This window comes from Phyllobates terribilis, unplaced genomic scaffold, assembly GCF_046119375.1.
Source record: "Phyllobates terribilis strain yellow unplaced genomic scaffold, ASM4611937v1 Scaffold_142__1_contigs__length_4687701, whole genome shotgun sequence".
NCBI lineage: Eukaryota > Metazoa > Chordata > Amphibia > Anura > Dendrobatidae > Phyllobates > Phyllobates terribilis.
Window position 1 is genome coordinate 3,319,750 of NW_027362902.1, and position 144,179 is coordinate 3,463,928.

The window sequence follows — 144,179 nt, forward strand, 5'->3', positions numbered from 1 at the left end:
CTGTCCCTATACCTCAGAGTGACCAGAGACACAATACAGAATCCTGCACTGGACTGATCAACCCTGAGTATGGATACTGGGCATCACATGTTATATACAGGTGCTTCTCACAAAATTAAAATATCATCAAAAATGTAATTTATTTCAGTTTTTCAATGCAAAAAGTGAAACTCATATATTAAATAGAGTCATTGCAAACAGAGTGATCTATTTCAAGTGTTTATTTCTGTTAATGTTGATGATTATGGATTACAGCCAATGAAAACACAAAAGTCATTATCTCAGTAAATTAGAATTATTAACGAAAAAACACCTGCAAAGGCTTCCTAAGCGTTTAAAAAGATCCCTTAGTCTGTTTCAGTAGGCTCCACAATCATGCGGAAGACTGCAGACTTGACAGATGTCCAGAAGGCAGTCATTGACACACTCCACAAGGAGGGTAAGCCATAAAAGGTCATTGCTAAAGAAGCTGGCTGTTCAGAGTGCTGTATCCAAGCATATTAATGGAAAGTTGAGTGGAAGGAAAAAGTGTGGTAGAAAAAGGTGCACAAACAACCGGGATAACCACAGCCTTGAAAGGATTGTTAAAAAAAGGCCATTCAAAAATTTGGGTGAGATTCACAAGGAGTGGACTGCTGCTGGAGTCATTGCTTCAAGAGCCACCACACACAGATGTATCCAGAACATGGGCTACAAGTGTCGCATTCCTTGTGTCAAGCCCCTCATGACCAATAGACAACGCCAGAAGCGTCTTACCTGGGCCAAGGAAAAAAAGACCTGGACTGTTGCTCAGTGGTCCAAGGTATAGTTTTCAGATTAAAGTAAATTTTGCATTTCTTTGGAAATCAAGGTCCCAGAGTCTGGAGGAAGAGTGGAGCGGCCACAATCCAAGCTGCTTGAGGTCTAGTGTGAAGTTTCCACAATCAGTGATGGTTTGGGGAGCCATGTCATCTTCTGGTGTAGGTCCACTGTGTTTTATCAAGACCAAAGTCAGCGCAGCCGTCTACCAGGAAATTCTAGAGCACTTCATGCTTCCCTCTGCTTTTTGGAGATAGAAATGTCATTCTCCAGCAGGAATTGGCCCCTGTCCACACTGCCAAAAGTACCAATACCTGGTTTAAAAACAACAGTAACACTGTGCTTGATTGACCAGCAAACTCGCCTGACCTTAACCCCATAGAGAATCTATTATAGAGAATCTATGGGGTATTGTCAAGAGGAAGATGAGACACCAGACCCAACAATGCAGACGAGCTGTAGGCTGCTATCAGCACAACCTGGGCTTCCATAACACCTCAGCAGTACCAGAGGCTGATCGCCTCCATGCCACATTGCCGCATTGATGCAGTAATTGATGCCAAAGGAGTCCCGACCAAGTATTGTGTGCATTTACTGAACATACATTTCAGTAGGCCAATATTTTGGATTTTAAAAACATTAAAACATTTTTCAAGCTGGTGTTATATAGTATTCTAATTAACTGAGATAATGACTTTTGTGTTTTCATCGGCTGTAAGCCATAATCATCAACATTAACAGAAATAAACACTTGCAATAGATCACTCTGTGTGTAATGACTCTATATAATATATGAGTTTCACTTTTTGTATTGAAGAACTGAAGTAAATTACATTTTTGATGATATTCTAATTTTGTGAGAAGCACTTGTACAGTATATCCTGTGCCAGGTGCAGGAATGATCAGTCCAGTGCATAGTTCATTGTATATCTTTGCACATAGTATACCACTATAGTATAAAGAATAATACAGACATCAGCTATTATACAGTATACACATTGTGATATATCTGTATATACATGCAGCAATGTATATACTGTATAAGTCATATATTATCCTGTGTGTTAGGACCTGTGCACACATTGCAAATTATGACAGATTTTTCTTAACATATTCGTCACAAAACTTGAAGGGCAAAATATCTGCAGCATGTAAATTTTTTAAGTATTTTTGCTGCAGATTTCACCCATACTAATGAGTGGTGAAAAATCTGCAATAAAAACGCAAGTAAAAAAAACACATCAAAAACGTGTCTACTATATGCAGCATTTTTTCTGCCAAGAGATGCAGAAAGGGTGCAGAAGTTTCTACACCAAATACTTAAAGCACCACTCCAGCATTTTTTTATTGCATTGCTGGAGTGGTGCTTTAAATGTAAGTCCCCTGCCCCCTGTCTGATACCCACCTGTAGCCTTCATCAGTTTTCGACACCGCACCCGTTTGTTTCCTGTGAAAAGTGACCTGCTTGCAGCTCCTGTATTTCAAGGAGTGCGCTGGAGGTCACAACTTAATACAAGTCTATGTGAGCCTCGTTCTGGCTCTCATAGACCTGTATTGAGAGCTTGTGACGTAACTTCTGACTTCCGGACACTCAGAAGCTGCACTCACAAGATGGCGCCGCTGGACCGGAGCGGTGTTGAAAACCGGGGAAGATGCTGGAGGAAGAGTATATGACCAGGGGCAGGGGGCTTACACTTAAAGCGCCACTCCAGTGCTGAGAACAAGCAAACGCTGGAGTGGTGCCTAAACGTGTGCACATACCCTTATACTTTGTGTACAGACATGAGATGTTATATAGTATACACACTGTCAGATATATGAATATACATACAACAATGTGTATCCTGTATAACATCTGATGTTTGTATAACAGTACTATATGCAAGTAATATATTATTCTGTATGTGCTAGCCCTCTTTCACACGTCCTGATATTTCCGGTACTGGAAAAACCAGTACCGGAGATGTCCGTGTCTCCCTGTGTGACATACGTGTGGCAACCATGTGCCGCCCATATGCCACAGCAGTATCACAAGTACCGGCGCCTGGGAATCAGCGGTATAGTTAGCGCTGTTCCCAAGCGCTGGTGTCACGCTGTCTCTGTATACTGGAGGTAGGGGGCCTAAGCTGACCCTAAGCTGGGGCCCTGACTAATCCCTCAACCTGGAGGTACTGTTAAAGGTACAGAGGTCCAGGCCGCCAGCGTAACCCCTACCTCCTGAAGATCCCTGCACCTCAGTAATCTAGTCCTGAGAAGGACCCCGATCACAACCAAAGGGAACAAGAAATAATATGCCCAAACACAGTATTTAGACGAACGAGACAGTACAAGGGAAAAACCAAAACCACCTTGCATACAAACAACTTCTCAACTACAACAGAGGGAAAACCAACGGGAAAGGAGATAAATGATAAAGCGAGGAAAGGGAAAAAACACTTCCAAATACACTTATCTCAGCAACTCCAAACACCACGATCCGCTCTGTCAGTCTGAATGAAATGCTTTCACCGACACCTCCCAAACAGACCAGCAGGTATATGAAGGAGTCTCACTACAGAAGTATTGATTGCAGCTGGGCGAGGCTGGACCTCATCTAGCCCAGAGAGAGAGAGAGAATTAACTCCCTCACTGCCGAGAAACACAAAGCACCAACAAGTCAGCTGCGAGAAGTCAGGCTGTGTACTCGTGACGATCTTCGTGGCAACACACCCGTGACAGTACCCCCCCTTCTACGAGGGGCCTCCGGACCCTCAGGGCCAGGTTTATCCGGGTGAGTCGTGTGGAAGGCCCGAACTAATCGGTCTGCGTTAATATCCGACGCAGGAACCCACATCCTCTCCTCAGGACCATACCCCTTCCAATGAACCAGGTACTGAAGGAACCGGCGATTAAAGCGTGAATCAATGACCCTCGATACCTGGAACTCCAAGTTACCATTGACAACCACTGGAGGGGGAGGTAAAAGTGACGGTACCACCGGCGCCACATACCTCTTAAGCAATGATCTGTGAAACACGTTGTGAATTTTAAACGTAGGGGGGAGGTCAAGACGGAATGCCACCGGATTAATAATAGAACTGATTCTGTACGGCCCGATGAACCTGGGACCCAGTTTCCAGGAGGGAACCTTAAGTTTTATATTCCTGGTAGACAACCATACCCGATCGTTCACACTTAGGTCCGGACCAGACACTCTCCTCCTATCAGCCATACGTTTGTATCGGTTCCCCATAGTATTCAGATTCTTCAGCACCCCTCTCCATACTGAAGCGAGTGATGAGGAAAATCGTTCCTCCTCAGGAACCCCCGAAGAGCCCCCCCCACTGAAAGTACAAAACTGGGGGTGAAAACCATATGCCCCAAAAAACGGGGACTTACCAGTGGACTCGCTCCGCCTATTATTAAGAGCAAACTCTGCCAGAGGTAAGAAAGAAGCCCAGTCCTCCTGGTTCTCTGACACAAAACACCGGAGATATGTCTCCAAGCTCTGGTTCATACGTTCCGTCTGACCATTGGTCTGAGGATGAAAAGCCGATGAGAATGACAACTGCATCCCCCGCCGTGCACAAAACGCCTTCCAGAACTTAGACACAAACTGAGACCCCCGATCAGACACCACCTCGGAGGGTACCCCGTGAAGCCTCACAATCTCCCCAATGAACACCTGCGCAAGAGTTTTAGCATTAGGGAGAGCCGGAAGAGCGATAAAATGTGCCATCTTGCTGAACCTGTCCACTACAACGAGTATGACCGTTTTACCCGAAGACGGAGGGAGGTCCGTAATAAAGTCCATAGACAGATGAGTCCAAGGACGCTCCGGGATCTTCAAAGGTAGGAGGGCCCCAGACGGACGGGTATGTGAGGTCTTAGAGCGCGCACAAACCCCACAGGACGCGACAAAAGTTGCCACCTCCTTATGTAAATTAGGCCACCAAAACCGACGCGAGAGGAGATCAACAGTTGCTTTACTCCCCGGGTGTCCTGCAAAAACAGAGTTATGGTGTGCCTCGATCACCTTTTGTCGCAACTGATCTGGAACAAACAATCTCCCTGGAGGTCCAACAGGGGCGTCCCCCTGAGCCTCCAATACCTCCTCCTCCAGCTCAGAGCATACTGCCGAAACCACCACCCCCTCCTGAAGGATAGGAATCGGGTCGTCCGTATTCCCGGCCCCCGGGAAACTACGAGATAAGGCATCCGCCTTTACATTTTTTGACCCAGGACGATATGTAACGACAAAATTAAACCTGGTAAAAAACAATGACCACCTAGCTTGTCTGGGATTCAGACGTTTCGCGGACTCCAGATATAGCAGGTTCTTGTGATCGGTGATGACGGTGACCGGATGAACTGCCCCCTCCAGAAAATGGCGCCACTCCTCAAAAGCTAACTTAATGGCCAAGAGTTTCCTATTGCCGACATCGTAATTCCTCTCAGCGGACGACAATTTTTTAGAGAAAAAGGCGCACGGATGCCACTTACCAGGGGACGAACCCTGTGACAATACTGCTCCCACCCCTACCTCGGAAGCGTCTACCTCTACAATGAATGGCTGAGACGCATCAGGTTGAATGAGTATGGGCGCCGAGGCAAAACATTTTTTCAAAGAGGAGAATGCTTGACAAGCCTTGTCAGACCACCTAGAAAAATCCGTCCCCTTTTTAGTCATGTCAGTGAGAGGCTTAACCATGGACGAGAAATTACGAATGAACTTTCGGTAATAATTAGCAAACCCCAGGAAACGTTGTAGTGCCTTAAGATTCTCTGGCCGATCCCACTCAAGAACTGCCCGCACTTTCCCAGGGTCCATACGAAAACCGGACGCTGAAACCAGGAAGCCTAAAAACTGGAGTTCCTGTACGGCGAACACACACTTTTCCCACTTGGCATACAGTTTATTATCCCGCAAGATCTGTAACACCTGCCTAACGTGCTCCTGATGAGACACCAGATCCGGCGAGTAAATTAGGATATCATCCAGATATATGACAACAAACTGTCCCACCAAGCGGCGAAAAATGTTATTAACAAAGTGTTGGAACACCGCCGGGGCATTAGTCAGACCGAATGGCATGACAAGGTTCTCATAATGCCCCTCCGGAGTGTTAAACGCCGTCTTCCACTCATCCCCCTCCTTCATCCTAATCAGATTGTACGCCCCCCTGAGATCCAACTTAGAAAACCATTTGGCGCCCACGATCTGATTAAAGAGATCGGGAATAAGTGGGAGCGGATACGGAACTCGGACCGTAATCCGATTAAGTTCACGGAAATCCAGGCAAGGGCGTAGGCCTCCATCTTTCTTCTTAACAAAGAAGAACCCCGCAGCCACCGGTGAAGATGAAGGTCTAATATGCCCCTTAGCCAGACTTTCTGAGATATAATCCTTCATGGCCTGCCTCTCAGGACCAGAAAGGTTATACAACCTAGCTTTAGGTAACTTGGCCTCAGGGAGCAGTTTTACAGAACAGTCATACACGCGATGAGGAGGTAGTTCCTGACACCCTTTCTCCGAGAATACATCCTCAAAGTCCGCCAGAAATGGAGGTAAGACCCAAGGAGTAACCGCACCAATGACCGTGTTCATGCAGTTTTTATTACAGAATTTACTCCATTGGCTTATCTCCCTGGTTTGCCAATTAATAACCGGGTTATGCTTAGCTAACCAAGGAAGGCCCAACACAATAGGAGTGGGAAGACCCTCCAACACGTAGCAAGACAACAGTTCTTTATGTATTGCCCCCACTTGAAGTTTTACGTCATGCACAACTTGCAAAAAACTTCCCTGCCCGAGAGGCCTGGCATCGATCGAGAATATGGGGATGGGTTTAGCCAACTCACTCAACCGCATACCTTGAACCCGGGCAAACCGAGCATCAACCAGATTAGCCCCGGCCCCACTATCCAGAAGAACAGATATCCTCTCAGTTCTCGTACCCACCACCACCTCCGCCGGTACGAGAAACTGAGACGAACCTAGGGACGAAATACCTACTCCCAGATTGCCGTCCACCACACAACCTGGGATCAACAGTTTTCCGACGACTCTTCACTCTGCAAGGGACGGGATGGACACCCCCCAATAAAATGTCCCTTTCTCCCGCAGAAGAAACACCTTCCTGCCTTATGGCGCACCACCGGTCCCCTCCCCCGAAATGATGTCCCTCCTAATTGCATAGGCTCCTCTGGACTGACCAGGGGAACCACCATATGAGGGGACCTTGTAGGAGGTGGAGTCATCACAGGGGGTAGAGTTATCCCGCACCTCTCCCGAAGCCGTCTGTCCACGCGAATAGCGAGGGCCATAGCGGCTTCCAGAGACACGGGAGAGTCATACTGTGCCAACACATCCTGTAATTTGTCGGATAAACCATGACAAAACTGGCTCCTAAGAGCCGGGTCATTCCACTGGGTGTCCGTGGCCCACCTACGGAACTCCGAACAGAATTCCTCCGCCGGACGATCTCCCTGCTGGATCCTACGTAACTTAGACTCAGCAAGGGAGATCCGATCTGGGTCATCATATACGAGTCCCAGGGCAGCGAAAAACCTATCCACTGACTGGAGAGCCGGGGAACCCGGGGGGAGAGAGAACGCCCAAGATTGTGGGTCCCCTTGTAGGAGCGAGATGACAATTCCCACCCTTTGTTCTTCACTCCCCGATGACCGAGGCCGCAGCCGAAAGTACAATTTACATGCCTCCCGGAAAACAAAAAACTTGTCCCGCCCCCCAGTGAACCTATCAGGGAGAGCTACTTTAGGTTCTGGTCCGGCTTGCTCCTGAGGATGCCAAACCTTGGACCTAACGTCCGCCAGCTCCATGGACAAACTCTGCAATTGCCGAGCTAGACCGGCTACTGGATCCATAGTAGCTGGAGAAAAACTAAGTGGGTCGGTGAAAATGTCACGCTGTCTCTGTATACTGGAGGTAGGGGGCCTAAGCTGACCCTAAGCTGGGGCCCAGACTAATCCCTCAACCTGGAGGTACTGTTAAAGGTACAGAGGTCCAGGCCGCCAGCGTAACCCCTACCTCCTGAAGATCCCTGCACCTCAGTAAGCTAGTCCTGAGAAGGACCCCGATCACAACCAAAGGGAACAAGAAATAATATGCCCAAACACAGTATTTAGACGAACGAGACAGTACAAGGGAAAAACCAAAACCACCTTGCATACAAACAACTTCTCAACTACAACAGAGGGAAAACCAACGGGAAAGGAGATAAATGATAAAGCGAGGAAAGGGAAAAAACACTTCCAAATACACTTATCTCAGCAACTCCAAACACCACGATCCGCTCTGTCAGTCTGAATGAAATGCTTTCACCGACACCTCCCAAACAGACCAGCAGGTATATGAAGGAGTCTCACTACAGAAGTATTGATTGCAGCTGGGCGAGGCTGGACCTCATCTAGCCCAGAGAGAGAGAGAGAATTAACTCCCTCACTGCCGAGAAACACAAAGCACCAACAAGTCAGCTGCGAGAAGTCAGGCTGTGTACTCGTGACGATCTTCGTGGCAACACACCCGTGACAGCTGGGTGATGGAGGCAGCTCTCATCATTGTCCCCTGCTGGCGCTGAGATGAGCGCGAACAAGGGACAATGTTGAGAGTTGTATTCTGCCCCCGCTGTCTACAACAAGTGTAAAAATAAGAATAAAATTAAAAACACATTATAAGAATCACAGTAAACGATCTATATACACAGCTGAAAAAAATAAAGGGAACACTCAAATAACACATCCTAGATCTGAATGATTGAAATTTTCTCATTGAATACTTTTTTCTGTACAAAGTTGAATGTGCTGACAACAAAATCACACAAAAATCATCAATAGAAATCAAATGTATTAACCAATAGAGGCCTGGATTTGGAGTCACCCCCAAAATTAAAGTGGAAAAACACACTACAGGCTGATCCAATTTTGATGTAATGTCCTTTAAACAAGTCAAAATGAGGCTCAGTATTGTGTGTGGCCTCCACGTACCTGAATGACCTCCCTACAATGCCTGGGCATGCTCCTGATGAGCTTGCGGATGGTCTTCTGCTGGATCTCCTCCCAGACCTGGACTAAAGCATCCGCCAACTCCTGGACAGTCTGTGGTGCAATGTGACGTTGGTGGATGGAGCGAGACATGATGTCCCAGATGTGCTCAATCGGATTCAGGTCTGGGGAACGGGCGGGCCAGTCCATAGCTTCAATGACTTCATCGTGAAGGAACTGCTGACACACTCCAGCCACATGAGGTCTGGCATTGTCTTGCATTTGGAGGAACCCAGGGCCAACTGCACCAGCATATGGTCTCACAAGGGGTCTGAGGATCTCATCTCAGTACCTAATGGCAGTCAGGCTACCTCTGGTGAGCACATGGAAGGCTGTGCGGCCCTCCAAAGAAATGCCACCTCACACCATTACTGACCCACTACCAAACCGGTCATGCTGAAGAATGTTGCAGGCAGCAGATCGCTCTCCACGGCGTCTCCAGACTCTATCACGTCTGTCACATGTGCTCAGTGTGAACCTGCTTTCATCTGTGAAGAGCACAGGACTCCAGTGGCGACTTTGCCAATCCAGGTGTTCTGTGGCATTTCTTTGGAGGGCCGCACAGCCCTCCATGTGCTCGTCAGAGGTAGCCTGACTGCCATTAGGTACCGAGATGAGATCCTCAGACCCTTGTGAGACCATATGCTAGTGCGGTTGGCCCTGGGTTCATCCAAATGCAGGACAATGCCAGACCTCATGTGGCTGGAGTGTGTCAGCAGTTCCTGCAAGATGAAGGCATTGAAGCTATGGACTGGCCCGCCCGTTCCCGAGACCTGAATACGATTGAGCACATCTGGGACATCATGTCTCGCTCCATCCAACAACATCACGTTGCACCACAGACTGTCCAGGAGTTGGCGGATGCTTTAGTCCAGGCCTGGGAGGAGATCCCACAGGAGACCATCCGCAGCCTCATCAGTAGCATGCCCAGGCATTGTAGGGAGGTCATACAGGCACGTGGAGGCCACACACAATACTGAGCCTCATTTTGACTTGTTTTAAGGACATTACATCAAAGTTGGATCAGCCTGTAGTGTGTTTTTCCACTTTAATTTTGGGGGTGACTCCATATCCAGGCCTCCATTGGTTAATAAATTTGATTTCCATTGATGATTTTTGTGTGATTTTGTTATCAGCACATTCAACTTTGTAGAGAACAAAGTATTCAATGAGAATATTTCATTCATTCAGATCTAGGATGTGTTATTTGAGTGTTCCCTTTATATTTTTGAGCTGTGTAGTTACGGTACCAACCAATCTAACAATTCACAGAGCTCGTACCTCTTCAAGACAAATTCTAAAATATAACTTTTAATATCTGTATTAAAATATTGACAGCCATAAAATAACAAACCACAACATCAGTGCACAATAAGAGGAGGGGATAGTCCTCACCCTATTTAGGCCCTATTTCACCCTACCTTGCCGCGGAGGTTGGCACCCTATTTTCCTGTGCAATGGCGCCCCCGCTCAACGATGACTCTCCCTGGGATCCCTATAACACCCTATATTGACGGCCAGTGGGGTACAGGGATTCTTAGTGGAGAACACACAGTTTCTTGTGACAAATGGAAACAATGCAAAAAATACTCAAAAAGTTTTTATATATCTGTAGCCCTGATCAGTACAATTTGACCACAGATACAGAAGGCTGCATGAATATAATCAAAGCGCATAACATGGATCAATTTTTAAAATCTTTTTTGCTTGCTCGAAATCATGCCACATAGAAGGATAAATCTTAAAGTGCACTACTTAATTTCCATGACATGGACAGAGGATTCATCTAATATATAATCGGCTTATCCCGTCTGTCTGTCTGTCCAGGAAATCCCGCGTCGCTAATTGGTCCGGCCACGGCCAATCAGCGACGCGGGATTTCAGAACAAGATGGCGGCTGTTAGTGGCTCATCTGCCGCATGGAGGTCAGCGGCGATGCAACCGGGAGATGACCGGCGCTAGCCGGTCATCTCCCGGCTGCTCGCAGCAGAAGCACCCCGACCGGCGGCCAAGGCGACGCCGCTCCCCGGTCCTCCCTTCACACTTGCCGTCGGGAGATCAGGGGCCCTAGCCGCTGATCTGCCTACGGTAGCCGCATGGAGGTCAGCGCGATGTAGCCGGAAGTACCGGATGTAGCCGGAGGTCAGCTGCTCGCTGCGGAAGTACCCGCACAGGCAGCGCCGCTCCCCGGTCCTCACTAGCACAAAATTCATTAGGGGCCCCGGGAGGATGCATTGGGGGGTTAATTTAAAGTAGTGCACAACCCATTTAAACACTGCTTCGCTGATTAGTCGCGCCCGGTCGGCCGCATACATATTCTAGAATACCCGATGCATTAGAATCGGGCCACCGTCTAGTTTCAAGATAATACTCAATGCCCGATCAGTTTATATATAGCTCATGATCTCAGTTAATAAATTGTCCTGGACCAGGGATCCATTTAATACAAATAAATATTGCTTAGTAGATGTAACCACAATTAAATGCCCAAATAGCTCAAGGCAATTCATATGTAGCTCATGGCCACTGTTTAACTGTCATGAATCAAAATATATTACCAAATCTATACATATATGACTTAATGCCTTCACAACTAAGATTATATGTCATGAATGAAAATATATCGTGCATATATGACTCAATGCCTGTACAACTCAACACGTTTCCCCTTTCTATGTGGCATGATTTAGAGCAAACAAGATTTTAAAAATTGATCCATGTTATGCGCTTTGATTATATTCATGCAGCCTTCTGTATCTGTGGTCAAATTGTACTGATCAGGGCTGCAGATATATAAAAACTTTTTGAGCATTTTTTGCATTGTTTCTATTTGTCACAAGAAACTGTGTGTTCTCCACTAAGAATCCCTGTACCCCACTGGCCGTCAATATAGGGTGTTATAGGGATCCCAGGGAGAGTCATCGTTGAGCGGGGGCGCCATTGCGCAGGTGTAGCACCCTGAGGATTCGGCTGCTACAGGGGTATTGCACCTCAAGCCAGAGGTGTGGTATTCCACTCCCGGGTAAGGATGGAGTGTGGAACTGAGCTCAGTAGGCTGCATGCACTACATACATCCCATTTCCGGGGGACAGATCAATGGTACTCCCACTAGGTATATGTGCAGGTACGACAGAGTCTGTCCCTGGCTGGAGTGGGAGGGGGGTGGAACATCCCAGTAGTGTAGGGGCAGATAGGGGGAGCAGTCTGGGTAATGCTAGGAGCTCATTGGGTGCTGGTCACCTGAGCTCACACATAGAGGGAGTATATAAGGTGGGAACCATCTTAGATCAGGGTCAGACAGGCAGACAGTTACCAGTCAGTCTTTTGTAGAGGGTCAAGCAGTCCTGAAAGAAGAGAGAGAGGAGAAAAGAAGGACCCAGAGGGGAAGAAGAGGGAACCCCAAGAGCCCAAATACAACCAGAAGGGTGAAGGGTTGGCACAAGGGTACCGGATCCCAAGCTGGTGGAGGGCACTAATCCTCAGCCAGAGACCGGTGTTATGTTCTGCTACCAAAGCTAAGGAAAGAGAGGAGATCTGTCCCTACTATAGGACTCAGCTGAATCCCTACGATGTAACAGGGAACCTGATCCTGCGATCAGACCTGCTAAAGTCCTAATCTAGTCTGTACGGAGACCTATAGATGTGGGGAGGGAATCCCTACAAGTACTAAGGACTGGGAGGAATATGGGACACCTCCTAACAGAAATAGTAGCAGACAGACGAACAAACAAAATAGATAGAACATAGAGGTCCGTAGACCAAGCAAACTAACAGAGTTAAATACAGAGCACAGGCTAGCTAGAAAGTAGATATACAATGAAGTCCAGCAAAGCCAGAAGGGCGGAGCAGGATTAAATAGGCCAACAAGGTCATGTGACCAGCAAAGGAAAAAAAACCTAACAGCAAGGTTCTAACAGTACCCCCCCTTCTAAGAGGATCCTCCGGATCCCCTAGGACCAGGCTTATCAGGAAATCTCCTGTGAAACGCTCTGATAAGTCTGGACGCGGAAACATCATCTGACCTCACCCAAGAGTTATCCTCGGGTCCGAAACCTTTCCAGGCCACAAGATACTGCAAACTACCTCTATACCGTCTAGAGTCAAGGATGCGAGAAATTTCATATTCCCCGTCCTCCACCACCGGAGGAACAGAGGCAGAGGCGTCACCATCCGACACAACAGCTTTTTTTAACAGAGAGACATGAAAGACCGGATTAATTCTCCAGGAGGTAGGAACCTCCAACCTAACAGCAGATTGGTTGACAACCTGAAGCACCTTAAAGGGCCCTACAAACTTGGGACCCAATTTCTTAGAAGGAATCCTCAACCGCAGATTCCTAGAGGACAACCAAACCATGTCACCAACAGCGAACAAAACCTCCTGTCGTTTCCTATCAAAGTAGTCTTTAGATTTTCTGTTGGCCTCCTGAAGATTACCACGCACATCCGTCCAAACTCTTTCCAAATCACCGGAAAAATTCTCCTCCTCAGGCACGGCAGATCCCAACTTAGAGAACGACCCAAACGACGGATGTCTCCCAGAACAACAAAAAAAAGGCGAACAACCAGCAGAAGATGTATGATTGTTCAGAGCAAATTCGGCAAGTGGCAGAAACTCAGACCACCCCTCTTGATTGTCTGCCACAAAACAACGCAAGAACTGCTCAACATCCTGGTTTTTCCTTTCTGTCTGGCCATTAGATTCAGGATGATATCCGGACGAAAACGACAAATGAATTCCCAACCTGTCACAAAAGGCACGCCAAAAACGAGCCACGAACTGAGGACCCCTATCAGAAACAATGTCAGTAGGAACGCCATGAAGTCTGACAATTTCCTTGACAAAGGCCTTAGCGAGAGTTTTAGCGCAGGGCAGTTTGACGAAGGGAACCAAGTGACACATCTTGCTAAAACGGTCCACGACCACCCAGATGACAGTAAAACCCTCAGAGGGGGGAAGGTCAGTTATAAAGTCCATAGCCAAATGTGTCCAAGGAGCACTGGGGACCTCCAAAGGACAAAGCAACCCCGCAGCAGGAGTATGTGAGGACTTAGATCTAGCACATATAGTACATTGGCGCACCCACTTAATGACTTCCTTCTGCCATCCAGGCCACCAAAAACTGCGACCCACCAGTCTTAGTCTCAGAGATTCCGGGATGACCTGCCAACCGAGATTCGTGACACTCAACAAACAAATCTCTCCTAAAGGTCCCAGGCACAAACAACCTCCCATGAGGAGTGTTAGATGGGGCATTCTCCTGAGCTTTAAGAATCTCATCTTCCAAAACGGAGTCTAAAGCAGCTATCACAACACCTTCTTGTAAAATGTTTTCCTCTTTCTCAGCACCGACTATGGGAGAAAAACTGCGAGACAAGGCATCCGCCTTAACATTCTTAGTACCAGGGATGTAAGTAACGGAGAAATTAAACCGCGAGAAAAACAGTGCCCACCTAGCCTGACGGGCATTCAGGCGCTTGGCAGCATCAAGATATATCAGATTTTTATGATCCGTAAGAACCTGAACGGGAAATTCCGCACCTTCCAAGAAGTGGCGCCAGTGTTCAAATGCGAGTTTAATAGCCAATAATTCCCGATTACCAATATCGTAATTCAGTTCAGTCTCCGAAAATTTTTTTGAAAAAAAGGCACAGGGATGTAATCCATCCCCGTTATCCTGAGACAATACTGTGCCAACCCCCACAGAGGAAGCATCAACCTCAACCAAAAACGGCCTAGTAACATCAGGCTGCATAAGGATGGGAGCAGAGGTGAACCTCTCCTTGAGATACACAAAAGCTTCAATGGCCTCAGAAGACCACTGAACTGCATCAGCACCTTTCCTGGTGAGATCAGTCAGAGGTTTGACAATACTAGAAAAATTTTTTATGAATTTTCTGTAGTAATTGGCGAAACCCAAAAACCTCTGTATCGATTTCAAACCAATAGGCCTAGGCCATTCCTGCACAGCCTGAACCTTAACCGGATCCATCTCAAAACCTTTGCTGGAGATAATGTAGCCCAAAAAACTAATTCTCTGTACAGCGAACTCACATTTCTCCAGCTTAGCAAAAAGCGAACTGTCCATTAATAACTGTAATACCTCACGCACGCTCCGCCAATGAGACTCCAGATCTGGCGAATAAATCAAAATGTCATCCAAATACACAACCACATTTTTACCGATCAAAGGTCTAAGGATGTCATTAATCAGATTCTGAAAAAATGCAGGAGCATTAGTAAGACCAAAAGGCATAACCAGATTCTCAAAATGATCCACAGGAGTGTTAAAAGCAGTCTTCCATTCATCACCCTCCTTCATGCGCAACAGATTGTATGCCCCCTTAAGGTCAATTTTAGAGAACCACTTGGCCCCCAATAACTGGTTAAACAGATCAGGAATCAATGGCAGTGGGTAAGGATTGCGTACCGTAATTTTGTTAATCTCACGAAAATCCAGACAAGGACGTAAACCGCCGTCCTTTTTTTTTTTTACAAAAAAAAATCCAACCGCCACAGGAGACTTAGAGGGCCTAATGTGACCGGCGGCCAAACTTGTCTGTATGTATTCCTCCAAAGCCTTCCTCTCAGGAATAGTAAGGTTAAATAAACGACTTTTAGGAAGAGTCGCTCCAGGGACAAATTCAATAGAACAATCATAGTCTCTATGGGGAGGCAAAACCTGCGATTCCTTCTCAGAAAAAACTCTCCAAAAATCCTGAATAGGAACAGGCAATTCTCCCCTATCCAAAGCTGCAATACGCCCGTTACAACACTTGTCATAACATTTATGGCTCCAGGATTTAATTTCACTGGTAGACCAATCCAGTACAGGATTGTGAAATTTTAACCAGGGCAAACCCAATATTACTGGAGAAGGCAAGTTATTCAACACTACCAAATCCAATTTCTCATGGTGAACACCATTAATAGTGAGAGGAAATTCACTGACCTTGAGAGTAATATTCTTCAAAGGGGAGCCATCCACAGAAACCACAGCAATGGGGGATGATAAAGGTTCAGGTTTTAAATTGAGTTTTTCCACGAATCCCCCATCAATTACATTCAGTGTAGACCCGCAATCAACAAACACCCGAAATTCCATTAATTTTTCCTGAGCAATCGTGGAAGCAGCTAAAAATATACCCTTGGAATTTAAACAGGCAATACGGGCGTGACTGACCATTTTTTTTTCTTTCTTCATACGAAGCTCACAGCCTTTAATCAAATGACCAGATTTTCCGCAATAGAAACACAAGCCTTCCGAAAAACGACGGTCTTTTTCTTGAGAGCGAGGTGCCACCGATCCAATCTCCATCGGTTCACCACTGTTAGTACACACATTATCATAACCAGAAACTGACATAGCAGAGGATTTGCTCTCATTAACCCTAGCATGCAGTCTTCTATCCACCCGTATAGCTAATTGCATAGCCTGTTGCAAATCCTCAGGTGTAGGATAAGCAATTAGCAGGTCTTTAACCCTTTCACTGAGCCCAGCAAGAAATAGACTTTTCAGAGCAGAATCGTTCCACCCTGTTTGAGTGGACCAACGACGAAAATGAGTACAATATTTTTCGACATTACCTGATCCTTGTTTTAAACGTCTCAACTCAGTCTCAGCTGATGCCACACGGTCAGGATCATCATATAATAGTCCTAAACCAGAAAAAAAACTATCCACTGATCTGAAGCATGTATCACTAGGTTGCAAAGAAAAGGCCCACTCCTGAGGCTCTTTGCGCAAAAGTGACATTATGAACCCTACGCGCTGGGATTCATCCCCAGAGGACTTGGGTCTCAAACGAAAATACAATAAGCAAGCATTTTTAAATGAAAAAAATTCTCGATGTTCACCAAAAAATAAATCCGGCAAACATACCTTAGGCTCCAAGAAATATGCTCCAGGACAGTTACTCACGTGCTGACGGAGCTCGGCCACTTCCAGAGAGAGTCCCTGCAGGTGTTTAGCCAAATCCTGAACCGACACCATGATGGAACAAAAAAAAAAAAAAAATCTTTCCTTAGAGAATTTGCAGGCTGGACTTACTGTTATGTTCTGCTACCAAAGCTAAGGAAAGAGAGGAGATCTGTCCCTACTATAGGACTCAGCTGAATCCCTATGATGTAACAGGGAACCTGATCCTGCGATCAGACCTGCTAAAGTCCTAATCTAGTCTGTACGGAGACCTATAGATGTGGGGAGGGAATCCCTACAAGTACTAAGGACTGGGAGGAATATGGGACACCTTCTAACAGAAATAGTAGCAGACAGACGAACAAACAAAATAGATAGAACATAGAGGTCCGTAGACCAAGCAAACTAACAGAGTTAAATACAGAGCACAGGCTAGCTAGAAAGTAGATATACAATGAAGTCCAGCAAAGCCAGAAGGGCGGAGCAGGATTAAATAGGCCAACAAGGTCATGTGACCAGCAAAGGAAAAAAAACCTAACAGCAAGGTTCTAACAACCGGAGGTTGTGGGCAGGATCTGCCACGACCCCCCACTAAATCCACTGCGAAGGCACACCGAGTATAGGGTCAGGGAACCCAGAGACAAGGGTTTTACCAACAAGAGGCCCGAGGGAGCCGGACATAAGTGGATCCCTGGTGGGGAAGGCCAGAGAAAAGGAACGTCAGAAAGGGAGCTCAGGATCACGCTCCAGAATTACCTGGGGGTTGGCCGAGTCCAGGACCTGGTGGACGCAGCACGGCTCGGGCGGTCACTCAAGGCCGGAGTGACCAGCACAACAGCAGTAAGTAAAAACCCTGAACTGCACAGCCCGACTCTGAGTCTGATTACCATCCTCACTGCACCACCACAACCACCATCCTCTACAACTGACCCCCTGAGGCTATACCCCTCCCGTTGGGGGTTATACTACCAGAAGCTGCACACACACCACCAGCCTCAGCGGACACTGCTGCAGCGGCGGCCGTATTGACCGCAAATCAACGGGTGGCGTAGTTGACACTAAAGAACATCCAGCAACATCTGTAGGACTGCCACACACTGAGTTTGACACCCTGGGCACGGACCGGGTCACCGCCACTCGGAGACTACAACCCCCATCTGATCCGGCTCCGGGTATCCCCCAAACAACACTGGCCCAGGGGGCGCGTCAACTTTGGCGTAGTCGGCAGGATAACGTGCCCGCAACAACCTGAAGAAAAGTTCACCGTTACCTCAAAAAGAAGTCTCCCGCCGGTTCCGGAGGGTCCCCGCCAACGGACCCCATCACAGGTCGTTTTCCGCCGGTTGTCCGCCATTTGCAGCTTTTTCCCGCCATCCATGGAGTTTCCCGCCACTGGGAGACGATTCCCGCCATTTCCAAAGATTTCCCGCCTTGGAAGAGCGGACGCCATTATGGGCGTGCCAGAGGGTGGCAAAAGGCCACCTCCCATCGTGGGCCAGGTCGAAGAATGGCGCCAAAAGCGGAAACCGCGCCCACCAACAGAGACTGTGATGCTGGAAGTGTCCATCAGCGTGAGAGAACTGCCCCTGGAACTGACAATCACTAAGTTGCCCCGGGACCACCCTCAATGTGGGCGGAGACAGAACAAAAGAACGAAGATGGGTGCAGCCTGGAGGAGTCTGGAGAGAGCGCACCCGGAGACAAGAAGTCTGGAGAGGAGTCCAGAGAGAGCGTACCCGGAGATGGAGGGAGAGACAGGCAGCACCGACCCAGTGGTCAGGAGCCTGCTGCAAGCAACAACCCCACTAGGCTTAGTGGAGATCCTAGCACAGCTCCCTCGAGACCGGGAGTGTGCACAGACCGCGCTGGAGGGCCTCGCACGGAGGATGGCCCAGGTGCAGCAAGACACGCTGACGAGTGGAGCCGAGAGATGGCCCTGCAGGCAAGAACCCGTCAGCGGAGCACGCCACCCGAGACGAGGAGACAGACCGCCTCTGAGGATGGCGCAGGAGGAATGAAGGCAGGAGACGGCGCCGAGAAGGGAGCTGAACGGACGGAGGCAGGTAAAGGGGACGTCTCTACCCCGAGCCGAGAAACCGTGTACCTGTCCCAGCTCCCCGTCGCAGAGCCCAAAATTCCCCCTGCCGTGCCCGTCGCTGCATCGTCACCGTGCCAGACTAGGCCTCAAGCAGAAGCCGCGGCCGCGACCCCTGTGACGTCACGCGCCTCAACCCTGAGCGCGGCGAAGCAGGAAATACCATCGGCCTGGTCGCAAGGTCTAGTACCTCCGGGCGCCGCAATTCCAACAGCGCCCCCTACCTCCGCGGAGCCACCGGCCTGGTCGCAGGGCCGAGTACCCCCGGGCGCCGCCGTCCTTACGGTGCCCTTTACCTTTAGGGTGCCCCAAGCCTGGTCGCAAGGCCTGGTCGACCCGGGCGCCGCTACCATCAACGCGCCCTCAACATCTCGAGTGCCGCACCTGGGCGAAGATCTATTTGCCCAGCACACGTGCCCGGATGGGCAGCCCTTTGTATGGCCCCAGGAGTACTACCAACTGGAACTCCAAAGAGCAAGGCCCCTGTGCGAGCCCCTGATTCCGGCTCCGAAGCCCGTCAGGAGAACCCCGCTCCCGCTAGAAGAATCACAATTCGAGTGGGACACCAACGGAGGAGACCTCATGGGGTTCACTCAAGAAACGCGGGCAGCCGCAGCAGAGCGAGTGGAGTGCTGCCGCCAGCAGTTGGCAGCCTTCGAGCAAGAGCGGAAAGAGAGGCGGATCCGTGAGCAGCGGCTGCAGGAACAGAGCGCAGGGCAGAAGAGCCGGACCAGGAGGAACCCCCGTGCAGCTCATGGTCCCCGTACCACCGGGACTGTGATTAAATTCAACCTGCAGCATGGGTGGGGCTTCATAAGAGACCATCATACCCCCGGCGACGTCTTTGTAACCCGCAGAGACGTAGAAAGCCATCTGCCGGAGGGACACAGAGGTCGTGACCTGTACGTAGGGGACGAGGTCACGTTCACCCGGCACAAGTGTGCCAAAGGACCCTACGCCCTCCATGTACATCGCCTGACGGAGGAGGAGCTGCGGTGTGAGGAGGAGCAAGAGGACCCGGACGGGTCTGAAGACAAAGAAGGAGCAGGAGGACGCCGTCGTTAAAGTACGGTAAAGAGACTGTAAATAGTTACCCGTCGGGGTACAGTGAACTGTTGCTGCTTTAAATATAGTCCCCGTTGGGACCAGTGAACTGTACCCGTGTGTCCCTATCCCCCAACAGGCTGAGGACTGTGAACAGCCATTCCTTTTCCCCACTGGCCGAGGACTGAGAGCGGCCATATTCCCCTTGTACATAGTTGCGCTTTTTAAGGCGCCCCCTACTGGTTTTATAGGAAACCGTGTTTCTAAAAGAGACTGTCGCACTTTACCCGGTCACAAGTCGCACCGTGGCCGGAGGAACAAGAAAAGTTTACAAGAATGTTTATTATGAAGAAGTTTTATGCTGATATATATATATGATGTTTTATTTGTTTATGTTTTATGAAAAAAAAAAAAAATTTTGTATGTTTGATGTTTTATTCTCTTACAGCCCGAGGACGTGCTGTGATTTACCAGGGGGGAATGTAGAACCCTGAGGATTCGGCTGCTACAGGGGTATTGCACCTCAAGCCAGAGGTGTGGTATTCCACTCCCGGGTAAGGATGGAGTGTGGAACTGAGCTCAGTAGGCTGCATGCACTACATACATCCCATTTCCGGGGGACAGATCAATGGTACTCCCACTAGGTATATGTGCAGGTACGACAGAGTCTGTCCCTGGCTGGAGTGGGAGGGGGGTGGAACATCCCAGTAGTGTAGGGGCAGATAGGGGGAGCAGTCTGGGTAATGCTAGGAGCTCATTGGGTGCTGGTCACCTGAGCTCACACATAGAGGGAGTATATAAGGTGGGAACCATCTTAGATCAGGGTCAGACAGGCAGACAGTTACCAGTCAGTCTTTTGTAGAGGGTCAAGCAGTCCTGAAAGAAGAGAGAGAGGAGAAAAGAAGGACCCAGAGGGGAAGAAGAGGGAACCCCAAGAGCCCAAATACAACCAGAAGGGTGAAGGGTTGGCACAAGGGTACCGGATCCCAAGCTGGTGGAGGGCACTAATCCTCAGCCAGAGACCGGAGGTTGTGGGCAGGATCTGCCACGACCCCCCACTAAATCCACTGCGAAGGCACACCGAGTATAGGTTCAGGGAACCCAGAGACAAGGGTTTTACCAACAAGAGGCCCGAGGGAGCCGGACATAAGTGGATCCCTGGTGGGGAAGGCCAGAGAAAAGGAACGTCAGAAAGGGAGCTCAGGATCACGCTCCAGAATTACCTGGGGGTTGGCCGAGTCCAGGACCTGGTGGACGCAGCACGGCTCGGGCGGTCACTCAAGGCCGGAGTGACCAGCACAACAGCAGTAAGTAAAAACCCTGAACTGCACAGCCCGACTCTGAGTCTGATTACCATCCTCACTGCACCACCACAACCACCATCCTCTACAACTGACCCCCTGAGGCTATACCCCTCCCGTTGGGGGTTATACTACCAGAAGCTGCACACACACCACCAGCCTCAGCGGACCCTGCTGCAGCGGCGGCCGTATTGACCGCAAATCAACGGGTGGCGTAGTCGACACTAAAGAACATCCAGCAACATCTGTAGGACTGCCACACACTGAGTTTGACACCCTGGGCACGGACCGGGTCACCGCCACTCGGAGACTACAACCCCCATCTGATCCGGCTCCGGGTATCCCCCAAACAACACTGGCCCAGGGGGCGCGTCACAGGAAAATAGGGTGCCAACCTCCGCGGCAAGGTAGGGTGAAATAGGGCCTAAATAGGGTGAAGACTATCCCCTCCTCTTATTGTGCACTGATGTTGTGGTTTGTTATTTTATGGCTGTCAATATTTTAATACAGATATTAAAAGTTATATTTTAGAATTTGTATGGAAGAGGTACTAGCTCTAAAAACACATTATACTCACTACTCACCTGTCCAAAGTTTAAATAATTCAGTGTCCCACGCTGTAATCCATCTGACCGACATTTCTTCATCAGTGTGATCGGTAGCTTGAGGCGACCGCACGCGCTGAGGAGCAGAGGAGAATGATTCGCTGCAGCGAGCGGACCCCTGAACTGCTCTGAGCTTAGTGAGTGACAGGACACTGGTCAGTGAACTCAGCGCAGTTCAGGGGCCCGCTCGCTGCTGCGAGTCATTCTCCTCTGCTCCTCAGCATGTGTGATCGCCTTAAGCCATCAATCACGCTGATGAACAAATGTCGGTTAGATGGATTACATCGTGGAACACTGGATTATTTCAACTTCGGACAGGTGAGTATAATGTGTTTTTTATTTTATTCTTATTTTTACACTTGTTGGAGACAGAAGGAGCAGAATACTACTCTTAACATTGTCCCCTGCTGGCTGATCTCAGCGCAAGCAGGGGACAATGATGAGAGATGCCTCCAGCATCCGGCACTTCGTAACAGCGCTAACTGTACGCTGATTCCCAGGCGCCGGTACGTGTCATACTTATGACACACAGATGTGTGCGCGTGTGTTGGACATCTTCGACCTGTACGGTGTGCAAAAAATGGACATTTCAGCATGTTTTGCCTACGGACACATGGTCCGTGGAAACACACTGACATGTGCACAGGCACATTCATTTAATGGGTCTACATGTGTAAGTGTCTCCAGTTCGTGTGAAAACTGTCACCACACATACCGGACACACGTGTGAATGAGGCCTTATACTTTGCGTACAGACATATGGTGTCTGTTCACATTGTATATCACACACCAGTCACATATTCCTCTGTATACTGTATGCAACATACTAAGTGCACAGACATTAGATATTATATATAGATAATATGTGATAGTGTAATATCTGATGTCTGTTGTCATACTATAATATATACCAGACATATATCCTGTATACTGTATGTGCAATACTGATATATACTGGTATATACAGCATAATAAGTTAGTCATATATAATATACTTTTACCCGTTTCATGTTGTTGAGTTCAATTGTGACTTGCTTGAGTGTGTAGATTTGCAAAAAAACACAAACAAAAAAAAAGCGACATTTCTAGGTAACTCTGTAGTACCCCTATACTTGTGTGACCACCATTACTCCTGGCATAGGTTTTTCTCAGGGGTGTAGAACAGCACAGCGTACCTTGCTTTACTGCACCTCTAAAAGCGTGTGCGCTGCCTAAAGCTAGTCATACATAAGGCTAGGTAACACTGACTAGTGCAGTGTATGGCTCTGCAGAGCGCAGCCTCTCAATTCCTTCTGTGGTTTTTCTAATGTGCACTCGTTTAGCTAATGCTTAGATTTTAACAAGAACAACCACCTTAAGGTATGTGCACACGTTGCCTTTGTGCTGCGGTTTCCCCACTTTTTTGCTGCAAAAAACACAGCAAAGTGATTGAGATATCTGAAATCTCATGCACACGTTGCTTATTTCTTAATTGCAGATTTGAAGTAGTTTCATATCTGCTGCATGTCCATTCTTTCAGTGTTTTCCCCCATTCCAATGAGTGGAGAAAAACGCATAAAAAACTTCAGCAAAAACGTGTGGATTTTATGCAGCGGTTTTCCTGCCAATGGACACATTTTTGGTGCAGAAACATCAGCAGCAAATACTTAACGTGTGCATATAACCTTAAGTTCTGTGCAAACATTCAGGATTTGCAGCAGAAAATTCTGTTGCAAATCCTGATGTCTTGGCAGGGAAAACTCTTCATAAAATACACCTGTTTTTGCCTCGTTTTTTACTTGCATTTTTGTTGCGTATTTTTCCTCACTCATTAGCATGGGTGAAAAAAGCTGCAAGAATTGACATGCTTCAGATTTGAATCTGATGCAAATCTGCTAGGAAAAAAATAAGCGATGTCTGCATTCACTTTGCTGGGACAGCAAAACGTTGCATATTTTCAGTGCCAAATTTGTGCTGAAAAAGATGCATCAAACATGCAACATTTGCACATGACCTTAAACAAAATTTGCACCACATTTTTAAATGTATCTAGGTCTACTACAAAGAAAGGACATAACCAGAGGTGAGTGGATCGATATGTGAGACTCTGGTCCAGCATTCAGTTAATTGATACCTGGCTGCTGAATCTCTTATCTGACATCACTTGTGGGGGCGACACTTGTCTAATTTTTTACTTACAATGTGTAATGACAGTGCACTCTGTTACCGTCTCATTACTTCTGACCACAGCTGGTGAGAGAGCGCATTGTCACTGTGCACTGAGAAGATGGCTGACTCTAACCGCATGCTAAGTGCATAGTGGGTGTATATAGATTGGACTAGGACTACGTTTCCTAGCATACACTGCATCCTTGAACTTCCTGTTTCCCTAGATATGGTTTTATGTGGCTGCCGGGGAATACAGTTTCGTACTTGACAGGGAGATGTGGGAGACAGAAGTGTAATATTGTTATTACATAGGGGTGTGGTGAAGATTAGGGGTGGAGAGCAGAGCTACAAGTCCCAGCATGCAGGCAGCTCTGTCATCATGCAAGTACAGTAGGAAGGGGTTAGTATATAGAGAGGGGCTATAATGTGCTGTTATTTACCGGGTAGGATCGGGCACTACAAGTCCCAGCAGCTCTGTCATCAGGCAAATGGAAGTAGGAAAGGGTATGGCACTACAAGTACTATTACTTTTTTGTCATCATTAGTATTAACATAGTCTTAGTGAGCAATAAGGATTACAAGTCTCAGCATTTGGGGACTTGCACAGGGTAGGAGGTCATGTTGGGGGCTTTCAAAGGGAAGGGGGTCATGTTGAGAGACTTGCACAGGGTAGGATGTAATGTTGGGGGCTTGCACAGGAAAAGGGTCATTTGGGGGCTTGCACAGGGATTTCTCTGCCATATCTGTGGGTCACGTATCATGGTATGTGTTAAAGGAGCCCACTGAGACTCTTTGGCCCGGGACCTGCGGAAACCTGGAGCCAGCCCTGGGAATAAGAAATGGTAAATGGGTGTGGCCAGGGGCACGGCCAAATTTGCCGATCTGTCCTTCTTTCTCTTCTTCCAAAGTTGGGAGGTATGCCTGTACACACCTGTTTTCTGTTTGGAAGTGACGGTCAGTCTTTTGATAGTCATATTTCTATATTGTGCACTGACATTAGATCATATAGGCCCTGGACTGATCCTGCACCGACTACAAGACATCACTTTGTAGAGATGGCGGTATATATATATATAATCTGTGTTGTCCTGTAGTCGGTGCAGGATCAGTCTTGGGCAGGGGTCTTTATAGTCAGGTCTGCAGGGTCTCTATCTCGGGTCCGATGTGATTTGAACATTCATACAGATGAGGGGCGATAACCTCACACTGACAGCGCGACCCCAACCTGCATGAAGGGTCCATCTGCTACAATAAATCTTTCTGATCATCAGCAGAACGTCCATAGATCACATTCAGGATCCGGCCTCTGGACTTGTCAGGAGGTGAACAGCGTCCTGCCACTTCCACACTCTACAAAAAGCATAAATCTCCTGTCCCAGCGCTATCCGGAGCTCAGACTTATAAGAATCAAAGATGTCTGCTCTCCGGTACTGCTCAGCGGATGAAGCTTCTCTCCGGCAGGCAGAAGAATGTGAGCAGTGCCTGCTGTGCTGCGCTGCAGACGCCCGGCCGGCACATGTACACATTTACATATACAGGGCCGCCCTGCGTTCTCTAAAGCAGCAGATGGCTGGGCGGCCCTCAACAGCTGCATGGTGGCCGGCCCGGTGAGCATGTGCCCCTCTGCCCCCTGGCCCAGCCCGCCCCTGCTCAATATAATACCATTTTTTCCATTAGTTGGTTAAGTTAGAAGAAGTTTCACTCAAAGACAGTGGATTTGGTACTTTATTACAGTATATTCATACATAGAAAACATGGTGACGGAAAAAAAAGTGACCCCAAGTACATAACATTGTCCCACCATTAATTAAAAAAACTTTATTAAGATACAGATAATACTTGTATACAAAAATAACACATTTTCAAATTGTATATAAAGTGCACAAAAGTCAATAGCCCTGACATATAGTGTACACAGGGTCCCCCACATGGTATACACAAAATACAATGTCATCCAGGAAATAACAAACATTAAATACATTTAATCTATTCTGAAATCCCATGTCTATACAAGATAATAATATGCAAAACTATAGTGTCAAAGAAATGGCATAGAGTCCAAAAAAAACACATCAACACATTTTACTTAATACAAAAAATTTCCTTCAGAGCAATGTATAAGTCATATCAAGAAGGTGATGACGGCAGGAAGAGGTTCTGCAGCAGCAGGTTGAATATTACAAAGAATATCGAGCCTCTTTTGTAACAGCCCTGATCACAGAGTGGATATAAATGTCCATAGACTACTACATGGCATTGATGCCTACGAACGAGATAATGCCCAGCTAATACTGTAAATGATACAAATATTACCAGTCACCCAATTAGAATCATGAGATCCGGGGGAAGTGAATTTTTACAGGTCATTGACCTCTGTGATAACATCTGATATTTTCAATAATTTATTGTGTGGGGGACATTGGGCCTCATTAATAAATCTGCCTACTAGAAAACTAGTTACCCATACTAACCAATTAGAGATCAGCTAAGATTGTTTTAACTGACCTGGAAAAGTAAAAGCTTTTAATAAATGATTCCCAATGTACCGCGCTCCACAATGAATTATATTAATAACAGTAGGGGCCACAATATCCCATGTGTATAAGTGTCACATTAACCTTATATTCTGTGGTTACCTTGGGACATGCTACATTGAGATGTAAGAAGATGATATCAGTGGGGTCCATGAGGCAGAGCAGTGTGTGGTACGTGTGACATTTCCTAATATCCAGCAATCGATACTGTACCTTGGTCTGGAATGCAAAGTCTGCGTGGACAAGGAAGGGGCTCCCAGATGCCAGCTGTAAAACCCGTCGCTCCACCATCACACGCTCATCACCTTCAGCAAGCAGGGCTCTTTTGCCGATGATCTTAACAGCAAAATGTTTGTGGGTAGATGAATCTTCCGCCAGCAGGACCGTCCCAAAACTTCCCTGGCCAAGCACATGATGGAATAATAATCTCCTCTTGATGGTATCAGTATCAGAGACTGTGCTTTTGGAGCCGGTTGGCCGAACACCGCTGCTTCCTTCAGCTTCTTCAGCTTTCTGGTTTAGATCCATGGCTTTCTGTCCTGATGTAATCCTTCTTCTTTTCTTCTCCTTTCTGTCCCCCGATGAGATGAAGATGGCTCCTCTCTTCTTGGCTCCCATCATCTGACTTTCTACCTCCTCCTTTTCTTCCACTTCCTCTTTCTTCTGGACTGGTTGTTTGACTGAAGACTTCCTCTCATCATCAGATGTGTCATGGGAAGGTCTTCCAGTCTTCAGTCCTTCTCTCCTCACCACGTTCTCCTCTACTTCTTCTTTCTTCTGGACTGGTGGTTTTGTCCTGTTGACTGAAGACTTCCTCTCATCATCAGATGTGTCATGGGAAGGTCTTCCAGTCTTCAGTGCTTCTCTCCTCACCACGTTCTCCTCTACTTCTTCTTTCTTCTGGACTGGTGGTTTTGTCCTGTTGACTGAAGACTTCCTCTCATCATCAGATGTGTCATGGGAAGGTCTTCCAGTCTTCACTCCTTCTCTCCTCACCACAATCTCCTCCTCTTTTGCACCCATGTTATTGCTTTGCTTTGGGTCAGACGACATCTCCTCCACTGTCGCTGGGGAATTCCAACTGTCACTTCCAACTGTCACTCAGTGCAATTCATATGGAATCATCATGCATGCACCACCGCTGGTCATGTGATCACACACTGATGACACACTGATCGCACACTGATGGCACACTGATCATACACTATGACACAATAATGACACTGGTGACACACTGATCGCACACTGATGGCACACTGATCACACACTGATGGCACACTGATGGCACACTGATCACACACTATGGCACACTGATGACAGTAATGGCACACTGATAACACACTGATAACATTAATGGCACACTGATTACACACTAATGATACTGATGACACACTGATCACACACTATAGCACACTGATGACATTAATGGCACACTGATCACACTCTAATGATACTGATGACACACTGATCACACACTGATGGCACACTGATCACACACCAATGACATTAATGGCACACTGATGGCACACTGATCACACACGGATGACACACAGATCACACACTGATGACACACTGATCACACACTGATAACACACTGATGACACACCAATGACATTAATGGCACACTGATGGCACACTGATCACACACTGATGGCACACTGATCACACACCAATGACATTAATGGCACACTGATGGCACACTGATCACACACTGATGACACACTGATCACACACTGATTACACACTGATGACACACTGATCACACACTGATAACACACTGATGGCACACTGATGACACACCAATGACATTGATGGCACACTGATCACACACTGATGGCACACTGATCACACACTGATGACACACTGATGGCACACTGATGACATTAATGGCACACTGATTGCACACTGATGGCACACTGATCACACACCAATGACATTAATGGCACACTGATGGTACACTGATCACACACGGATGACACACTGATCACACACTGATGACACACTGATCACACACTGATGACACACCAATGACATTAATGGCACAGTGATGGCACACTGATCACACACGGATGACACACTGATCACACACTGATGACACACTGATGGCACACTGATCACACACTGATGACAAACTGATGGCACACTGATCACACACTGATGGCACACTGATGACACACCAATGACATTAATGGCACACTGATCACACACTGATGACACACTGATCACACACTGATGACACACTGATGACACACTGATGACACACTGATCACACACTGATAACACACTGATGACACACCAATGACATTAATGGCACACGGATGACACACTGATCACACACTGATGACACACTGATCACACACTGATGACACACCAATGACATTAATGGCACAGTGATGGCACACTGATCACACACGGATGACACACTGATCACACACTGATGACACACTGATGGCACACTGATCACACACTGATGACAAACTGATGGCACACTGATCACACACTGATGGCACACTGATGACACACCAATGACATTAATGGCACACTGATGGCACACTGATCACACACTGATGGCACACTGATCACACACTGATGACACACTGATCACACACTGATGACACACCAATGACATTAATGGCACAGTGATGGCACACTGATCACACACGGATGACAAACTGATCACACACTGATGACACACTGATGAAACACTGATGGCACACTGATCACACTATGGCACAATGATGACACACTGATGACACACTGATCGCACACTGATGACACACTGATGACATTAATGGCACACTGATCACACACTGATGACACACTGATCGCACACTGATGACACACTGATGGCACACTGATGACATTAATGGCACACTGATCGCACACTGATGACACACTGATCACACACCAATGACATTAATGGCACAGTGATGGCACACTGATCACACACGGATGACACACTGATCACACACTGATAGCACACTGATCACACACTGATGACACACTGATGGCACACTGATCACACACTGATGACACACTGATCACACACTGATGGCACACTGATCACACACTGATGACACACTGATCACACACTGATGGCACACTGATCACACACGGATGACACACTGATCACACACGGATCACACACTGATGACACACTGATCACACACTGATGACACACGGATGGCACACTGATCACACACGGATGACACACTGATCACACACTGATGACACACTGATCACACACTGATAGCACACTGATCACACACTATGGCACACTGATCGCACACTGATCACACTATGGTACACTGATCACACACTGATGACACACTGATCACACACTGATCGCACACTGATAACACACTGATCGCACACTGATGCCATTAATGGCCTAAGTGCAAGAACCCCAACAAGGACCTGTGATGACTTTGATTTGGATGTCAGAATTGATAGAATCCCTTTAATGTAACTTCTAAATTCCAATAATGTTTTGCAGGATAATCTCCACCAGCTTTGATCTTACTTTGCCTGTCACTTTACTTGCCAGCACATTATACTGTGCCACTTACGGCTGGACTTATATTTTGTGACTTGTAAAGTGTATAATACCTCGGTGATGATTCGGGGGGCCGGCTCCATGCTGTTTTATAAGGACTGTGTGCAATCATTTAACTCTCTGGCATTGTTGCTATTGACCTGTTAACTAGAGATGAGCGGTGTTCAACTCGAACTGTTCGCCAATCTCAAATTCGAGCTGTTTTGGGCGGTGTTCGAGCCGTTCGGCGAACACGAACGATTTGAGAAAAATTCGGCTGTTTGAGGTTATGTTCGATAACTGTTCGTGCCCCAAAATCATAACTGGATTTTTTCTCAGTAATGCTGAAAATTAATGTTAATACGCAGTTTGAGTGTACAGCGGGGTGGGGGGAGGGGCAGGGGATGGATCTCTGCAGGAACAATGAAGATCTCCATTTTTTTTTCTCTTTCCCGCATTTACAGTGGGGAGGTGCAATCTGTCAGCCTATCAGCAGCGCACACACGGAGCGAACTGCTTTTTTTCACACAAGCAAGGGCATGTGTCATTGGCAGTGTATGTCACATGTCCTTGCCCTATAAGACCAAGCCATTTTCCCCGTCGCCACCATTTTCTCACTGCTGCAGCTGCGTGTTAGACGGCACCGCTGTTGCTGTGTGCGCTATACCTTGTTAATTTCAAGCCAATTTTCGCACAAATCTACAGATAGCTTGGGAGTAGGGAATAGTTGTGATTGCAGTCCTTTTAAGGACTAGGTTACATAATTTCCTACGACTTTTATCAGGCAGGTCTGTGCTCTTAAATAGATAGATTGTGGGAGTAAAGACTAATTGTAATTGCAGTCCTTTTCAGGACTAAGTTACATCAGTTCCTATCAGTTTTTATCAGGCAGGTCTGTGCCAGTGCTGTGCAAGTTTTTTTCACAGCATTTGGCTGAATCTAGCAAAGCTAATCCTTTTTGGCCTATTGCAGAGTGTGTTAGTCAGTGGAGTAGCCTATCTGTGTTGCAAGCTACACCACCTGTGTATAGAATACCAATTTTTTTACTGCACCTAGTAAAGTAAAATCTTTTGGGCATAGCATCATTCTATTAGTCCATCTATACTGACCTCCATCAGGTTGCAAACTGAATATAATTTTTTTCTGCATCTAGCTCTGAAAAAATATTTGGCCTTCTAGCTGTGTGTGGGACTTGGTCTATTAGTCCATCTATACTGACCTCCATCAGGTTGCAAACTGAATATATTTTTTTTCTGCATCTACCTCTGAAATAATATTTGGGCTTCTAGCTGTGTGTGGGACTTGTTCTATTAGTCCATCTATACTGACCTCCATCAGGTTGCAAATTGAATATAATTTTTTTCTGCATCTAACCCAGACGATAGTTTTGGCCTAATACCACAGTTTGGCCACTCAGCTCTGCTCGGTTCCCATCCATTGTTTTTTTGTGCAAAGAACTCCAGAGTTGTGAATTAGTTAACCACCAAAATGAGTGGAAAAGGCCTGCTGCTGGTGGAAAGGAGAATAGGCGTGTTGGGAAGGGGAAAAAAGGTTGTGTCCGTGGGGTAGGTGTTAAACCAACAGTAACATCTGCAGAAGAAAGACCATCTTCCAGCCAAACTAAAATGTCTACTTCTTTTAGCGGACAATGTGATAAGATCCCTTTCTTACGGCCACGCCAATCGCTACAAATTCCAGATGAGGCACAAAAACAGCAGGTGCTTCAACGGATATCAAGTGCTCCTTTAAGTTGGCTCTCCTCCACATCAACTTCAACATCACAAATACTCCAGTCCTCAGAGGTGTCACCCCAATCGCACTTGCTTCCTCACAGCTCCCAAATCTCCAGCTGCCCATCTGAGTATGAGGTAGAACAGATGGTTGAGTCTGCAGAGCTGTTTACTCATACTATAGCCTGGGAATCAGAGGTCGACTCCAGCGCTTCTGTGAATCCAGACGAGGAAATGATCTGCACTGATGCCCAGAATCTTTATGAGTCGGATCCAGGACCAGACGCAGAAGGTTCTGACCATAATGTAGACCCTCATTCCCAAACTGTAACTCCTGTTGGTGGAGACAATGAGGAAGACGATGATGAGACTCAAATACCTGATTGGAGCGACAACTTTAGTTTTTTGTCAGGGCAGGAACAGGTTGGCTCTGAGGACGACGGGTGTGATAACGCACAGGGTGATGATGATGAGGTTGGAGATCACACTTACTGTCAACCCACAGTCAGCCAGTCGATGAGGTCAGCAGAGGAGATGGAGGAGGATGCTAGTGACGACGAGGTCAGGTTGCGCCTTCCTGGACAGAGACGTAGTACTGGAAGCACGTCAACAACTGCATCCTCAAACACAACTCTGCCTCTCACCACAAGTCATGGTGGCTCTTCAGGTCGCATGGGTGCTAAGCCTTGCATAGCCTGGGCATTTTTTCAGATCGATAAAGATGACCCAACTCGTGTTATCTGTAACATTTGTCAGCAAAAGCTAAGTAGAGGCCAAAAAATACATAGTTTGAGTACTTCATGCATGAACCGGCACATGGACATGAAGCACAAGTTGCAGTGGGAAGCTCACTGTGCTACAATGCGGCCTAGCCGGCCGGGCCAACCACCGTCTGCCATATCTTGTGCATCCGCGGCCTCTTCATCCTCTGTGACTGGGGGGACAGCAGTCACACCTGTTTTGGGGCGCAGACCTGCCACCTCTTTACCCGCAACAGCCAGCGTGATTGGCAGGTCATCATTTTCTTTGGAGGTGGTAACACCAGCTGGTGTTGAGCGCTGTCCGACATCGATAGCACCACCTTTGGATCAAGGCAACCTAACATGTCCGCCTGCATCTTCCTCACAGACCGGCAGTTTGCCAGGGACACCCTTATCAACCCCGTCTAAGCACAATAGCCAGCCCTCGGTCCCTCAGATGTGGACAAGTAAAAGACCATTTCCTCCTAGCCATGAGAAAGCTAAGAGGTTGAATTTCACCATCTGCAAGCTCTTGGCTATAGAAATGCTGCCTTTCCGCCTGGTGGACACAGAGGATTTTCGAGACCTTATGTCCGTCGCAGTGCCCCAGTACCAGATGCCCAGTCGGCACTACTTCTCAAAGAAAGGTGTGCCTGCGCTCCACCAGCATGTCGCACACAACATCACCGCTTCTTTGAGAAACTCTGTGTGTGACAGGGTGCATTTCACCACAGACACTTGGACGAGTAGGCATGGACAGGGGCGTTACATGTCGCTGACTGGGCACTGGGTAACTATGGTGACAGCAGGACAAGGGGCTGCTGTCCAAGTCTTGCCGTCCCCACGAGTTGTGCGTCAATCTTCTTTATCTCAAAGTTCCTCCACTGCTTCTGCCTCCTCAACCTCCTCTCGGTCCTCCACCTTCACCCAAAGCCTGTCTGGTCATGCCACACGCTTTCTAACTGCGCAGAAGGGATCCTGCACACCTCCTTACTATGCTGGCAGTAGGGCTCAACGTCATCAGGCGGTTTTTACTTTGAAATGTCTGGGAAATGTGAGTCACACAGCTGAGGAGTTGTGGTCAGCTCTGGAGAACCAATTTCATGAATGGTTGTCTCCACTGGAGCTGAAACCAGGGAAGGCCGTGTGCGACAATGCTGCAAACCTGGGTGCGGCCCTTCGCCGGGGCAATGTCACAGACATGCCTTGTATGGCTCACGTGTTGAACCTGGTTGTCCAGCAATTTTTAGCCCACTATCCCGGACTAGATGGCCTTCTGCAGAGGGCACGGTCGCTGTGTGCTCACTTCCGCCGTTCGCATCCCGCAGCTCAGCGACTTACATCTCTACAGAAGTAGTTGGGCCTGCCACTTCACCGGCTAAAATGCGATGTGCCTACCCGGTGGAATTCAATTCTGCACATGTTGCAGCGACTGTGGCAGGACCGACAAGCCCTGGTGCAATACGTTCTGACGTATAGCCTGGGCCAACGAGATCCAGAGGTGGGGCAAATCATGCTGGAGGAGTGGTCTCAGATCAGGGACCTATGCACCCTTCTGCACAGTTTTGCAATGGCGACGAAGATGTTTAGTGCTGACGATGCCATTATCAGCATGACTATTCCGGTGATTTACATGCTGGAGCACATGTTAAACAGAATTCGGAGTCAGGTGGTGGCACAAGAGGAGGTGGAGGAAGTAGAGGAGGAGGAGTTGTATGCGGAAGGGCTAACATCTGCAAGGTCCAGACAGTCGGCAGCACCAAGGCGGCAGGCATGTGAGGGTGGGGGAGATGGTTTTACCATGGCGCATGGTAGCAGCCAAACTAGTGAGGAAGGTGCAGGAGCCCAGGAAGAAGTGGAGGACGAACTGATGGAAGACTCATCAGATGAGGGAGACCTTGATCACATTTCTGTTGTGCGAGGTTGGGGGGAGAGGACAGAGGAAGGAAGCATGATTGTTACTTCGCCACCAACACAACAGGGACTTGGTGCTCCTGGATGCGCAACACACATGAGTGCCTTCTTGCTGCACTACCTGCAACATGACCCTCGAATTGTGAGAATTAGAAATAATCCTGACTACTGGGTTGCCACACTGTTAGATCCCCGGTACAAAATTTGCAGAAATTATTCCTGCCATAGAAAGGGATGCACGCATGCAGGAGTATCAGCAGAGACTGTTGCAGAATCTTACACGTGCTTTTCCACAAAACACCAGTGGTGCACGTAGTGAATCTCACAGTTCCAACTTGCCAACCGTGGGATCGTCGAGTGTTCAGCACTCAAACAGTAACAGAACCACAGTATCTGCTGGTAACATCAATTTTGCGGAATCATTTCACCACTTTTTTAGCCCATCCTTTGCAAGGCCACAGGAGACAAGAAGTCTGACACATAGTCAACGCCTAGAGACGATGGTACAGGAGTATCTCCAAGTAAACATTGAAGCCATGACTGTGTCACTGGACCCTTGCTCTTTTTGGGCTTCCAATCTGGATAAATGGCCGGAGCTAGCCACTTACGCCTTGGAGATCTTGTCATGCCCCGCAGCCAGCGTTCTGTCTGAACGTGTGTTCAGCGCTGCTGGTGGTGTGCTGACAGATAAGCGCACGCGGCTCTCCACTGATAATGTAGACAGACTCACGTTCATAAAGATGAACAAATCATGGATCCGAAACGACTTTTCTACCCCTGTGTCATCCTGGGGAGAGTAAAAGCTTGATGATTGGTTAAAATCACCCCACCAACCGTTTTAAGCTTTCAAATTACTAATCATGTTTATCTGTATCTTGGCTGGAAAATAATTTGGGCTTTGTAGCAGTGTGCAGCACTGATTCTATTATGCCATCTATAATAAGCTCCACCAGATTTAAAATTACTAATCATGTTTATCTGTATCTTGGCTGGAAAATAATTTGGGCTTTGTAGCAGTGTGCAGCACTGATTCTATTAGGCCATCTATAATAAGCTCCACCAGATTTAAAATTACTAATCATGTTTATCTGTACCTTGGCTGGAAAATAATTTGGGCTTTGTAGCAGTGTGCAGCACTGATTCTATTAGGCCATCTATACTAAGCTCCACCAGATTTAAAATTAATAATAATTTTTAGCTGCATCTAGCCTGGAAAATAATTTTGGGGCTCCGAGATGCGCAAGACACATAAGTGCCTTCTTGCTGCACTACCTGCAACATGACCCTCATATTGTCAGAATTCGAAGTAATCCTGACTACTGGGTTGCCACACTCTTAGATCCCCCAAACTTTTCGATCAACCTTTTCATTTTAATAAAGACCAAAAAAATGGTCATTTTTGAAATTATAAGCATTAGCAGGTTATTAGAAACTGAAATCAAACAGTTTTCAGCTCAAAACTTTATTCTAGGTGATGTTACATTTTCACATAGGACCCCTTGTTCGAAAGGAGCTTCTGAACTCTCTCGTCCATTGAATTTGTCAGGTTTTGGATGGTTTCTGCTTCAATTGTTTTGCATGAGGACAGAATACCCTCCCAGAGCTGTTGCTTAGATGTGAACTGCCTCCCGCCATCATAGACACTCCTTTTGATGATGCTCCAGAGGTTCTGAATGGGGTAGAGGTCAGGGGAGCATGGGGGTCACACCATAAGTTTGTCCCCTTTTATGCCTATATCAGCCAGAGATGCAGATGTTTTATGTGCAGCATGAGATGGTGCATTATCATGCATAAAAATGATCTTGCTGTGGAATACACGGTTCTTCTTCTTGAACCATGGCAGGAAGTGCTGTTTGAGAAACTCCACATACATTATGGAGTTCATCTTTACCCCTTCAGGGATCCTAAAGGGGCTGACAATCTCTCTCCCCATGATTCCAGCCCAAAACATTACTCCACCTCCTCCTTGTTGGCGCTGTAGCCGTGTTTGCGGGGGGTGTCCATCAACCAGCCATCCTCCACTCCATCCATCTGGACCATCGAGCATTGCACGGCACTCATCCGTGAACAAAACAGTTTTGAAATCAGTCTTCATGTAATGTTTGGCCCACTGGAGCCGTTTCTGCTTGTGTGAAGTGGATAGAGGAGGTCGACAGGATGGCGTATGCACAGCTGCAAACCTCTGAAGGACCCTGCATCTTGTTGTTCGGGGGACGTTGGAGGCACCAGCAGCTTCAAAAACTTGTCTGCTGCTATGACAAGGCTTTTTTTGCCGCTGCTCTTTTAACCTGACGTAATTGCCTGTAGGAAAGAGTCCTCAATTTGCCCTTATCAGCACGCACACGTGTGTACTGTGAATCAGCTACATACTTCTTGATTGCCAAGACACTTCATCCTGATCATCGCACAATGTTGATTGTAGTCATGCCTTGACCTAAACACTCCACAATTTGTTGCTTCTCAGCAGCCGACACATCCTTTTTCTTTCCCATTTTGGCAGAAAATGTAGGCTGCTTAATAATGTGGGACAGCCTTCTTAAGTAGTCTTGCCTTTCATTGGACACACTTGCCAAACTAATTAGCACAGGTGTCTGCAATTGCTTACAGTGATATAAAGTGCCCTGACACACATCACTATCAATGAGTTTAACTGACAAACAAACAAATTCTTCCCTTATCACTCCTAAACACTTTTTGCATAATAATTTGGAACGCAGTGTACATGTGCTTTTCCACAAAACACCAGTGGTTCACGTAGTGAATCTTACAGTTCTAACTTGCCAACCGTGGTCTGTATGGAATTGTTCAATAAAGGGCCCAAAATTAAGATAACATAGATGGGAGAGGTCTCTATGAATAGGAATTCCTAAGTATTTGATACCCTGTGAGGGCCAGGCAAAGGGAAAGTTGGACTGGATGGAATCCTGTATGGATTTGGGGAGGGAGACATCGAGGGCCTCAGACTTCGCTGCATTGATTTTAAAATTTGACCATGTAACAAAGTGATCTATTTCAGCCATAACAGCATGGATGGATATATGTGATTGAGTGATATATACTAGGACATCATCAGCAAATAGAGAGCACTTGTACTCGGTGCCTCCCACCTCAATCCACCTAATATTGGGGTTATGGCGAATTGATGAGAGCAGGTGCTCCGTCACTAGGATGTATAAGAGAGGGGACAGAGGACATCCCTGCCTTGTCCCATTGGTGATTGTGAAAGGTGATGAAAATGTTCTGATGCACCCCCTGGGCCTTGGGACACCCGGAGCCGGACCCTTTTTGGTGGATGCTGGTGGTTGTAGTCTCCGTGGCGGCGACCCGGTTCCGTGGCTCAGGGCGGTCAAACCAGTGGCGGAACTATTTATGTGGTTTTGATGTTTAAATGTCCGACTACGCCACCCGTGGATTGCGGTCAGAGTGAACCGCCGCTGCAGGGCAGACCGCTGAGGCTGGTGTTGTGGGTGCAGCAGAGCGTAGCATAACTCCCCACGGGAGGAGTATAGCCTCAGGGCAGTGTATGCGGAGGATGGGGGTGATGGTGCAGGGCAGCAGCAGTAACGACACGGAGCCAGTGATGCAGTCCAGGGCCTTTACTCACAGTTCTTATTATCCAGACCACGTCTGCAGGTAACGGCTGCCCACGTCGTACTGTGCTCACCAGGTGAGGGGCTCAGACAACTCCCAGATAACTTTGGAGCACTTCACAGGACCCCCTTTGTGTGTCCTTTGTCTGGCCTTTCTTACCAACCCTTCTGTCCAGCTGCCTCGGGCAGTTTCCCTGACCCTATGTGGTGCCTTCCTAGCGGGTGTAGCGAGGGGCTGCGCCACATAAAATGTCACAGCCTCCGGTTTCTAGCTGAGGGTCGTTTCCTGCCTCCACTAGTTTCGGGGACCGGTCTCCCCCTTTGGCCTGACCCCTCCACGCAGGTGGATTCGGGCGTGCGGTGGCGACTCGCCCGTCCGCACCCCTGGGATCCCTTCGTTCCTTGTTCCTGGAGCCTTCTCCGCTCCTCTTCCTTCCTTCTCCCTCTTCCAGGCCTGGGCCTCTGTTACTAGGCCCGCCTCCGGAGCAGAGCTCATGCAGAGCCCCTGCTCCCTGTCACTTCTGCTCAGACTTCTCTGCACTGAACTAAGATGGTGCCCACCTTTTATACTCCCTTCTCAATGCACCCAGGAACTGCTTCCTCCCTGCTCCTGCACTACAGGGTTCCCCTTCCTCAGTGTTCCCTTCCCCCACTCTAGCCAGGACAGGGACTGTCGTGCCCATCTCAGGGGCATATTGGTCGCCCTGCCCCACGGCAATGTGGTGTAATGCATGCAGGTGTCGGGTCCTGATCCACACTCCATCCTTACCTGAGAGTGAGATATCACACCTCTGGGTGAGGTGCAATACCTCTGTAGCAACCGAGCCCTCAGGGTGCTACAGTTCCATTTATCTTCAGCCTAGGTGACGTATTGCGATACAGGGCCGTGATTTTGGCTATAAAAGGGTCCCCTAGACCCCTACCCCAAGCTTTTTAAGAGAATCATATATGGCGTGCCAGGAGACTCTATGGAATGCTTTCTCAGCATCCAACAAGAGTATCTAATTACAAATTTTTAACTGCATCTAGCCCAGGAAATACTTTGTGCCTAGTAGCAGTGTCTGCTAGTCAGCGGATTATCCCGGCTGTTAAGCAAGATACACCACCTGTAGTTTGGACACTTAATTTTTTCAAAGGAAATGCTTCGGGACCACGGGATACTCAGTGAAGAGCATCAGGAGGCACCCCAAGGCATAGGGGCTGGGACTGGCAGTAGGATGCCTTGCGGTGGACAGCCGAGCTCGATCCTTATAAAAGCTTTTTAACTGCAGCAGCTTTAGTGGACGATACTGGAGCTGGAATTACGCGGCTGCTGGCATGAGACTTGCCCTCCAATAGATCCTTGTAAATGGATTTAAAGTGTATTCATTCAAATTAGAGAGACAATTTAAATTAAAAAGCTTAGAGCTGCCTCCACCACAGGGGGGCTCGCTCGACCCACCAGCGGACAGGCACCAGTATTGGGAGAGGGGGGCTGGCCATCAGGGTTCACCGCGGCTCTGGCACAAACCCGGCGACACGGAGGTGGCACGGGCAGGAGCGGACTGGCCGTGTCGGCTTCTCACTTTTTGGATTTTAGAAGGGCATGACATGCCTATATCTGTGTCGACGAACCGAACCGAACCCGAACACTACGGGGGTGGCTCAACACTACTGTTGACCCATGTGTGATCGTGACTCATTAGGAAGCATCTGACTTTAATTAACAACTATAACTACGCATGACCTCTTACGGCCAATGTGGTTTCCTACCTGATGGCTTCCCTCTTCCCAACATACCAAGGGATCCCATGATCCCGTCCCTGAAATAAAGACGCTACAACCTGTTGTTCGTTGAATAAATTTGGCCACAGCGGCCGTTTATTAACAAACAACAAATAACAAACAAAATAACAATGAAATATATATATATATATATATATATATATATATATATATATATATATATATGGAGGGAGGGTTCTTGGAGCTAATAGATCTGGCTTTAAATTAACTTAAAAAATCAACCGCCATTTTACCCTCAGCCGTTCAGCACCAGCTCAAGGGCACCAAAAACTTCCACATTCCGTGAAAGACCAACCAACTAAATGCTCCCAAGGTAAAACCCCATCCAGAGCCCAGAACCGACTGCCAGATCACCCCCCACTCAATTTAAACGACCTGGAATTTTCCCAATTCCTTCCACCGACAATTCGGTACCAACTCCAAGAACCCCACCCCCCGCCGACCACAAACAGCCCTGAAACCTTAGGCTCGTGAGTGCCCCAAAGCTACCAACGCCCTTCAATCCCCTCCTGTATTGCAAGGGCCCAAAGATCGATACCGATATCATTGAGATGAACACCGTCCTTCAACCAAAAATTACCAACCCCCGATTCCAACTCAAAGTGACTGAAACTTATCCCCCCATTCCTTGACACAAAGCTAGACACGGCCCTATTTAATTTCACTCTTGCTCTATTTATACCTTTTTCTGATCTGACCACCCGCCATTTCTTCCTGGGCTCTATATCTGACCAAACCGTCAGAACCCCCGGGAACGAAGTCCACAATCTCAAAAAATCAAAACGGATATCCCGAATTAACTCTCTCACGGGTCTTGCCCCCAAATCGTTCCCTCCCAAATGCACAACCAGAATATCTGGTTCTGTCCAATCTTGCCGCTTTATGAAACTCCGACAAAAACCGGCTCCATACCATCTCTCTAAAACCTAGCCACCTTATAACCACTTGTACCCTCGGAAAGCCCAATTGCCTACCGTCACGCCTTACGTCAGCATGCAGCGCCCTCAATGCACGTACGAATGTCCGAAAATCCAAGCTAACACGGGAAAGCCACCTAAAAGAATAATAAAAAAGGATATTCAACAACTCACAAATGAACAAAGTCCTGCATTATTTAACGGCGAACATACGTCAAATAACGGTCCGAACTCCACCTTCCAATCCACTTTATCACCTCCGCCCCCAAACCGCGCCTATCAACCTCATACACTGCGCCAATCCTAAAGGAATGTGAACCATAAACACCCGGGCTAAGGCCCAACTCTTGCACCCCCTTTTTTAGGACCACTATACACTGGAAACGGGAAAGAAATGACCCGTTGCAATGACATAACAGTAGGCCGGATCTACACGACCACACTTGCCAATAAACCTCCAAGCACCTTCTTGGACACATCAGAGCCCGTCCACTCTACCTCAAACGACGCGCTTACCTCTACCCAACTGATCAGTTTTTGCGCGTCTAATCCAAAAATCGATACCCCAGGCCCAGCAACTCGTGTCTTCGGCTAATAAACCTCCCGCCCTATTCCTGCTGGGGGCGACCAACTCGCCTACTCTCATCGCCCCGAAAAAAGCTAAGGAAAAGGCTAACGTAAACAGAGCTGCCTCAAAAGTAGAACAACAAATCCTTTCCAAAACCAGACCTAACCTTTCCAACATACTAAACGTGACTGGCCTACGCTTATCCAAACTCTTGCTACCTTTTCGAAAACCTCTAAGTGCCTGCTTGACCAAAAAGGATTTAGTAACATCAGTCAAACCCTGTAACTTGAAACCGAATGCGAGCCTAGCAACAAATTTACTAATTCTAGATGCCGACCACCCTAAGTCCGCAGCCTTACCAACCAAAAACAAGACTGCCAACGTCCTATCCTCGTCACTCTCTATCGCCCCCCAATGCGACACCCAAATTACCACAGACAAACGAATCTGGGGGACCTATGAACATAAAATCATCCAGGTAATGAATAACGGACTGCACACCTGCAACATCCCTGACCACCCATTCCAGAAAAGTACTGAAAGTTTCAAACAATGAACATGAAATAGAACAACCCATAGGCAAACACCTATCTAGGTAATAACCTTTGTTCCAAAAACAACCCAATAGCGGAATGCTAGCCGGGTGAACTGGAAGTAGCCTAAAAGCTGATTCAATGTCAGTTTTCGCTAACAGTGACCCAGGCCCGTACCTACGAACCCATGACACAGCCGCATCAAATGATGTGTATTCAACCGAACATAATTTCGGCGCTATACCGTCATTGACCGAACAACCTTTTGGGTACGACAAATGCCGGATCAGGCGAAATTTATTTGGCTCCTTCTTAGGCACTACCCCCAAAGGAGAAATGATCACGCCTTCAACCGGTAGACTATCAAAAGGCCCCGCCATACGACCTAACTCCACTTCCTTTACCAACTTAACACCGACAACCTCTGGATGCAACAAAGCAGACCTCAAATTCTTAACAGAGAATGGAACCGTATGGTCAGGAGGCGGGATCCTGAAACCCTCCAAAAAACCATCATTAATAATCCTGGCCTTCGATTGATCGGGATATCTACTTAGAAAGGGGGCCATCCCTAGCAGATTCACTGGAGTCAACCCCTTTGACCGGTACCCACGACATCCTTCCTTTTCCTTTTTTGAAGCATTTTGCAGCCCCATGGGAGCTCCAGTTGCAATAGCAACAAACGTGCTTGAACTTACAGCTGTTCCCTTATTTGCACTGGCCATCATTAAATTGCCAGCACGTTCCCGACTTCTCTTTTCCTCCCTGTGCTCCCTGACTACCTCCCCCCTGTCCCGACGATTGACTCCCGCTTCCCCCGCTCCGGTGAAAGGACTGCCCGTATCTAGCAGGGGCCATCACTTTTAACAAAAGGCCAATATCTTTCTGGTCCCACTTAATCTCAGGCCGCACCGCCTTCCTCTGCCTGAATTGCTTGTCGTACCTCAGCCATGTTTATCCCACGTAAGTACGATGCGCTTCCCCAATCGCGTCTAAGTAACAGAATAGACCCGAGCAATTTTCAGGATACTTTTCCCCAATGACACCGGCCAATATAGCGAATGCTTGAAGCCAATTTGCAAAACTCTGAGGGATCATGCGCCACCTGTGCTTCTCCTCCTCTTCCTTTTTGCTATTATCCTTCCTCCCCTTGTCTAAATTAAACTTCTCCAAGGGAAGGAGGGAGAAAATTTTGACATATTCATCACGCCAAATTTTCTCCTTCACCACTTTTTTTAAATGTGCCCCCAGTGGCCCCTCGAAGCACACATACACCTCACCCTTTGCCCTATCATCCAGCTTCACCGTATCGCCCTTGTCCTTTTCCGTCTGAACCGATACTGAAACGCCCGTAGATGCTACCTCTGTGCCCGCCGCAGACCCTACCGTAACGCAACTGGGTTGCAGCAACACCTCCTGGCCTGGTAACCAAGCTCCTACGGGGGATGGCCTTGCCCCACCCGCTGCACCTCTCTCCATTCTAAGCAAAATCTGTGACATGCTATGCAAGATATCCCTAATCCCCGATACCTCTGCACCCCTGGGACCACCTAAACTCCTCCCCCCTGGCCCTACAAACTGACCACTACCTCCCCTTAGCAAAACAGCCCCTGCGGGCGACAAACAAGACATAGAATCATACTCACGCAGTTGCGCAGGTGCTGTGTTTCCGCCAGCCGGAATTCCTGAGTCCTGACGATCACCTCTTCCGTCACGGTCACTGCTGGAATCGGACCCTTCTGTGTCCATTCGCCACTCAAGGCCCGCGCCCCTGGCCTCTGCGTCACCAGGGGGGACCTGAACGGTCAACGATGCTGCAGACTGGCTTCTCCCCGACGATCGCCTCCCGCCTTACCGTCTTGCACTCCTGGATGCAGCTCTGGGCCTCCTCCGGCAACCAGACCCAGACGCACAGGCCTGGACGCTGCCAGGCAGAGCGGTGTCGCTACCCGCCGCTCCTTACCTTCCGCGTCGTCCATGTGAGCCAGGCAGCAGTGGTTCCCTGGACTGCTGCCTGCCCGCAGATGCTTGCCTCCCTGTTGTCATGGCGACGTCTCTGAGCTGGCCCACCAGGGATTCGACGGACGCCATTTCTGGGTAAATCACTCTGCTGCTCCTCAGGGAATGGCGGTTTTCCCACACTTTTCCCTATATATGCGCCTCTCCCACTACCCACCCCCCAACTTCCCATTATCCAATCCCCAAGGCTGCCTCATTCAAAAGGGGGGGGGGGGTGAAACCTCCAGACCAATCCCAGTCATGGGTGGCTTCCCCCTAGCTGTGCTGTCTCCAGCCCCCTCCTTGCTGATAGTTTTTGGTTTGCTTTCTTATTGCCTGTAGCATTTTACAAGATATGGGTATATTCTGTGAAACAGGACAAGTTTATCTTGGGATATGAGTTTTTGAATGCAAGATTGTTGTAGATATGTGAAAGCTGACATTGATTTTGAATTTAAGGCTGCATTCACACTTTGCTTTTGCAGGGTTTTCTTCATTTTTTTGTTGCTGCAATCGAGATAGAAATGGCAAAAAAATGCAATGCAGCTGCAACATGTGAACTTTTTTTTTATTTTACTTATAGAGCGTCATTAATTCCACAGCTCTTTACAGACATTATCAACACTATCCACATTGGGGGCTAGCAATCTAGATCCCCTATCAATATGTCTTTGGGGTGTGGGAGGAAACCCATGCGAACACGGGGATGTGGCGCCCCTGAGGGTTCGACCGCCACAGGAATGCTGCACTTCTCTAATGGAGTGTAGTGTTCCTCCTCTGAGGTAAGAACAGTGCGATGGTCAGGACCCTTCCTTCACATCCAACACCACACTTCTCCCACCAGAGGGGGCTAGAATGCACTATGTGCTGCCCTCCTGGTTACAGGGAGATTGGGGAACCAAGAGTTAGGGGAACCATTTAGTGGGTGAGGGTGGAGGACTCACATTTTAGTGACACTTTAAATTTCATATTTAGTAAAAAGCCATCTTGGTTCATGGTCTTTTGGGAGGTCCTTTGGTCTTTGATCAGTCTTGGAACTGTGAACACTGTGATCTCCGACCCTGAGTGTGGATCCTGTGTGGACTTGCAGCGGATGGAGACACAGCCCTCGTACCTTGGCCTTGGGACGACTGGAGATGATGAACGTCTCAGCCCGGTCAAGGACCATGACCAAGAAGGCCCGGAGCTTAAGAGTGTAGCTCCATGGCAAATGGATCCCAGGGAGGATGCAGACGGAGCGGTAGACGCCACCTGTCCTCGCCCACCTGATATATTCAGAGGGAGTCCGGCTGCAAGAGGGGTACCGGCCCCCGACACCCGAACTTGCTACTCCACGTCCTGGTCGGTAAGCCCGGTAGGCCCTGAGGATCCCACCGGGTATCGGAAGGAGCGGAGCTGCCACCCGTACCCTTTTTCTGAGAAGAGCTCAGAGGGAGACCCGGCCTATCCACACACACACAGACGGGAAAGGACCCGGTCTGAAGTCTAGGAAAACTCTGGTGCAGGATCCTGATTTAACACTGGACTTGCTCGGAGGTTGTCGGACCCCCGTCCCTGGTGGCCGCAGAACTCCGCGAGGAGCAGGGAGTCGCCTTCCTTCTGCCATCTCTTATGTGAGTAAAGCCTTGGAAGTTCACCCCTATGGCCTCCGGACTTTCTTTAATCGGCGCTACACCGCACGACACAGACTTTCTAGACTACTACCCCGCCTCCGTCCTGTCTCTCTGCCCTGAGGCCTTGCGCCACCTGTGGGGAGTAGTAACAACGCCAGCTGCCCTAACACCAGGCCTCAGCGGACTGCGGCAGCGCTGGTGGCCTTCACCAGGTGCCACAGGTGGCGTAGTTGTAATCAGCCACTCAACCCGGATAAGCCCATACCATCCCTTTTAAATTGTGACGGCCCTGAGCACGGAGCGGGTCCGGGCCACGGCTGCACCCCATCTCTCCATCTTAGGACCCGACTCCGAGTCCCCCATCTCCCAGGGTAAAGAAAAGGGCTTCCGAGAAGAGGCGTCACAGGGAGAACATACAAAATCCTACATTCATGCAATAATGAACCCTTTAAAAATGTTTTAAAATATAGCATCAACCACAAGTATTAACTTCTATCTATTTTAAGGGTTATTCCCATCTTCAAAGTCAGGTATAATTGGAAAGCGCTTGTAAAAACAAGCAACTTTCTAATTTACTATTTATTTAATGCGGCTCAAACTGACAATATAAACTTAGCACATAGACGGGTAGATATATTTAGTGGTACAAATCACTGCCTCTTTTCTTGAGAAACTGAAGTTTAAAGGGAATCTGTCACCTGCTTTTGCTCTGTAATTTGAGAGCAGTATGATGTAGGGGCTGAGAGCCTGATTCCAACGATGTGTCACTTACTGGACTGTGTTTTGCTGTTTCAGTACAATCAGAGTTTTATCAGCAGGAGATTATCACTATAGGACAAGCTGCCCGCATGCCTCCTAGGCCATCCACACACCCCAACATTGAATGGCAGCTTTTTGTCAATATACATTGGCAGCTTTCTGTGTACAATCAGTGGTATGGGCTGGATTACATAGGGCTCAACATTTCAAGGTCTGCTAGACCTTCAGCAGAGAAAATTGTGACCCTATCATAAGTGCTGGACCCAGTAACTAAGTTATACATTGCTGGAATCAGGGTCTCTGTCCCTACATCATGCAGCTGTCACATTACGTAGCAAAAACCTGCTGATAGATTCTCTGTAATCATATATGCTTATTATAGTTCACTGTGCACCCTTAGAGTGGTCTAGAGGCTCAGTGCACCGTTCCGTACACTGGTTTTGCATGCCCCGCCTCCCTCATTAGTGATCGACAGCGCTGCCTTGCCTGGAGCTAGAACTGTCTGCAGAAAAAGCTCAGGCTGACAGTCACCAGTGAGGGTGCAAAATCAGTGGGAGATCGGTTTGCATAGCCTCTTGGTCACACTAAGGATGCATTAAGCTTCCTAATTTGCTTATTTGATTAAGCTTCAATTACTGCAGAATAGAGGCAGGATTTGGAACTATAGGTGTAATTTTTCGAGTGACTATATCCCCTACAGGGTTTTGTTTTATAATGTCAGATTGGGCTGACAGATTCCCTTTAATACCTGCCCCCTGATAATTAAAATTGCATTTTTTTATTGTTTACTGTTCATAGGCTAAACAGTAGCAGTGGCTAAAGATGCACTTACAAGCTCTTACATAGTGAGCTTGCAAACACGGCACTGAAACTGGACAGGATCTTTGGAACTTGCTATTAGTTCCGATTCTGGCCAGCTTCAGTACCACTGCACTTCTTTAATGCTGCCTCATATAACATCAGGGAGCGCTAGATTCACATCTGGCCTGAACTGTCAATCAAGCAGGAGCGCACTGCTTCTTAGCAAGTAGGTAGCTGTGAGCCTGGAGAGCGGTGCGCTCCCGACAATAAATCACGGGACAAGCCCTTTAATTCAATTTATGTTGTGCACCATTTTATTTGACCAATAAATAACAGATTAGCAGAATTTCGGGTGCTGCTAACACACCCTCCAGGAATGCATTAGGGCAAGCATAACTAGCGGATTGCCAGATATAGTGGTGCTCATCTTGAGATAAAACAGTACAAAATTATGAGCAAAAACAGCATGAAAAACTGAATGAGAGCGACACTCACAATTGATACGTGAAAATACAGCACAGTATTGTGGTCGTCATATGAGGAGACATAAAGACAGTGCCGGACTGGGGTGCCAAAGGCCCACCAGTAACATTGACTTTGGGGGACCCACTTTTCAACTGCATGCAAATATTACACTACCCTTGTTCACAAATTTACCTATACCTCTATATAATAATAAACTGGGTATTTTGGTGAATGAATGATGGTATGCTGCTTTTTTTTCTGTTCCAAGTGAATTATGCCTAGTACTGCCCATATAGTGGAGTTGGGGCCCACCAGAGGATTTCCCTGCTGCCCTATGGGCCAGTCCGAGCCTGAATAAAGAGGAATGTAAGCGACAGCTGTTTCGCATAAACTACACTTCTTCAGGCTCAGCCGGAAAAAGCGTAGTTTACGTGAAACAGCTGTCGCTTATTTATGTCTTTATGTCTCCTCATGTGACAACCACAATAAAGTGCTGTACTTTCATGTACTAGTGGTGAGTGCCGCTCTCATTCAGTTTCAATCTGTTTTTGCTCACCATTTTATTTGCAAATTCTTATGAATGACAGTAAATCACGTCTTATAAAAGCGCTTTGTGGTTTTTAGCCCACTGAAATTGGCATCAGAAACTGTTGGCCAAATGTAAAATTCTGCCTTTTTTTACCATCCTTGGCCATTTATTGGCTGTGTTCTTTTGTGCAAAGAACTGGGTAGATGGGACAGATAATAAGTTGAAATTTCGGCATGTGATGTATTTTAGTCTGTGTTGGTCATCAGTAGCCCAGCAGTTATAGATTAACGTACATCATTACAACTAGAAATCCTATTTATACAAGCAATACATATAAAAACCCAGGATACAATGATTAGAATAGTGTAGAAGCTTCATGGCAGTAGATCACTACGTTGTGGGAAACCTCTGCTCCTGAATGGAGTAAATCTATAACACGAGGCCGATCTCATCATAGAACAGAAGTTCCTCCTGGTTCTTTATATTTCTGGGGAAGTCGACTGAGTACTTATAATACTGATGAAAAGAATAAATGGCCGTGTATAAGACAGAGAAGCTGTTTGACCGTATCCAACTTGAAGAGAAAGAGATGTCACTTAGTTGATAGATTTGTTGCCATATCTGTATTTTATCTGTTAGATGTTGAAGGCTTTGATTTCCTTGTGTCAACTGGAGAGAAACTTAGTCCTCCTACTGCTTCAAGGCCTAAATCCAGCGGGAGACGTCCACCTTCCCAGTCTCTGACGTCGTATGTATGTGCCGCAATTCATGCTCCACACAACTAAATGCTGCTCATGACTAAGGGACGGCCTATAATGCAATCTACAGAAGTGTCCTACAGAATAGGAGACCTGAGCGGCAGGGATCACTTTACACCACTGACAGACCCAGCCTTACACATTCTTCTCATTATTCTGTTTGTCCTGGTTATAAGTCGTCACTCTCCTGAACCCAGCTGGTAAATGTATAGACACGTGCAATTTTCAAGGAGTGTAAAGACTTCTCATGAGTACAGATGCCTTAAAGGGAAGGTGCCATCAAAAAAAAATTTTTTTCAACATTTGCGAAAACGTAAAGTATTATTGTTTTGATTCGTTTCTCCGATATTATCATATTTTTTTAATGGAGTAAAATATGAAAAATAATTTAAAAACTTTGACATGTTCCACTTTGAAACACTAGGGGGAGCCGCTACTGAAATTTGGCATGAAAACCTTGTGTAGAGCTGGCATGCATTATGACTGCTGAAAATCTGGGCTGGATTTGCTCCATGTCTGATGTCTCCTCCTCCCCCCTCCCTTTCTGGGTGTTTACAAATGGATAAGAGACAATGAAGTTTAGGAATTAGGATCTCTCACAGTGAGGAGCCATTTTGTTGTAGACACAAAGTGATACCAACACACAACTACATGCAGATCCTTATGCAGCAAGGTCTGATATTAGAGCGTCAGCTCTGCGGCCCAGGCCTGGATATACAGGAGTATATAGTACAGAGCGGTCACTGAGGTCTGATATTAGAGCGTCAGCTCTGCGGCCCAGGCCTGGACTGAATATTGTCCTTGTGTTCTTACTATTTATTTTGTATATAATGTATTTAAATGTTTCAGTTTTATTTAGTAATTTGCATTTTCATTATTAATGCAAATATAAAGGGTCGCTGGTCATGTGACCTCTCATGTTATGGATTAGGTACCAGTGACAAGTAACAGTAGAATAGTGACTGCAGCTCTGGAGGTGACTGGAGGATAAGACGTGCTGTCTTATTCTTCAGTCACCTCCAGATCAGAATTCACTATTCTGTTACATGATGACACAGAATAGTGAGCGCAGCTCTGGAGGTGACTGGAGGATAAGACCAGATGTAACAGCAGAATAGGGAGTGCAGCTCTGGAGGATAAAACCAGATGTAACAGCAGAATAGTGACCGCAGCTCTGGCAGATAAAACAAGATGTAACAGCAGAATAGTGACCGTAGCTCTGGAGGATAAAACCAGATGTAACAGCAGAATAGTGACCGCAGCTCTGGAGGATAAGACCAGATGTAACAGCAGAATAGTGAGTGCAGTTCTGGAGGATAAGACAAGATGTAACAGCAGAATAGTGAGTGCAGTTCTGGAGGTGACTGGAGGATAAGACCAGATGTAACAGCAGAATAGTGACCGCAGCTCTGGAGGATAAAACCAGATGTAACAGCAGAATAGTGACCGCAGCTCTGGCAGATAAAACCAGATGTAAGAGCAGAATAGTGACCGCAGCTCTGGAGGTGACTGGAGGATAAGACCAGATGTAACAGCAGAATAGTGACCGCAGCTCTGGAGGATAAGACCAGATGTAACAGCAGAATAGTGAGTGCAGTTCTGGAGGATAAGATAAGATGTAACAGCAGAATAGTGACCGCAGCTCTGGAGGATAAAACCAGATGTAACAGCAGAATAGTGACCGCAGCTCTGGCAGATAAAACCAGATGTAAGAGCAGAATAGTGACCGCAGCTCTGGAGGTGACTGGAGGATAAGACCAGATGTAACAGCAGAATAGTGACCGCAGCTCTGGAAGATAAGACCAGATGTAACAGCAGAATAGTGACCGCAGCTCTGGAGGATAAGACCAGATGTAACAGCAGAATAGTGACCGCAGCTCTGGAGGATAAAACCAGATGTAACAGCAGAATAGTGACCGCAGCTCTGGCAGATAAAACCAGATGTAAGAGCAGAATAGTGACCGCAGCTCTGGAGGTGACTGGAGGATAAGACCAGATGTAACAGCAGAATAGTGACCGCAGCTCTGGAGGATAAGACAAGATGTAACAGCAGAATAGTGAGTGCAGTTCTGGAGGATAAGACAAGATGTAACAGCAGAATAGTGACCGTAGCTCTGGCAGATAAAACCAGATGTAAGAGCAGAATAGTGACCGCAGCTCTGGAGGTGACTGGAGGATAAGACCAGATGTAACAGCAGAATAGTGACCGCAGCTCTGGAGGATAAGACCAGATGTAACAGCAGAATAGTGAGTGCAGTTCTGGAGGATAAGATAAGATGTAACAGCAGAATAGTGACCGCAGCTCTGGAGGATAAAACCAGATGTAACAGCAGAATAGTGACCGCAGCTCTGGCAGATAAAACCAGATGTAAGAGCAGAATAGTGACCGCAGCTCTGGAGGTGACTGGAGGATAAGACCAGATGTAACAGCAGAATAGTGACCGCAGCTCTGGAAGATAAGACCAGATGTAACAGCAGAATAGTGACCGCAGCTCTGGAGGATAAGACCAGATGTAACAGCAGAATAGTGACCGCAGCTCTGGAGGATAAAACCAGATGTAACAGCAGAATAGTGACCGCAGCTCTGGCAGATAAAACCAGATGTAAGAGCAGAATAGTGACCGCAGCTCTGGAGGTGACTGGAGGATAAGACCAGATGTAACAGCAGAATAGTGACCGCAGCTCTGGAGGATAAGACAAGATGTAACAGCAGAATAGTGAGTGCAGTTCTGGAGGATAAGACAAGATGTAACAGCAGAATAGTGACCGCAGCTCTGGCAGATAAAACCAGATGTAAGAGCAGAATAGTGACCGCAGCTCTGGAGGTGACTGGAGGATAAGACCAGATGTAACAGCAGAATAGTGACCGCAGCTCTGGAGGATAAGACAAGATGTAACAGCAGAATAGTGAGTGCAGTTCTGGAGGATAAGACCAGATGTAACAGCAGAATAGTGACCGCAGCTCTGGAGGATAAAACCAGATGTAACAGCAGAATAGTGACCGCAGCTCTGGCAGATAAAACCAGATGGAGGGTGTAATTTGAACTTAAAAGGATAGGGATTGGATATAGGTTGAAGGGCGGGCATTTGAGGGGGGGGGATAGATAAAGCAGAAAGGGTGGGGTGAGAAACGGTCAGTTCAGAGAAGAAAGCATTGGAAAAGTCCCACCCACCCACCCACCCCTTTTTTCGGTTGTTTGTTAGTTTCTTTTAAATTGCATTGGAAAAGGGCGGCTTTTGTAGGAAGAAGAACAGGAAGGTCTAATTAATAGGGTGTATTAGGAGGGGTTATATATATGTATATTAAAAAAAAAATTTTTAGTGATGTGTTAAGATGTCTTTGTCGCAGTGGCTGGCGGGGGGGGGTTGGGGTTCTTGGAGTTGGCACGGAAGTGTCGGTAAAAAAGGAGATTATCAAGTTACAGGCATTGGCTTGATTAAGGGGGGTGATCTGGCATTTTGGTTTTGGGGGCTCTGGACGGGGTTTTACCCTGGGAGCTTTTGGTGCCCTTGAGCTGGTGTGGTACGGCTGAGGGTAACATGGTGGTTCAAGTACTGTTTGGTTTATGCCAGATCAATTTTTTAACTCCAAGAACCCTTACCCTTGTTATTATAATGTTTATATGTTTAATATTGTTGTTTGTTAATAAAACGGCCGCTGTGGCCAAATTTATCCAAAGAGAAAATTACAGGTGCAGTGTTTTATTTGGTATGGGTGAAAAGGGGAGGGGGAATGTGAACAATGGAACCCGGGTTGGCCGTACACGGTCAAGAGTCTCTTTATAGCTGTGCTGGTAAGAATGGAGATGGCTGGCTTATTACGCATCTTCTTGTCATGTAGGAAATATTGCTACATTCAGTATACTTTTATTCACTACGATCTTTTGTAGTCCTCCCTTTCCAGTCCTGATTTCTTTGACTCTCCAAGTCCAGACGATGACAAGGATGATATCAATCACCTGTCACAGAGACCTATAGACTCATCCAAGAAAGCCCCACGTAGTCTTACATCACAGGTAAGTAAGGGGAGCGTGCTCTCTGTTGTGGATCAATACAATTAGGACTGGGAGGGTTAAAAGTCAATGTGTAATCTTACCATGGAGGAAAGGCGTAGATGATCCATGCTTATCGGGGAGTATAGCAATATAGCTGCCTACTGTAGCTGCTCTATTTCCTGTTGCGCTGATGGTCCCTAATGTCACGGGTGTACTCTCTTCCCTTATAAAAGCTAAATAAGTAATTGTGGGAAAACCTTTTTCTAGAAGTAGATTTTTACCAGTTTATCATAGATTGCATCCTTTAAGGTATTGTCCAACTTGACTAAGTTATTACCCATACATAGAATGGTGATAATTTGTTGATTAGAAATTATGAAAAAGATTTGTAGGACCCTAGTCCAGCTGCCATATTGGTAGTCCATGGCTGCCAGAGCAGAGCCCTGTGAACCTCCTCCTACCTGCTGGTGTTCCCAGTGTCTCTTCTGATCCGTAGGCCTGGCTCACTGTCATTGTGTAACGGGTCTGGGAGGCGGAACCTCTGAGCTACTATACAAGGGGGCGGTCCTTGTAAGGGAGCGGGTGGCGACCAGGGAAGACGGGCAGGCAGTCACAGCAGGTGACCGGGACAGTCTCTGAGTGAACGGGCTGGAGGTCACGGCAAGTGACCGGGGCAGTCTCTGGATGAACGGGCAGGAGGTCACGGCAAGTGACCGGGGCAGTCTCTGGATGAACGGGCAGGAGGTCACGGCAAGTGACCGGGGCAGTCTCTGGGTAAAGGGTAGGTACGACCTGTGATGGCAGAGCCTCCAGGTAGGCTAGCAGGCAGATGGTAGATGTGTGCTCCCAGGTGAGCAAGCGAGAGTCTCTGGAATGGCAGGTGGTCACAGCACGTGACGGCGGAGCCTCCAGGTAGGCTAGCAGGCAGGTAACAGGTGTGCGCTCCCAGGTGAGCGGGCAGGAGTCTCTGGAATGGCAGGTGGTCACAGCACGTTACGGCGGAGCCTCCAGGTAGGCTAGCAGGCAGGTAGCAGATGTGCGCTCCCAGGTGAGCGGGCAAGCTGGTCCATAGACAGACTGACAGGAGTTGGAGGGCAGACCGTCGGACCTCAGGCTAGCAGGCAGGTAGCAGAGGAGCGCTCCCAGGTGAGCGGGCAAGCTGGTCCTTAGACAGACTGACAGGAGTCGGACCTCAGGCTAGCAGGAAGGTAAGCAGAATATCAGGCAGGAATCAGACAGCAAACTGGCAGGAATCTGGCAGGTAACTGGCAACGGGACCTGAGGGCTGAAGCAGAGTAGTGAACAGTGCAACAACATTGCTCGGGCACCTCCATTTTGGAGGAGGTGCCTTATATATGGTGAAGTCCTCCGGCCATTGGCCGGGGACTCCTTAGGACGGCGCGCGCGGCCCCTTTAAGAGGGAGGGAGCGCGCGCGCGCCCTAAGCACAGTGGCCGGGAAGGAGCGCGCGCTGCCAGCAGAGCGGGAGGAGGACGCCGGGCTCGGAGCAGAGGGGTGAGGGGAACAGCGTCCCTGCCTAGCAGAGGGCAGGGACGCCGGCGCTACAGTACCCCCCTCCTTTAGGCCCCCCCTTTTTTAAGCCAGAGAGAAATTTAGCTAGGATGAGAGGGGCATGGATGTTCTCCCGGGGCTCCCATGTTCTCTCCTCAGGACCAAACCCCTTCCAATCTACTAGAAAAAAGGTCTTCCCTCTTACCCTTTTGGTGGCCAGAATGTTCTCTACCTCAAACTCGTTTTCAGCGGAAACCGGAGCAGGAGGCGTACCTGTAGACTTGGAAAAAGAGTTAAGTACCACAGGTTTGAGGAGAGATACATGGAAGGAGTTAGGGATCCGCAAGTTGGCCGGGAGTTTCAATTTATAGGCCACCGGGTTGATCTGACTGATGACCTCCAGAGGACCGATGAACCGAGGCCCTAACTTATAGGAAGGAATCTTGAGCCGGACATACTTGGACGAGAGCCAGACCTTATCCCCTGGACGGAATTGAGGAGGATCCAGACGTTTTTTGTCAGCATGTCTTTTCATACGCTCGGATGAAAGAAGGAGTGCGGATCGGGTACTCTCCCATATGGAGGAAAATTTGTTAACAAGAGATTCCGCAGCCGGATTGTCCACCGAGGTGGAGACGGGAAATGGGATCCGAGGATGCTGACCGAAGACAACAAAAAACGGGGATTTGGAGGAAGATTCGCTCTCGTGATTGTTGTAAGAAAATTCGGCCCATGGCAGGAGATCCACCCAGTCTGAATGGTGGGCATTAACGAAGTGCCGGAGGTAACTGGTCAGGTTCTGATTGATCCGCTCCACTTGACCATTAGATTGTGGGTGGTAAGCGGAGGAGAAGTCCAGGGTGACGTCTAGCAGTTTACAAGTGGCTCTCCAGAAGCGTGAGGTGAACTGTACCCCACGATCCGACACGATGTGGAGGGGCAGGCCATGAAGACGGAAGATGTGGCGGATAAAGTCTTTAGCCAGCTCGGGTGCAGACGGGAGGCCTGGCAGGGGAACGAAATGAGCCATCTTGGAAAAGCGGTCAGCGACCACCCAAATGACCGTACAACCGGCAGAGACGGGGAGATCAGTTATAAAGTCCATTGCTATATGCTGCCAGGGGGCAGCAGGTACTGGGAGCGGAAGGAGGCGACCGGCTGGCAGATGTCTCGGAACCTTGTTGCGGCCGCAGGACACACAGGCAGAAACAAAGTCTATTACGTCCTTGTGCAGGGTAGGCCACCAGTAGTGCCGGGTAATAAGCTGGAGGGTCTTTTTCTGACCGGCGTGGCCAGCTAGTTTAGACGAGTGACCCCAGTGTAGGATCTTCTCCCGATCAGGTACTGATACGAACGTCTTACCGGGAGGGAGACGATTTAGACTCACGGGAGCCACCTGCATTACTCTGGCGGGATCGATGATGTGTTTCGGTTCCTCCTCGAGATCAGACACCAGAAAGGATCGGGACAAGGCGTCCGCCTTGATGTTTTTGTCAGCCGGGCGAAAATGAAGAATAAAATCAAAGCGAGCAAAAAACAAGGACCACCGAGCTTGGCGCGGGTTAAGTCTCTGGGCATGCTGGAGGTAAGCCAAGTTCTTGTGGTCAGTGTAAATTATTACTGGGTGAAGAGCCCCTTCGAGCAGGTAACGCCACTCCTCCAATGCCAGCTTGATGGCCAATAACTCTCGATCTCCTATGGAATAGTTGCGCTCAGAAGAGGAAAAGAGTTTGGAGAAGAAGCCACAAGTTACCATTCTCCCGGAAGATGATTTTTGGGTAAGTACCGCTCCGGCTCCAGAGGAGGAGGCGTCAACCTCCAGGAAGAACTGCTTGTTGCCATCTGGGCGATGCAGCACCGGGGCGGAAGAGAAGGCCTGTTTTAAGGAAAGAAAGGCCTCCTCTGCTTCGGGCGGCCACTCTCTGGGATTAGTGCCCTTACGAGTGAGCGCGGAAATTGGGGCAGTCCGGGAAGAGAAGTGCGGTATGAAGAGGCGGTAGTAGTTGGCGAAGCCCAGGAACCGCTGGATGGCCTTCAACCCCTCCGGTCGGGGCCATTTCTCGATGGCAGACAGCTTCTCTGGATCCATTCGAAGGCCGGTCTGAGAAATAATGTAGCCCAAAAACGGAAGCGAGGTCTGCTCAAAGAGGCACTTCTCATATTTAGCGAAGAGGTGATTCTGCCTGAGCCTGAGCAGGACCTGACGAACGTCTCTCCGGTGAGTCTGGAGATCCGGAGAGAAGACCAAGATGTCGTCCAGGTACACCACTACGCAGGAGTAGAGAAGGTCCCGGAAGATGTCATTGACCAACTCTTGTAAGACGGCAGGAGCGTTACAGAGACCAAAGGGCATTACCAGATATTCATAGTGGCCGTCCCGGGTGTTGAATGCAGTCTTCCATTCATCCCCTTGACGGATACGGACCAGGTTGTACGCCCCACGGAGGTCCAGTTTGGTGAAGATTCTAGCCCCCCTCAGACGATCAAATAATTCTGGAATGAGCGGAAGGGGGTACTTATTCTTCACCGTGATCTGGTTAAGGCCTCTATAGTCTATACAGGGACGGAGAGAGCCGTCCTTCTTTTTTACGAAAAAGAAGCCTGCTCCTGCCGGGGAGGTAGATTTCCGGATGAATCCCCTGGCCAAATTCTCCTCAATATATTCGGACATCGACCGGGTCTCAGCAGCGGACAATAGGTAAATACGCCCACGGGGAGGCGTAGTACCGGGTAACAGGTCGATAGGACAGTCGTATGGTCTATGAGAGGGTAATGTCTCTGCCTCCTTTTTATTAAAGACATCAGCAAATGACCAATAGGGAATCGGAAGTCCAGGTAGATTAGTTGGGGTAGGAGAAGGACGGGCGGGATGAACAGGAACCAAACAAGTCTTATGACAGTCCTGTCCCCAGCGAAGGACTTCTCCGGTCTGCCAGTCAAGCACGGGTGCATGTCTCTGGAGCCAAGGTAGACCTAGTAAGAGGGCGTGAGAGAGTCCAGGCAGAACATGAAAAGAGATGCTCTCAGAATGCAGCATTCCCACCTGCAGAGTTACGGATTCGGTGATGACTTGGATGGGACGTGGTAAGAGGCCCCCATCCACAGCAGCGACAGATAATGGTATAGCCAGAGGTTTGGTGGGAATGCGGTATTTTTCTACCAGGGACTGTGAAATAAGATTCCCGGCCGCTCCAGAATCAAGTTGGGCTAGTTTGAAATAACGATTCTCCCCGCAGATAATTGAGACTGACAGCAGCAGAGATGGAGAGGATTTATTCTTGTCTAGGTCGACCTCTCTGAGCGAACCTAGACACAGGCGTTTCCCGACCTCTCCAGGCAGGTACGGATCCGGTGCTCCTTACTGCCACAGTAGAAGCAGCTCCCCTCGGCACGGCGTAAGTCCTGACGGGTTTTGACCATCTTGGTCTCCCTCAGGAGAGTGTACCTGGGGAGAAACGGAGGGAGTGACGGATCTCTGAAAAGTAGGAGCTAGACGTGGAAACCTCCTCTCACGGGTGACTTCTTTGGCACGCTCCTGGAACCGTAGGTCAATCCGGGTGGCAAGAGTTATTAGGTCATCGAGAGTGGTAGGAATGTCTCGACCGGCAAGTTCATCTTTAATACGGCCGGACAGACCCTCCCAGAAGACAGATACCAGAGCGTCGTTATCCCAGGCCAGCTCCGAGGCAAGGGTACGGAACCGTATGGCATATTGGCCCACGGTGAGACTTCCCTGACGGAGGCGTAGCAGAGATGATGCGGATGAGGTCTTCCGTCCAGGTTCGTCGAAGATTTTCTGGAAAGCCGTGAGAAAGGCAGGCAAGTCGGACACCAGGGGGTCTCCTCTCTCCCATAGAGGATTTAGCCAGGCCAGGGCCTCCCCGGTGAGATGGGACATGATGAAGGCAATTTTGGCCCAGTCGGAGTTAAACTGGTGGGACAGGAGTTCAAAGTGCAGGGTGCACTGATTTATAAAGCCCCGAGCCTGAGCGGAGTCGCCTCCGAAGCGAGGAGGTGCAGAAAGCCGGGGTCCGGGGTAGGATACCATAGTATTGGTGGGCAGCGGAGCTGCTGGATTGCGAGTCATGGCTCTGGCGGTGGTTGCTGGTGGAGCAGTCAGAGTGTCCAGGCGAGTATTGACATTCCGCAGGTGACCCAGGATGGACTCCTGTTGGGACCTCTGACGGGACAGTTCATGACACAGGTCCGAGAGTGAGGGAGCTTGGGTGCCACCGGGTTCCATGGCCCGAGCAAACTGTAACGGGTCTGGGAGGCGGAACCTCTGAGCTACTATACAAGGGGGCGGTCCTTGTAAGGGAGCGGGTGGCGACCAGGGAAGACGGGCAGGCAGTCACAGCAGGTGACCGGGACAGTCTCTGAGTGAACGGGCTGGAGGTCACGGCAAGTGACCGGGACAGTCTCTGGATGAACGGGCAGGAGGTCACGGCAAGTGACCGGGGCAGTCTCTGGATGAACGGGCAGGAGGTCACGGCAAGTGACCGGGGCAGTCTCTGGGTAAAGGGTAGGTACGACCTGTGATGGCAGAGCCTCCAGGTAGGCTAGCAGGCAGATGGTAGATGTGTGCTCCCAGGTGAGCAAGCGAGAGTCTCTGGAATGGCAGGTGGTCACAGCACGTGACGGCGGAGCCTCCAGGTAGGCTAGCAGGCAGGTAACAGGTGTGCGCTCCCAGGTGAGCGGGCAGGAGTCTCTGGAATGGCAGGTGGTCACAGCACGTGACGGCGGAGCCTCCAGGTAGGCTAGCAGGCAGGTAGCAGGTGTGCGCTCCCAGGTGAGCGGGCAGGAGTCTCTGGAATGGCAGGTGGTCACAGCACGTGACGGCGGAGCCTCCAGGTAGGCTAGCAGGCAGGTAGCAGATGTGCGCTCCCAGGTGAGCGGGCAAGCTGGTCCATAGACAGACTGACAGGAGTTGGAGGGCAGACCGTCGGACCTCAGACTAGCAGGCAGGTAGCAGAGGAGCGCTCCCAGGTGGGCGGGCAAGCTGGTCCTTAGACAGACTGACAGGAGTCGGTAGGCAGACCGTCGGACCTCAGGCTAGCAGGCAGGTAAGCAGAATATCAGGCAGGAATCAGACAGCAAACTGGCAGGAATCTGGCAGGTAACTTTCAACGGGACCTGAGGGCTGAAGCAGAGTAGTGAACAGTGCAACAACATTGCTCGGGCACCTCCATTTTGGAGGAGGTGCCTTATATATGGTGAAGTCCTCCGGCCATTGGCCGGGGACTCCTTAGGACGGCGCGCGCGGCCCCTTTAAGAGGGAGGGAGCGCGCGCCCTAAGCACAGTGGCCGGGAAGGAGCGCGCTCTGCCAGCAGAGCGGGAGGAGGACGCCGGGCTCGGAGCAGAGGGGTGAGGGGAACAGCGTCCCTGCCTAGCAGAGGGCAGGGACGCCGGCGCTACACATTGTTCTGGTACAACGCACACATGACGCTTAGCCAGGCCTGCCGATCAGAACAAGCACCAGGGATCCTGGCAGTTAAAAGGAGGTTCACAGAGCTCTGCTCCGGCGGCCATTGACTACTGAAGTAGTCGTTGAACAAGGATCATATCTATTGCAGATTGCTTGAGGTCCCACTGCTGTGATTACCACACTCTGAAGATATGAGCACAGCACCACTCCATTCATTGTCTGTGGAACTCTGGCAGGCCATAGAAATTGAATGGAGCAGCAGTGCACATGCACAGCCATCACTCAAATCCTGTACATAGGTGGTAACTTGCTACTTGGGACAACTCCTTCAAAGGAATTGTCCTACAAACGAGGTGCGGACATATCATTGGTGCAACCTATGGGGCCGCACAGGGGCCCAAGAGATAAGGGGGCCCATTTCTACCTCCAAAGCAGGTGCAATTTTGCATTCTTAGGAGCTCTTGGACTGCAAAGGGCCCATATATTGTTCTTGTACCCGGGCCCTTTTCTGTCTGTATACACCAGTGCTACAAACAACAGGTGATTATATGATGATGCAGGGTCCAACTGCTGGGAGTCCCACCAATCCTGAGGACTGTATTTCACATGTGAATGGAGCATTAGGGCATATGCATGACCGCCGCTCTGTTGACTGCCTATGGCACAGGTGGTCACACATACTGCTGTTCCACAAAACCATAGAAGTGAATGGAGCTGTGGTCACACACTGTGGTGCACTGCTGCTCCATATTGCAGAAATAAGACCCCTGTTCTCATGACTGGTGGAGGTCCCAGCGAACAGACCCCCAGTAATCTTACATTTATCCCCTATCTAATAGATAGCTTATGCTGCATTAGCCAAGTCAGCTCTGTACCATCTATGGGGGTCACTGTATACATTAGAATATTAAATGAAAGTGGATTTTTTTGTGTTTTTTTTCTCTTTAGTCAGAGCATTGCCTATGACTGAGCTGTAATTGTGGCTGCAGTTGTGCCTGCATTTTCTTAATATCTTTCAATAATGAAGACCACCTAATAGCACATATAATACCGCTGTATTTAGGCAATGATTTACCAGCATATGGGAAATATTCATTTATGATTACTACATGTGTCCTTTTAATAATAATAGTTTTCTGTACATATTCAGTGTATTCCTGTCTTGTAGGTACCAGAGAACAGAGCTGCATTGCCCCCCAAACCAGGAGGCTTGATTTCAAGTGTTAGTTTCTCACACGGCGCTCCTGGAGCCCCATCAGCATTTCACATTGTCACCTCAAGTAGTCACAGGTCAAACTCTCCGTCCTTTGGTAGCTCCGATGCAAGACACACAGTTGAGCATGGCCAGTCATCACTAGAAGAGCTGCAGGCACAAGTCAAGGAGCTTCGAAGCATCATTGAGACAATGAAGGACCAGCAAAAGTAAGCTTTATTATACCAGATGCCGGCAGCCGGGAATTAAAGGACTTGTTCTGATTTAATATTTTTATGTAAAGTTTCAAAAATGTCATGGATGACTTTTTTATAATGTGCAAACCAAATGAATGGCTATCATGTCATACATAGATAGCCCGAGTCCACAAGATGGAGAGCCACTGCTTGTCAGGGCTCAAAAAAGAGGTTCCCTGGAGGTTGTCCTCTCTAACAGGTTTTCCTGATGAAAGAAACTCTTAAAATGTCATGATACATTGTATTATTTATGGAGTATTTGTTTATTAATAATTAATCCATACCATTTTTTCTCTGAGCGTGAATTCAGTCGGAGCTTATTTTCATCAGATCGGTGCTAAGAGACACTATAATTGTCACAGTCAGTGATTTCCATCTGGCTAAAAGAAGAATGTGCAAAAGACGAAAAACAAATCTGCAATTATGTTCAAAATATCAATTTAGCAGAGAATAGGAAGTAATTAACACAAACTATTCACACTCATCTAATAACAGCCTGTAATGGATGTTATAAGACTTCATTCAGCACATTGGAAGCAGACAATTTTGCTATACGTTCAGAAAATGGACCTTTTCTCTAAATGGATCTAAAGGTGCAGTGAGCAAATGTACAGCCATATACTTAGGTCCATTTACTATTAGCTTCCAGCATTAAAAGAAATGAGTTGAGATGCTGTTTATGACAGGGCAGAATAAAGCCTCAGACTGTGTGACTATATGATTATGTAGCACCCTGAGGATTCGGCTGCTACAGGGGTATTGCACCTCAAGCCAGAGGTGTGATATTCCACTCCCGGGTAAGGATGGAGTGTGGAACTGAGCTCAGTTAGCTGCATGCACTACACACATCCCATTTCCGAGGGACAGACCGATGGTACTCCCACTAGAGAAATGTGCAGGTACGACAGTGTCTGTTCCTGGCTGGAGTGGGAGGGGGGTGGAACATCCCAGTAGTGTAGGGGCAGATAGGGGGAGCAGCCTGGGTAAAGCTAGGAGCTCATTGGGTGCTGGTCACCTGAGCTCACACATAGAGGGAGTATATAAGGTGGGAACCATCTTAGATCAGGGTCAGTCTGTGAGACGTCAGTCTTTTGTAGAGGTTTGGTCAGTCTGAGAGAGCCTGAGAAGCAGAGAGAGAGGAGAAAGAAGGACCCAGAAGGGGGAGAAGAGGGAACTCCAAGAACCCAAAATTAGATCAGAGGGTGAAGAGTTGGCAACAGGGTACCGGATCCCAAGCTGGTGGAGGCTACAGCACACCTTAGCCAGAGACCGGAGGTCGTGGGCAGGATCTGCCACGACCACCCACTAAATCCACCCGGAAGGCAAACCAAGAATAGGGTCAGGGAACCCAGAGACAAGGGTTTACCAACAAGAGGCCCGAGGGAGCCGGACTTAGGTGGATCCCTGGTGGGGAAGGCCAGAGAGAAGGACAAGTCAGAAAGGGAGCTCAGGACCACGCTCCAGAATCACCTGGGGGTTGGCCGAGTCCAAGACCTGGTGGACGCAGCACGGCTCGGGCGGTCACTTAAGGCCAGAGTGACCACAAGAACAGCAGTAAGTAAAAACCCTGAACTGCACAGCCCGGCTCGGAGTCTTCTTAACATCCACACTGCACCACCACTACCACCATCCTCTACACCTGACCCCCTGAGGCTATACCCCTCCCGTTGGGGGTTATACTACCAGAGCTGCACAAGCACCACCAGCCTCAGCGGACCCTGCTGCAGCGGCGGCCGTATTGACCGCAAATCAACGGGTGGCGTAGTCGACACAAAGAACACTAATAACATCTGTAAGGACTGCCACACACTGAGCTTGACACCCTGGGCACGGACCGGGTCACCGCCACTCGGAGACTACAACCCCCATCTGATCCGGCTCCGGGTATCCCCCAAACAACACTGGCCCAGGGGGCGCGTCAATTATATTTTTGCTATAGTTTTTCATACTTTTTTACATTTAGTACATCACAGTTTGCAAGTTCCGTGAATGTACCTATCTTTCTTCTGCTCCTATATAGTGAGATCCACTGGGAATCTAAAACATTGGGACAATGCTCTAAGAGGAGAAAAAGAAAAATGAGATCTTGTACAGTACAAGGTGTAGAAAAGGGCTCCCCAACCTGTGGCTCGCAGACCTATAATGTGTGGCTCGCGGCTGTGTGTCAGCTTGTTGCCTTAGCACCATGTCTAACAAACAGATATGAAGAGCAGGTCTCTAGTTCCTGACGTTTGTGAATAACCCCATACAGAAGAGCAGGTCTAGATGCTCATATATAAGAGGTTGTCCACTACTAGGACAACCCTTTATCACTCTGAATGTTTGCCCTCGTTAAAATAAAAACCCCTGTCCTCACCTCCCGTGCTGGCGCAGTTCCAGTGGTGTCCGCACTCACGTTCTGGGGCTCTCGTGCGGTTATGTCACGTGAGCCCTGCACCATATCAATACTGGTGTCCTAGTCCTAGTAGTGGACAACCCCTTTAAGAGTTGGAGAGATAAATGAAGTCTGGAGATGAGACTGGAGATAAGATGATACTGCTAGTTAAAGGGTTGCTTGAAGTTGGATGCAATAATGTGGTGGGAGTGCCTGCTGCGAGAATACCGAATATGAGTGCGGTGAGAACCCCTGTATGTAAACACACTGCCTTGGTTTTATTTCTATGGGGAAGTTCTGGCTGTTATTATACCAGTAATGGGGCTCTGGATGTAACTACTGTGGGATAGGGAGCGGGATCTGGATGTCACTAGTCGGGGGGCTCTGGATGTTGCTCATGACCCTCTCTCAGAGCTGAATGCGATTCCCAAGGTAAGAAATGTTGGGGATCACTGATCTAGAATTACTCAGGCCTGAGTGCAAAGGGGGGGTAGATTTCTTGATGGTAGTGACTGTAGACGTCCCTATGGTGGAGCATTTGGGACAGACTAGTTCTTTCTTGGTAGTGAAATTCTGGGATGCATGATATATTATAATCTATGCAATCTGTGAGTTCTATTTGCCAACGATAGGTAGCACCAAAGTAATTAATTTCAATAATTTAAATGGATGGTCAGTGGAACAAAAACGTCTTTATATTTAGTGCCATATTAAAATGCGAGAAGGATGGAGTAAATTGAAATATAAGACAGTGGAGTCTCTTGGCTAATGTGATGTAGTGTCTGAAGCAGGTCGTATAGTCACTGAGCATATCACCAGAGCAGCAATAAGGAGCCTGGTGTATCTGGCAGCAGAGTAGAGGAGATGATAGGGTAGCACATGTAACTATGGCACAGCAGGGATTGACCTAGGTGTGATTATAGTGGACGCACATAAATACATAACTGATTGGTTCAGTTGATTCTCACTTGGTTGCCTGAGTCTCTCCTGGAGATGAATACTGTGTCGCATCTCCTCCTAGGGATCCAGTACAATCATCATAGTGGGTAATCCTTTTGTGGACTGTCACTGCCATGTCTCCTCAGAACCTGCCCCCTTGGGTATTTCCAGCCTCAGAGGTCTCGCAAGCCAAACAAACCAAACTCCAACCCAAAGATGAAGGGTTTTTTAGGTGGTAGGTATAGGTTGTACCACTGGTATCTTGCAATGGGGTGAGAGCTCAACTATGAATTTGAGGCTTCAGCATCAGAATTATTCAGATCCTGTCCAGACTAGGCTTGAAACATTGGTCCATGCGTAAGCAGTAAATTCATGGGCTCTATGCTTAAACATATGTAGGCCTAGGATTATTAAGAGGCTCGATGTGGAACCCAGGATGATGTGTCCACATCAGCTGACTGTTTTTTTTTATATATATTTGTTTTTTTTGCAAATGAGCATTTGTCATCTGAACATTTGTTGCTTTTCTGGTGAACATTTGTCTGTGTCCAATATAAGCACAGGGTGATATATTAGATGAAAATTATCTGAAAATAAGATGCTTCTCTCTATGTATTATTCAGTATATGCAAATAAGACTGTGAAATAGATAATCTGTGGAGCACATATCATCTCAGATCTCAGCACAGCTTACCCCAAGCAGTATTTCAGGAGTCAGATTCCTACTCAAACTATTTGGTTATTCGGATTCTCCACATGTTTCATTGTCCTTGTTCTTCACTTTGCTGCCTTTTAAAGTATAGTTTAGTATACTCGAGGTTACCCCAGAAAATTAATTCCATCGTTCTTGTATTTTTATTTTAGAAAAGAAATAAAACAATTACTGTCCGAGCTGGATGAAGAAAAGAAGATTCGTCTTCGATTACAGGTACACAATATTTGACTTGAAGCCCTTCCGAAATAGTAGTTTGGAAATGTATGCTGTAGTTGTGCTCTGACCGCAGGTTCCAGTGATATGATAAAAGTCTGAAATTCTCAGAGTCCTGTTAGTACATCATCAATCATAGGCTTACTCATTAAAACGGTGTAAAGAAAATCCAGTTGTCTTTTTTCAATAATATACTTTTTATTAAGGGATGTTTTACAAAAGAAGGGAAAGGGAAAATAAAATATGATAAAGACAGTATAGTAGTATTACAACAGTTACATCATCCTAACAAAACTTTTAACTTGGAGGAAAAATCTGGAAAAGGATAGCCGGAGAGGAAGAAAGGAAAGAAAGGAAGGAAAGGGAGAGAGGAATGGGATGGGGAAAAAAGGGAAGGATGAATGAGGAAAACAGGGGAAAGGGAGGTGAAAACAAAATAGATCATCTATAGTATAAATCCTTGTTATGGCATCACAGGATTTCAGTTTAATTATGTTAAAATAATAAATGATTTGTATACTTTCTGGCTAAAAGATGTTATTTGTTTGGAGAGGTATTCTTATTCAGGGAAAAGTATCCAGTATCCAGATCCAGAAAGACCATATAGAATAGTATTTCTTAAGAGAGCTGTTTCTTAACGCATAGGAATGTTCTAAAGAATTGTGAACTAACATTTTATCTATAATTTCTGAGATAGTAGGAACATTAACTGACTTCCATTTAGATTCAATAAGTAGCTTTGTTATAGCCAATATATGAATGGAAATATGTTTTATCTTCTGTGGGAGTAAATTTGAGTCAAGAGATAGAAGGGCTAGTTGTGGTGAAATATTAACTGTAGAGTTGTTGATTTTATTCAACAATTTAAAGATCTCTTTCCATATTAATGCAGCTTTAGAACATGTCCAAAAGATATGAAATACCGTATTTTTCGGACTATAAGACGCACCGGACCATAAGATGCACCTAGGTTTTAGAGGAGGAAAAAAAAAATAATTAAGCAAAAAATGTGTTCATGATGCACTTTCAAGGGGGAGGGGTTCTTCTGCTGACACTGGTATAGGGGTAATGTCCCCCAATTCTGACAATATCCCCCATCCTGGTATATATGTCTCTCCCCTTCCTTTTATACGTGGTCCCCATCCCCATCCTGGTATGCCTCACATCCCTCCATCCTGGTATGCATGGCACCCCTCATCCTTATCCTGGTATGTATGGCACCCCTCATTCCTGTCCTGGTATGCATGGCACCCCTCATCCCTGTCCTGGTATGCATGGCACCCCTAATCCCTATCCTGTTATGCATGGCACCCCTCATCCCTATCCTGGTATGCATGGCACCCCTCATCCCTATCCTGGTATGCATGACACCCATAATCCCTATCCTGGTATGCATGGCACCCCTAATCCCTATCCTGGTATGAATGGCACAGCAATCCCCATCCTGGTATGCATGGCACAGCAATCCCCATCCTGGTATGCATGGCACCCCTAATCCCTATCCTGGTATGCATGGCACCCCTCATCCTTATCGTGGTATGTATGGCCCCTCATTCTAATCCTGGTATGTATGGCCCCCTCATCTTTATCCTGTTATGTATGCCGCCCTCAGTGTTATCCTGGTATGTATGGCCCCCTCATCTTTATCTTGTTATGTATGGCCCCCTCATCTTTATCCTGTTATGTATGCCCCCCTCAGCATTACCCTGGTATGTATGACCCCCTCATCCTTACCCTGGTATGTATGGCCCCCTCATCCTTACCCTGGTATGTATGGCCCCCTCATCCTTATCCTAGTATGCGTGGTCCCCCTAATCCCTATCATGCTGCACATTAAAAAAAAAACTCTCCTACTCACCTTTCTTCTCTCCTCCAGCGCTTCGTCCTGCCTGCCCACACTGATCTCTCCATGTGAGCCGCGCATGGCGTCACTACCATGTGCAAGGAGAGATCAGCTGCCGGAAGTCACTGCTCGCAATGCCGGTAGTGTGTGCACGGGGAGCAGTGACTTCATGCTCCTTCATAGCCGACACACATCGTAGCCGCGCTGCGGCTCCTGCTGCTGCCGGGCTACCGCGTGTGCCCGCTTATTAAAGGGCATAAATATTCACCCCATCTCCATGCCCATGGGCGTGGAGAGAGGTTGAATATTCATGCCCTTTAACAGCGGGCACAGGCGATTCCGGCAACAGCAGGAGCCTCGCTGCGGCTACACTGTGTGCTGCTATTAAGGAGCGTGGGGAGCACTGAATATTCATTTTCTTTAGCAGCGGGGACAATGTAGGCTGCAGCGGGCGGTTGCTGACTCCTGTTCCCCGCTCCTTCACCGCTACTGCTCCCCCCACACCCCACATATATATACACCCCCCCCCCTTCAACATTCGGACTATAAGACGCACCCCCCATTTTCCTCCAAAATTTTGGAGGAAAAAAGGCCTTCTTATAGTCCGAAAAATACGGTAAGTTGGTTTTTTGTCCACAGTATCTCCAACATGAATCAGAGTAGTCCACAAAGGCTTTCTTTAGTCTGGCTGTACAATTCCTCTTCTGGAAGATTATGAAAAGTTTTTAGGGAGACGAAGTCTATAATTGATTCGTTTAAAGTGGCGACCATGAAATCCCAGTTGATGCGAACAAATGTCTTTTCGGCTTCTAAAGATAGTAGTATGGAAGACAATTTTTGTTTTTCCACATATATAAGTAAATTTAAAAGTCTTCTTGTGTCATCTGAGGCTTGTCTTCCCTTAATGAAACCCTACTTTATCAGAATGAATTAGTATAGGCATAATTTTAATGAATCTTTCAGATATTAGCTTAGCGTATATTTTCAATGTCTGTATTTAGAAGAGAATCGGCCTTTGGTTCGACATCTCCTCAGAATTACTATTTTGTTTAGGTATAACAACAATGGTGGCTATTAGGGATTCATTTGAGAATAGGCCATTGTTGGTCGCTTGATATAACAGAAGTTAGGGGGTAGAGAGATGATGTCTAAATAATTTATAATATTCGGTGGGTATTCATCAAGTCCAGGGGATTTATTTTCCGGCAATTTCTTGATGGCAATATCAGTTTTGTTAGTAGAGAAAGGGGAATTTAATCATTTAATTTGCTCTGAGTTTAATTGCGGGAGTTCTTCTGAAAGGAAATTATTTATTCATTTAATATTTAATTGGGTAGTTTCTTTATCGTCTTTCAGATTGTATAGGGAAGAATAAAATGTAGCAAATTGTTCCACTATAGCTTGCGGGTGTATGTAGTTGATTCCATCTTGGATTTAAGTTCAGCTCTAAGACTTATTATGGCAAAGTGAGTTTTTTTCCGTCGGATTTTGTTGTTGTTTTGCCACTGCCTTGCTAATCTTTTGGGTGATTTTTTTTATATATTTTCTTTTGTTTTCCTTTTGTGTTGTGCATTGAGTTGGATAAGGATCCCTCTAAGTACTGCCTTATGGACATCTCAAATACTAGTATTTGCGCAATAAAATAATGATGTAGCCACTTATGGTTAGACCTTTAAAATGAATTTACTCTGAGGGTCTACTTTTCTTCCTTGTTCTGGATTGTGACCATTCTCGGACATATTCCGTCCGTCCTTTGGGTCTTGAATAAGGTTGGCTTTTCCATTGAAGAAGACTATGAGTCTAGCAGAAAAACACCACTATACGAAATGTTATTCGCTCTTAAGATGCTAGTTATGCCAGCAAAGGATTTTCCTAGCATATCTCTTTTGAGAAGTCCAGAAATATTTTTATTGACTGGTAAGGAGGAGGTAGATATTAATTTTTCTTTAGATAGTCCAGAAGGCGACCGGTCCTTAGTCTGGAAGAAATGTATTCTCGCAATCGCTTCTCTTGAAGTGTCTCCTGACAGAAAACTAGGTTTTGGTAGCCTATGGGCTCTGTCTGTTGTCAGTTCTGCATTAGGAACCGATGGTAGTGTTTTATATATTAAGTCTTTAATATATGGAGCCATTTGTGACGGGGAAACATTCTCAAGTATTCCCCTAAATTTTAGATTGTTCCGCCTGTTGCGGTCCTCTAAATCTGTAAGTTTTAATTTTAATGTTTTAACTTCGCTTTTAAGTAAACAATGATCCTTTTCCAAAGCGTATTGTGTGCCAGATATGGGGATTTTACTTTTTTATTTGTGTCGTTGATTTTCTGATTAATATCTTTTCAGTATTGTATTTAGGCTTTGGAATCCATTGACCATAATTATGTTCAGTTGTTGAATGAAAGATGAATGGAGGTCTAGCAAGTATTTTTCTCATGGAGAAAGATTAACAGGTTTCTCTTTTATTAAAATTGTGTTTGCGTTGTCACTATATCTATTAATGGGTATCAGAATAGGAGACATATCAGGAGAAGTTGTATGGTCCCTTTTAGGTCTATGTTTAGAGGGGGTCAAATTGGGAGATATGTCCTCTGAACCATCATCTGTTTCAGATGAGTGTAAGTCCTTTTTATTATCATTGTTACCCTTTATGCCACTTGCCTGCTTCTTTCCTTTATTCCTTGTATGAGATCCACCTAATGTGAACGATGTGTCCATATTAATAGGGGCAGTACGGGAAGTATATGTAATAATATTATCAGACAGTTCCTCATCTTTGCCTGTCATCATTTATCTTGGAGCTGCGCTGTATGCTCAGTATCCAGAAGCTCTGCTATTAAACAGCGTGATTGCGGCCGTTGCTAGTGTCTGTCAAGAGGGGATTCTCCACGTGCAGGGACTTCTCCTGAGCTGGTAAGTAGCCCGGCTTCTGAATGACATTGGCGCTGCCCGCTCTGTTGCTGGCACGGCGCTCCGTGTCATTAGTGAGGCGTGCGGTGCTGCTCCGGGGTAGAGGGAGTTTACTCACTGCTGCTCTTCAGTGATTCCTGTCAGCGCTGGGCTTTTGCTTCCCACGGTGAGTTCCTTTCTTTTTACCTCAGGTGGAGGTAGTGGTCCCATTGGATCTTGATGGTGGGCCTCAGAGGTGGGTCCAGGACTATCTTGAAGGTCCAGGGGGTTCTTCTTTTCTTTGTACAAGAAACAGTTGTTGCTCTAAACATTCTCTATCCATTTTTATTCCAGATGGATGTCAATGAAATTAAGAAATCTCTACAATCCAAATGAGAACAATGGACATGTCACAGCCCACATCAGAAGTCCTACAATCATGAACGTTTCTTCCCTCCAAGGCCAAAATACGTTTGGTGCCAAACGATCTAAAATTTGCCTCAAACGCGACAAGCACAACAGCCGTTCACCTACCAAGGACGCCCTGGTGACTTTTCTAGCTCTCACCCACGTGAATATCGGTGGACTCCACGTTGTGCTCAAGTGTTCCTCCTCGAAACTGCGCATGAAGGAAACTCCGGCAGTTTTACTTCAGAGTGGTACTTTTTTATGATATTTTTCCATGAATAAAGAGTATTTCCAATTGTCTGTTTACAAGCTTTATAATTTTATGGTTGTTTTTTCTTTCCTTTTTTATTACGTCTTTTATCTTGGATTTTCTGAAATCTCTGTGCAGCTGAGTAACCCTTTCCTGTCCTTTCTGTTACCTTCTGAGACATACTATATGGGTTTGGATCTCTGACTGGAAACGTTCATGTGCAAAGTACTGTTCATACAATGTGATGAAACGCTTTGCTTTTCACTGTACTTTATGAATGTGTTCCCTAAGAGAGAAAAGTATGGCGTTTACAGATAATTTGTGCCTTTTTTAATTCTTGATTCCTGCAGAAACATAGTAGTTACAAGTTGGCCCTAACTACATTTGTGATCGGACCGGCCAGACGAAGCTTGTAGGGTAAGAACGCCCTTCTCCGGACGTCACCTGAGACAGGAGGTTCATAGGACTATTATAATAATAGAAAATGCAATAAAATAACTTAAAAATAAACTTTATCATTTAGGAAATACGGTTACATTTATTTTAAAGAGACAGGATGCAAATTAAAAATACAAAAAAAAACGATTATCATTCTAGTAATGGAGGAAGAATTATAGATTTATGCTAAAAGTAAAATAAAGATGCAAATGGTTGGTGAGAAATAAGTGACCACATTGAATATTTCTTTAGATTCAGTAGTAATGGAATTCTAATTGGACAATACTTTACAATAGTTAAGTATGCATTACAAGGGATCGTAAATGTATTTTAGGATAGGGCTTTGGATTAGTTTACATTATCTTTCCATGTAATGAAATAATAAGAAGCAATGAAGAAAGACAATGATTTTGAAAGCCAAGGCGTCCCTTGTTTACAAGCAGCTGAGATTTCTGAATTTCACTCTAGTGGTGACGTTTGGTACTGCGTGCAGCGTATTTGAAGCCACTGGATAGAGTACAACAGAGACCTCTAGTGGTACAAATTGTAAAAGACATGTTATACGAATGACTATACTTTTAATTGCATGGTGCGCAAATGTTTAAATCAAAAACCGCAATATAAGTATATACTGTATTGATGTCCAACATGTTATAGAAAAAATGTATAACAAAGCCCAAAAATAAGCATTAATAATCATATTCGTAGACAAACTGGTTAAGATTCTACTCAAAATAGCTTCTTGTGTTGGAGGCGACAATTGTGTGGATTATCGGTGTTGCCATGAGGTCGGTTGCTGCACTTGTATTATTAGACTTGCCTCTTTAGGTTGCAAGAATGAAGAAGATGCTGAATATGTCTCATTTTCTGTCATCCTCGAGTGAACGCAGATGGGAAAGTATAGAAGATAAATCTAATGTGACATGTCTCTCCCATATTTATATGTGACGTTGCCCTTTCTCAAGCTGCACCCCACATGGGGTCTAAGAATCAGGACAAATACCTAGAAATCTGGGTGCTTGAGTGTTGTATGTATATATACAATAAAATGTCTTTAATTCAGCTTTGATGGGACCTGAGAGGTGACAGATGAACTAATACACTGGATTATTGGACTGCCATGTATATGTTGTGGATGAACTCTACCTAGAGAATCTCTAGGAACAAAGTCCAATGTACAGGTCAGATGCCAGATAATCAGAACTTCTGGACTATCGGATGCCCGATTAAAGGGATTTTGTTGTATGTATATATTTAATAATTTGTATGTAAAGTTAATGTGCAACCAAGTGATCTCAGTGAGAGCAGTGCATGGGGTTATAAGGAATTGGTGACATTTATATAGATGTAACCCATTTTGTATATCACGGTATAACGACGCACTGGTTTTTGCCGTCACTCGCTGTTTCCGTAATTGGCAAATACCACAAGTCAGTGCAGACGATGTGAAGAGGTGGAAGATGACATTACTGCTGAGAGAGTTACGCTAGTTTGTCATAGCATGGAATGAATGTCCCATCATTACAACATGTTATACTTACAGGAACGTCATTGTGTTACCAGTGTATGTTTCTTATTATAAGTTACCACTTCACTGTAATTTATACTCATCACTAGTGTTGAGCATTCCGATACTGAAATATCGGGTATCGGCCGATATTCGCGGTATCGGAATTCCGATACTTAATTCCGATACTTTTACAATATCGAATACTGGAATCGGAAGTTCCCATAATGCCTGCGCTCTGCAGTGTCTCTGAAGGATGACAAGCTGGATGGCAGCGCTCAGCTGAGATCCAGCCTGTCATCAGAATGCCATCCAAGTGTGAGAGAATTCTCCTGATTGTTTAAAAGCCGGCGGGCGGTAAAAAGCCGCCGGCTTTTAAACAATCACACAGCCCCATACTGCTTCCCCGCAGCCTCCCACCCCGATCCTCCGCTCCCCTCGCCACCTCCCATCCCGATCGTAAGTTAGGACCGGGCGGGGAGCGCAGCACCAAGGAGCGGGGAGCGAAGGACCCGGGCGGGGAAGCCGGCAGTGAAAAGACTTCACCGCCGGCTTTCCCGTTCTGTGCTGCGCTTTCCCGCCGGTTATTTCAAATGAACAGCTGAGGTATCAGGTGATGCTGATCAGCTGTTCATTTGAAGTTGCCGCGTTGCCCTCAGAGGGTTCATGTGAGTTCATGCTTGACTGCATTGCATGAACTCACATGAACTTTCCCACGGTCGCACAGGTCAGCCTCACCTCCCAGACCCGTCATGATTGGTGTGTGTGGGTGTCTGTGCGATGTGTGCGGGTGTGCGCGATGTGTGCGGTGTCTGTGCGATGTGTGCGGTGTCTGTGCGATGTGTGCGGTGTCTGTGCGAGCAGGCAGACATAGGCCGATGTGACACTACTACTCCCATCGGCCTATGTCTGTCCCCCGTCCACTCCTGCCAGCAGGATCAGCTCGATGGGAGCAGTAGTTCCCATCAGCCTGATCCTGCTATATAAATTGCCCTACTGTGTCCCCAATAAATGTTAAATACATGTCATTGGTGGCCAGTGGTTACCTAAAAGAAATTAGTTCATACATTACCTGTCCCCGCCGAACGCCACCTAAAATAAAGTAAAAAATAAAAAACTACACCTATACTCACCTAGACACCTAATTCCCCGAAGCCATCGATCTCCTGTAATAAAATATAAAATAATAAACCACAACCTTATCCTTACCCCTCCGTAGTAGTCCACGAGTGTCCCACGAAGATCTCCAGTTTAGAGCAGCCACATAGAATGTGACCGCTCTGAACCGCTGCCGCCGCTAGAGTGATGAGGCCGTAAAGCAGCCCCGTCACTGCATAAGCGGGTTCGCCGGAGTTCAGGCAGCGCTGCTCCGGTTAGCTGCTTTACGGCCCTGCTGTATCGTGAGAAATTCCCACGGTACAGCAGTGCCGTAAAGGAGGTCTCCAGAGCTGCGCTGCCTGAATGCACTCCGGTGACCTCAGTCAGTGGCTCCCGCTGCCGGGAGCGGACGTGTTCCCGGCAGTGTGAGCTTACAGCAGCCATGCACAGCTGTCACCATCTCCAGATGTGACAGCTGTGCATGGGAGATCAGCGCAGGAACGTGGACAGGTAACTATTTTTTTTTTATAGTAAACTAAGAATTAAATAAAATGGTCTGTTTTATTTCAAATAAATTATTTTTTTCTGGGTGTAGTGTGTTTTTTCTTTTTAACACTTTGTAGGTTAGTAATGGGGGTGTCTTATAGACGCCCATCATTACTAACCTGGGCTTCATGGCAGCTGGCGCTGACATGAACCCCAGCCCTATTACCCCACTGCCACCGCACCAGGGCAGCGTGGAAGAGCGAGGCTAAGTGCCAGAATTGGCGCATCCTATGGATGCGCCATTTCTGGGGCGGCTGACGGCTGGTGTTTCTAGCCTGGGAGGGGGCCAATATTCATGGCACCCTTCCTGGGCTATTAATATCAGCCCCCAGCTGTCTGCCTAGCCTTTGCTAGCTATTAAAATAGGGGGGACCCCACGTCATTTTTTTGGGGGGGTCCCCCATTTTAATAGCTAGTAAAGGGTAGGTATTCAGCTGGGGGCTGATATTAGTTGCCCGGGAAGCTCCGTGGGTATTACCCCCTTCCCAGGCTTCAAACATCTTCCCCAGCCGTCTGCTTAACCTCCGCTAGAGACTAAAATTATGGGGGATCCCACGCCAATTTTTTTTTAAATAAATCCTTTATTTTAACACTAAATGACATTTGATGAGTTAATAAAGATGCAGTCCCTAAATTATTATCTATTTTTTAATTAATTTTTCCCAAAAATTTTGACGTGGGCTTTGCCATATTTTTGTATGCCAGCCAGGTACAGCATCCAGCTTCTATGAACGCGCCATTTTCCGGGGCGGCTGCGGACTGCAATTTGCAGCGGGTGGGGCCCAGAAAGCTTGGGTCTCCCTGCGCTGCGGATTCCAGCCCCCAGCTGCCTAGTTGTACCTGGCTGGACACACAAATATAGTGAGAAGCCCCACGTATTTTTTTTTTAAATTATTTCATGAAATTCATGAAATAATAAAGAAAAAAAGGGCTTCCCTATATTGTTGTGTCCGGCCAGGTACAAATAGGCAGCTGGTGGTTGGGGGCAGCCCGTTCCTGCCTGCTGTACCTGGCTGGACACAAATATAGTGCAAAGCCCCACGTCAATTTTTTTTTAATTATTTCAGGAAATTCATGAAATAATTAAAAAAAAATTGATGTGGGGCTGCGTCCTATATTTGTGTCCAGCCAGGTACAGCAGGCAGGAACGGGCTGCCCCCAACCACCAGCTGCCTATTTGTACCTGGCCGGACACGACAATATAGGGAAGCCCTTTTTTTAAAAAATTATTTCATGAAATAATTTAAAAAAAATTGACGTGGAGCTTCGCACTATATTTGTGTCCAGCCAGGTACAGCAGGCAGGAACGGGCTGCCCCCAACCACCAGCTGCCTATTTGTACCTGGCCGGACACAACAATATAGGGAAGCCCTTTTTTTCTTAATTATTTCATGATTTTCATGAAATAATTTAAAAAAAAAATACGTGGAGCTTCGCCCTATTTTTGTGTCGAGCCAGGTACAACTAGGCAGCTGGGGGCTGGAATCTGCAGCGCAGGGAGGCCCAAGCTTTCTGGGCCACCCCCGCTGCAAATTGCAGTCCGCAGCCGCCCCGGAAAATGGCGCGTTCATAGAAGCGCCATCTTCTGGCGCTGTACCCAACTCATCCAGGGCCCTGGTGCGCTGGCTCACTGGGTAATAAAGGGGTTAAGGCCAGCATGGCATTAACAGCTGGCCATAAGCACGAAATTATTGGGGTAACGCCATTATTAGACAAGACCGCCATGAATTTCTAGTAAAGTATTTAAAAAAAACACAACACCCAGAATAAAGTCCTTTAATTGAAATAAAGACACAATTCTTTATTGTTCTAAATTAAACTATACTTACCATCACGCCCATTCCAGCTGAAGCCAACGATCTCCTGCAATAAAAGAAAAATAATAAACCAACCTCATCCTTACCTTCCCATGGATCCCAGGACAGCTTCAGCTCTGCTACATCGAGATGACAGGCTGGACCGCAGCAGAACGCTGCCATCCAGCCTGTCATCCCGCAGACACTGAGAAGCGCAGGCTTGCTTGCGCTCCTTAGTGTCTCTCTGTGACGGCATAAAGATGAGCCGAGTTCATGTCCAATGAACTCAGCTCACCTCATGCACGTCACTGACAGCGTGGGAAAATTCTCCTGCACTCAGCGCTTCAGCGTGAGAATTCTCCCACGCTGTCAGTGACGTACATGAAGTGAGCTGAGTTCATTAGACATGAGCTCACCTCATGCACGTCACTGACAGCGTGGGGAAATTCTCACGCTGAAGCGCTGAGTGCAGGAGAATTTTCCCACGCTGTCAGTGACGTGCATGAGGTGAGGTCATGTCCAATGAACTCGGCTCACCTCATGCACGTCACTGACAGCGTGGGAAAATTCTCCTGCACTCAGCGCTTCAGCGTGAGAATTCTCCCACGCTGTCAGTGACGTGCATGAGGTGAGCCGAGTTCATTGTCGGCTCATCTGGATGCCGTCACAGAGAGACACTGAGGAGCGCAAGCATGCCTGCGCTTCTCAGTGTCTGCGGGATGACAGGCTGGATGGCAGCGTTCTGCTGCGGTCCAGCCTGTCATCTCAAGGTAGCAGAGTTGGAGCCGTCGTGGGATCCATGGGAAGGTAAGGATGATGTTGGTTTATTATTTTTCTTTTATTGCAGGAGATCGTTGGCTTCAGCTGGAATGGGCGTGACTGTAAGTATGGTTTAATTTAGAACAATAAAGAATTGTGTGTTTATTTCAATTAAAGGACTTTATTCTGGGTGTTTGTGGGTTTTTTTAACTTTCACTATGGGGTTAGTAATGGGGGTGTCTTATAGACGCCTCTCCATTACTAACCTGGGCTTGATGTCAGCTGGCATTATAAGCTGACATCAACCCCAGTCCTATTTCCCCACTGCCACCGCTACAGGGCAGTGGGAAGAGCGAGGCTAAGTGCCAGAATTGGCGCATCCTATGGATGCGCCATTTCTGGGGCGGCTGACTGCTGGTGTTTCTAGCCTGGGAGGGGGCCAATATTCATGGCTCCCTTCCTGGGCTATTAATATCAGCCCCCAGCTGTCTGCCTAGCCTTTGCTAGCTATTAAAATAGGGGGGACCCCACGTCATTTTTTTGGGGGGGTCCCCCATTTTAATAGCTAGTAAGGGCTAGGTATTCAGCTGGGGGCTGATATTAGTAGCCTGGGAAGCTCCGTGGGTATTACCCCCTTCCCAGGCTTCAAACATCTGCCCCAGCTGTCTGCTTAACCTCCGCTAGAGACTAAAATTAAGGGGAACCCCACGCCAATTTTTTTTAAAATAAATCCTTTATTTTAACACTAAATGACAAGTACAGTAATCAACACTGTCACTGTACTTCATATATATGTGACTGACATGTTTCTATCTATCTAATCTATGTGTGATTCTCTATTCTTTCTATTCTAAATTGTCGGGTACAGATGCCGAATTGCCGGCCGGCTTTTTTAAAGAGACGGTGCATGAAAACACTATTATTTTTTTAAATAAATCCTTTACACTAAATGACAAGTACAGTAATCAACACTGTCACTGTACTTCATATATATGTGACTGACATGTTTCTATCTATCTAATCTATGTGTGATGCTCTATTCTTTCTGTTATAAATTGTCGGGTACCGGTGTATGCCGCTGATGAATTGCCGGCTTTTCATGTAATACATTCTACATTATTCTTAGTTGTTTTACTTCATGTAGAATTAACCTACAAGGAAAGAAAGGGTTTATTTTCATTCCGATATTAGTGTCCCATTGACTTGCATTGGTTTCCGGTATCGGAATCGACGATATCCGATACTTTTTGAGTATCGGTCCGATCCAATCCGATACGATATTTTCTGATATCGGAAGGTATCGCTCAACACTACTCATCACCCAAAACTAAGTGTGAATTATGTTTTACATTTTTTGCTCCCCTTCTTCTTGAGCAAATAAAAATACAGTCTCTTGGCTCGTACAATCGATTCCCTGCATATTTAGTGATGTTGTTTTTAACTTGGATTTTGATAATATCTCTGGTATTTATGTCTTGTCACTTGCCACTCTGTTGTAAGCTTCATAATGAAACAGAATGTTTTTATATGGATGTGCTGTCATTGTGTGATTTATTTTTTCCATGAGCCGTGATGTGTCCAAATAGAATATCCAAACTATTCAGAAAGTGGCCGGACAAGGGGATTTGGAGGATGGTTACTAATACAAAATGTAGATGATAGATAGATTAACAAAAAAAGGAGCTGGAAAAGCATAAAGAAAGGCTCCAGCACACAGACTGCAACCCACCAAGCTATGGCACATAAGTCAGCGAAAAAGAGGGTAGCACTTTATAGAAAATTACATCAAAAATGGTGTATTTATTGGCCCGTGTGAACAGGTGGAAATGCTTCAGCTCAAAAGCAAGTGGATTTTCAACGTAACTAAACAAGCCTCATCGGGTCTAAGAAATCTATGTAATAATGTGAACAGCTTGCATTGTGGAGTCTGCTCCACTTCAGAGTTATCACATATATTGGGAATAACCCTTTCCCGTCTAAGGTAGTTTTCACCTTCCTGACCAGGCCAAATTTTTTAAACCAATGTGCTATTTTATGTGGTAATAATTTTTTTCTTGACACGTTGTATTTTATGTTAGTGGTAGATTTAGGTTAATATGATTGGCATTTATATTAAAGAAATAGAAATTTGATGCATATATTTTGAAAAAATCTCCATTTTTGAACTTTGAAATTTTTATGTCCCTAAAAACTTTATTTTTGTGCCATACTGCAGAATTTTTTTAAATAAATAACATTTACCATATGTCTACTTTAAATACGCTCTATTTTTAATTGATATTTTTTTGTTAGGATTTTTTATAAGGGTTAAAAGTTTAGCAGTAATTTTTCTTTTTCTCAATGAGATTTCCAAACTCTCTTTTTTTAGGGGCCCTTTACACATTTGAAGTGATTTTGAGGGGCCTATGTCACGTGTACCCCTCAAGATATTCAAAACTGTATTGAGAAATTTTGTATACCCCACAGGGCTTCATGCTGTTAAATGAAAAATTACTTTTTATGCACAAAAATGTTACTTTAGCTCCCAATTTTGTCATTTCAGTAATGGAGCAGAAGAAAATAGACAATTAATTTTGGGCCAACACCCCTACAGTGTACATAGGAAGCTGCCAATCAGCGGTGGGGGAGGGGATACATCGAGCTCAGCATTTATAGCGCTGCTATATTAACAGCAGATAAAGCATGGATTATATCAAAACTGTACCAAGCAGTCCAGTCAGTGATACATTGCTTGAATCAGGCTTTCTTGTTCTATATTATGCTGCTTTCAGATTACATAGCAAAAACCTGCCGTCAGATTCCCTTTAATAGTGTATATAAGTAATAAGTTGCTTGTAAACTAAAATTTGGTTATACTTTTTTGTTGGTGCCTTAAGTTTTATTCAGTTGAGGTTTCTCTGTGTACATTTAGAATCACATTCATTTAGACTGGCGTTACGCACATAAGTTTTAATGAAGGGGCTTGCTGGAGTACAATGTGCCTTATTCATTAAGTAGAGTATGACTCTTCATGGACTAGGTGTATCTGATAACCAGCATGCGCTGTAGCCAAACGTGTCCTCCAATTAGTGACTGGAGTACACTTCTGGAGTAAGTTACACCACTAGAGTGGCATAATGTATCATGATTTGAGTAGCCGCGCCCCGTCCATATCCTGCACATTCTATCTCATAATAGTGGAGCTGGCGTTTATGCTAAACATTGCAACTTATTAAGGAGTAGTGATGAGCGAGCACTAAAATGCTCGGGTACTAGTTGCTCGAATCGAGCAAATTGGAATGCTCGAGTGCTCGACCCCAGCAACGAGCCCAATTTAAGTCTATGGGAAAATCGAGCATTTTTTCGGCGGCACCCCCTCCACCCCGGAGGTCTGCAGGGGGCCAAAAACTGTCCAAATCAATAGGAACAGTGCTCAAATGGCATGGGAACAGCATGGGGAAGACCCCTGGAAGCATCTCTGACTCTCAGGTCACTGCTGTGAACAATGTTGTCAGAGTATTACCCCACTTTTACGGATTCACAATGAAACATACAAAAACTAAACCAAAATGGATTTTCGTGGGAAAAATGTCAAGGAACATCCTTTCCAAGGTAATTGACGCACCCCCTGGGCCATATTCTTTAGGGGAATACCCGGAGCCGGATCAGATGGGGGTTGTAGTCTCCGAGTGGCTGTGACCCGGTCCGTGCCCAGGGTGTCAAGCTCAGAGTATGTGGCAGTCCTACAGATGTTACAAAGTTCTTTATGTCGACTACGCCACCCGTTGGATTGCGGTCACTACGGCCGCCGCTGCAGCAGGGTCCGCTGAGGCTGATGGTGTTGGTGCAGCTTTAGATAGTATAACCCCCAACGGGAGGGGTATGGCCTCAGGGGGTCAGGTGCAGAGGATGGGGGTTGTGGTGGTGCAGCGTAGATGATAAGTAAAGACAGAGTCGGGTTGTGCAGTTCAGGGTGTTTACTTACTGCAGATATTCCGGTCACTCCGGCCTTGAGTGACCACCCGAGCCGTGCTGCGTCCACCAGGTCCTGGATTCAGCCAACCCCCAAGCAAGTCCGGAGCGTGTCCCTGAGCCCTCCTTCTTGTCCTTTCTTCTGGCCGTCCCCACCAGGGATCCACCTAGGTCCAGCTCCCTCGGGCCTTCTGTTGGGAGACCCTTGGCCTTGGGTTCCCTGACCCTACACGTGGTTTGCCTTCAGGGTGGATGTGGTGGGTGGCCGTGGCAGATCCTGCCCACGGCCTCCGGTCTCTGGCTGAGGTATGCTTTAGCCCCCACCAGTTTGGGATCCGGTACCCTATTGCCAACTCTTCACCCTAGGGTTGTACTCGGGTTCTCAGAGTTCCTTCTGTCTCCCCCTCTGGGTCTTTCTTGCTCCACTCTCACTCTCTCTGGGGCTGCTCTGCTCCTCTGCTCTCTTCAGGTTACACTCTGACAGACTGACCCTGATCTTAGATGGTGCCCACCTTAAATACTCCCTCTATGTGTGAGCTCAGGTGACCAGCACCCAATGAGCTCCTAACTTTACCCAGGCTGCTCCCCCTATCTGCCCCTACACTACTGGGATGTACCACCCCCCCTCCCACTCCAGCCAGGAACAGACTCGGTCGTACCTGCACATTTCTAAGTGGGAGTACCGTTGGTCTGTTCCTCGGAAATGGGATGTGTGTAGTGCATGCAGCTTTCTGAGCTCAGATCCACACTCCATCCTTACCCGGGAGTGGAATACCACACCTCTGGTTGAGGTGCAATACCCCTGTAGCAGCCGAATCCTCAGGGTGCTACATTCCCCCCTGGTAAATCACAGCACGTCCTCGGGCTGTAAGATATAAAAACATCCAAAACATACAATTTTTTTTTTTTTCATAAACAACATAATAAAACATATAAAACATCATAAAACTTTTCATATAAAACTTTCTCGTAGACTTCTCTTGCTTCTAGCTCCTCCTCCGGACACTGTGCAACGTGTGCCTGGGAAAAATGCAACAGTTTCTCTAGAAAAATGGTTTTCCTATAAAACCGGTAGGGGGCGCTTTAGGAAGCGCAACTATATACAAGGGGATATGGCCGCTCTCAGTCCTCGGCCAGGTATTTAGGAAAGGGATGACCGCTCTCAGTCCTCGGTCAGAGGGATTAAGGGAAATACGGGTAACAGTTCAATTCGCTGGTCCCAACGGGGACTATAATAGCAGCAACGGTTCACTGTGCCCCGACGGGCAACTATATACAGCTTCTACTCCGCTGTACTCAACGACGACGTCCTCCTGCTCTTTCTTTGTGATTCACTTTAGCTTCAGACCCGTCCGGGTCCTCTTGCTCCTCTTCACACCGCAGCTCCTCCTCCGTCAGGCGATGCACATTGAGGGCGTAGGGTCCTTTGGCACACTTGTGCCGGGTGAAGGTGACCTCGTCCCCTATATACAGGTCACGTCCTCTGTGTCCCTCCGGTAGGTGGGACTCAACGTCTCTTCTTGTCACGAAGACGTCGCCTGGGGTGCGGTGATCTCGGATGAAGCCCCACCCGTGCTGCATATTGAACTTTATCACAGTCCCGATGGTACGGGGACCATGCGCTGCACGGGGGTTTCTCCTGGTCCGGCTCTTCTGCTCCGCGCTCCTTATTTGGGCTTGTTGTTCCCGGACCCGCCTCTCTCTCCGCTCCCTCTCAAAGACCTCGAGCTGCTGGCGGCAGCACTCTGCACGCTCCGCTGCAGCTGCCCGAGTCTCCTGAGTGAACCCCATGAGGTCTTCTCCGGTGGGGTCCCACTCAAACTGCGCTTCTGCTAGCGGGGGCGAGATCCTCTTTACGGGCTTTGGAACCGGAATCAGGGGTTCGTCTAGGGGTCTCTCTTTCCGGAGTCGGGGATGGTGAAACTCCGGTGGCCATATGAAGGGCTGCCCATCCGGGCACGTATGCTGGGCGAACAGGTCCTCACCCAGGTGCGGTACTTTAGGTGTTATGGGCGCCGTGGTAGTGGCACCCGGGTTGCCCAGGCCTTGCGGCCAGGCCTGGGGCACCTGAAAAGTGAAGGGCACCGTAAGGACGGCGGCGCCCTGGGCTACTTGGCCCTGCGACCAGGCCGGTGGCTCCGCGGAGGTAGGGGGCGCTGTTGGTATTGCGGCGCCCGGGGGTACTAGGCCTTGCGACCAGGCTGGTGGTACTTCCTGCTTGGTCACGCTCGGGGTCGAGGCGTGTGACGTCACAGGGGTCGCGGCTGCGGCTTCCGGTTGTGGCCTAGTCTGCGGCGGTGACGTTGCAGCGACGGGCACGGCAGGGGATACTTCGGGCTCTGCGACGGGGAGCTGGGGCAGGTACGCGGTTTCCCGGTTTGGGGTAGAGACGTCCCCTTTACCTGCCTCCCTTCGTTCGGCTCCCTTATCGGCGCCGTCTCCGGCCTTCAGTCCTCCTGCGCCATCCTCAGAGGCGGTCTGTCTCCTCGTCTCGGGTGGCGTGCTCCGCTGACGAGTTCTTGTCTGCTGGACCATCTCACGGCTCCATTCTGCTAACGTCTCTCGCTGCACCCGGGCCATCCTCCGTGCGAGGCCCTCCAGCGCAGTCTGTGCACACTCCCGATCTCGGGGGAGCTGTGCCAGGACCTCCACTAAGCCTAGTGGGGTCGTTGCTTCTAGCAGGCTCCTGACCAACGGGTCGGTGCTGCTCTGCTCTCCTCCCGTTGTCTCCAGCAGGCTCCTGGCCAGCGGGCCGGTGCTGCTCTGCTCTTCTTCCATCTCCGGGTAAGCTTCTTCTGGACTCAGCTCTAGGCTTCTTGTCTCCGGGTGCGCTCTCTCCAGACTGCTCCAGGCTACACCCATCTTTGTTCTCTTCTTCTCAGTCCTCCCACTTCGAGGGCGGTCCCGGGGCCACTTGGTGATTGTCAGCTCCAGGGGCAGTTCTTTCACGCTGACAGACACCTCTAGCATCACAGTCTCTGTTGGTGGGGGCGGTTTCCACTTTTGGCGCCATTTTCGGTCCTGGCCCACGATGGGAGGTGGCCTCTTGCCACCCTCTGGCACGCCCATAATGGCGTCCGCTCTTCCAAGGCGGGAAACCTTTGGAAATGGCGGGAATCGTCTCCCAGTGGCGGGAAACTCTGCAGATGGCGGGAAAAAGCTGTTAATGGCGGACAACCGGCGGGAAACGACCTGTGATGGGGTCCGATGGCGGGGACCCTCCGGAACCGGCAGGAGACTTCTTTTTGAGGTAAACTTGTTCTTTTCTTCAGGCACGCAGTACCCGGGTGTTGCGGGCACGTTATCCTGCCGACTACGCCAAAGTTGACGCACCCCCTGGGCCATATTCTTTAGGGGAATACCCGGAGCCGGATCAGATGGGGGTTGTAGTCTCCGAGTGGCTGTGACCCGGTCCGTGCCCAGGGTGTCAAGCTCAGAGTATGTGGCAGTCCTACAGATGTTACAAAGTTCTTTATGTCGACTACGCCACCCGTTGGATTGCGGTCACTACGGCCGCCGCTGCAGCAGGGTCCGCTGAGGCTGATGGTGTTGGTGCAGCTTTAGATAGTATAACCCCCAACGGGAGGGGTATGGCCTCAGGGGGTCAGGTGCAGAGGATGGGGGTTGTGGTGGTGCAGCGTAGATGATAAGTAAAGACAGAGTCGGGTTGTGCAGTTCAGGGTGTTTACTTACTGCAGATATTCCGGTCACTCCGGCCTTGAGTGACCACCCGAGCCGTGCTGCGTCCACCAGGTCCTGGATTCAGCCAACCCCCAAGCAAGTCCGGAGCGTGTCCCTGAGCCCTCCTTCTTGTCCTTTCTTCTGGCCGTCCCCACCAGGGATCCACCTAGGTCCAGCTCCCTCGGGCCTTCTGTTGGGAGACCCTTGGCCTTGGGTTCCCTGACCCTACACGTGGTTTGCCTTCAGGGTGGATGTGGTGGGTGGCCGTGGCAGATCCTGCCCACGGCCTCCGGTCTCTGGCTGAGGTATGCTTTAGCCCCCACCAGTTTGGGATCCGGTACCCTATTGCCAACTCTTCACCCTAGGGTTGTACTCGGGTTCTCAGAGTTCCTTCTGTCTCCCCCTCTGGGTCTTTCTTGCTCCACTCTCACTCTCTCTGGGGCTGCTCTGCTCCTCTGCTCTCTTCAGGTTACACTCTGACAGACTGACCCTGATCTTAGATGGTGCCCACCTTAAATACTCTCTCTATGTGTGAGCTCAGGTGACCAGCACCCAATGAGCTCCTAACTTTACCCAGGCTGCTCCCCCTATCTGCCCCTACACTACTGGGATGTACCACCCCCCCTCCCACTCCAGCCAGGAACAGACTCGGTCGTACCTGCACATTTCTAAGTGGGAGTACCGTTGGTCTGTTCCTCGGAAATGGGATGTGTGTAGTGCATGCAGCTTTCTGAGCTCAGATCCACACTCCATCCTTACCCGGGAGTGGAATACCACACCTCTGGTTGAGGTGCAATACCCCTGTAGCAGCCGAATCCTCAGGGTGCTACATTATGACTTGTATATAAGGCAAAATAAATAACCAAAAACAAAAATGCTCCTCAATGCGCCCTTGTGAATAGCTTCACTGACACACTGCTACAAACTGTAAATGGAAGACAATATTTTACACGCTCGCTACAAATGGCTGGATTTGTACCGCAGTTATATGTGATATGTCTGATGGACGCCTACTGTTTTAAATAGCGGGCTTGTAGTTTCCTATTATTCACAGCGACCACGTGTGAATAGCTTCACTGACAAACTGCTACAAACTGTAAATGAAGGATAATATTTTCCACGTTCACTACAAATTTCTGAATTTTTATCGCTGTAATATGGGATCACGTCTGATGATGGAAAAGATCTGGCTGTATTCTGCAGTGCTAACAAGCAAATGGAGAAGTAAAATGGTGTACTCTGGATTGCTTTTTTAAGCAAATGATCAGGATTAACATAAAAAAAAAATAGCTCTGGCCCCTGATATCTGGGGCTATGTCTACGGATATCTGTAACAGCAGGAGCAGACAGAACGTGCAGTGGACCCTCTTGTGCTGTGTACACTGCCACAAACCCTGCCTGCCTGCCTAACTCGTGCTATCAGGATTAATATATGCAGCTGGATTAGTCCTCAGAAGAACTGTTAGTTCAGATGGATATATATATATACATACTCCTGGAGTACCACTACCTATATGTAACTATTACACCGCCAATTCTCTCCCTCACACAGCAGGACCTCTCCTTACTCTGCCTGTTTGCGGGATAGGCTTTGATGAGCATAGCGGCGCCCGGTCTTATATAGACTCGATGACGCTATTCGGCCAGCCAATCACTGTAATGCCACAACCAACATGGCTACGACATTACAGTGTGTGGCAAACAATCCCTGCATGGTCATTGGCTCTCTAAAGAGAGCCAAACATGCATGGCGGGGAACAGAGCTCCCGCCCGAGCAACCCCGAAAATACTCGCCGAGCATGTCGAGCAGGGTGATGCTCAGGCGAGTACCGAGCAGTGGTGAGCACGCTCGCTCATCACTGTTAAGGAGTTTTACACAATTCCAACATAAACCCCTTAATGAATCAAGCCCTTAGTCTATATAAGGGTTGTCCACTACTAGGACCAACCCTTCTCAATTACTGTTTCCACGAAGTAAAGTAATAGCAGCTATACTCACCTCCGGTGGTGGCGCCATTCCAGCTGGATCACTGAGGGGCTCCTGCAGGAACTGAGCAGTCAATGTCTTTGATCCTAGCTGTTATCTTTAATTTACCTCTTTGATGCCACAACCTATAGTAACAGTGGCATCTAGGTTGCTAAATAAAGTTAGGGGGCTTTCTTAGTCAATAAACCTACACAATGGCCCCCACAGCTGCAATGTTAAATCATGCCTCGCAGCATCGCGCAATGAAGCAACCAGGTTCACGTTCTGTATAGGGACTAAAATAAAAAAAGTAAAACAATAAAATAAAATGTTTATAAAAAAAATAACATACATCCCTGTTCTTTGATGTGGACTTGGGAACTGAGCTGGCAGATGACGGCTGTGTTATTCAGCTATCATCTGCTTCTAACAGTAGTGAATGGAGGGAAGCTCCACCTGCGGCTGCTACACCCCCCCAGCATCTTAGTGCACGCTGCCTTAGATCTTATCTTTATGGCACAAGGTAATGGAAATCTTTGACAATGACGATATCTTTTATAATGTAACCTCTGAATCTATTGTCTATTATTACCTTTTCTTGTTACATGTTATACCTACTATTGTCACTGACTTACCTTATAAGGTTATTACCTTGAAAGCACATGTTATACCTACCTTTGCTATCAATGCTCCTTATGTGAAGGTACCTTTTGATACGATCTATGCTTGGTTTTTTACCATTATATTACCTGGCCGGCAGCTTACACTCACATTTGTGATACAATCTATGCTGGTTTAGGGATGTTAGTCTCCTTGCAGGATCTTTACCATCTCATCCTGCCTCTGTAGCTGTCCTCTCCTATCCCCAACCCCTCCCCTCCTTTCCTTATTTATTGTCTTTGTATAACTTTAAATATCATTCAATAAAATTTATATTTTATGATACAAAATCCCTTTTATGTCATTTTGGGTCTACCAACAGGCGGATTAAGATACAAATAGGGGAGATTCTCCCCCTATATTTAACCTCTTCTTCCCAAAATAGATGACACGTAGGGTTGCCTTGACAGCCTTGGGTCTGCTGAACACGCCAGTGCTTGTCATGACAGTACTCCTTTGAACACCAGCCTATGGAGAGTAGGAGACTGTGATTTTTGATATATAAAGAAGCAGGGCTGTCATCAGGAATTTCAGCACCCCATTCTGGCAAAATTTTCGAGCCCCCTTGAAACTCCACCCCAGCTCCGCCTCCATCTCTTGAATCTTCCACACTCCCACCACCCAATCTTGGAAAAACTCCACTTCTGCACCACGTCCTTACCAATCACACATTAACAGTTCCCATCAAACACTATATCACATACATAGCCAGCAGCTTTTGTTTTGGCCAAAAGATTTTTTAAGCCTGCCACCACGACAAGGTAGACTCCTTTGGCAGGGCCCTACTCTACTCTAACCTATTAAACATTTCTTAAAATATCCAATACTCTGTTTAGTGATATTTTTCTTTATTTTTCTTTAAGGGAATGTGTCACATACATTTTTAAACTAATTGAAATCAGATTGTGATAATTTTTTATAATCTGTATTTCTGATTGCAGATTATTGTATTCTGTTTTCTGTACATTTATGGAAGCTGCTCTCTTGCCTATTTGGAGATATGGACATTAGACATTATAGGGGACTCTATGTATTTCCTTGGGACAGTTTTCTTTACATGTTCTTATATTTAGTGACATGCAGATGTCATTGTGCAGGAAAGGGGAAGAGGTGAGCTGTGACACTACCTAATGTGAATGGTGGATTCTGTTATCTCTCATTGTAATCCTGCTTGTTATAATAATGAGGTGACTGATGAAAAGGGATCTCTTCTGGATGTGTCAGTCTATTAGAAAAGCAGTTTCTGAATATTTATTATTTTGTGATATAAGGGGTGACAAACTTTAAAGTAAATTCTTCCAAAACTTTAAGCTATGATTAAAAGGATTGGCCATTTTCTGGTTATTGTTGACCAATGTGTTTGAGAGGATGATAAGGCACTTACTAATATGGCCTTTCTTGAATTTTGGCACTAAATATGAGATATGGGAAATAGAAATATAGTCTATGTTGAATTTTGTCACTAAGTGCCTTTTATTCCTCTCACAAACACATTGGTTAACAATAACCAGAGAGTGGTCAATGCCCTTAACATAAAAGCTTTGGAACACATTCCCACTAAACATTTCGCTCTTTTTCATAAGAGTCATTTAGTTAAATCCTTTGGTCAATTATGTAAAGTGCAAATTATAGTGTCAGTAACAAAACAAACAGAAAACAAAACAATGACAAGATGTATAACCAATTAATACAATGAAAATAAGGTCATTTTGTGAGGTCAGGAAAATGCAATATAAAAACAACAAACTGAACCATAATAATAAAGATGTATTTCCATAAATCTAAGAACAACAGACAATAGTGCACTCTATCCTTAGAACTGAGCCCTAATAATAAATGGGTATTCCCATCTGGGGCACTGATAGTACATCGCTGGGTCAGTCAGGTGCAGGTCCCACAACTGAAACATTACTAACTGATCTGTTACATCTCTCTAATACTAGGACTTTGGGTCAGTAATCCCGCAGTCAGGCTAGGATACTCATCCATAATACAGGGGAACATTCATGGCATAAATACACTAATGTAAAACTGGCTGCAATGTGGAAGATGTGAAGATGCAAATTGACATATGTGGAACAGGCAGTCGTCTTACCTTCTGGTTAGCAAAATCATTAATCAGGTCTTTAATATTCAGGCGTCTGGAGAGCTCATGCTCAATTGATAGAAGGGCTAGGCTGTTCAACCGTTATTCTGTCATTGTAGGACGCAGATAGTTCTTTACCAATGAGAGATTGCTAAATGCTATCTGTACTTCTGCTACTGAAAGTGGTAGGATGCTAAAAATTCTGAGTGCAATACACACCTCTCCATATATTCCTTGAAGCTTGAATTTGTAGATGGCGTTTAGTAAATCCAGTGGACCCATATTTTCTGTAAATGTACCTTCATAAACTTTCCGAAGATGTTGCAGCTCAGAAAGTAACGATGATGTTTAGATCCTTAGGGTATGCAGAGATCAATTCTTCAGTGGATGCCACCAGATTTTTTTTCACTAATTGTCCTCACCTTAAGAGCTGGAGCAAACAACTTGCAGACATATTCCATTGATCTGAGGCGCTGGTGAAAATGAGAAATTATAGTGTCCATTGCCACAAGAAGGCCATTAGCTTTGAAGTGCTCTTCAGGATTTGCAGCTTCATGATGCTTTGACTTTCTTTGGCACTATTGTTGAGCATTCAATAGGTCCTTTGCAATCTGGAATCTGCTACCAAACCAGCTTCAGAAAGCAGAGTGGGACACTTTTCCCTGAGTAATATCGTTTCTTCAGAGAGAGGTTTAAGGTTGGCAGCTCCAACTTCCAAAAGAGACAGATCTAGATTGTAGTATTTTTTTTCTCTCAAAAGTCGTAAGAACTTTTACCCAAAATGTTGCTAAAATCACTGCCCTGAAAGACAAAAAATAGTCTTGGACATCTTCAGCTTCTGAATGTGCATCATTTGTAAGTTTTCCGTAAGAAAGAACTTCATCAAGAAACTTCAAAATGCTTGGCAGCCTCTATTCTTGAGCTCCACCGGGTGTCACTTAGACCAGGGTTCCCCAACTCCAGTCCTCAAGGCCCACCAACAGGTCATGTTTTCAGGATTTCCTTAGTATTGCACAGGTGATGTAACTATTGCCTGTGCTGATGATGGAATTATCACCTGTGCAATACTAAGGAAATCCTGAAAACATGACCTGTTGGTGGGCCTTGAGGACTGGAGTTGGGGAACCCTGACTTAGACCATGTAAAGGCCTTCCAACTGCATCAAGTTGGAAGACCGTTGCTAAACAGAATGTATAGCCGGTTTAGGCTTCCAAAAAAGTCTTCATTTCAGGACAGCTTGCAACAGCATGAACACCCACAAAGTTTATAGAATGGGCAGTACAAAGACAAAAGAGAGCCCTTGGAAATTTCACTAGAATTTTGGCCCTTACACCTTTAATCCTACCAGACATGTTTGCTCCTTTATCATATACCTGGCCTCTGCAGTTTTTAGGTCAATGGCATGCTCATTCAGTCTTGATATAACCATGTCCTCAATTTCTTCTCGTGTCTTCTGAAAAAAAAATGTATGTCTCTCTGGAGACGTACCTCAAAAGTACAACGCTCTGTTCAGTGCGTGAGACATCTGAAGTAGCATCACAAATAAAAATAAATAGCTTCTTTCCTATCTGAAAATATGGCATCCAGGACATGTTTTCTATAAATATTTATAAATTTATTTTGTATTGTCCAAGATAGATAATGAGCTGGAATTTTTTTGCTTTTTTGACTAACCTTGAATTTTCTAGATGCTCTTTTAGTACACTGTCATATTGTGATTTCCAAAGTTCCAAGAAAATTGCCGTTATGTAGATCTCAAATTCTCTGCAATATTCCCCTGAAAGCCATGTTGCATTAACCTAATTGCAGTGTCGCATCCAAAAGTCTTTCTAGAAGAGTCACGAGCTTCTCCGCTTCCTTCGCTAAACTTCATTGCATCTCAAAGTCAACAGCATGGCCACCTAGGGCATTTTGGAGGGTTCTCCAACTCCAGTAGTGCTTCCTGTTCTGTGCAATATCTTCATGCTCTGGTAACTTGAGGTACAGGCGATTCCATTTGAAAACCAAAGGATTAAAACCTTCTTTCCGATAAAGTCTGCTCCCAGTCTTGATTCTCTGATCAACAGAAAATGCCATGCACGCTACACAATACATTGCTTTCTTACTTGGGCTCCATGTTAGCCAATCCCTGAAAAAATGTTCATGCCCATTAGATGACTTGGCATATAGGAGAAAGTCACTAAAAGAACGGTCATCAACATCCTTAGGCAGAGATTGTACTATCTGCTTCAATACTTCGTTATTAGAAAGCCCTGAAAATACAATCTTCTCCCTTTCCTTGTCCATGATGACATCTGGCCACATTGCTGGGTCTTTCCAATCGATTTCTTCTCCTTGTAATGTTACATGAATGCACTCCTCTGAAGAAAACGACTCTGTGTAGTAGAGGCGAGAGAGCCTTTAAGAGAACTCTTACATGATGCTTCAAAGATGGAGAGAGATTGCCATCTGCTGTCCAGACACAGTCAAGCGGAACCAAGATATACAAGAGAAGTTGAAGAGAGAGCAGATTTAGATGCTGGACCCGGTCAGGTGACTTCCAGGAAGGAGTTCCTGGAGATAAGAGGCCAGCGCGCCAAGCCTGAGGAGTTTTTGGCGCCAAGCAGCAGAGAGGAGCAGACGTGCTCCCTGCATGCTGAGAAGACCTGCGTGGCAGGCCTAAGCCGGAGGCCTGCCAGGTGCCATAGCCGGGCAGCGGTGGATGAGCTCCGGATCCCTCACAGATGTGACCCAAGTGCTGTACCTACTGAGGAGAGTCGGAACCTGCTTGCGGTGCTGAGTGAGTTCGCGGAACCCGACGTCGCCCGCCGACAGACGAGATCTGGACCCCCCTATCCCCGGCTTGAGAGACTGCCTCCAACGGCCAGGAAGAGAGGAGTTGAGAGACTGCTGAGCCAGGAAAGTCACGCCAGTAAAAGCAGAAGAGCTGCATACGTGAACAGGGCCGTCACTTCTTCTGTTCACTCACGGTACCGGGGCCAGTTGGGTTTAGGTACTCAGGTTGGGAGGGGAACAGTTGGGGCGGAAGAAGCTAAACTTGCTTTAATTGATTTTGTCCGGAAAAGACTTGCGGCCTAGCGGGAATAACCGGTGACCCCCACTAGAGCCATATACAGAGATAAAGAACTGACGTGGTGACTCCCCTGACTGGGTGCACTACATTACTTTGAGAGACTTCGTATTTTGCTAATATTTCAAATTACCGTTCAATACCCTTGTTGCTATCCCCTTGCTCAAAATACCTGTTTTATATATACATTAACTGTTTATAATCATCTCTGACTGTCCCTGCCTTGTGTCTCTGTGCGTTGCATTCCGGCAACTGCATTACATCTGCACTTTGGCAGCAAGATTGTCCTTCATATACATGTTCTAAAATGGAACATGACCATGAAGGCACTGGCTCTTCTTCCATCTCCATAAAAACAGTGGGAGGGAGCATTTTGTGAGAAGGACTCTTTGGTGACATGGTACTGGACCGTGTTTCCGCAGATTCTTCTGTTACTGCACCAGTTGGCATAGCTGCACCCTCTTTTTACAAGTGGGTGTGTGCGTGCACCTCATCACTTTGGGGCTCTCAACTCCTATTATGCCGCAAGAACCAGGGTGCGCCGGCAGCTTGGGAACAAAGAGCGGGTCGGCAGTGTCTGACGTCACTGATGTCAGATGAGGCCAGCCCACTCTGCTGCGGCCATACAGTGTAAGTAGCTGCGGCTGTGAGTGACTGGGGCCCAGATCTTAATAAAGCCGACGCGGCTTCAGTCACTGCTCAGTACATAGTAATCGGCTGCTCTAACCGCGCACTGGCACTGACTGACAGTGTAAAATGTTCTGCGTATAGCTATGATTATAATGGAGTGCAGATATTGTGGTGCATATACTTACCGCCAGTTTATGAGTAGATCTGCTGACTCCTTTATCTTCGATGTCTTCCATTGGGATCCGCTGTCAACTTGATGCTCAGCTGCATAAAAAAAAAATCCGGCCTCCTTCCTCCCCTTAATAGCCGGCCATCACACACCTTTTCCCAACACCCATGACAGCTTTTTCATGAGTGTGAGGAAATCTTACTACCGGTAATGGTAAAAATGATCATAGACATGTGCAATGATGTTTGTTTAAAAAAAAAAATCCGGCCTCCTCCTCCCCTTAATAGCCGGCCATCGCACACCATGTTATTTCTTCTCAGCCCAAGACAGCACCGAAAGATGGAGCTGTCATGAGCAAGAAGAAACCCAATTACCAATTAGTGTAAAAAGTTCTGCACATGTCTATGATTATAGTGAAGCGCAGGTGTTGTGGCGCTTATACTTACCGCCAGCATATGAGTAGATCTGCTGGCATCTCTTTCTTCCACTGGGATCCACTGTCATCTTTATGCTCACCTGTAAAAAAAAAAAAAAAAAAAAAATCCGGCCTCCTTCCTCCCCTTAATAGCCGGCCATCACACACCTTTTCCCAACACCCATGACAGCTTTTTCATGAGTGTGAGGAAATCTTACTACCGGTAATGGTAAAAATGATCATAGACATGTGCAATGATGTTTGTTTAAAAAAAAAATCCGGCCTCCTTCCTCCCCTTAATAGCCGGCCATCGCACACCATGTTATTTCTTCTCAGCCCAAGACAGCACCGAAAGATGGAGCTGTCATGAGCAAGAAGAAACCCAATTACCGGTTAGTGTAAAAAGTTCTGCACATGTCTATGATTATAGTGAAGCGCAGGTGTTGTGGCGCTTATACTTACCGCCAGCATATGATTACAATATCTGGCTTCTCCATCTTTAGAGTCTGTCTTTGGGGTCCCTCAGTGATGTGTCCATGGTTATCTTCATTCCAGCAGTTTTTCCAGATGATCAGTGATGTTCACTCTTCGGTTCTTCAAGGTCTTCTGGAGGCTGAGGAAGACAGCTCGCTCTGGTGACTATGGAGCTGGTGTCTTGTCAAGGGTTTCCATGTTGACAAAAGAAAATCCCTTGAACATGGCCTGGTCCTTTGCTGATAGAGGTGACTTTTTGGCCTCCGCTGCTTCTAATTTCTCCAGATGGTGTGGTCGAGAACGGTGATGAGCTTTAGTTGGCTATAAAACAAAAAAAGAATCATAACATTAAGAATATGACTTTTTATCACATTCCTGGTTTTAAACTGCACTAAAATTACCAAAATCTTAATCCTTCTGGAGAAGGATGATGTCCACATTAACTTGAAAGTGAAAAGTGAAATGATCTGAACCATCAGACCAGGACCAGCAGCTCTGGATGATGTTGGTTTAACAATGTTAGTGTCAGCGGTAAATAATACTCAACAGAAAGTCAACACCAAAAAATGATAGAAACAACTATCAGCTTTCAATAAGTGTTCTCTACCCATCATTGTTTCCCCTATGCAGAGATGATGGTGCAATGTGATCTGGACATATACTTACTACAGGGATGTGTGGTGGAGGCACTTTCAGGGCTTCCACAGAGACCCAGTCAATACACTGGAAAAACACCTGCTCTCTGATGTTACCATGGACTCCTAAGCGTCTGGCTGGATCTTTCTGTAGGAGCTAAAAACAATAAAGTAAAACCCATGAAGGTAAGTGGTAGAGACAATAAAACATTCTCACGACATCACCATTTAAATGAATATTATACAACCCCTAGTACTAATAACTTGGAGTTATACTGACCTGTTTAATGATGTCATCAATGCCGGAGGATGCCTCATCGAGTGTCAGATGGAACGTACACTCACTGGTAACCATATCTTTTAAGATGACACCAAAAGAATACCAGTCTACTCCGGCGTTATACTCCTTGCCAGGAAAAATCTATCATGGAAGAGAGAACAGAAAGGTCAAAATGTTAACACCCCATGGACTATAATTTTTGTGAAAATTAAATAGGAAAGCACTATTGTCTGCACCTCAGGAGCCATGTAGCCCGGTGTTCCAGCGTATTCGGTGGCTGTTCGGTCTCCATGCATGTTGTCAATTGCGAGACCGAAATCTGTGATCTTAATATGGCCCGTTTCAGCCACCAGGATGTTCTCGGGCTTGAGGTCTCTGTGGATGACGCCCTTGGAGTGGAGGTACTGGATTCCACAGACCAGTTCAGCGGCATAGAATCTGACAGAAAGACATGAATGAGTGTAGCTTCCCGAGGAGAAGACAAGAAACACCAAGATCCAGCCAATATTATCTACATGATCAACCAGAACAAGATGACTATATACAGAACATACAACAAATCCTGCCAGATCCCACTGATGAATAATGAAGCCACTCAGGTTTCTGTCGCTGCAGTCTACAATATTTTTGATATAAAAAGCACCAGAACCCAAAGGCATATAATACAGCACCGAAGTGAACAGAACCAACCCTAGACATTTATGTACAGTTATAATCAGGATTGTAGGTAACATAAAATGTACCTTGCGCTGGGGATGTCAAGCCGCCCCTTCGTCAGTAGGAAGGTGTTAAAGTCCCCGCAGCTCACGTATTCCAGACCAAGCAGCACATAGCGCTGTAGCACAGAAAAACGTATAAGTATATTTATATGCAGGTAAAGTTGCCAAAAGATTACAATATCTACACACATACTACAGAATAGGTCAGTATAACTATAGGCAACAGGATAAATGGAAGGTTGATAGTATACATTTCCCATTTAAGAGGGATTACATTTCAGATGTCCCAACATTTTTTCAATGTTCTAGCTGACGACCATATGAGGCACCTCTAATGACAAATGACACCTTAGGGATCATAATTGTGCTCCTGTGGAGGGTTATTTAAATATGCGGTTATGTATAATGATTTTCTTTAGAGTGGCATACGGAGATTTAAAGGACTGCTGTACATTTTGTTTAATTAATATTCAATGTAATTTTATTTCAGACATTTACAGGGGATGCCCTGTTATTACTGAGGCTCGGGTCAAGCATGGTGCCAGTCAGAGGTTTACTGCCTCAGAGGGGTTTTACTGCAGGGGGATATTTACTGCCTGGGGGGTGTATTTACTGCTTGTAGGGGGGGTATTTGCTGTGTGTGTGAGGGCATTTACTGTGTGTGTGAGTGCATTTACTGTGTGTGGGGTTGGTGCAGACACAGTATGGTTAGTGGGGGGATGAGTGTGGACATAGTATGAGGAGCAAGGGGAAAATGTATGCGGACACAGTATTGGGAGCGAGTGTCATGGGTGTGTCAGAGGTGACAGACAGTCGCCCTGCAGTTGGTTGCAGGAAATCTCTACATTTGGCATTACAGACAACTCGCTAGAGGCTGGCTGTCTCTAGGACCCAGCGGCTACCTCCCTCTGGCTAATTATCTCCCTCGTGTGGGTGTATAATTAACTGCTGTGTCTGAGAGGGAGGTGCCGGCGATATTCATTACTACTTGTGAGGCTTTAGCAAGAGCAGTACTTCATCCTCTCTGGAGCTTGAGGCCGTGTGTTCATTTGTCTGGAGTCGTCTAAAGCTAAGAATCTGGGCTCCCTTTTCCTTTTGTGTTGCACTAGTCTTTCCCACACCAGGCACGACATTATCACCGGCCGAGCACGTTTTGAAAAGGAAAAAAAAAATCTGCCTTTTTTTTTTCTTTCTCTGTGTGTTTTTGGGCGTGGACCTTTTTTTTTTCCTTTCTCCCTACGTACGGGTTCAGTTGCAGAGCTCGCAGAGCAGTTTCACAGTCTGCCTCTGGAGGTGAATGACTTCCGCTGTGAGGCTTAGCAGCAGCATTAGCGGTTACAGGTCGCCAATCTGAAGGTCTCTGCAGGTAGGCCGGTCCAGCCTGAACCCAAGGTTGTCCTCCTGGACAGGTTTTCAGGAGGTAGGGATACGTTTTTTTGTATTTAAGGAGGCATGCAAATTATACTTTAAACTTCATCCTTACTCCACTAGTAATGAGGAGCTACGGATTGGTATTGTGATATCTCTATTACAGGGAGATCCTCAGTCATGGGCGTTTTCTTTACCGCAGGACTCTGTTTGTGTCCAGTCTGTGGAGGGGTTTTTCGAGGCTCTGGCCCTCATTTATGATGACCTTGACCGAGTCGCCTTGGCTGAGTCTAGGCTACGTCGCCTTAAGCAGGGAAATAGGTCAGTGGAAACATTCAGTTCGGAATTCCGCAGATGGGCAACGGATTCCAAATGGAATGACTCAGCCCTTAGAAGTCAATTTTGTAAGGAGCTTACTGAAAGGTTGAAAGATGCCTTGGCAGTATATGAAACCCCTCAGTCCTTGGAGGCTGCCATGTCTTTGGCCATACGTCTTGATAAACGCCTTCGGGATTGACAGGTGAGACCACCTTCTCCGGGGCCTTCTTGTTGGGGTTGTGTATCTCTGCCAGGGGAGCGGTCTGGGGGTGAACCAGTATTGGGGGAGGTGGAAGAACCCATGCAGTAAGGGGGTGTATCTGCATCATACATCTCCCCGGAGATTCACAAGAAAAAAGGCATGTTTTTTTTTGTGGGGAAAAAATTTCTCTGTTTGCTGACAGTGGAGCCGGAGTCATCATTTTGGATGCTGAGTTTGTGAAAACTCATGGTCTTGTTTGCTGTACTTTAGATAAACCTATTTCCATATTCGCCATCAACTCGATGACCCTTGCAAAGAGAGCATTTACTCAGATTGTACATAATGTAAAAGTGAGTGTGGGGTCAGTTCATTGTGAAATCATCCCTTGCTATGTTCTGGACAATCTTCCCACACTGATTGTCTTGGGTATCCCTTGGCTTGTTAAACATAATCCGTTGGTTGATTGGAAAACTGGGGAGATTATTGAATGGGGAGATTACTGCCATGACAACTGTCTAGATATTTCCCTTGCTACTGTCTCTACGGAAATATTACCTGCTTTTCTGTCTGGTTTTGAGGATGTTTTTTCTGAGAGGGGATGTCAGGATTTGCCCCCTCATCTTGCTTATGACTGTCCTATTAACCTGACCCCCGGAGCTAAACTACCTAAGTCCAGACTGTATAATCTTTCTGGCCCTGAGAGACAAGCCATGAAGGATTTCATTGCGGAAAGTCTGGAGAAGGGACATATCAGACCCTCATCTTAGCCCGTGGCTACAGGTTTCTTTGTGAAGAAAAAAGATGGCGGTCTACGTCCCTGTTTAGATTTCCAGGAATTAAATCAAATTACCATCCATGATCCATACCCTCTTCCTCTGATTCCTGATTTGTTCAGCCAGGTTGTGGGAGCTAAGGTATTCTCCAAGTTGGATTTAAGGGGAGCCTACAACCTGGTTAGAATCAGAGAAGGGGACGGATAGAAAACAGCGTTCAATACCCCGGAAGGACATTTCGAGAGTCTGGTTATGCCTTTTGGTTTGGCCAATGCACCTGCGGTATTCCAGAATTTCATAAATGATATTTTCCATCATTTGATAGGGAGGTTTGTGGTGGTCTATCTGGACGATATTTTGCTTTACTCCACTGATTTTGAGACTCATCAGGGGCATGTTAAGCAGGTACTCCAGATATTAAGGGATAGCAAACTTTAAGCCAGACTAGAAAAATGTGTTTTCGCTGTTCAGGAGGTGCAGTTTTTGGGGTACTTGTTGTCATCTTCGAATTTTCGGATGGATCCGGACAAGATCCGTGCAGTCCTTGACTGGGAACGTCCCGAGAACCTGAAGGCTCTACAACGTTTTCTGGGCTTTACTAATTTTTACCGGAAATTCATCCAGAATCACTCTGTTACTGTGAAACCCCTTACTGACATGACTAAGAAGGGGTCTGATTTTTCCAAATGGTCGGATTCTTCCATCCAGGCTTTTTCTTCCTTAAAGAATCATTTTGCCACTGCACCTATACTCATTCAACCCAATGTTTCTCAACTCTTTATTGATGTGTCTGATGTCGGGGTTGGGGCTGTGTTGTCTCAGGATTCGTCCCCTGGTAAATGGCGTCCATGCGCCTTCTTTTCTAAAAAAAATGTCTTCGGCTGAGAGAAATTATGACGTGGGTAATAGGGAACTTTTGGCGATCAAATTGGCGTTCGATGAATAGCGACATTGGATGGAGGGGGCTGTCCATCCTATTACTGTTATTACTGACCATAAGAACGTGTCATATATCCAGTCAGCTAAACGTCTCAACCGTAGGCAAGCCAGATGGTCCATGTTTTTTACTAGGTTCAATTTTGTTGTCACTTTTCATCCAGAGGTCAAAAATGTCAAGGCTGATGCTTTGTCCCAGAGTTTCACTGGTGGTGGTGACCATGAGAACCCTGCCGCGATATTACAGAAAGGTGTATTCATTTCGGCACTTTATCCTGAACTGGAGGGTGAGGTGCTGGAGGCACAGGGGGACGCCCCTGCCTCCTGCCCTTCAGGAAAGTTATTTGTACCATCCAATCTGCGCTGCAAAGTAATTAAGGAACATCATAACTCTGTGCTTTCTGGGCATCTAGGTGGTAAGGCAACGGTAGACCTCCTCGCTAGTCGTTTTTGGTGGCCGGGTTGCATCAGGATGTAATTGAACACGTAGCTGCTTGTAGTATTTGCACGCGTTCTAAGGTTTCGCATACCCATCCGTCTGGTACTCTTCTTCCGCTACCTATCCCTAGTAGGCCATGGACACAATTGTCCATGGATTTTATTACTGACCTACTGGTTTCTGCAGGCAAAACGGTGGATTTGGTGGTACTAGATAGGTTCAGTAAAATGGTTTATTTTGTCGCATTGCCTGCACTTCCAAATGCCAATACACTTGTTCAGGTGTTCATAAATGAGATTGTGAAGCTTCATGGGGTTTCCTCCCATGTGGTGTCAGATCGGGGGACCCAGTTTGTTTCCATGTTCTGGAGGGCATTCTGTTCTCGACTGGTGGTGCAGCTGTCCTTTTCCTCTGCCTTCCACCCTTAGTCGAATGGACAGACCGAGCGTGTCAATCAGAATTTGGAGACCTACCTCAGGTGTTTCGTTTCCGAAAATCAGGAGGATTGGGCATCCTACCTACCGCTGGCAGAATTTGCCATTAATAATCATCGTCAAGAATCCACTGGCATGTCACTGTTCTTCGGTGCATACGGTTATCGCCCACAGTTTGATACCTTTAGTGGGGGAGAAGCTTCAGGAGTTCCTAAGGAGGAACGGTTTGCTTCATCGCTCTCCTCAGTATGGCAGGGTGTGCTGAGTAATTTAAAGATCATGGGAGACAGGTATAAATGTATGGCTAACAGAAAAAGCTTGCAAGGTCCGGACCTGAATGTGAATGACTTTGTGTGGTTGCCTACCAGGAATATAAGATTGAAAGTTCCTTCTTGGAAGCTGGGACCTAGGTTTATTGGTCCCTATAAAATAACCGCCGTCATTAACCCAGCAGCGTTTCGTCTTGAACTTCCTCAGGCCCTTAAATTCTACAACGTGTTCCATAGGCCCTTACTTAAAAAACATGTGGAACTTCTTGAACCCTCGCCTCTACCACCGCCCCCAGTAATGGTTGATGTTAATTTGGAGTTCCAGATTTCGAGGATTGTAGATTCTCGTGTCCAACGTCATTCTCTACAATACTTGGTGCACTGGAAAGGCTATGGTCCAGAGGAGAGGATGTGGGTTTCAGCATCAGAGGTGAACGCTCCCAGATTGGTTCGCTCATTTCACACCTCTTTTCCTGAGAAACTCGGTCCTGAGTGCCAGGAGGCCACTCGTAGAGGGGGGGGTACTGTCACGGGTGTGTCAGAGGTGACAGACAGTCGCCCTGCAGTTGGTTGCAGGAGATCTCAACGTTTGGCATTACAGACATCTTGTTAGAGGCTGGCTGTCTCTAGGACCCAGCGACTACCTCCCTCTGGCTAATTAGCTCGCTGGGCTGGGTGTATAAATACCTGGTGTGTCTGAGAGGGAGGTGCCAGCGATATTCATTACGACTTGTGAGGCTTTAGCAAGAGCAGTACTTCGTCCTCTCTGGAGCTTGAGGCCATGTGTGCATTTGTCTGGAGTCGTCAAAAGCTAAGCAATATCCCCCTGTTTGACTACCCTTGTTGTCTATAGAGTTTAGTGGAGATCTACTAGTGCTCATCTCCTCCCGTCCCTAGCCTTAGCCATACGCCAGGGAAAGTCAGGGCGAGGCACCCGTGTAGCGATTGATGAAGAGCCAATATAGGGAGGGTAGTTGAGACAAGGTGACACTAGACCAGACTAGCAGGTCTCCCCTTCCCCCTTTTCCCTAGAGTCTGGACTCCCTTTCCCTTTTCCCTTTGTGTTGCACTAGACTTTCCCACACCTGGCGTGACAGTGAGGGTGATGGGATGGGTTCAGACACAGTTTGGGGAGTTGAGGAGATGTGTGAGGAGGCAGTATTGTTTAGTGGGAGGGTAAATGTATGAGGAGGAAGGGGTAAATGTGTGAGGAGACTATTGAGGGGAATAGTGCGAGGAGACAGTAAGGGGGGGATAAAAGTGTGAGTGGGCACAGAATAGAGACTGAGTAGTGTAGGGGGTACCATAGGGGGACAGTGTAAGAGCACAGCCAGGAGGGGACAGTATACCAAGGAGGGGATGAGCAGTGTGATGAGAAGGCACAGAATAGAGATTGAGTAGTTGGGGGTAAGCATTGGGGAACAGTGTAAGGACATAGCCAGGAAGAGATTGTAAGCCAAGGAGGGGGAGAGTATGGTGCAGGGGCATAGTATAGACACTGGGCCCTATAAGGGGGACACAGTGTGAGAGGACAGTGTGAAGAAGGGGCCCAGTATGGAAAGGAGAGTGCAGTGTACAGAGCATGTACCATAGGAGGGACAGTGTGGGGGTGATAATTCATGCCGGGAATATAGTGAGGGGCAATTATTTATTCAGGGGTTCAGCATAGGACACATATTTTTATTCAGGAGCATTATAATGCCATTGTTATCTTTAAGGGCATCGTGTGGGATGTGCTGCAGAAGATCAGAGAAGATAGAAGTCTGCAGAGACGAGCTTTGGATGAGAAAACTCATCATGGAGTCTGGACAAGATGAAGAAGAAAAGAAAGAGAACGACTAGAAACAACATCATCTATAAGGTACCTGGATGTAAATGTTATTTGTGATACTAACTCAGTACTGATTCTCATATTTTTATTTATGTTAGAAGCATTAAAAGGATTGTCCAAGTTTGTGGTGAGTCAGCAGTCACTCTATGTGACTGCAGGCTTCTGAATTCTAACAGTGCACTGCACACTGTCAGGATTTTCTTGTGCCGGCGATTTTCATACATGCGGTCACATGCCGACTAGACATGTGTGGCCTAACTCAATGAAAATGAATTGAGTGAGGATGGATACGTCTAGTCAGAATGTGGCCAGAAGTATACAAATCGCATACTTGTGCAAGGGAGACTCCTAAAAGTGTGTACTGCATGTGCTGTGACTGCAGACTTTCATCTCAAACCTGAACAAACCCTTTAATTATAAAATGAAGCCCTGTAGCATGCCAATCCTAACAGTGTGTAATATACTCACTGTCAGGATTCAGCTCTGCTTGCAGGTTCCAGCAGTCATCACACAGTCACTTCACTCATATGTGAGCAGGGGAGGGCTGGGTCAGGGGGTAGAGGGGCATATGCCCCCTGGGCCGGTCATTAAGCAGCTGATTAAGGCCACTGGTGGGTTGATGCTGTTGTATACAGTAAGTGCAGACCGGTCGCATCACAGTGGAGCAAACACGTCCACTGAATGGTGTGTGCGTCCGTCTGCTGAAGTAGAGGGAGTGTGGCTGCATCTTCTTACTGATGGAGAGGAGCATGTGGGCGGGACAGACAGGGGGCATCTGTGAGTACGAACTTCAGCTCTCTGTGTGGTGAGGAGATGGCAGGACGCTGCTCACCTGCTGATACAGGGCCGGGACCTGTATTGTGTGGGGTCCTGGATTGTGTCTGTGGCCGCTCTGATGATTTCCCCTGAGATTTATTGCAGGAGTCTGAACCCTCAGGGTCGCTCTGTCAGTGCCAGCTCATCGGCTCCAGCGTCATCAGATCCACAGGAAAGTTCAGTCTGCTGCAATAAATCTCTGTCCCTATACCTCAGAGTGACCAGAGACACAATACAGAATCCTGCACTGGACTGATCAACCCTGAGTATGGATACTGGACATCACATGTTATATACAGGTGCTTCTCACAAAATTAAAATATCATCAAAAATGTAATTTATTTCAGTTTTTCAATGCAAAAAGTGAAACTCATATATTAAATAGAGTCATTGCAAACAGAGTGATCTATTTCAAGTGTTTATTTCTGTTAATGTTGATGATTATGGATTACAGTCAATGAAAACACAAAAGTCATTATCTCAGTAAATTAGAAAAAACACCTGCAAAGGCTTCCTAAGCGTTTAAAAAGATCCCTTAGTCTGTTTCAGTAGGCTCCACAATCATGCGGAAGACTGCAGACTTGACAGATGTCCAGAAGGCAGTCATTGACACACTCCACAAGGAGGGTAAGCCATAAAAGGTCATTGCTAAAGAAACTGGCTGTTCACAGAGTGCTGTATCCAAGTATATTAATGGAAAGTTGAGTGGAAGGAAAAAGTGTGGTAGAAAAAGGTGCACAAACAACCGGGATAACCACAGCCTTGAAAGGATTGTTAAAAAAAGGCCATTCAAAAATTTGGGTGAGATTCACAAGGAGTGGACTGCTGCTGGAGTCATTGCTTCAAGAGCCACCACACACAGATGTATCCAGAACATGGGCTACAAGTGTTGCATTCCTTGTGTCAAGCCACTCATGACCAATAGACAACGCCAGAAGCATCTTACCTGGGCCAAGGAAAAAAAGACCTGGACTGTTGCTCAGTGGTCCAAGGTATAGTTTTCAGATTAAAGTAAATTTTGCATTTCTTTTGGAAATCAAGGTCCCAGAGTCTGGAGGAAGAGTGGAGAGGCCACAATCCAAGCTGCTTGAGGTCTAGTGTGAAGTCTCCACAATCAGTGATGGTTTGGGGAGCCATGTCATCTGCTGGTGTAGGTCCACTGTGTTTTATCAAGACCAAAGTCAGCGCAGCCGTCTACCAGGACATTTTACAGCACTTCATGCTTCCCTCTGCCGACAAGCTTTTTGGAGATGGAAATGTCATTCTCCAGCAGGACTTGGCCCCTGTCCACACTGCCAAAAGTACCAATACCTGGTTTACAAACAATAGTATCACTGTGCTTGATTGACCAGCAAACTCGCCTGACCTTAACCCCATAGAGAATCTATTATAGAGAATCTAAGGGGTATTGTCAGGAGGAAGATGAGACACCAGACCCAACAATGCAGACGAGCTGTAGGCTGCTATCAGCACAACCTGGGCTTCCATAACACCTCAGCAGTACCAGAGGCTGATCGCCTCCATGCCACATTGCCGCATTGATGCAGTAATTGATGCCAAAGGAGCCCCGACCAAGTATTGTGTGCATTTACTGAACATACATTTCAGTAGGCCAATATTTCGGATTTTAAAAACATTAAAACATTTTTCAAGCTGGTGTTATATAGTATTCTAATTTACTGAGATAATGACTTTTGTGGTTTCATCGGCTGTAATCCATAATCATCAACATTAACATAAATAAACACTTGCAATAGATCACTCTGTGTGTAATGACTCTATATAATATATGAGTTTCACTTTTTGTATTGAAGAACTGAAGTAAATTACATTTTTGATGATATTCTAATTTTGTGAGAAGCACTTGTATAGTATATCCTGTGCCAGGTGCAGGAATGATCAGTCCAGTGCATAGTTCATTGTATATCTTTGCACATAGTATACCACTATAGTATAAAGAATAATACAGACATCAGCTGTTATACAGTATACACATTGTGATATATCTGTATAAACATGCAGCAATGTATATACTGTATAAGTCATATATTATCCTGTGTGTTAGGACCTGTGCACACATTGCAAAATTATGACAGATTTTTCTTAACATATTCGTCACAAAACTTGAAGGGCAAAATATCTGCAGCATGTAAATTTTTTAAGTATTTTTGCTGCAGATTTCACCCATACTAATGAGTGTTGAAAAATCTGCAATAAAAACGCAAGTAAAAAAAACACATCAAAAACGTGTCTACTATATGCAGCATTTTTTCTGCCAAGAGATGCAGAAAGGGTGCAGAAGTTTCTGCACCAAATACTTAAAGCACCACTCCAGCATTTTTTTATTGCATTGCTGGAGTGGTGCTTTAAATGTAAGTCCCCTGCCCCCTGTCTGATACCCACCTGTAGCCTTCATCAGTTTTCGACACCGCGCCCGTTTGTTTCCTGTGAAAAGTAACCTGCTTGCAGCTCCTGTATTTCAAGGAGTGCGCTGGAGGTCACAACTTAATACAAGTCTATGTGAGCCTCGTTCTGGCTCTCATAGACCTGTATTGAGAGCTTGTGACGTAACTTCTGACTTCCGGACACTCAGAAGCTGCACTCACAAGATGGCGCCGCTGGACCGGAGCGGTGTTGAAAACCGGGGAAGATGCTGGAGGATGAGTATATGACCAGGGGCAGGGGGCTTACACTTAAAGCGCCACTCCAGTGCTGAGAACAAGCAAACGCTGGAGTGGTGCTTAAACGTGTGCACATACCCTTATACTTTGTGTACAGACATGAGATGTTATACAGTATACACACTGTCAGATATATGAATATACATACAACAATGTGTATCCTGTATAACATCTGATGTTTGTATAACAGTACTATATGCAAGTAATATATTATTCTGTATGTGCTAGCCCTCTTTCACACGTCCTGATATTTCCTGTACTGGAAAAAAACAGTACCGGAGATGTCCGTGTCTCCCTGTGTGGCATACGTGTGGCAACCATGTGCTGCCCATATGCCACAGCAGGAACACACGTACCGGCGCCTGGGAATCAGCGGTATAGTTAGCACTGTTCCCAAGCGATGGGTGATGGAGGCAGCTCTCATCATTGTCCCCTGCTGGCGCTGAGATCAGCGCGAACAAGGGACAATGTTGAGAGTTGTATTCTGCCCCCGCTGTCTACAACAAGTGTAAAAATAAGAATAAAATTAAAAACACATTATAAAATCACAGTAAACAATCTATATACACTGCTCAAAAAAATAAAGGGAAAACTCAAATAACACATCCTAGATCTGAATGAAATGAAATATTCTCATTGAATACTTTTTTCTGTACAAAGTTGAATGTGCTGACAACAAAATCACACAAAAATCATCAATAGAAATCAAATGTATTAACCAATGGAGGCCTGGATTTGGAGTCACCCCCAAAATTAAAGTGGAAAAACACACTACAGGCTGATCCAATTTTGATGTAATGTCCTTTAAACAAGTCAAAATGAGGGTCAGTATTGTGTGTGGCCTCCACGTACCTGAATGACCTCCCTACAATGCCTGGGCATGCTCCTGATGAGCTTGCGGATGGTCTTCTGCTGGATCTCCTCCCAGACCTGGACTAAAGCATCTGCCAACTCCTGGACAGTCTGTGGTGCAATGTGACGTTGGTGGATGGAGCGAGACATGATGTCCCAGATGTGCTCAATCGGATTCAGGTCTGGGGAACGGGCGGGCCAGTCCATAGCGTCAATGACTTCATCGTGCAGGAACTGCTGACACACTCCAGCCACATGAGGTCTGGCATTGTCTTGCATTTGGAGGAACCGAGGGCCAACTGCACCAGCATATGGTCTCACAAGGGGTCTGAGGATCTCATCTCGGTACCTAATGGCAGTCAGGCTACCTCTGGCGAGCACATGGAAGGCTGTTTCAGATTCAGATCTAGGATGTGTTATTTGAGTGTTCCCTTTATATTTTTGAGCAGTGTAGTTACGGTACCAACAAATCTAACAATTCACAGAGCTCGTACCTCTTCAAGACAAATTCTAAAATATAACTTTTAATATCTGTATTAAAATATTGACAGCCATAAAATAACAAACCACAACATCAGTGCACAATAAGAGGAGGGGATAGTGCCTCACCCTATTTAGGCCCTATTTCACCCTACCTTGCCGCGGAGGTTGGCACCCTATTTTCCTGTGCAATGGCGCCCCCGCTCAACGATGACTCTCCCTGGGATCCCTATAACACCCTATATTGACGGCCAGTGGGGTACAGGGATTCTTAGTGGAGAACACACAGTTTCTTGTGACAAATAGAAACAATGCAAAAAATACTCAAAAAGTTTTTATATATCTGTAGCCCTGATCAGTACAATTTGACCACAGATACAGAAGGCTGCATGAATATAATCAAAGCGCATAACATGGATCAATTTTTAAAATCTTTTTTGCTTGCTCGAAATCATGCCACATAGAAGGATAAATCTTAAAGTGCACTACTTAATTTCCATGACATGGACAGAGGATCCATCTACTATATAATCGGCTTATCCCGTCTGTCTGTCTGTCCAGGAAATCCCGTGTCGCTAATTGGTCCGGCCACGGCCAATCAGCGACGCGGGATTTCAGAACAAGATGGCGGCTGTTAGCGGCTCATCTGCCGCATGGAGGTCAGCAGCGATGCAGCCGGGAGATGACCGGCGCTAGCCGGTCATCTCCCGGCTGCTCGCAGCAGAAGTACCCAGACCGGCGGCCAAGGCGGCGCCGCACCCCTCCTTCACACTTGCCGTCGGGAGATCAGGGGCCCTAGCCGCTGATCTGCCTACTGTAGCCGCATGGAGGTCAGCGCAATGTAGCCGGAAGTACCGGATGTAGCCGGAGGTCAGCTGCTCGCTGCGGAAGTACCCGCACAGGCAGCGCCGCTCCCCGGTCCTCACTAGCACAGAATTCATTAGGGGCCCCCGGGAGGATGCATTGGGGGGTTAATTTAAAGTAGTGCACAACCCATTTAAACACTGCTTCGCTGATTAGTCGCGCCCGGTCGGCCGCATACATATTCTAGAATACCCGATGCATTAGAATCGGGCCACCGTCTAGTTTCAAGATAATACTCAATGCCCGATCAGTTTATATATAGCTCATGATCTCAGTTAATAAATTGTCCTGGACCAGGGATCCATTTAATACAAATAAATATTGCTTAGTAGATGTAACCACAATTAAATACCCAAATAGCTCAAGGCAATTCATATGTAGCTCATGGCCACTGTTTAACTGTCATGAATCAAAATATATTACCAAATCTATACATATATGACTTAATGCCTCCACAACTAAGATTACATGTCATGAATGAAAATATATCGTGCATATATGACTCAATGCCTGTACAACTCAACACGTTTCCCCTTTTATGTGGCATGATTTAGAGCAAACAAGATTTTAAAAATTGATCCATGTTATGCGCTTTGATTATATTCATGCAGCCTTCTGTATCTGTGGTCAAATTGTACTGATCAGGGCTGCAGATATATAAAAACTTTTTGAGCATTTTTTGCATTGTTTCTATTTGTCACAAGAAACTGTGTGTTCTCCACTAAGAATCCCTGTACCCCACTGGCCGTCAATATAGGGTGTTATAGGGATCCCAGGGAGAGTCATCGTTGAGCGGGGGCGCCATTGTACAGGAAAATAGGGTGCCAACCTTCGCGGCAAGGTAGGGTGAGATAGGGCCTAAATAGGGTGAGGCACTATCCCCTCCTCTTATTGTGCACTGATGTTGTGGTTTGTTATTTTATGGCTGTCAATATTTTAATACAGATATTAAAAGTTGTATTTTATAATTTGCATGGAAGAGGTACGAGCTCTAAAAACGCATTATACTCACTACTCACCTGTCCAAAGTTGAAATAATCCAGTGTCCCACGCTGTAATCCATCTGACCGACATTTCTTCATCAGTGTGATCGGTAGCTTGAGGCGACCGCACGCGCTGAGGAGCAGAGGAGAATGACTCTCTGCAGCGAGCGGACCCCTGAACTGCGCTGAGCTTAGTGAGTGACAGGACACTGGTCAGTGAACTCGCTGCAGCGAGTCATTCTCCTCTGCTCCTCAGCATGTGTGATCGCCTTAAGCCATCGATCACGCTGATGAACAAATGTCGGTTAGATGGATTACATCGTGGAACACTGGATTATTTCAACTTCGGACAGGTGAGTATAATGTGTTTTTTATTTTATTCTTATTTTTACACTTGTTGGAGACAGAAGGAGCAGAATACTACTCTTAACATTGTCCCCTGCTGGCTGATCTCAGCGCAAGCAGGGGACAATGATGAGAGATGCCTCCAGCATCCGGCACTTCGTAACAGCGCTAACTGTACGCTGATTCCCAGGCGCCGGTACGTGTCATACTTATGACACACAGATGTGCGCGCGTGTGTTGGACATCTTCCGACCCGTACGGTGTGCAAAAAATGGACATTTCAGCATGTTTTGCCTACGGACACATGGTCCGTGGAAACACACTGACATGTGCACAGGCACATTCATTTAATGGGTCTACATGTGTAAGTGTCTCCAGTTCGTGTGAAAACTGTCACCACACGTACCGGAGACACGTGTGAATGAGGCCTTATACTTTGCGCACAGACATATGGTGTCTGTTCACATTGTATATCACACACCAGTCACATATTCCTCTGTATACTGTATGCAACATACTAAGTGCACAGACATTAGATATTATATATAGATAATATGTGATAGTGTAATATCTGATGTCTGTTGTCATACTATAATATATACCAGACATATATCCTGTATACTGTATGTGCAATACTGATATATACTGGTATATACAGCATAATAAGTTAGTCATATATAATATACTTTTACCCGTTTCATGTTGTTGAGTTCAATTGTGACTTGCTTGAGTGTGTAGATTTGCAAAAAAACACAAACAAAAAAAAAGCCACATTTCTAGGTAACTCTGTAGTACCCCTATACTTGTGTGACCACCATTACTCCTGGCATAGGTTTTTCTCAGGGGTGTAGAACAGCACAGCGTACCTTGCTTTACTGCACCTCTAAAAGCGTGTGCGCTGCCTAAAGCTAGTCATAAGGCTAGGTAACACTGACTAGTGCAGTGTATGGCTCTGCAGAGCGCAGCCTCTCAATTCCTTCTGTGGTTTTTCTAATGTGCACTCGTTTAGCTAATGCTTAGATTTTAACAAAAACAACCACCTTAAGGTATGTGCACACGTTGCCTTTGTGCTGCGGTTTCCCCACTTTTTTGCTGCAAAAAACGCAGCAAAGTGATTGAGATATCTGAAATCTCATGCACACGTTGCTTATTTCTTAATTACAGATTTGAAGTAGTTTCATATCTGCTGCATGTCCATTCTTTCAGTGTTTTCCCCCATTCCAATGAGTGGAGAAAAACGCATAAAAAACTTCAGCAAAAACGTGTGGATTTTATGCAGCGGTTTTCCTGCCAATGGACACATTTTTGGTGCAGAAACATCTGCAGCAAATACTTAACGTGTGCATATAACCTTAAGTTCTGTGCAAACATTCAGGATTTGCAGCAGAAAATTCTGTTGCAAATCCTGATGTCTTGGCAGGGAAAACTCTTCATAAAATACACCTGTTTTTGCCTCGTTTTTTACTTGCATTTTTGTTGCGTATTTTTCCTCACTCATTAGCATGGGTGAAAAAAGCTGCAAGAATTGAAATGCTTCAGATTTGAATCTGATGCAAATCTGCTAGGAAAAAAATAAGCGATGTCTGCATTCACTTTGCTGGGACAACAAAACGTTGCATATTTTCAGTGCCAAATTTGTGCTGAAAAAAATGCATCAAACATGCAACGTTTGCACGTGACTTTAAACAAAATTTGCACCACATTTTTAAATGTATCTAGGTCTACTACAAAGAAAGGACATAACCAGAGGTGAGCGGATCGATATGTGAGACTCTGGTCCAGCATTCAGTTAATTGATACCTGGCTGCTGAATCTCTTATCTGACATCACTTGTGGGGGCGACAATGGTCTAATTTTTTACTTACAATGTGTAATGACAGTGCACTCTGTTACCGTCTCATTACTTCTGACCACAGCTGGTGAGAGAGCGCATTGTCACTGTGCACTGAGAAGATGGCTGACTCTAACCGCATGCTAAGTGCATAGTGGGTGTATATAGATTGGACTAGGACTACGTTTCCTAGCATACACTGCATCCTTGAACTTCCTGTTTCCCTAGATGTGGTTTTATGTGGCTGCCGGGGAATACAGTTTCGTACTTGACAGGGAGATGTGGGAGACAGAAGTGTAATATTGTTATTACATAGGGGTGTGGTGAAGATTAGGGGTGGAGAGCAGAGCTACAAGTCCCAGCATGCAGGCAGCTCTGTCATCATGCAAGTACAGTAGGAAGGGGTTAGTATATAGAGAGGGGCTATAATGTGCTGTTATTTACCGGGTAGGATCGGGCACTACAAGTCCCAGCAGCTCTGTCATCAGGCAAATGGAAGTAGGAAAGGGTATGGCACTACAAGTACTATTACTTTTTTGTACTTTTTGTCATCATTAGTATTAACATAGTCTTAGTGAGGAATAAGGATTACAAGTCTCAGCATTTGGGGGCTTGCACAGGGTAGGAGGTCATGTTGGGGGCTTTCAAAGGGAAGGGGGTCATGTTGAGAGACTTGCACAGGGTAGGATGTAATGTTGGGGGCTTGCACAGGAAAAGGGTCATTTGGGGGCTTGCACAGGGATTTCTCTGCCATATCTGTGGGTCACGTATCATGGTATGTGTTAAAGGAGCCCACTGAGACTCTTTGGCCCGGGACCTGCGAAAACCTGGAGCCAGCCCTGGGAATAAGAAATGGTAAATGGGTGTGGCCAGGGGCACGGCCAAATTTGCCGATCTGTCCTTCTTTCTCTTCTTCCAAAGTTGGGAGGTATGCCTGTACACACCTGTTTTCTGTTTGGAAGTGACGGTCAGTCTTTTGATATTCATATTTCTATATTGTGCACTGACATTAGATCATATAGGCCCTGGACTGATCCTGCACCAACTACAAGACATCACTTTGTAGAGATGGCGGTATATATATATATAATCTGTGTTGTCCTGTAGTCGGTGCAGGATCAGTCTTGGGCAGGGGTCTTTATAGTCAGGTCTGCAGGGTCTCTATCTCGGGTCCGATGTGATTTGAACATTCATACAGATGAGGGGCGATAACCTCACACTGACAGCGCGACCCCAACCTGCATGAAGGGTCCATCTGCTACAATAAATCTTTCTGATCATCAGCAGAACGTCCATAGATCACATTCAGGATCCGGCCTCTGGACTTGTCAGGAGGTGAACAGCGTCCTGCCACTTCCACACTCTACAAAAAGCATAAATCTCCTGTCCCAGCGCTATCCGGAGCTCAGACTTATAGGAATCAAAGATGTCTGCTCTCCGGTACTGCTCAGCGGCTGAAGCTTCTCTCCGGCAGGCAGAAGAATGTGAGCAGTGCCTGCTGTGCTGCGCTGCAGACGCCCGGCCGGCACATGTACACATTTACATATACAGGGCCGCCCTGCGTTCTCTAAAGCAGCTGATGGCTGGGCGGCCCTCAACAGCTGCTTGGTGGCCGGCCCGGTGATCATGTGCCCCTCTGCCCCCTGGCCCAGCCTGCCCCTGCTCAATATAATACCATTTTTTCCATTAGTTGGTTAAGTTAGAAGAAGTTTCACTCAAAGACAGTGGATTTGGTACTTTATTACAGTATATTCATACATAGAAAACATGGTGACGGAAAAAAAAGTGACCCCAAGTACATAACATTGTCCCACCATTAATTAAAAAAACTTTATTAAGATACAGATAATACTTGTATACAAAAATAACACATTTTCAAATTGTATATAAAGTGCACAAAAGTCAATAGCCCTGACATATAGTGTACACAGGGTCCCCCACATGGTATACACAAAATACAATGTCATCCAGGAAATAACAAACATTAAATACATTTAATCTATTCTGAAATCCCATGTCTATACAAGATAATAATATGCAAAATTATAGTGTCAAAGAAATGGCATAGAGTCCAAAAAAAACATATCAACACATTTTACTTTATACAAAAAATTTCCTTCAGAGCAATGTATAAGTCATATCAAGAAGGTGATGACGGCAGGAAGAGGTTCTGCAGCAGCAGGTTGAATATTACAAAGAATATCGAGCCTCTTTTGTAACAGCCCTGATCACAGAGTGGATATAAATGTCCATAGACTACTACATGGCATTGATGCCTACAAACGAGATAATGCCCAGCTAATACTGTAAATGATACAAATATTACCAGTCACCCAATTAGAATCATGAGGTCCGGGGGAAGTGAATTTTACAGGTCATTGACCTCTGTGATAACATCTGATATTTTCAATAATTTATAGTGTGGGGGACATTGGGCCTCATTAATAAATCTGCCTACTAGAAAACTAGTTACCCATACTAACCAATTAGAGATCAGCTAAGATTGTTTTAACTGACCTGGAAAAGTAAAAGCTTTTAATAAATGATTCCCAATGTACCGCGCCCCACAATGAATTATATTAATAACAGTAGGGGCCACAATATCCCATGTGTATAAGTGTCACATTAACCTTATATTCTGTGGTTACCTTGGGACATGCTACATTGAGATGTAAGAAGATGATATCAGTGGGGTCCATGAGGCAGAGCAGTGTGTGGTACGTGTGACATTTCCTAATATCCAGCAATCGATACTGTACCTTGGTCTGGAATGCAAAGTCTGCGTGGACAAGGAAGGGGCTCCCAGATGCCAGCTGTAAAACCCGTCGCTCCACCATCACACGCTCATCACCTTCAGCAAGCAGGGCTCTTTTGCCGATGATCTTAACAGCAAAATGTTTGCGGGTAGATGAATCTTCCGCCAGCAGGACCGTCCCAAAACTTCCCTGGCCAAGCACATGATGGAATAATAATCTCCTCTTGATGGTATCAGTATCAGAGACTGTGCTTTTGGAGCCGGTTGGCCGAACACCGCTGCTTCCTTCAGCTTCTTCAGCTTTCTGGTTTAGATCCATGGCTTTCTGTCCTGATGTAATCCTTCTTCTTTTCTTCTCCTTTTTGTCCCCCGATGAGATGAAGATGGCTCCTCTCTTCTTGGCTCCCATCATCTGACTTTCTACCTCCTCCTTTTCTTCCACTTCCTCTTTCTTCTGGACTGGTTGTTTGACTGAAGACTTCCTCTCATCATCAGATGTGTCATGGGAAGGTCTTCCAGTCTTCAGTCCTTCTCTCCTCACCACGTTCTCCTCTACTTCTTCTTTCTTCTGGACTGGTGGTTTTGTCCTGTTGACTGAAGACTTCCTCTCATCATCAGAGGTGTCATGGGAAGGTCTTCCAGTCTTCACTCCTTCTCTCCTCACCACAATCTCCTCCTCTTTTGCATCCATATTATTGCTTTGCTTTGGGTCAGACGACATCTCCTCCACTGTCGCTGGGGAATTCCAACTGTCACTTCCAACTGTCACTCAGTGCAATTCATATGGAATCATCATACATGCACCACCGCTGGTCATGTGATCACACACTGATGGCACGCTGATGACAGTAATGGCACACTGATAACACACTGATAACATTAATGGCACACTGATTACACACTAATCACACACTATGGCACACTGATGGCACACTGATGACATTAATGGTACACTGATCACACTCTAATGATACTGATGACACACTGATGACACACTATGACATTAATGGCACACTGATCACACACTGATGGCACACTGATCACACACTATGGCACACTGATGGCAGTAATGGTACACTGATCACACTCTAATGATATTGATGACACACTGATCACACACTGATGACACACTGATCGCACACTATGGCACACTGATGACAGTAATGGCACACTGATAACACACTGATAACATTAATGGCACACTGATTACACACTAATGATACTGATGACACACTGATCACACACTATGGCACACTGATGACATTAATGGCACACTGATCACACTCTAATGATACTGATGAAACACTGATGACATTAATGGCACACTGATCACACTCTAATGATACTGATGACACACTGATGACATTAATGGCACACTGATCACACTCTAATGATACTGATGACACACTGATGACACACTGATCACACACTATGACATTAATGGCACACTGATCACACACTGATGGCACACTGATCACACACTGATGGCACACTAATGACACTGATGACACACTGATCGCACAGTGATGGCACACTAATGACATTAATGGCACACTGATCACACACTGATCACACACCAATGATATTAATGGCACACTAATGGCACACTGATCACACACGGATGACACACTGATCACAAACTGATGACATTAATGGCACACTGATCACACACCAATGACATTAATGGCACACTGATCACACACGGATGACACACTGATCACACACTGATGACATTAATGGCACACTGATGGCACACTGATCCTACACTATGACACACTAATGACACTGGTGACACACTGATCGCACACTGATGACATTAATGGCACACTGATCACACACTGATGACATTAATGGCACACTGATCACACACTGATGACATTAATGGCACACTGATCACACACCAATGACACACTGATCACACACTGATGACATTAATGACACACTGATGACACACTGATGACACACTGATGACAGTAATATCACACTGATCGCACACTGATGACATTAATTGCACACTGATTACACACTAATGATACTGATGCAAAACCTACAAAAGACAAAAATATATCTCATACCCTACCATCATTAAATATAAATGTAAAGCAAAGTTGCATAATAAATATAGGGTACTTAGTGAACTATTTTTGATCAAAAAAGTATACAAGCCGTCCCACCAGCGGCAAGGTGACCCTAAATTGGGACGGTACCTATACTGCCTATATTAAAAACCTTACTGTATATCAAAGTTGAAGTAATGCATATAAAAGGGTAGACAAATAGGACCGGGTCCCAACTCCAGACCACCTAGGCCCGTGGTAAGCTACATATATACTAATCAGCTCAACAAAGGGGATGCCACGCCCTTAAATTGCACAGAATGCAAACAAGACAAGAAACCAAGCAATGTGAACTGAGGTCTAAGATGGTAGACATGCAAGAAATAGGAGCATGTTCACACTAGCAAAAAGAAGCAAAACCTACAAAAGACAAAAATATATCTCATACCCTACCATCATTAAATATAAATGTAAAGCAACTTCAACTTTGATATACAGTAAGGTTTTTAATATAGGCAGTATAGGTACCGTCCCAATTTAGGGTCACCTTGCCGCTGGTGGGACGGCTTGTATACTTTTTTTGATCAAAAATAGTTCACTAAGTACCCTATATTTATTATGCAACTTTGCTTTACATTTATATTTAATGATGGTAGGGTATGAGATATATTTTTGTCTTTTGTAGGTTTTGCTTCTTTTTGCTAGTGTGAACATGCTCCTATTTCTTGCATGTCTACCATCTTAGACCTCAGTTCACATTGCTTGGTTACTAATGATACTGATGACACACTGATGGCACACTGATCACACACTGATGACACACTGATGGCACACTGATGACATTAATGGCTCACTGATCACACACTAATGATACTGATGACACACTGATGGCACACTGATCACACACTGATGACACACTGATGACATTAATGTCACACTGATTACACACTAATGATACTGATGACACACTGATGGCACACTGATCACACACTGATGACACACTGATGGCACACTGATGACATTAATGGCTCACTGATCACACACTAATGATACTGATGACACACTGATGGCACACTGATCACGCACTATGACACACTGATGACATTAATGGCACACTGATCACACACTGATGACACATTGATCGTACACTGATGGCACACTGATCATACACTATGACACACTAATGACACTGATGACACACTGATCGCACAGTGATGGCACACTGATGGCACACTGATGACATTAATGGCACACTGATCACACACTGATGGCACACTGATCACACACCAATGATATTAATGGCACACTGATGGCACACTGATCACACACGGATGACACACTGATCACACACGGATGACACACTGATCACACACTGATGGCACACTGATCACACACTGATGACTTTAATGGCACACTGATCACACACTGATCACACACTGATGGCACACTTATCGCACACTGATCGCACACTGATCATACCCTATGACACACTAATGACACTGGTGACACACTGATCGCACACTGATGGCACACTGATCATACACTATGACACAATAATGACACTGGTGACACACTGATCGCACACTGATTGCAAACTGATCACACACTGATGGCTCACTGATGACATTAATGGCACACTGATCACATACTGATGGCACACTGATCACACACCAATGACATTAATGGCACACTGATGGCACACTGATCACACATGGATGACACACTGATTACACACTGATGACACACTGATCACACACTGATGACACACCAATGACATTAATGGCACAGTGATGGCACACTGATCACACACGGATAACACACTGATGACACACTGATGACACACTGATGGCACACTGATGGCACACTGATGGCACATTGATCACACACTGATCACACACTGATGACACACTGATCACACACTGATGACACACGGATGGCACACTGATCACACACGGATGACACACTGATCACACACTGATGACACACTGATCACACATTATGGCACACTGATCGCACACTGATGGCACACTGATCGCACACTGATCACACACTGATTGCACACTGATGACACACTGATGGCACACTGATCACACTATGGTACACTGATCACACACTGATGACACACTGATCGCACACTGATCACACACTGATTGCACACTGATGTCATTAATGGCCTAAGTGCAAGAACCCCAACAAGGACCTGTGATGACTTTGATTTGGATGTCAGAATTGATAGAATCCCTTTAATTTAACTTCTAAATTCCAATAATGTTTTGCAGGATAATCTCCACCAGCTTTGATCTTACTTTGCCTGTCACTTTACTTGCCAACACATTATACTGTGCCACTTACGGCTGGACTTATATTTTGTGACTTGTAAAGTGTATAATACCTCGGTGATGATTCGGGGGGCCGGCTCCATGCTGTTTTATAAGGACTGTGTGCAATCATTTAACACTCTGACATTGTTGCTATTGACCTGTTGACCCATGGGTGATCGTGACTCATTAGGAAGCATCTGACTTTAATGAACAACTATAACTACGCATGACCTGTTATGGCCAATGTGGTTTCCTACCTGATGGCTTCCCTCTTCCCAACATACCAAGGGATCCCATGATCCCGTCCCTGAAATAAAGACTCTACAACCTGTTATTCGTTGAATAAATTTGGCCACAGCGGCCGTTTATTAACAAACAACAAATAACAAACAAAATAACAATGGAATATATATATATATATATATATATATATATATATATATATGGAGGGAGGGTTCTTGGAGCTAATAGATCTGGCTTTAAATTAACTTAAAAAATCAACCGCCATGTTACCCTCAGCCGTTCAGCACCAGCTCAAGGGCACCAAAAACTTCCACATTCCGTGAAAGACCAACCAACTAAATGCTCTCGAGGTAAAGCCCCGTCCAGAGCCCAGAACCGACTGCCAGATCACCCCCCACTCAATTTAAAAGACCTGGAATTTTCCCAATTCCTTCCACCGACAATTCGGTACCAACTCCAAGAACCCCACCCCCCGCCAACCACAAACAGCCCTGAAACCTTAGGCTCGTGAGTGCCCCAAAGCTACCAACACCCTTCAATCCCCTCCTGTATTGCAAGGGCCCAAAGATCAATACCGATATCATTGAGATGAACACCGTCCTTCAACCAAAAATTACCAACCCCCGATTCCAACTCAAAGTGCCTAAAACTTATCCCACCATTCCTTGACACAAAGCTAGACACGGCCCTATTTAATTTCACTCTTGCTCTATTTATACCTTTTTCTGATCTGACCACCCGCCATTTCTTCCTGGGCTCTATATCTGACCAAACCGTCAGAACCCCCGGGAACGAAGTCCACAATCTCAAAAAATCAAAACGGATATCCCGAATTAACTCTCTCACGGGCCTTGCCCCCAAATCGTTCCGTCCCAACTGCACAACCAGAATATCCGGTGTTCTGTCCAATCTGGCCGCTTTATGAAACTCCGACAAAAAACGGCTCCATACCATCCCTCTAAAACCTAGCCACCTTATAACCATTTGTACCCTCGGAAAGCCCAACTGCCTACCGTGACGCCTTACGTCAGCATGCAGCGCCCCCCAATGCACGTACGAATGTCCGAAAATCCAAGCTAACACGGGAAAGCCACATATTGCAGAAATAAGACCCCTGTTCTCATGACTGGTGGAGGTCCCAGCGAACAGACCCCCAGTAATCTTACATTTATCCCCTATCTAATAGATAGCTTATGCTGCATTAGCCAAGTCAGCTCTGTACCATCTATGGGGGTCACTGTATACATTAGAATATTAAATGAAAGTGTTTTTTTGTGTTTTTCTTCTCTTTAATCAGAGCATTGCCTATGATTGAGCTGTAATTGTGGCTGCAGTTGTGCCTGCATTTTCTTAATATCTTTCAATAATGAAGACCACCTAATAGCACATATAATACCGCTGTATTTAGGCAATGATTTACCAGCATATGGGAAATATTCATTTATGATTACTACATGTGTTCTTTTAATAATAACAGTTTTCTGTACATATTCAGTGTATTCCTGTCTTGTAGGTACCAGAGAACAGAGCTGCATTGCCCCCCAAACCAGGAGGCTTGATTCCAAGTGTTAGTTTCTCACACGGCGCTCCTGGAGCCCCATCAGCATTTCACATTGTCACCTCAAGTAGTCACAGGTCAAACTCTCCGTCCTTTGGTAGCTCCGATGCAAGACACACAGTTGAGCATGGCCAGTCATCACTAGAAGAGCTGCAGGCACAAGTCAAGGAGCTTCGAAGCATCATTGAGACAATGAAGGACCAGCAAAAGTAAGCTTTATTATACCAGATGCCGGCAGCCGGGAATTAAAGGACTTGTTCTGATTTAATATTTTTGTGTAAAGTTTCAAAAATGTCATGGATGACTTTTTTATAATGTGCAAACCAAATGAATGGCTATCATGTCATACATAGATAGCCCGAGTCCACAAGATGGAGAGCCGCTGCTTGTCAGGGCTCAAAAAAGAGGTTCCCTGGAGGTTGTCCTCTCTAACAGGTTTTCCTGATGAAAGAAACTCTTAAAATGTCATGATACATTGTATTATTTATGGAGTATTTGTTTATTTCATCGCCTTAATAATTAATCCATACCATTTTTTCTCTGAGCGTGAATTCAGTCGAAGCTTATTTTCATCAGATCGGTGCTAAGAGACACTATAATTGTCACAGTCAGTGATTTCCATCTGGCTAAAAGAAGAATGTGCAAAAGACGAAAAACAAATCTGCAATTATGTTCAAAATATCAATTTAGCAGAGAATAGGAAGTAATTAACACAAACTATTCACACTCATCTAATAACAGCCTGTAATGGATGTTATAAGACTTCATTCAGCACATTGGAAGCAGACAATTTTGCTATACGTTCAGAAAATGGACCTTTTCTCTAGATGGATCTAAAGGTGCAGTGAGCAAATGTACAGCCATATACTTAGGTCCATTTACTATTAGCTTCCAGCATTAAAAGAAATGAGTTGAGATGCTGTTTATGACAGGGCAGAATAAAGCCTCAGACTGTGTGACTATATGACTATATTTTTGCTATAGTTTTTCATACTTTTTTACATTTAGTACATCCCAGTTTGCAAGTTCCGTGAATGTACCTATCTTTCTTCTGCTGGTATATAGTGAGATCCACTGGGAATCTAAAACATTGGGACAATGCTCTAAGAGGAGAAAAAGAAAAATGAGATCTTGTACAGTACAAGGTGTAGAAAAGGGCTCCCCAACCTGTGGCTCGCAGACCTATAATGTGTGGCTCGCGGCTGTGTGTCAGCTTGTTGCCTTAGCACCATGTCTAACAAACAGATATGAAGAGCAGGTCTCTAGTTCCTGACGTTTGTGGATAACCCCATACAGAAGAGCAGGTCTAGATGCTCATATATAAGAGGTTGTCCACTACTAGGACAACCCTTTATCACTCTGAATGTTTGCCCTCGTTAAAATAAAAACCCCTGTCCTCACCTCCCGTGCTGGCGCAGTTCCAGTGGTGTCGGCACTCACGTTCTGGGGCTCTCGTGCGGTTATGTCACGTGAGCCCTGCATCATATAAATACTGGTGTCCTAGTCCTAGTAGTGGACAACCCCTTTAAGAGTTGGAGAGATAAATGAAGTCTGGAGATGAGACTGGAGATAAGATGATACTGCTAGTTAAAGGGTTGCTTGAAGTTGGATGCAATAATGTGGTGGGAGTGCCTGCTGCGAGAATACCGAATATGAGTGTGGTGAGAACCCCTGTATGTAAGCACACTGCCTTGGTTTTATTTCTATGGGGAAGTTCTGGCTGTTATTATACCAGTAATGGGGCTCTGGGAGTATCTACTGTGGGATAGGGAGCGGGATCTGGATGTCACTAGTCGGGGGGCTCTGGTTGTTGCTCATGACCCTCTTTCAGAGCTGAATGCGATTCCCAAGGTAAGAAATGTTGGGGATCACTGATCTAGAATAACTCAGGCCTGAGTGCAAAGGGGGGGTAGATTTCTTGATGGTAGTGACTGTAGACGTCACTATGGTGGAGCATTTGGGACAGACTAGTTCTTTCTTGGTAGTGAAATTCTGGGATGCATGATATATTATAATCTATACAATCTGTGAGTTCTATTTGCCAACGATAGGTAGCACCAAAGTAATTAATTTCAATAATTTAAATGGATGGTCAGTGGAACAAAAACGTCTTTATATTTAGTGCCATATTAAAATGCGAGAAGGATGGAGTAAATTGAAATATAAGACAGTGGAGTCTCTTGGCTAATGTGATGTAGTGTCTGAAGCAGGTCGTATAGTCACTGAGCATATCACCAGAGCAGCAATAAGGAGCCTGGTGTATCTGGCAGCAGAGTAGAGGAGATGATAGGGTAGCACATGTAACTATGGCACAGCAGGGATTGACCTAGGTGTGATTATAGTGGACGCACATAAATACATAACTGATTGGTTCAGTTGATTCTCACTTGGTTGCCTGAGTCTCTCCTGGAGATGAATACTGTGTCGCATCTCCTCCTAGGGATCCAGTACAATCATCATAGTGGGTAATCCTTTTGTGGACTGTCACTGCCATGTCTCCTCAGAACCTGCCCCCTTGGGTATTTCCAGCCTCAGAGATCTCGCAAGCCAAACAAACCAAACTCCAACCCAAAGATGAAGGGTTTTTTAGGTGGTAGGTGTAGGTTGTACCACTGGTATCTTGCTATGGGGTGAGAGCTCAACTATGAATTTGAGGCTTCAGCATCAGAATTATTCAGATCCTGTCCAGACTAGGCTTGAAACATTGGTCCATGCGTAAGCAGTAAATTCATGGGCTCTATGCTTAAACATATGTAGGCCTAGGATTATTAAGAGGCTCGATGTGGAACCCTGGATGATGTGTCCACATCAGCTGACTGTTATTTTTTTATATATATTTGTTTTTTTTGCAAATGAGCATTTGTCATCTGAACATTTGTTCCTTTTCTGGTAACATTTGTCTGTGTCCAATATAAGCACAGGGTGATATATTAGATGAAAATTATCTGAAAATAAGATGCTTCTCCCTATGTATTATTCAGTATATGCAAAGAAGACTGTGAAATAGATAATCTGTGGAGCACATATCATCTCAGATCTCAGCACAGCTTACCCCAAGCAGTATTTCAGGAGTCAGATTCCTACTCAAACTATTTGGTTATTCGGATTCTCCACATGTTTCATTGTCCTTGTTCTTCACTTTGCTGCCTTTTAAAGTATAGTTTAGTATACTCGAGGTTACCCCAGAAAATTAATTCCATCGTTCTTGTATTTTTATTTTAGAAAAGAAATAAAACAATTACTGTCCGAGCTGGATGAAGAAAAGAAGATTCGTCTTCGATTACAGGTACACAATATTTGACTTGAAGCCCTTCCGAAATAGTAGTTTGGAAATGTATGCTGTAGTTGTGCTCTGACCACAGGTTCCAGTGATATGATAAAAGTCTGAAATTCTCAGAGTCCTGTTAGTACATCATCAATCATAGGCTTACTCATTAAAACGGTGTAAAGAAAATCCAGTTGTCTTTTTTCAATAATATACTTTTTATTAAGGGATGTTTTACAAAAGAAGGGAAAGGGAAAATAAAATATGATAAAGACAGTATAGTAGTATTACAACAGTTACATCATCCTAACAAAACTTTTAACTTGGAGGAAAAATCTGGAAAAGGATAGCCGGAGAGGAAGAAAGGAAAGAAAGGAAGGAAAGGGAGAGAGGAATGGGATGGGGAAAAAAGGGAAGGACGAATGAGGAAAACAGGGGAAAGGGAGGTGAAAACAAAATAGATCATCTATAGTATAAATCCTTGTTATGGCATCACAGGATTTCAGTTTAATTATGTTAAAATAATAAATGATTTGTATACTTTCTGGCTAAAAGATGTTATTTGTTTGGAGAGGTATTCTTATTCAGGGAAAAGTATCCAGTATCCAGATCCAGAAAGACCATATAGAATAGTATTTCTTAAGAGAGCTGTTTCTTAACGCATAGGAATGTTCTAAAGAATTGTGAACTAACATCTTATCTATAATTTCTGAGATAGTAGGAACATTAACTGACTTCCATTTAGATTCAATAAGTAGCTTTGTTATAGCCAATATATGAATGGAAATATGTTTTATCTTCTGTGGGAGTAAATTTGAGTCAAGAGATAGAAGGGCTAGTTGTGGTGAAATATTAACTGTAGAGTTGTTGATTTTATTCAACAATTTAAAGATCTCTTTCCATATTAATGCAGCTTTAGAACATGTCCAAAAGATATGAAATACCGTATTTTTCGGACTATAAGACGCACCGGACCATAAGATGCACCTAGGTTTTAGAGGAGGAAAAAAAAAAAAAATTAAGCAAAAAATGTGTTCATGATGCACTTTTAAGGGGGAGGGGGTCTTCTGCTGACACTGGTATAGGGGTAATGTTCCCCAATTCTGACAATATCCCCCATCCTGGTATATATGTCTCTCCCCTTCCTTTTATACGTGGTCCCCATCCCCATCCTGGTATGCCTGGCATCCCTCCATCCTGGTATGCATGGCACCCCTCATCCCTATCCTGGTATGCATGGCACCCCTCATCCCTGTCCTGGTATGCATGGCACCCCTCATCCCTGTCCTGGTATGCATGGCACCCCTAATCCCTATCCTGGTATGCATGGCACCCCTAATCCCTATCCTGGTATGAATGGCACAGCAATCCCCATCCTGATATGCATGGCACCCCTAATCCCTATCCTGGTATGCATGGCACCCCTCATCCTTATTTTGGTATGTATGGCCCCTCATTCTAATCCTGGTATGTATGGCCCCCTCATCTTTATCCTGTTATGTATGCCGCCCTCAGCGTTATCCTGGTATGTATGGCCCCCTCATATTTATCTTGTTATGTATGGCCCCCTCATATTTATCCTGTTATGTATGCCCCCCTCATCCTTACCCTGGTATGTATGGCCCCCTCATCCTTACCCTGGTATGTATGGCCCCCTCATCCTTACCCTGGTATGTATGGCCCCCTCATCCTTATCCTAGTATGCATGGTACCCCTAATCCCTATCATGCTGCACATTAAAAAAAAAACACTCCTACTCACCTTTCTTCTCTCCTCCAGCGCTTCATCCTGCCTGCCCACTCTGATCTCTCCATGTGAGCCACGCATGGCGTCACTACCATGCGCAAGGAGAGATCAGCTGCCGGAAGTCACTGCTCCCAATGCCGGTACTGTGTGCACGGGGAGCAGTGACTTCATGCTCCTTCATAGCCGACACACAGCGTAGCCGCGCTGCGGCTCCTGCTGCTGCCGGGCTACCGCGTGATCCTGCTTATTAAAGGGCATGAATATTCACCCCCTCTCCATGCCCATGGGCGTGGAGAGAGGTTGAATATTCATGCCCTTTAACAGCGAGCACAGGCAATTCTGGCAACAGCAGGAGCAGCGCTGCGTCTATACTGTGTGCTGCTATTAAGGAGCGTGGGGAGCACTGAATATTCATTTTCTTTAGCAGCGGGGACAATGTAGGCTGCAGCGGGCGGCTGCTGCCTCCTGTTCCCCGCTCCTCCACCGCTGCTGCTCCCCCCACACCCCACATATATATACAACCCCCCCCCTCCAACATTTGGACTATAAGACGCACCCCCCATTTTCCTCCAAAATTTTGGAGGAAAAAAGGGCTTCTTATAGTCCGAAAAATACGGTAAGTTGGCTTTTTGTCCACAGTATCTCCAACATGAATCAGAGTAGTCCACAAAGGCTTTCTTTAGTCTGGCTGTACAATTCCTCTTCTGGAAGATTATGAAAAGTTTTTAGGGAGAGGAAGTCTATAATTGATTCGTTTTCTGCTATTTTCTGCTTTGAATAATAATATTCGCTTCAGAAGAAGCCTGTATATTTGGTAGGGCAATTCCCCCTTTTATTTTTGAATAGTAACATTTTTGCAATTCTCTGAAACTTTTTTTGCCATCTATAATTTGACAGTTGTTTATGAAGAGATTTAATCCATATTTCTGGGACTAGGATAGGAATTGTTCTGAAAATATATTGTAATTTTGGTAGTATAATCATTTTGTAGATAGTAATCCTACTCATCCACGAAGTGTTAGATTTATCATAGTTGCCAATGCTTATTTGGATTTGCTTTTGCAATATGTTTAAGTTCTCATCTAGGATTTTATGTAAAAGGTTAGTGAATTTGATTCCAAAATAGCGATTATGGGATTTTTCCATTAATTTTGTAAATTGATAATCTAAGAAAAAAATTAACATTTTTGATTTTTTTGGCATTTATTTTATAATTGGAAACCGCTGAAATTTCTTTGATATTTTGGGTAATAACTCTTAGTGAGTTGACAGCGTCAGTAATGGAAATGAACGTGTCAACCGCAAATAAACTAATTTCATGTTGTCTAAAATTAAGTGGGATTCCCTTTATGAGGTCGTTGGTTCTGGTAATTTCAGCAAAGGGTTCCATTATGAGATCAAATAAGGGTGAAGATAATGGACTTCCCTGACGTTTACCATTAGTAATAGTAAAGGTTTTAGAGAGTAAATTGTTAATTTGGATCTTTGCTGAAGGGCATGAATAAAGAGCAGTAATAGTTTTAAGAATTTGTTCTTGAAATCCAAATTCGTTTAAAGTGGCGACCATGAAATCCCAGTTGATGCGAACAAATGTCTTTTCGGCTTCTAAAGATAGTAGTATGGAAGACAATTTTTGTTTTTCCACATATATAAGTAAATTTAAAAGTCTTCTTGTGTCATCTGAGGCTTGTCTTCCCTTAATAAAACCCTACTTTATCAGAATGAATTAGTATAGGCATAATTTTAATGAATCTTTCAGATATTAGCTTAGCGTATATTTTCAATGTCTGTATTTAGAAGAGATATCGGCCTTTGGTTCGACATCTCCTCAGAATTACTATTTTGTTTAGGTATAACAACAATGGTGGCTATTCGGGATTCATTTGAGAATAGGCCATTGTTGGTCGCTTGATATAACAGAAGTTAGGGGGTTAGAGAGATGATGTCTAAATAATTTATAATATTCGGTGGGTATTCATCAAGTCCGGGGGATTTATTTTCCTGCAATTTCTTGATGTCAATATCAGTTTTGTTAGTAGAGAAAGGGGAATTTAATCATTTAATTTGCTCTGAGTTTAATTGCGGGAGTTCTTCTGAAAGGAAATTATTTATTCATTTAATATTTAATTGGGTAGTTTCTTTATCGTCTTTCAGATTGTATAGGGAAGAATAAAATGTAGCAAATTGTTCCACTATAGCTTGCGGGTGTATGTAGTTGATTCCATCTTGGATTTAAGTTCAGCTCTAAGACTTATTATGGCAAAGTGAGTTTTTTTCCGTCGGATTTTGTTGTTGTTTTGCCACTGCCTTGCTAATCTTTTGGGTGATTTTTTTTATATATTTTCTTTTGTTTTCCTTTTGTGTTGTGCATTGAGTTGGATAAGGATCCCTCTAAGTACTGCCTTATGGACATCTCAAATACTAGTATTTGCGCAATAAAATAATGATGTAGCCACTTATGGTTAGACCTTTAAAATGAATTTACTCTGAGGGGTGTACTTTTCTTCCTTGTTCTGGATTGTGACCATTCTCGGACATATTCCGTCCGTCCTTTGGGTCTTGAATAAGGTTGGCTTTTCCATTGAAGAAGACTATGAGTCTAGCAGAAAAACACCACTATACGAAATGTTATTCGCTCTTAAGATGCTAGTTATGCCAGCAAAGGATTTTCCTAGCATATCTCTTTTGAGAAGTCCAGAAATATTTTTATTGACTGGTAAGGAGGAGGTAGATATTAATTTTTCTTTAGATAGTCCAGAAGGCGACCGGTCCTTAGTCTGGAAGAAATGTATTCTCGCAATCGCTTCTCTTGAAGTGTCTCCTGACAGAAAACTAGGTTTTGGTAGCCTATGGGCTCTGTCTGTTGTCAGTTCTGCATTAGGAACCGATGGTAGTGTTTTATATATTAAGTCTTTAATATATGGAGCCATTTGTGACGGGGAAACATTCTCAAGTATTCCCCTAAATTTTAGATTGTTCCGCCTGTTGCGGTCCTCTAAATCTGTAAGTTTTAATTTTAATGTTTTAACTTCGCTTTTAAGTAAACAATGATCCTTTTCCAAAGCGTATTGTGTGCCAGATATGGGGATTTTACTTTTTTATTTGTGTCGTTGATTTTCTGATTAATATCTTTTCAGTATTGTATTTAGGCTTTGGAATCCATTGACCATAATTATGTTCAGTTGTTGAATGAAAGATGAATGGAGGTCTAGCAAGTATTTTTCTGATGGAGAAAGATTAACAGGTTTCTCTTTTATTAAAATTGTGTTTGTGTTGTCACTATATCTATTAATGGGTATCAGAATAGGAGACATATCAGGAGAAGTTGTATGGTCCCTTTTAGCTCTATGTTTAGAGGGGGTCAAATTGGGAGATATGTCCTCTGAACCATCATCTGTTTCAGATGAGTGTAAGTCCTTTTTATTATCATTGTTACCCTTTATGCCACTTGCCTGCTTCTTTCCTTTATTCCTTGTATGAGATCCACCTAATGTGAACGATGTGTCCATATTAATAGGGGCAGTACGGGAAGTATATGTAATAATATTATCAGACAGTTCCTCATCTTTGCCTGTCATCATTTATCTTGGAGCTGCGCTGTATGCTCAGTATCCAGAAGCTCTGCTATTAAACAGCGTGATTGCGGCGCGTTGCTAGTGTCTGTCAAGAGGGGATTCTCCAAGTGCAGGGACTTCTCCTGAGCTGGTAAGTAGCCCGGCTTCTGAATGACATTGGCGCTGCCCGCTCTGTTGCTGGCACGGCGCTCCGTGTCATTAGTGAGGCGTGCGGTGCTGCTCCGGGGTAGAGGGAGTTTACTCACTGCTGCTCTTCAGTGATTCCTGTCAGCGCTGGGCTTTTGCTTCCCACGGTGAGTTCCTTTCTTTTTACCTCAGGTGGAGGTAGTGGTCCCATTGGATCTTGATGGTGGGCCTCAGAGGTGGGTCCAGGACTATCTTGAAGGTCCAGGGGGTTCTTCTTTTCTTTGTACAAGAAACAGTTGTTGCTCTAAACATTCTCTATCCATTTTTATTCCAGATGGATGTCAATGAAATTAAGAAATCTCTACAATCCAAATGAGAACAATGGACATGTCACAGCCCACATCAGAAGTCCTACAATCATGAACTTTTCTTCCCTCCAAGGCCAAAATACTTTTGGTGCCAAACGATCTAAAATTTGCCTCAAACGCGACAAGCACAACAGCCGTTCACCTACCAAGGACGCCCTGGTGACTTTTCTAGCTCTCACCCACGTGAATATCGGTGGACTCCACGTTGTGCTCAAGTGTTCCTCCTCGAAACTGCGCATGAAGGAAACTCCGGCAGTTTTACTTCAGAGTGGTACTTTTTTATGATATTTTTCCATGAATAAAGAGTATTTCCAATTGTCTGTTTACAAGCTTTATAATTTTATGGTTGTTTTTTCTTTCCTTTTTCATTACGTCTTTTATCTTGGATTTTCTGAAATCTCTGTGCAGCTGAGTAACCCTTTCCTGTCCTTTCTGTTACCTTCTGAGACATACTATATGGGTTTGGATCTCTGACTGGAAACGTTCATGTCCAAAGTACTGTTCATACAATGTGATGAAACGCTTTGCTTTTCACTGAACTTTACGAATGTGTTCCCTAAGAGAGAAAAGTATGGCGTTTACAGATAATTTGTGCCTTTTTTTAATTCTTGATTCCTGCAGAAACATAGTAGTTACAAGTTGGCCCTAACTACATTGGTGATCGGACCGGCCAGACGAAGCTTGTAGGGTAAGAACGCCCTTCTCCGGACGTCACCTGAGACAGGAGGTTCATAGGACTATTATAATAATAGAAAATGCAATAAAATAACTTAAAAATAAACTTTATCATTTAGGAAGTACGGTTACATTTATTTTAAAGAGACAGGATGCAAATTAAAAATACAAAAAAACGATTATCATTCTAGTAATGGAGGAAGAATTATAGATTTATGCTAAAAGTAAAATAAAGATGCAAATGGTTGGTGAGAAATAAGTGACCACATTGAATATACCGTTATTCTGTCATTGTAGGACGCAGATAGTTCTTTACCAATGAGAGATTGCTAAATGCTATCTGTACTTCTGCTACTGAAAGTGGTAGGATGCTAAAAATTCTGAGTGCAATACACACCTCTCCATATATTCCTTGAAGCTTGAATTTGTAGATGGCGTTTAGTAAATCCAGTGGACCCATATTTTCTGTAAATGTACCTTCATAAACTTTCCGAAGATGTTGCAGCTCAGAAAGTAACGATGATGTTTAGATCCTTAGGGTATGCAGAGATCAATTCTTCAGTGGATGCCACCAGATTTTTTTTCACTAATTGTCCTCACCTTAAGAGCTGGAGCAAACAACTTGCAGACATATTCCATTGATCTGAGGCGCTGGTGAAAATGAGAAATTATAGTGTCCATTGCCACAAGAAGGCCATTAGCTTTGAAGTGCTCTTCAGGATTTGCAGCTTCATGATGCTTTGACTTTCTTTGGCACTATTGTTGAGCATTCAATAGGTCCTTTGCAATCTGGAATCTGCTACCAAACCAGCTTCAGAAAGCAGAGTGGGACACTTTTCCCTGAGTAATATCGTTTCTTCAGAGAGAGGTTTAAGGTTGGCAGCTCCAACTTCCAAAAGAGACAGATCTAGATTGTAGTATTTTTTTTCTCTCAAAAGTCGTAAGAACTTTTACCCAAAATGTTGCTAAAATCACTGCCCTGAAAGACAAAAAATAGTCTTGGACATCTTCAGCTTCTGAATGTGCATCATTTGTAAGTTTTCCGTAAGAAAGAACTTCATCAAGAAACTTCAAAATGCTTGGCAGCCTCTATTCTTGAGCTCCACCGGGTGTCACTTAGACCATGTAAAGGCCTTCCAACTGCATCAAGTTGGAAGACCGTTGCTAAACAGAATGTATAGCCGGTTTAGGCTTCCAAAAAAGTCTTCATTTCAGGACAGCTTGCAACAGCATGAACACCCACAAAGTTTATAGAATGGGCAGTACAAAGACAAAAGAGAGCCCTTGGAAATTTCACTAGAATTTTGGCCCTTACACCTTTAATCCTACCAGACATGTTTGCTCCTTTATCATATACCTGGCCTCTGCAGTTTTTAGGTCAATGGCATGCTCATTCAGTCTTGATATAACCATGTCCTCAATTTCTTCTCGTGTCTTCTGAAAAAAAAATGTATGTCTCTCTGGAGACATACCTCAAAAGTACAACGCTCTGTTCAGTGCGTGAGACATCTGAAGTAGCATCACAAATAAAAATAAATAGCTTCTTTCCTATCTGAAAATATGGCATCCAGGACATGTTTTCTATAAATATTTATAAATTTATTTTGTATTGTCCAAGATAGATAATGAGCTGGAATTTTTTTGCTTTTCTTGACTAACCTTGAATTTTCTAGATGCTCTTTTAGTACACTGTCATATTGTGACAGGATTTCCAAAGTTCCAAGAAAATTGCCGTTATGTAGATCTCAAATTCTCTGCAATATTCCCCTGAAAGCCATGTTGCATTAACCTAATTGCAGTGTCGCATCCAAAAGTCTTTCTAGAAGAGTCACGAGCTTCTCCGCTTCCTTCGCTAAACTTCATTGCATCTCAAAGTCAACAGCATGGCCACCTAGGGCATTTTGGAGTGTTCTCCAACTCCAGTAGTGCTTCCTGTTCTGTGCAATATGTTCATGCTCTGGTAACTTGAGGTACAGGCGATTCCATTTGAAAACCAAAGGATTAAAACCTTCTTTCCGATAAAGTCTGCTCCCAGTCTTGATTCTCTGATCAACAGAAAATGCCATGCACGCTACACAATACATTGCTTTCTTACTTGGGCTCCATGTTAGCCAATCCCTGAAAAAATGTTCATGCCCATTAGATGACTTGGCATATAGGAGAAAGTCACTAAAAGAACGGTCATCAACATCCTTAGGCAGAGATTGTACTATCTGCTTCAATACTTCGTTATTAGAAAGCCCTGAAAATACAATCTTCTCCCTTTCCTTGTCCATGATGACATCTGGCCACATTGCTGGGTCTTTCCAATCGATTTCTTCTCCTTGTAATGTTACATGAATGCACTCCTCTGAAGAAAACGACTCTGTGTAGTAGAGGCGAGAGAGCCTTTAAGAGAACTCTTACATGATGCTTCAAAGATGGAGAGAGATTGCCATCTGCTGTCCAGACACAGTCAAGCGGAACCAAGATATACAAGAGAAGTTGAAGAGAGAGCAGATTTAGATGCTGGACCCGGTCAGGTGACTTCCAGGAAGGAGTTCCTGGAGATAAGAGGCCAGCGCGCCAAGCCTGAGGAGTTTTTGGCGCCAAGCAGCAGAGAGGAGCAGACGTGCTCCCTGCATGCTGAGAAGACCTGCGTGGCAGGCCTAAGCCGGAGGCCTGCCAGGTGCCATAGCCGGGCAGCGGTGGATGAGCTCCGGATCCCTCACAGATGTGACCCAAGTGCTGTACCTACTGAGGAGAGTCGAAACCTGCTTGCGGTGCTGAGTGAGTTCGCGGAACCCGACGTCGCCCGCCGACAGACGAGATCTGGACCCCCCTATCCCCGGCTTGAGAGACTGCCTCCAACGGCCAGGAAGAGAGGAGTTGAGAGACTGCTGAGCCAGTAAAGTCACGCCAGTGAAAGCAGAAGAGCTGCATACGTGAACAGGGCCGTCACTTCTTCTGTTCACTCACGGTACCGGGGCCAGTTGGGTTTAGGTACTCAGGTTGGGAGGAGAACAGTTGGGGCGGAAGAAGCTAAACTTGCTTTAATTGATTTTGTCCGGAAAAGACTTGCAGCCTAGCGGGAATAACCGGTGACCCCCACTAGAGCCATATACAGAGATAAAGAACTGACGTGGTGACTCCCCTGACTGGGTGCACCACATTACTTTGAGAGACTTCGTATTTTGCTAATATTTCAAATTACCGTTCAATACCCTTGTTGCTATCCCCTTGCTCAAAATACCTGTTTTATATATACATAAACTGTTTATAATCATCTCTGACTGTCCCTGCCTTGTGTCTCTGTGCGTTGCATTCCGGCAACTGCATTACATCTGCACTTTGGCAGCAAGATTGTCCTTCATATACATGTTCTAAAATGGAACATGACCATGAAGGCATTGGCTCTTCTTCCATCTCCATAAAAACAGTGGGAGGGAGCATTTTGTGAGAAGGACTCTTTGGTGACATGGTACTGGACCGTGTTTCCGCAGATTCTTCTGTTACTGCACCAGTTGGCATAGCTGCACCCTCTTTTTACAAGTGGGTGTGTGCGTGCACCTCATCACTTTGGGGCTCTCAACTCCTATTGTGCCGCAAGAACCAGGGTGCGCCGGCAGCTTGGGAACAAAGAGCGGGTCGGCAGTGTCTGACGTCACTGATGTCAGATGAGGCCAGCCCACTCTGCTGCGGCCATACAGTGTAAGTAGCTGCGGCTGTGAGTGACTGGGGCCCAGATCTTAATAAAGCCGACGCGGCTTCAGTCACTGCTCAGTACATAGTAATCGGCTGCTCTAACCGCGCACTGGCACTGACTGACAGTGTAAAATGTTCTGCGTATAGCTATGATTATAATGGAGTGCAGATATTGTGGTGCATATACTTACCGCCAGTTTATGAGTAGATCTGCTGACTCCTTTATCTTCGATGTCTTCCATTGGGATCCGCTGTCAACTTTATGCTCAGCTGCATAAAAAAAAAAATCCGGCCTCCTTCCTCCCCTTAATAGCTGGCCATCACACACCTTTTCCCAACACCCATGACAGCTTTTTCATGAGTGTGAGGAAATCTTACTACCGGTAATGGTAAAAATGATCATAGACATGTGCAATGATGTTTGTTTAAAAAAAAAAATCCGGCCTCCTCCTCCCCTTAATAGCCGGCCATCGCACACCATGTTATTTCTTCTCAGCCCAAGACAGCACCGAAAGATGGAGCTGTCATGAGCAAGAAGAAACCCAATTACCGGTTAGTGTAAAAAGTTCTGCACATGTCTATGATTATAGTGAAGCGCAGGTGTTGTGGCGCTTATACTTACCGCCAGCATATGAGTAGATCTGCTGGCATCTCTTTCTTCCACTGGGATCCACTGTCATCTTTATGCTCACCTGTAAAAAAAAAAAAAAAAAAAAAAAATCCGGCCTCCTTCCTCCCCTTAATAGCCGGCCATCACACACCTTTTCCCAACACCCATGACAGCTTTTTCATGAGTGTGAGGAAATCTTACTACCGGTAATGGTAAAAATGATCATAGACATGTGCAATGATGTTTGTTTAAAAAAAAAATCCGGCCTCCTTCCTCCCCTTAATAGCCGGCCATCGCACACCATGTTATTTCTTCTCAGCCCAAGACAGCACCGAAAGATGGAGCTGTCATGAGCAAGAAGAAACCCAATTACCGGTTAGTGTAAAAAGTTCTGCACATGTCTATGATTATAGTGAAGCGCAGGTGTTGTGGCGCTTATACTTACTGCCAGCATATGATTACAATATCTGGCTTCTCCATCTTTAGAGTCTGTCTTTGGGGTCCCTCAGTGTTGTGTCCATGGTTATCTTCATTCCAGCAGTTTTTCCAGATGATCAGTGATGTTCACTCTTCGGTTCTTCAAGGTCTTCTGGAGGCTGAGGAAGACAGCTCGCTCTGGTGACTATGGAGCTGGTGTCTTGTCAAGGGTTTCCATGTTGACAAAAGAAAATCCCTTGAACATGGCCTGGTCCTTTGCTGATAGAGGTGACTTTTTGGCCTCCGCTGCTTCTAATTTCTCCAGATGGTGTGGTCGAGAACGGTGATGAGCTTTAGTTGGCTATAAAACAAAAAAAGAATCATAACATTAAGAATATGACTTTTTATCACATTCCTGGTTTTAAACTGCACTAAAATTACCAAAATCTTAATCCTTCTGGAGAAGGATGATGTCCACATTAACTTGAAAGTGAAAAGTGAAATGATCTGAACCATCAGACCAGGACCAGCAGCTCTGGATGATGTTGGTTTAACAATGTTAGTGTCAGCGGTAAATAATACTCAACAGAAAGTCAACACCAAAAAATGATAGAAACAACTATCAGCTTTCAATAAGTGTTCTCTACCCATCATTGTTTCCCCTATGCAGAGATGATGGTGCAATGTGATCTGGACATATACTTACTACAGGGATGTGTGGTGGAGGCACTTTCAGGGCTTCCACAGAGACCCAGTCAATACACTGGAAAAACACCTGCTCTCTGATGTTACCATGGACTCCTAAGCGTCTGGCTGGATCTTTCTGTAGGAGCTAAAAACAATAAAGTAAAACCCATGAAGGTAAGTGGTAGAGACAATAAAACATTCTCACGACATCACCATTTAAATGAATATTATACAACCCCTAGTACTAATAACTTGGAATTATACTGACCTGTTTAATGATGTCATCAATGCCGGAGGATGCCTCATCGAGTGTCAGATGGAACGTACACTCACTGGTAACCATATCTTTTAAGATGACTCCAAAAGAATACCAGTCTACTCCGGCGTTATACTCCTTGCCAGGAAAAATCTATCATGGAAGAGAGAACAGAAAGGTCAAAATGTTAACACCCCATGGACTATAATTTTTGTGAAAATTAAATAGGAAAGCACTATTGTCTGCACCTCAGGAGCCATGTAGCCCGGTGTTCCAGCGTATTCGGTGGCTGTTCGGTCTCCATGCATGTTGTCAATTGCGAGACCGAAATCTGTGATCTTAATATGGCCCGTTTCAGCCACCAGGATGTTCTCGGGCTTGAGGTCTCTGTGGATGACGCCCTTGGAGTGGAGGTACTGGATTCCACAGACCAGTTCAGCGGCATAGAATCTGACAGAAAGACATGAATGAGTGTAGCTTCCCGAGGAGAAGACAAGAAACACCAAGATCCAGCCAATATTATCTACATGATCAACCAGAACAAGATGACTATATACAGGACATACAACAAATCCTGCCAGATCCCACTGATGAATAATGAAGCCACTCAGGTTTCTGTCGCTGCAGTCTACAATATTTTTGATATAAAAAGCACCAGAACCCAAAGGCATATAATACAGCACCGAAGTGAGCAGAACCAACCCTAGACATTTATGTACAGTTATGATCAGGATTGTAGGTAACATAAAATGTACCTTGCGCTGGGGATGTCAAGCCGCCCCTTCGTCAGTAGGAAGGTGTTAAAGTCCCCGCAGCTCACGTATTCCAGACCAAGCAGCACATAGCGCTGTAGCACAGAAAAACGTATAAGTATATTTATATGCAGGTAAAGTTGCCAAAAGATTACAATATCTACACACATATTACAGAATAGGTCAGTATAACTATAGGCAACAGGATAAATGGAAGGTTGATAGTATACATTTCCCATTTAAGAGGGATTACATTTCAGATGTCCCAACATTTTTTCAATGTTCTAGCTGACGACCATATGAGGCATCTCTAATGACAAATGACACCTTAGGGATCATAATTGTGCTCCTGTGGAGGGTTATTTAAATATGCGGTTATGTATAATGATTTTCTTTAGAGTGGCATACGGAGATTTAAAGGACTGCTGTACATTTTGTTCAATTAATATTCAATGTAATTTTATTTCAGACATTTACAGGGGGTGCCCTGTTATTACTGAGGCTCGGGTCAAGCATGGTGCCAGTCAGAGGTTTACTGCCTCAGAGGGGTTTTACTGCAGGGGGATATTTACTGCCTGGGGGGTGTATTTACTGCTTGTAGGGGGGTATTTGCTGTGTGTGTGAGGGCATTTACTGTGTGTGTGAGTGCATTTACTGTGTGTGGGGTTGGTGCAGACACAGTATGGTTAGTGGGGGGATGAGTGTGGACATAGTATGAGGAGCAAGGGGAAAATGTATGCGGACACAGTATTGAGAGCGAGTGTCATGGGTGTGTAGCACCCTGAGGATTCGGCTGCTACAGGGGTATTGCACCTCAACCCAGAGGTGTGGTATTCCACTCCCGGGTAAGGATGGAGTATGGAACTGAGCTTAGTAGGCTGCATGCACTACATACATCCCATTTCCGGGGGACAGAACAACGGTACTCCCACCAGTATATGTGCAGGTACGACAGCGTCTGTCCCTGGCTGGAGTGGGAGTGGGGGTGGAACATCCCAGTAGTGTAGGGGCAGATAGGGGGAGTAGTCTGGGTAAATGTAGGAGCTCATTGGGTGCTGGTCACCTGAGCTCACACATAGAGGGAGTATATAAGGTGGGCACCATCTTAGGACAGGGTCAGTCAGCCAGTCAGTCAGTCTGTGAGTCAGCAGTAACTCCAGGAGAGGAGAAGGAAGAGGGACCCAGAGGCGCAGGACGAGAGGGGACCCCAAGAGCCCGTATGAGAACTGATAAGGGTGAAGGGTCAGCAAAAGGGTACCGGATCCCAAGCTGGCGGAGGCAAAAGCAAACCTTAGCCAGGAACCGGAGGTCGTGGGCAAGATTTGCCACGACCCTCACCAAATCCACCAGAATGGTACACCGAGCATAGGGTCAGGGAAGCCAGAGAAGGTTCAACCACCAAGAGACCCGAGGGAGCCGGACACAGGTGGATCCCTGGTGGGAACGGCCAGAGAGAGAGAAGAAGGGAGCTCAGGACCATACTCAGGAATTGCCCGGGAGTTGACCGAGTCCCGCACCTGGTGGACGCAGCACGGCTTGGGTGGTCACTGCTGTACAGAGTGACCCGAGCAACACCAGTGAGTAAAAACCCTGAACTGCATTTCATGCCTAGGAGTCTCCTTGCTGCACCTTCACAACCACCATCCTCCACGTCTGACCCCCTGAGGCTATACCCCTCCCGTTGGGGGTTATACTACCACAGCTGCACACACACCACCAGCCTCAGCGGACCATCCTGCAGCGGCGGCCTTTTGACCGCAAATCAACGGGTGGCGTAGTCGACACTAAGAACATCTACAAGGACTGCCGCACACTGAGTTTGACACCCTGGGCACGGACCGGGTCACAGCCACTCGGAGACTACAACCCCCATCTGATCCGGCTCCGGGTATCCCTAACAACATGGCCCAGGGGGCGCGTCAACTTTGGCGTAGTCGGCAGGATCACATGCCCGCAACCACCGGGTACTGCGTGCCTGAAGAAAAATTCGCAATTACCTCAAAACGAAGTCTCCCGCCAATTCCAGAGGGTCCCCGCCATCGGACGCCATCTCGGATCGGTTCCCGCCATTTGCCCGTCATCTGCAGTCTTTTCCCGCCATCTGCAGTGTTTCCCGCCACTGGGAAGCGATTCCCGCCATCAGAGAAGATTTCCCGCCTTGGCAGAGCGGACGCCATTATGGGCGTGCCAAAGGATGGCAAGAGGACACCTCCCATCGTGGGCCAGGACCGAAAATGACGCCAAAAGTGGAAACCGCCCCCACCAGCAGAGACTGTGATGATTGATATGTCCATCAGCGTGAGGGAACTGCCCCTGGAACTGGCAATCACAAAGTTGCCCCAGGACGACCCCCAATGTGGGCGGATACAGAACAAAAGAGTGAAGATGGGAGCAGCTTGGAAGAGTCTAGAGAGAACACACCCGGAGATGGAGGGAGAGTCAGGCAGCACCGACCCAGTGGTCAGGAGCCTGTTGCAGGCCGCCACTCCAGAAGGCCTGCTGGAGATCCTGGCGCAGCTCCCCGGAGATCGGGAGCGTGCACAGACCGCGCTGGAGGGCCTAGCACGAAGGATGGCCCGGGTGCAGCAGGAAACACTGGCGGAGTGGACCCGAGAGATGGCCCGGCAGGCTGGAGCCCGCCAGCGAAGCATGCCACCCGCAGCGAGGAGCAAGTCCACCTCTGAGGACGGCGAAGGATGGACGACGGCCGGAGACGACGCCGCGGAGGGAGCCGAAGAGATGAAGGCAGGTAATGGGGACGACAACATCCCGTGCCCAGAAGCCGTAAACCTGCCCCAGCTCCCCGTCGCAGAGCCCGAAGCCCCACTCACCGTTCCCGTAGCCGCTGCGTCATCGCTCCAAGCTAGGCCTCAAGCGGCCGGAGCCGCGGCCACGCCCCCTGTGACGTCACGCGCCTCAACCCTGAGCGCGGCCAAGCAGGAAGCGCCACCGGCCTGGTCGCAGGGCCGAGTACCCCCGGGCGCCGCCGTCTTCACTGTGCCCTCTACCACCATCATGCCACCGGCCTGGTCGCTGGGCCAAGTAACCCCGGGCGCCGCCGTCTTCACGGTGCCCTTCACCTTCAGGGTGCCCCAGGCCTGGTCGCAAGGCCTGGTGAACCCGGGCGCCATTACCACCACCGCGCCCTCAACTTCCACAGTGCCACACCTGGGTGAAGACACCTGCCCGGATGGGCAGCCCCCTGTGTGGCCACCGGAGTACCACCATCCCCGACTCCGGAAAGAAAGACCCCTGGATGAGCCCCTGATCCCGGCTCCGGCGCCCGCCAAGATCACTCCACTCTCGTTGGAGGAAGCCCAGTTCGAGTGGGACTTTACCGGTGAGGACATAATGGGATTCACTGAGGAGACCCGGGCGGCCGCAGCTGAGCGTGCGGAGTGCTGCCGGCAGCAGTTAGAGGTCTTCGACAGAGAGAGGAAAGAGAGGCGGGTCCGCGAGGAGCGGCTGCAAGTAAAGAGTGCAGAACAAAAGAGCCGGACCCGAAGGAACCCCCGTGCAGCCCACGGTCCCCGTGCCACCGGGACTGTAATTAAATTCCAGTTGCAGCACGGTTGGGGCTTCATCAGAGACCATCACACCCCCGGCGACGTCTTCGTGACCAGAAGAGATGTCGAGTCCCACCTACCGGGGGGACACAGAGGTCGTGACCTATACCTGGGTGATGAGGTCACCTTCACCCGGCATCAGTGCGCCAAGGGCCCGTATGCCCTGCATGTGCATAGACTGACTGAGGAGGAGCTACGGGGTGAGGAGGATCAAGAGGACCCGGACGGGTCTAAATATTACCCTCAGCCAAGAGCACACCGCCACTGATGAACTGTAAATAGAATATGTAAATAGTTACCCGTGTGGGTACAAAAACTGCTGCTACCAAAGTGTAGTCCCCGTCGGGACCAGCAAGTGAATACCCATGTGTCCCTATCCCCTAACAGGCTGAGGACTGTGAACAGCCATTCCTTTTCCCCACTGGCCGAGGACTGAGAGCGGCCATATTCCCCTTTGTACATAGTTGCGCTTTCTAAGGCGCCCCCTACTGGTTTTGTAAGGAACTGTGTTTTTCCAGAAGAGACTGTTGCACTTTACCCGGTCACAAGTTGCACCGTGGCCGGAGGAACAAGAAGGTTTATATGAAAAGTTTTATGCTGCTGATAATGTTTATATGTTTTATATGTTTATGTTATGAAAAAAAAATTGTATGTTTCTGGATGTTTTTATTCTTTTACAGCCCGAGGACGTGCTGTGATTTACCAGGGGGGAATGTAGCACCCTGAGGATTCGGCTGCTACAGGGGTATTGCACCTCAACCCAGAGGTGTGGTATTCCACTCCCGGGTAAGGATGGAGTATGGAACTGAGCTTAGTAGGCTGCATGCACTACATACATCCCATTTCCGGGGGACAGAACAACGGTACTCCCACCAGTATATGTGCAGGTATGACAGCGTCTGTCCCTGGCTGGAGTGGGAGGGGGGTGGAACATCCCAGTAGTGTAGGGGCAGATAGGGGGAGTAGTCTGGGTAAATGTAGGAGCTCATTGGGTGCTGGTCACCTGAGCTCACACATAGAGGGAGTATATAAGGTGGGCATCATCTTAGGACAGGGTCAGTCAGCCAGTCAGTCAGTCTGTGAGTCAGCAGTAACTCCAGGAGAGGAGAAGGAAGAGGGACCCAGAGGCGCAGGACGAGAGGGGACCCCAAGAGCCCGTATGAGAACTGATAAGGGTGAAGGGTCGGCAAAAGGGTACCGGATCCCAAGCTGGCGGAGGCAAAAGCAAACCTTAGCCAGGAACCGGAGGTCGTGGGCAAGATTTGCCACGACCCTCACCAAATCCACCAGAATGGCACACCGAGCATAGGGTCAGGGAAGCCAGAGAAGGTTCAACCACCAAGAGACCCGAGGGAGCCGGACACAGGTGGATCCCTGGTGGGAACGGCCAGAGAGAGAGAAGAAGGGAGCTCAGGACCATACTCAGGAATTGCCCGGGAGTTGACCGAGTCCCGCACCTGGTGGACGCAGCACGGCTTGGGTGGTCACTGCTGTACAGAGTGACCCGAGCAACACCAGTGAGTAAAAACCCTGAACTGCATTTCATGCCTCTGAGTCTCCTTGCTGCACCTTCACAACCACCATCCTCCACGTCTGACCCCCTGAGGCTATACCCCTCCCGTTGGGGGTTATACTACCACAGCTGCACACACACCACCAGCCTCAGCGGACCATCCTGCAGCGGCGGCCTTTTGACCGCAAATCAACGGGTGGCGTAGTCAACACTAAGAACATCTGCAAGGACTGCCGCACACTGAGTTTGACACCCTGGGCACGGACCGGGTCACAGCCACTCGGAGACTACAACCCCCATCTGATCCGGCTCCGGGTATCCCTAACAACATGGCCCAGGGGGCGCGTCAGGTGTGTCAGAGGTGACAGACAGTCGCCCTGCAGTTGGTTGCAGGAGATCTCTACATTTGGCATTACAGACAACTTGCTAGAGGATGGCTGTCTGTAGGACCCAGCGGCTACCTCCCTCTGGCTAATTATCTTCCTCGTGTGGGTGTATAATTAACTGCTGTGTCTTAGAGGGAGGTGCCGGCGATATTCATTACTACTTGTGAGGCTTTAGCAAGAGCAGTACTTCATCCTCTCTGGAGCTTGAGGCCGTGTGTTCATTTGTCTGGAGTCGTCTAAAGCTAAGAATCTGGGCTCCCTTTTACTTTTCCTTTTGTGTTGCACTAGTCTTTCCCACACCAGGCACGACATTATCACCGGCCGAGCACGTTTTGAAAAGGAAAAAAAAAATCTGCCTTTTTTTTTTCTTTCTCTGTGTGTTTTTGGGCATGGACCTTTTTTTTTTCCTTTCTCCCTTCGTACGGGTTCAGTTGCAGAGCTCGCAGAGCAGTTTCACAGTCTGTCTCTGGAGGTGAATGACTTCCGCTGTGAGGTTTAGCAGCAGCATCAGCGGTTACAGGTCGCCAATCTGAGGGTCTCTGCAGGTAGGCCGGTCCAGCCTGAACCCAAGGTTGTCCTCCTGGACAGGTTTTCAGGAGGTAGGGATACGTTTTTTTGTATTTAAGGAGGCATGCAAATTATACTTTAAACTTCATCCTTACTCCTCTAGTAATGAGGAGCTACGGATTGGTATTGTGATATCTCTATTACAGGGAGATCCTCAGTCATGGGCGTTTTCTTTACCGCAGGACTCTGTTTGTCTCCAGTCTGTGGAGGGGTTTTTCGAGGCTCTGGCCCTCATTTATGATGACCTTGACCGAGTCGCCTTGGCTGAGTCTAGGCTACGTCGCCTTAAGCAGGGAAATAGGTCAGTGGAAACATTCAGTTCGGAATTCCGCAGATGGGCAACGGATTCCAAATGGAATGACTCAGCCCTTAGAAGTCAATTTTGTAAGGAGCTTACTGAAAGGTTGAAAGATGCCTTGGCAGTATATGAAACCCCTCAGTCCTTGGAGGCTGCCATGTCTTTGGCCATACGTCTTGATAGACGCCTTCGGGATTGACAGGTGAGACCACCTTCTCCAGGGCCTTCTAGTTGGGGTTGTGTATCCCTGCCAGGGGAGCGGTCTGGGGGTGAACCAGTATTGGGGGAGGTGGAAGAACCCATGCAGTAAGGGGGTGTATCTGCATCATACATCTCCCCGGAGATTCACAAGAAAAAAGGCATGTTTTTTTTTGTGGGGAAAAAATTTCTGTGTTTGCTGACAGTGGAGCCGGAGTCATCATTTTGGATGCTGAGTTTGTGAAAACTCATGGTCTTGTTTGCTGTACTTTAGATAAACCTATTTCCATTTTCGCCATCAACTCGGCGACCCTTGCAGAGAGAGCATTTACTCAGATTGTACATAATGTAAAAGTGAGTGTGGGGTCAGTTCATTGTGAAATCATCCCTTGCTATGTTCTGGACAATCTTCCCACACTGATTGTCTTGGATATCCCTTGGCTTGTTAAACATAATCCGTTGGTTGATTGGAAAACTGGGGAGATTATTGAATGGGGAGATTACTGCCATGAGAACTGTCTAGATATTTCCCTTGCTACTGTCTCTACGGAAATATTACCTGCTTTTCTGTCTGGTTTTGAGGATGTTTTTTCTGAGAGGGGATGTCAGGATTTGCCCCCTCATCGTGCTTATGACTGTCCTATTAACCTGACCCCCGGAGCTAAACTACCGAAGTCCAGACTGTATAATCTTTCTGGCCCTGAGAGACAAGCCATGAAGGATTTCATTGCGGAAAGTCTGGAGAAGGGACATATCAGACCCTCATCTTAGCCCGTGGCTACAGGTTTCTTTGTGAAGAAAAAAGATGGCGGTCTACGTCCCTGTTTAGATTTCCAGGAATTAAATCAAATTACCATCCATGATCCATACCCTCTTCCTCTGATTCCTGATTTGTTCAGCCAGGTTGTGGGAGCTAAGGTATTCTCCAAGTTGGATTTAAGGGGAGCCTACAACCTGGTTAGAATCAGAGAAGGGGACAGATGGAAAACAGCGTTCAATACCCCGGAAGGACATTTCGAGAGTCTGGTTATGCCTTTTGGTTTGGCCAATGCACCTGCGGTATTCCAGAATTTCATAAATGATATTTTCCATCATTTGATAGGGAGGTTTGTGGTGGTCTATCTGGACGATATTTTGCTTTACTCCACTGATTTTGAGACTCATCAGGGGCATGTTAAGCAGGTACTCCAGATATTAAGGGATAGCAAACTTTAAGCCAGACTAGAAAAATGTGTTTTCGCTGTTCAGGAGGTGCAGTTTTTGGGGTACTTGTTGTCATCTTCGGATTTTCGGATGGATCCGGAGAAGATCCGTGCAGTCCTTGACTGGGAACGTCCAGAGAACCTGAAGGCTCTACAACGTTTTCTGGGCTTTACTAATTTTTACCGGAAATTCATCCAGAATCACTCTGTTACTGTGAAACCCCTTACTGACATGACTAAGAAGGGGTCTAATTTTTCCAAATGGTCGGATTCTTCCATCCAGGCTTTTTCTTCCTTAAAGAATCATTTTGCCACTGCACCTATAC